The following is a 144,179-nucleotide window of genomic DNA, read 5'->3' on the forward strand; positions in this document are numbered from 1 at the left end:
TCATAGCGTTCTTTGAAACATCACAAACTCTCTCGGAGACTGCAGATACACAGTGTGAAAGCAGACGAGAAGCATTTTTTAATCCTGGTAGTCTCAGGTCAACGCCTTGGAGATTCGGGCAAAAGACAAACTTTTCTACTCTGCAAACTTTAAAAAGGTACTAAACTTAAATAACATTTTCCTGGCTACTTTTATCTCAATGTAGTCAGGCCCTGACACAGAAATCGTACAATACCGTTGTTGCAGGAACCCAGAGATCTGGGAGATAAAGTGACTTTTTAAGTGTTCACATTTTAAAGTGAACATTTGTAAATGTCTATTGTAGGGTTTCTTAACTCCAGTCTCCAAGACCCCCAATAAGTCAGGTTTTAAGGATATCCCATCTTCAGCACAGGTGGCTCAATCAAAGACTGAACCACTGATTGAGCCAGCTGTGCTGAAGCAGGATTATCCTTCAAACCTGACCTGTTGGGGAGTCTTGAGGACTGGAGTTAAGAAACCCTGGTCTATGGAGTTATACAGAAGTTAGGGAAGAGATGTTCCTCAGTCTGGATCCTTCAGCAACTTCATCTCCGTGAGAATATTACTGGGCAGCTTTCGGTGAGTTCCCTTCTATACATTAAAATACTACACTTGTTAGCGTGGACCATCCCATCATCCCCCCGCACCTCCTCCAAACACACTTTCATCTACCGCAGGCTCTCCCAATACTTCCCCTTCATCGCACACACTCATCACACCTTCTCAGACTATCCCACCCTCTGATTCCTTCTGCAGCCTCTCTTAACACCCCCTGACACTGCCTAATGTGGCAAGCTTTTGGCAGCAGCCGAAGGCCACACACCATTTGCTGAGGGTCAAACTGGAAACACCAGAGCTTCATGTTAAGTAATGACTTCACTCACCTCTCAGCTTTGCACTACCGTTACTCTGCTCTCCCCTATTTGCCTCCGCTCTCTCACTTGCGCCACTACCCTTAGCTCCCACACTTTCACCCCTAAACCCTCCTTTCTAATGTCCCATTCCCTACTGGCATCTCCCTCCTTCTGCAGCCATCAACTCCATCTGCTTCTCACACCACACCCCCATCACCCAAAGAACTCAGCAACTCCCTATCCTACTCTTTCTCCTTACTATTACTCCTAGTCTGTGGCGACATGTCACCTAAATCCTGGCCCTACTCACATACGAATCCTTTCACGTACCACACCTTACCCCAAAGTCTCTAACATCCAACCCCCCCCCCCCTCCAACCCTATTGGGACCAGCAGTGCGGACCAATCTCAACGCTATGTAATGCCCCATAACATCCCCACCCTCAAACTACGATGGGTTCAGCTGCCGGACTGGTCCATACCCCAACATACTCTGTACCTCAATGAGCAGCCACTTCACCTTTTTGTTTCAACACTGTCACTTGTTCCCTCTAGATTGTAAGCGCTCACGTTCTGGTCTCTCATTACCTCTTTGTATCCTTGTTTGTATTTGCATATAATTAGCACATTTCTGTACCCCCTTTGTACCACATTGCGGAATATGTTGGCACGTTACAAACAAGGATAATAATAATTGCTTGAAATGAACACGGGGTCTTTTGTTTGTGTCACCCACTACAGAGACCAACACTTTGACCACAAGATTGTGTGTACATTTGGAGAGTAAAGACAATCTAAACTGGATGATGCTAAAACAATGTCAAGGGGTTAGATTTGTTTTTTGTGTCACTCCTTATGGATCATACGACATATTGTTCTGCAAAAGATTAAACAAAGCAGCCACAATACCACAGGAAATAGAACAATGTGATAGGGGCACATGCAGTGTCAGACAGAGGAGTTGTCGAAGAGAAAAGATAAAACTGACACAGCTGGGCCTTCTGACTCTCACTGAGTGCGGGAGAGAAGAAATGTCTGATGGGAATCTGGTGTCCCTATAATCCTCCTTTAGGAAGTCTTACCTAGGCTGGCAATCGTTTGGTGCTCTTGTTATAAAGCTGCCAAAATCCCTATTGTGTGCCTAACATAATTGCCGACTTTCAGTTTCCATCAATCCTTTGGTCAGTGTAACTCAGCAGCTACAATGTGTCTGGATATCACTATGGTAACATTATCTACTGTTGCCGTTTGCAGCTCAAACTGCTGGAATCATTGGGAACAAACAGGAAAGTGTTGCAAAGATCTTGCACTATTAGGGAGGTGGGCTAAAGCCTGTTATAGAAATGAAAGGATGATTTAAAACTCATTAAAAATGGCATTAAGTTTTGAATGAAAAAAAAAGCAGTCGCTTATCTAATACTACAAAACTGATTTATTAAAAAAACGCATTCGATTTCACGTTTTGCTGCTTTAATACCACCCTCTTTCTACAAAAAAAAGAAACAAACAATCTACTTATATCAGCTGTACCACACGTGAGGCAGTGAGGGGGTTAACAGAGAAAGCTAGTATTTGGAATTCTCCAAATATGACCTTTCTTTAAAACTGCCCTTGTAATGTAATAAGGAGCTACACAGGGGTGTATAGTTAACGAGGCACGTCTAGGATATAACCACTAGATGGCACTGAATTTTGTACAATTTGGGACAGACTGCCTTGGGGGATAATTGAACAAGCCACGACATTATAGGGAAGCAGAGCAGTGGTAAAAGAGGCAATAAGAAAGTAGTGTTACAGCGTCTCATTTCAGGAAAGAGTACTTTAAAAAAAAGAAAGGAGGCACATTTTTTTGTCCCGCATTTAAAAAAAGGTTTAGTTATTTTCCCTCCATTGGTTATTGTTGAAACAAAAAAAAACCCATTTATTATAATATTTATATATAATAATGATCACGTATTTTTTTTAAGTCAATGCGTAGCTTTGTACATGACAAGCTGTGGTACTTGGCACCTTCTCATATCATCGCCCCCCTGTTGGGCTTGCGTTGTACATACCGTACTGCCCGTGCCTGTATCTCTGACCTGTAATTTGTGCCTTTGCACAGGAAAGTAAATGTTATTGATAGTGTGAAGGTCTGTGCCTTCAATCACATCCCGGGTTATAACAGTAACTATGTTTCCCTGCTGTAATATTGTGCCTCACTGACCTATGTTATTAGCAGCCACATGCTTTTACCGCTTGGATACTATATACTTTGCTCTCATTCGGCCAAGAATTCCTTGTAACTGGCTTCATTTTTGCTGCATGTCAGCAACTCCATAATGCTAAATCGCAGGAGTTTGTCACTCAATAAGTAAGTCACTTGGCTCAGCTGAACGTACGGTATGAGACGCAAGGATAAGACCAAAAGTGCTGTTTACAATGTGCCATTTATAGAATAGCTAGCGTTTAACCCATCTGCTTCTGGAGAGCTTTGCAATGCAACGTGGGATATCACCTCTTCATTATTGCAACGTTAAACGACCGCCATTATATATATTCTATAGGAAAAAGCACAAGAGGCGCTTCTATGGCGTAATAGAGTAATTTATTAAAGCTGCAGTTCAAGCTGCCGTTTTTTTTTTTGTTTTTTTTAAAGTGTTGTTTTTTTACTTCAATAGTTAAATGTGTGTAATACCAAATGACCTACTGAAGATCAAAGCTGCAGGTCAATCCGATCTCGTTTGATCGATCAGTGAAGATTGGTGATGTCATTACGAGTTGGTATCTGATAAACGCCCCCTTTTTCCGATACTTCAGATTCTTGGAGTCAGGAAGGAATTTATTTTTCACCTTATGAGATATCATTGGATGATATGACTCAGGGGGTTTTTGTTTGCCTTCCTCTGGATCAATAAGTAAGTATAAATATAGGATAAAGTATCTGTTGTCTAAATTTAGCGTAGGTTGAACTTGATGGACGTACGTCTTTTTTCAACCTCATCTACTATGTGAAGAAAAAGTGATTCAATCTGCGCTATTAATTGTTAAAACACTCAAAATACTATATATGAATATAATCAATGTGTGAAACCCACCACAAAGTGAAACGATTGTATATAGCAATCAAATATAAATAAAGGTCTGTACAAATGGTGAATACAAAAAAAACCTTGTATAGAAGAGTCTGCTGCTGTGTGAAGTCGGGTGGCTCAACACCCCATAGAACTAGTAAACAAAAAGAAGAAAACAAAGCGCACAACTCATTGTGAAATCAATATATTAAATAATTACAAAAATAAAGGTGGTATTATTGCACGTACAAAAAATAAATAAACTCAGGCAATACATGAATTTCGGCACATGTTACCAACATGGTTCTGCATCTGACCGGACTGCAAGGAAGTGGGGAATTCACTGGTCACTCTGGTGATCTATAGAAGCTCCAGGTACCCTCCGACTCGCCCAGTCGCTAGTCCTCCGGTTTGTCTCCGAAATTGGAAGCACCGCAGCTCTGTACTCCTCGCGGGTTCTACTTCCTAGTGTGACGCCACTCCAACCGCGTCATCAGGTCTATACGGAAGCTCCGTAGTTCAATTCGGCATGGAGGTGCAGAAAATCGTTTGAGCCAGAAACAGACAAATAAATAGCATGTAGAATAGTTCTTAAATCGATGGGGATATAGATTTAACCCCATACAGGACGCAATCATCAGAATCCAACGCGTTTCGTTAAAACAACTTCTTCAGGCACATGAATAACAATACTAACAGGACCTCTCATATTTACCAGATGGGGCTGTCTGATTGGATGTGACCGGGGGATGTCACACCAATCGCAAATCCCCATACTGGTATGCACAAAATTTGGCATTTACAGTATTAATCACTACATAGCAATAATATCAATATATAAACAGTTAATAACTCTAAATAACTTTTATTAAATGTAAACTAACATTTTAAAAATATTTAAAAATGTATTGAGTAATATGCTGAAATAGAAAAAACAGTGTTAGTAAAATTACATAACATCAGAATACAATATGATATTTAGGAGAGAATGGATATATCAAAAAGCCAACTAATGACTTAAAAAATTAATCTATGAACAGAAATAGACTAAAATCAGCTGGTCAAACCAGTTATATTAATAAAAACCGCCTGTTAATAACTTAAGATCAATACTAAAAATATCTAAAATAGGATGGTTTAAGAATGAGAATCATATATCACGTAAAAAATATATAACAATATATTTTAAATCAAGTGTTAAAATGTTAATACAGTGACCATACGTCTAATTCATCATTTAAACCTTCAGGTGACAAAGTACGCATATTAAAAATCCAAAAGCTTTCTTGTTTAGATAATGCCTTTTGTCTATCACCACCTCTACGACTTGGAGCTACAATCTGAATGCCCTTATATTTCATTAAAAGTGGATCACTATTGTGATACATTTTAAAATGACGTGATACACTATGCTTGTCATAACCAATTTTAATGTTTCGAGCACGTTCCAAATTTCTAACCTTCAACTGGCGCTTAGTGCGTCCAATGTATTGTTTGCCACAGGGGCAATCCAACAGATATATAACATGGGTGGAACTGCAGGATATGCAGTCCTCTACTTTAAACTCAGCCCCTGTGACAATGGAAACAAAGGTTTATCTCTGTTTACTTAGGAGTTTACATGCTTTACATTTGCCGCAGCAGAAGTTCCCAGATAATTTAGGTGTTAGCCAGCTATTCTTCTGTTGTACAGGATTTGTACCAACATCACTTGGAGCTAAACAATTTTTTTAATTATTCGCTTCACGAAAAATTAGTTGAGGTTTTATCTCAAGATGTGGGCCAAGCGCTGGATCATTAATTAATAGTCTCCAATTTTTATTAATTATATTTTGTATTTCAAAACTGGCTGCATTAAAATTTGTGATGAAAGGAGCTGATATAGATGATTTGATTGGTGTTATTTTATTTACTTGTAAATCTTTATAATTTTTCAGTTCTTTTCTTTTACCTCTTAGAATTACATTCCTATCCATTTTAATGACTTTGGATAAAGCTTCAAGGAGATTGTCACTACTGTAACTCTCTGTAAGAACTTTTTGAACAGCAGAGTGGATTGAGTTTCAAAATCTTGTTCGTTACTACAGTATCAACAAATCTACGTATGTACCAGCACTCACTGTCTAATAGCTAAATGATGAAAACAGTTGTAATGCAGAAAATACATTTAATAATAAAACAAACCAGAAATAAATCAAATGTGTTTGCAGAAACCAGTATCACAAATGGGCATGTCACAAAGTGAGGGGGGGGAAGGAAAAGAGGAAAAAACATGAAACACAAGGAATATACACAAAAAACGGAGAACGGAAAGTATGCTAGGGGGGCGACGTTTCGAGGGACTACCTCTTCATCTGGCCCATTCCCCCTGGTCCAAAAGGTCCCAGAGGTACTTCCCTAAGCCTCCCTTCCCCTATAACTGGTAAAATCAGACACCCCTGAAAATAGATAGCAAACATACAGTGTAGGCTAAATACAGCTAATAGCAGGGCAGCAAGAATCCACTAAAGTCAATGCCAGTAGTTCAAGTAACACAAGACACTGTTGGCAATAGTACAGTAAAGGCTGAACACAGCTTCAAAGAAAGCAGCTTGCAAAAAAGCCCAAGGAGTCCACAACAGTCAATAAAAGGTTAATGGGAATAGCAAAAGAAAACAGTAATTAAACCCTGTGGCTCTGCTCCTTGTCCTTGTGTGGAGTGCTGAGGCAACACACAGTGTCTTGTGGTACTTGAACTACTGGCATTGACTTTAGTGAATTCTTGCTGCCATGCTATTAGCTGTATTTAGCCTACACTGTATGTTTGCTATCTATTTTCAGGGGTGTCTGATTTGACCAGTTATAGGGGAAGGGAGGCTTAGGGAAGTACCTCTGGGACCTTTTAGACCAGGGGGAATGGGCCAGATGAAGAGGTAGTCCCTCGAAACGTCGCCCCCCCTAGCATACTTTCCGTTCTCCGTTTTTTGTGTATATTCCTTGTGATTCATGTTTTTTCCCCTTATCCTTTCCCCCCACCCCACCCCTCACTTTGTGACATGCCCATTTGTGATACTGGTTTCTGCAAACACATTTGATTTATTTCTGGTTTGTTTTATTATTAAATGTATTTTCTGCATTACAACTGTTTTCATCATTTAGCTATTAGACAGTGAGTGCTGGAACTTACGTAGATTTGTTAGTACTATACAGGGGAATAAGGGTCCCCTTTTGTTCCGTGCACCCTGCAATTGCATAAATTTAACACTATCAGAGTGCTGTCTATCGTCCCCTTTTACCGTTACTACAGTATCGTTTAATTCTTAGAATCTGTCCCATAGGAATATTATCAATCCATGATTTTTTATGGTTACTACTAGCCAATAGAAAACTATTAGTATCAACCTTTTTGAAATATTTTTTAGTAATAACTCTGTTATCCCTATCAGTCATTAACTCTAAATCCAGAAATGTTATTTTATACCTATCACTTTCTACAGTGAAAGTCAGATTAAAATCATTGGAGTTAAGGTAAGTGGTAAAATCATTTAAAGAATCGTCATCACCCTCCCACACACATATGATATCGTCTATAAATCTGTACCAGCAAATAATGTTCAATGAATAGGGGTTATTGTTCCAGATCATGCTTTGCTCCCAAGCTCCCATATATAAATTAGCGTAGCTTGGGGCAAAGCGCGTCCCCATCGCTGTACCACAGACTTGAATAAAATATTGCGTTAAAAATAGGAAATAATTGTGTGTGAGGATGAATCTGATAGCTTCCAAAACAAAATGACCATTCAATATATGTAGTTTTGGATCATTCATCAAGAATTGTGTAATCACATCTAATCCTTGTGCATGTGGAATATTGGAATATAAAGATTGTACATCGAATGTCACCCACTTATAGGTAACTTTCCACTCAAAATCCTTAAAAAGGCATAAAACAGATGTTGTATCTTTTATATAAGAAGGTAGTTGACATATTTGTGTAGGAAATAATCGACGCATTGTGACAGGTTTGATGTCAAAGATCCTATTCCTGACATAATAGGTCTACCTGGAGGTGCTACAAGCGATTTGTGGACTTTAGGGAGGTAATAAAAAATTGGGATACGTGGATGTTCAGAATAAAGAAATTGATGTTCCTTTTTATTTAAAACACCATTGAGTAAAGCATCATCTAAAACAATTTTTAGCTCCCCCACAAAGTAATTCGTGGGGTCCCCAACTCAACTTTCTATAAAAAACTGGATCCTCTAAAATCCTTTGGGCTTCAGTTAAATAGTCCACCCTATTTAGCAAAACCACCCTCCCTCCCTTGTCTGCTTGTCTTATTACAATTGACTTGTCACTCTGTAAATCTTTTATAGCTTGATTTTCAGATTTAGTAAGGTTATGCTTAATTTCATATGATTTATAATTACCAACCATCCTATTAAAATCATTATTTACTACTTTAAAAAAAAGTGTCAATAAAATTCCCTTTAGATTGTGAAGGGTAAAATTTAGATTGTGGTTTAAAACTCGTGTGTTGACATTCTATAGAATCTGGGGAACCCTCCTCCTCATCCGCAATCACATTCACACCTAGAGACTGGTCAGTCTCTTGTTTCAAAAAGTGTCTTTTTAACGTTAAGTTATGAGTAAATTTATGGAGATCAGAAAATAACTGAAAACCATTTGGACCACAAGTCTTAGAGAACGAAAGGCCCCTATTTAGTACAGCCTTTTGTTCATTGCTTAATATTAATGAAGATAGATTAAAGATGCCATTATTTGACAAATTTAATCCTCCCATTTCTGATCTTTTCGTTTTTGTATTGGTTCTCCCCCCTCTCGTCCCTCTTCTGACATATGGCATCCTTTTCAATTCTTTAAGGTTTCCACATGATTTTTGTCCGAGTCTATATCCGTTGACCTTGAATCTCTCCGGGTTCCAAACCTGGACTTCAGTGCATCCAACAAAAAGGAACGAGAAGGAGACCCATGTTCAGATTTATGTTTATTGGAATATTTTTCTCTAGAGGGTTTTTGGTTATTACCATGATGTTTCTCATCTCTTTTATTTTTCTTCCCATATCTACCCCCCCGAGTAATCTCTTATTTTACCATCTTGTTTTTCATGGTGAGAAACTTGTTTTTTATTTTCATCTTTATTCCCTTTTTTGTCATAAGGTTTCTTATGGTAACCCTTCTTAGGGTACCCATAATACCGATAATTTTTCCCATTATTACCCCCACCTTCATGTCTGGATCTAGACCTGGAGTTACCCCCCTTGTAACTCCTAGGTGGATGGGGAATATGGTCATTATCAGTATTCTTCTTTTCAAATCTCCCCCAGTTTTTCTGTCTGTTCTGTTCATAGTCTAATTTATCTCTAAGAATTTTTTTATCTTTAATATCCATAATCTCCTCTTCTGAGGTCTCCATTTTCATTTTAAGTTCATGTTCTATTTCAGAACAATCCTTTTCTATGACACTGGGCTCCAATGTTTCAATAGCCTCATTGATTTCTTTTTCAATTGTTTTCAGGGTTTTTCTTCTCTCAAAGATAATTAGTCTCATTAGTTCTCTGGAGCAATCCTCCAGTATCCTATCCCACTCTTTCATAAAATGATCATTGTCTTTCCCGAAAGTGGGATTTTTTAGGACTCTTAAACCTCTGGGTACCCTTCCAACATCATTATACCCCTGAAGTGTTCTTCTGTCCCACCATAATTTACTCTCCACAAGGAGAAGTCATTCTAATCTCTTGAAATATTCCTCGGCCGGGACATTAGCACTATCTGTGGCATGTTTAGAACTGGATTGTTCTGAAAATATTTTATCCGATAAAAGCGTAAGTCTCTCCCTACATGCATTAAGTGACCAAACCATGATACTCAATTGACATGTCCGTTACAATATATATAATTAAATAAATATAATAATATTGTTATATACCAAATAACAATTGGTTGTTTGTATACGCGTTGGATTTTGATGATTGCGTTTTGTATTACTCAATACATTTTTAAATATTTTTAAAATGTTAGTTTGCATTTAATAAAAGTTATTTAGAGTTATTAACTGTTTATATATATATTGATATTATTGCTATGTAGTGATTAATACTGTAAATGCCAAATTTTGTGCATACCAGTATGGGGATTTGCGATTGGTGTGACATCCCCCGGTCACATCCAATCAGACAGCCCCATCTGGTATATACTGTATGAGAGGTCCTGTTAGTATTGTTATTCATGTGCCTGAAGAAGTTGTTTTAATGAAACGCGTTGGATTTTGATGATTGTGTCCTGTAAGGGGTTAAATCTATATCCCCATCGATTTAAGAACTATTCTACATGCTATTTATTTGTCTGTTTCTGGCTCAAACGAATTTCTGCACCTCCATGCCGAATTGAACTACGGAGCTTCCGTATAGACCTGATGACGCGGTTGGAGTGACGTCACACTGGGAAGTAGAACCCGCGAGGAGTACAGAGCTGCGGCTGCTGCGGTGCTTCCAATTTCAGAGACAAACCAGAGGACCAGCGACTGGGCAAGTCGGAGGGTACCTGGAGCTTCTATAGATCACCAGAGTGACCAGTGAATTCCCCACTTCCTTGCAGTCCGGTCAGATGCAGATGCATGTTGGTAACATGTGCCGAAATTCATGTATTGCCTGAGTTGATTGATTTTTTTGTACGTGCAATAATACCACCTTTATTTTTGTAATTATTTAATACTAGCTGAGAGCCCCGGCGTTGCCCGGGATGTTTGTGGTGTGGGGTGGCATTTGGGTGGGGAGTGGTCCACGCGGCCCATGGCAGTGTGCGGTGGTACTGCTGCTGTGGATGTACTGATGGTGATTGTATCGGTGTGCTGATTTGGGAGGGTTTGTTGCTGATGTGGGGGTGCGGATGTGGGTGTGCCGATGGGGAGGTGCGAAGGTGCCAATGTGTGGGTGCTGATGGTGTTGATGGGGGCTGGGAATGGTGGGGAGCCGAGAATGCCAGTGTGCTGGGGGGGGGGGGGGGGCATGGGATACCGGTGTGCTGATGTGGTGGTGCTGGGGATAGTGTATGTGTGTGTATACATGTGTGTATACATGTTTGTGTGTGTGTGTGTATACATGTTTGTTTGTATACATTGTGTATGTGTACGTGTGTGTGTATACACGTGTGTGTGTGTGTATACACGTGTGTGTGTGTGTATACACGTGTGTGTGTATACACGTGTGTGTGTGTGTGTATACACGTGTGTGTGTGTACACGTGTGTGTGTGTACACGTGTGTGTGTGTACACGTGTGTGTGTGTGTGTACACACGTGTGTGTGTACACACGTGTGTGTGTGTACACACGTGTGTGTGTGTACAAGTGTGTGTGTGTACACGTGTGTGTGTGTGTGTACACGTGTGTGTGTGTACACGTGTGTGTGTGTACATGTGTGTACACGTGTGTGTGTGTGTACACGTGTGTGTGTGTGTGTACACGTGTGTGTGTGTGTACACGTGTGTGTGTGTACACGTGTGTGTGTGTGTACACGTGTGTGTGTACACGTGTGTGTGTGTGTACATGTCTGTGTGTACACGTGTGTGTGTGTGTGTACACGTGTGTGTGTGTGTACACGTGTGTGTGTGTGTACACGTGTGTGTGTGTGTACACGTGTGTGTGTACACGTGTGTGTGTGTGTGTGTACACGTGTGTGTGTGTACACGTGTGTGTGTGTGTGTACACGTGTGTGTGTGTGTGTACACGTGTGTGTGTGTGTACACGTGTGTGTGTGTGTGTACACGTGTGTGTGTGTACACGTGTGTGTGTGTGTACACGTGTGTGTGTGTGTACACGTGTGTGTGTACACGTGTGTGTGTACACGTGTGTGTGTGTACACGTGTGTGTGTACACGTGTGTGTGTGTGTGTACACGTGTGTGTGTGTGTGTGTGTACACGTGTGTGTGTGTGTGTGTACACGTGTGTGTGTGTGTGTGTACACGTGTGTGTGTGTGTGTGTACACGTGTGTGTGTGTGTGTACACGTGTGTGTGTGTACACGTGTGTGTGTACACGTGTGTGTACGTGTGTGTGTGTACGTGTGTGTGTGTACACGTGTGTGTGTGTACACGTGTGTGTGTGTACACGTGTGTGTGTGTACACGTGTGTGTGTGTACACGTGTGTGTGTACACGTGTGTGTGTGTGTACACGTGTGTGTGTGTGTACACGTGTGTGTGTGTACACGTGTGTGTGTGTGTACACGTGTGTGTGTGTGTACACGTGTGTGTGTGTGTGTACACGTGTGTGTGTGTGTGTACACGTGTGTGTGTGTGTGTACACGTGTGTGTGTGTGTACACGTGTGTGTGTGTGTACACGTGTGTGTGTGTGTGCACACGTGTGTGTGTACACGTGTGTGTGTACACGTGTGTGTGTACACGTGTGTGTGTGTGTGTGTGTACACGTGTGTGTGTGTGTGTACACGTGTGTGTGTGTACACGTGTGTGTGTACACGTGTGTGTGTGTGTACACGTGTGTGTGTGTGTGTGTACACGTGTGTGTGTGTGTACACGTGTGTGTGTGTGTACACGTGTGTGTGTGTGTGTACACGTGTGTGTGTGTGTGTGTACACATGTGTGTGTGTGTGTACACGTGTGTGTGTGTGTACACGTGTGTGTGTGTGTGTGTACACGTGTGTGTGTGTGTGTACACGTGTGTGTGTGTGTGTGTACACGTGTGTGTGTGTGTGTGTACACGTGTGTGTGTGTACACGTGTGTGTACACGTGTGTGTGTGTGTGTGTACACGTGTGTGTGTGTGTGTGTGTACACGTGTGTGTGTGTGTGTACACGTGTGTGTGTGTACACGTGCATGTGTGTCTACGTATACGTGTCTGCGTGTGTCTGCGTGTCTACGTGTGCCTGCGTGTGCCTGCGTGTCTACGTGTGCCTGCGTGTCTACGTGTGCCTGCGTGTCTACGTGTCTACGTGTGCCTGCGTGTCTATGTGTGCCTGCGTGTCTACGTGTGCCTGCGTATCTACGTGTGCCTGCGTGTCTACGTGTGCGCCTGCGTGTCTACGTGTGCCTGCGTGTCTACGTGTGCCTGCGTGTCTACGTGTGCCTGCGTGTCTACGTGTGCCTGCGTGTCTACGTGTGCCTGCGTGTCTACGTGTGCCTGCGTGTGTATGTGTACGTGTGTGTGTCTACGCGTGTGTGTCTACATGTGTGTGTATACATGTGCCTACGTGTGTGTGTATATACGTGTGTGTGTACGTGTGTATACGTGTGTGTACGTGTGTGTACGTGTGTGTACGTGTGTAGGGCAGGGAGGGTGGGGGCGAAGGGCAGGGAGGGTGGGGGCGAAGGGCAGGGAGCGAAGGGCAGGGAGGGTGGGAGCGAAGGGCAGGGAGGGTGGGAGCGAAGGGCAGGGAGGGTGGGGGCGAAGGGCGGGAGCGAAGGGCAGGGGTGAAGGGCAGGGCCGGGGGGGGGGGCGAAGGGCAGGGCCGGGGGCGAAGGGCAGGGCCGGGGGGGGGGTGAAGGGCAGGGCCGGGGGGGGGGGGGAGGGTGAAGGGCAGGGCCGGAGGGGGGGGGGTGAAGGGCAGGGCCGGAGGGGGGGGGGGGTGAAGGGCAGGGCCGGAGGGGGGGGGGGGGGTGAAGGGCAGGGCCGGAGGGGGGGGGGGTGAAGGGCAGGGCCGGAGGGGGGGGGGGGGGTGAAGGGCAGGGCCGGAGGGGGGGGGGGGTGAAGGGCAGGGCCGGGGGGGGGGGGGGTGAAGGGCAGGGCTGGGGGGGGGGGGTGAAGGGCAGGGCCGGGGGGGGGGGGTGAAGGGCAGGGCCGGAGGGGGGGCGGGTGAAGGGCAGGGCCGGAGGGGGGGGTTGAAGGGCAGGGCGGGGGGGGGGGGGTGAAGGGCAGGGCCGGGGGGGGGGGTGAAGGGCAGGGCCGGGGGGGGGGGGGTGAAGGGCAGGGCCGGGGGGGGGGGGTGAAGGGCAGGGCCGGAGGGGGGGGGGGGTGAAGGGCAGGGACAGGGGGGGGGGTGAAGGGCAGGGCCGGGGGGGGGGGGTGAAGGGCAGGGCCGGGGGGGGGGGGTGAAGGGCAGGGCCGGGGGGGGGGGTGAAGGGCAGGGCCGGGGGGGGGGGGTGAAGGGCAGGGCCGGGGGGGGGTGAAGGGCAGGGCCGGGGGGGGGGGGGCAGGTCCGGGGGGGGGTGAAGGGCAGGGGGGGGGTGAAGGACAGGGCCGGGGGGGGAGGGTGAAGGGCAGGGCCGGGGGGGGGGCAGGGCCGGGGGGGGTGAAGGGCAGTGGGGGGGGTGAAGGGCAGGGCCGGGGGGGGGGGGTGAAGGGCAGGGCCGGGGGGGGTGAAGGGCAGGGCCGGGGGGGGGTGAAGGGCAGGGCCGGGGGGGGGGCAGGGCCGGGGGGGGGGTGAAGGGCGGGGGGGGTGAAGGGCCAGGGGGGGGGTGAAGGGCCAGGGGGGGGGGGGGAATGGCCAGGGGGGGGGGGTGAAGGGCCAGGGTGGGGGGGGTGAAGGGCCAGGGCGGGGGGGGGGGGGTGAAGCGCCGGCCCGGGTGAAGCGCCGGGCCGGGTGAAGCGCCAGGCCGGGTGGGGTGAAGCGCCGGGTGGGGTGAAGGGCCGGGCGTGAAAGATCTCTTCCCGTGCGGTTACTTACCTCGCACCGGGCCGCGCTCCTCCTCGGGTTCCTCGGCGGTTCCCCCCGGCGATGCGGAGCTGAGACGCTCAGGTGAGGGGGTGTGTGGGACGCGGCCCGTGCAGCTCCCGACAGAGACAGCAAGGCCTGAGAGCCGGAGCAGCGCGCGCGGGGATGGGGAGCTGGGGGCGCGGCCTCTAGGCCTGAAGGTGAGAGCGGCGACAGCGTGCTCTGGGGGGGGGGAGCACCGGGAGAGCGGGTGAGCACCGGGAGAGAGGGTGCTCTGGGGGGGGGGGGGGGGGAGGGGTGCTCTGGGGGGGGGGGAGGGGGGGAGCACCGGGGGAGCGGGTGAGCACCGGGAGAGAGGGTGCTCTGGGGGGGGGGGGGAGGGGGGGAGCACCGGGGGGAGAGGGTGCTCCGGGAGAGCGGGTGATGTTGAGGTCCCGCGGAGTGGTGATAGGGGGTAGTTCCGTTGTTGCGGGCCAGCGGCCAGGAAAGGGGGGGTGGCGGACAGAGGGTGAGGAGGGGGGGTGAGGGGCTCCGGAGCAGCATCGTGCGGTGGATGTTCGGGTGAGTGGGGGGGGGGGGTGAGGGGCTCCGGAGCAGCATCGTGCGGTGGATGGTGGGGGGGGGGGGTGAGGGGCTCCGGAGGAGCATCGTGCGGTGGATGTATGGGTGAGGGGGGTGGGGTAGTTTTGGGTGTGCTCCGGGGATGTTCGGGTGAGGGGGGGGTGTGTGATGGAGCATCGTGCGTTGTATGTTTGGGTGAGGGGGGTTGGTGATGGGCTGCAGTAGCGGGAGATTTGTGGCGTGCGTTTGTAGTGTGCATGAGGTTGGGGGGGGGGTGATGGTGGAGGGGGGTGCATGAGGTTGAGGGGGGTGGTGGTGGAGGGGGGTGCATGAGGTTGGGGGGGTGGTGGTGGAGGGGGGTGTTTGTAAGAGGCAGTGCGGTGAGTGTTAGGTGCTTAGAAGCATTCCCAAAGGTCACTGAGGGGTGGGACAATGTGGCAGTGGTGTTGGCCAAAGGCCAATGAGAGTCAGTGAGGGGTGGGACAGTGGGGTGAGGGGTGGGACAGTGTGGCAGTGGTGTTGGCCAAAGGCCAATGAGAGTCAGTGAGGGGTGGGACAGTGGGGTGAGGGGTGGGACAGTGTGGCAGTGGTGTTGGCCGAAGGCCAATGAGAGTCAGTGAGGGGTGGGACAGTGTGGTGAGGGGTGGGACAGTGTTGAGGTGGAGTGACAGGCCAAAGGTGCAATGCGATTGGCCCTAGGGACACAGAGCATGCAGACAAACATACAGACATTTCAGAAATATATAGTAGATATACACACCACACATACATATATACACACCACACATTATATATATATATATATATATATATATATATATATATATATATATATATATATATATATATATATATACACACCACACATACACACACATATATACATATATATACACACACACACACACCACACATATACACACACACCACACATATATACACACACACACACACCCTGCAGCCCGTTTTTCACACACACACACACACACACACACACACACACACACACACACACACACACACACACACACACACACACCCCACACATATATACACACACACACACACACCCTGCAGCCCGTTTTTCACACACACACACACACACACACACACACACACACACACACACACACACACACACACACACACACACACACCCTGCAGCCCGTTTTTCACACACACACACACACACACACACACACACACACACACACCCCCTGCAGCCCGTTTTTCACACACACCCTGCAGCCCGTTTTTCTCACACACACACACACACACACACACACACACACACACACACACACACCCTGCAGCCCGTTTTTCACACACACACACACACACACACACACACAACACACACACACCCTGCAGCCCGTTTTTCACACACACACACACACACACACAACACACACACACCCTGCAGCCCGTTTTACACACACACACACACACACACACACACACACACACACACACACACACACACACACACACACACACACACACACACACACACACACACACACACACACACACACACACACACACACACACACACACACACCTTGGTGCTGTCTGGTGCAGTTGCAATGCCGGGCAGGCTGCAGCCCCATTGGATGGGAGCGGTCACGTGACCGCTCCTCTGCTTCCCCTCAGAGGTTTTTTTTTTTTTTTTTTTAAATGAGCTAGCAGCCCTTGTTTCCCGCTGCTGGCGGCCCTGATCGCGGCGCCGCTCTAGCCAAGCCGCGGCGCACCAGGGCGCCGCGGCGCACAGTTTGGGAAACACTGCTGTACCTGATTCGGCAGTCTGTGGTAGCAGACGTGAAGGTTTTGATAGCTGTGAAGCGTGGCCCCAGAGCAGGTTGAGGATTAGAGGATTAGGTGTTGCAAAAGCAAAGCGTTCCCAAAACTCAGTGAGGGGTGGGACAGTGTGGAAGTATTAGGGCATTGGTGTTGGACGCAGGCCAATGAGAGGTGTGCGGGGGCGGGCATTGGACGCAGGCCAATGAGAGTCAGTGAGGGGTGGGACGCAGGCCAATGAGAGGTGTGCGGGGGCGGGCATTGGACGCAGGCCAATGAGAGTCAGTGAGGGGTGGGACGCAGGCCAATGAGAGGTGTGCGGGGGCGGGCATTGGACGCAGGCCAATGAGAGTCAGTGAGGGGTGGGACAGTGTGGCATTGGTGTTGGACGTAGGCCAATGAGAGGTGTGCGGGGGCGGCATGGCCTGAGCAGGAGTGACAGGCCCAAGGTCCAATGCGATTGACCCTTGGGACGCAGACATACAGTGATTTCACAAATATATAGTAGATACAGATTTCACTATGAGCCGTGCGCTGTGTTTTCTTCTTTTTGTTTACTCATCTACTATGTAACTATGTAAGATCATACCCAGGGGGTGATTGTTTCAGTGTGCGGTGTACATCCGTCCTTGCCTACATATATCCATGGGTAGTGTGGACAGAACTACCCTGTATGTTCCAGGACCTTTTGAAGATTTTTCTATCTTTTTATGCATTGAGTGCAGCCTGTACCCGTTTCTTGTGGTTATAGGAAATGTTGCATTGTGCCATGAAATTCGCGTTCCTGAATTCTTCTTCTTTCTTGTGGGAATAATTTAACAATAAATGCTCCCCATTTTTCATTAAACCACGCATGCCTTCTCTTCCTATCTACACTGGCTTCAGATCTGTCAAAGGCTAATGATTTGAGAACATATTCAAAAACCAAAGAACTCATAGGAGGAGTTTTTTAATCCATTCAAGAAAAGTATACTTTCTAGCTGTGGTTGATACTTATTTAATTCTCTCCATGAATCCAAGTTTCCAATAGAAGTTAGGGGGGGGGGGGATTGGCAGCTACCAAATTAGTAGTTTGTGCAAATTTGGTAAAGGCCTCATCCAAAATGTGTCTATTGCAGGTCAGTACCACAAAGTATTTTAAGTTTGCTTTGAGCACACCACATTTAGGATAAAGTGGAAACATTCGATATATGGTACACAGAGTTTAATCTTATACTATATTAGTGAAAGCACTGTATGTTTGCCTGCCTGCCTGGATGTCCGGTGTCCCTAGGGGAAATCTCATTGGTCCCTTGGCCCGCCCGCCCCCGCACACCTCTCATTGGCCTGAGGCGGAGTGACGGGCCAAAGGACACACAGGGACACACACACACACAGGGAACACAGGGACACACACACACACAGGGAACACAGGGACACACACACAGGGGGGGGGACACACACACAGACACACACACACACACACACACACACACACACACACACACACACACACAGGGACACACACACACACACACACACAGTGACAGACACACACACACACACACACACACACACACACACTGACAGACACACACACACACACACACACACACACACACAGGGACACACACACAGTGACAGACACACACACAGTGACACACACACACAGTGACACACACACACACACACACACTGTTACATACATTAGCGGGGCTCACAGTGTTAGCAGCACCCGCGCGCACCTCCTCCTCTCCCCGTGTCTCCCGCGCTTTCACCCCAACCCCCCCCCTCCCCCGGCGCCGCTACAGTCAGCGGGACACACACACTATTATTACCCCTTCAGCGCCCCCCCCCCCCCCACCCAGTGTCAGCGGCCGTGCGAGACCCCCCCTCTATATCTCCCACCTCTCCCCCCCCCCACACATATACATGCCCCCCCCTCCCCGGCGCTACAACTCACCCCTCCCCGGCGGGGGAACAGCCAGTGGCCAGGCAGGCTGCCTCGCGGCGCCGAGTGCCCAAGATGGCGGCGCCCGGGACACAGCGGGGGAGCGGCCACAACACGCTGCCTCCCACCTCAGATCCACGTGGGACCTGCCGGATGGGTGAGTGAGCGGCCTTCACCTCCCCTCCACCCCCCCTTCACCTCCCCTCCACTCCCCCCCCCTCCCGTGTCAGTGTCTCCCCGATACCCCCCCCCCCCCGGCGCCGCTACAGTCAGCGGGGGAGCGAGCGAGCGCCCGGGACACAGCGGGAGAGCGGCCACAACACGCTGCCTCCCGCCTCAGATCCACGTGGGACCTGCCGGACGGGTGAGTGAGCGGCCTTCACCTCCCCTCACCCCCCATCACCTCCCCTCACCCCCTTTCACCTCCCCTCACTCCACTTCTCCCTTCCACCCCCCTTCACCTCCCCATTTACCTCCCCCCTCCACCTCCCCTCCACCCCCCCCTTCACCACCTCCCTTCCACCCCCCCCTTCACCACCTCCCCTCCACCCCCCCCCTTCACCTCCCCTCCACCCCCCCCCTTCACCTCCCTTCCACCCCCCCTTCACCTCCCTTCCACCCCCCCCTTCACCTCCCTTCCACCCCCCCCTTCACCTCCCTTCCACTCCCCCCCTTCACCTCCCCTCCACCCCCCCCTTCACCTCCCCTCCACCCCCCCTTCACCTCCCCTCCACCCCCCCTTCCAACCGCCTCCCCCCCCTTCCCACCGCCTCCCCCCCCCCCTTCCCACTGCCTCCAACCCCCTTCCCACTTCCTCCCCCCCCCTTCCCACTGCCTCCCCCCCCCTTCCCACCGCCTCCCCCCCCTTCCCACCGCCTCCCCCCCCTTCCCACCTCCTCCCCCCCTTCCCTCCACCTCCCCCCCCCTTCCCTCCACCTCCCCCCCCTTCCCACCGCCTCCCCCCCTTCCCACCTCCTCCCCCCTTCCCACCGCCTCCCCCCCCCTTCCCACCGCCTCCCAGCCCCCCTTCCCACCGCCTCCCCCCACCCCTTCCCACCGCCTCCACCCACCGCCTCCCCCCACCCCTTCCCACCGCCTCCCACCCCCCTTCCCACCGCCTCCCACCCCCCCTTCCCACCGCCTCCCACCCCCCCTTCCCACCGCCTCCCACCCCCCTTCCCACCGCCTCCCCCCCCCCTTCCCACCGCCTTCCCACCGCCTCCCCCCCCCCTTCCCACCGCCTCCCCCCCCTTTCCACCACCTCCCCCCCCTTTCCACCACCTCCCACCACCTCCCCCCCTTCCCACCACCTCCCCCCCTTCCCACCACCTCCACCCTCCCCCCCCCTTTCCACCACCTCCCCCCCCTTTCCACCACCTCCCACCACCTCCCCCCCTTCCCAACACCTCCCCCCCTTCCCACCACCTCCACCCTCCCCCCCTTCGCACCACCCTCCCCCTTCCCCCCCTTCCCACCACCTCCCCCCCTTCCCCCCTCCCCCCCTTCCCCCCCTTCCCACCACCTCCCCCCCTTCCCACCACCTCCCCCCTCCTCCCCCTTCCCACCACCTTCCCCCTCCTCCCCCTTCCCACCACCTTCCCCCTCCTCCCCCTTCCCACCACCTTCCCCCTCCTCCCCCTTCCCACCACCTTCCCCCTCCTCCCCCTTCCCACCCCTTCCCCCTCCTCCCCCTTCCCACCACCTTCCCCCTCCTCCCCCTTCCCACCACATCCCCCCTTCTCTCCCTTTCCACCACCTTCCCCCTCCTCCTCCTTCCCACCACCTCCCCCCTTCTCCCCCTTCCCACCACCTCCCCCCTTCTCCCCCTTCCCACCACCTCCCCCCTTCTCCCCCTTTCCACCACCTCCCCCCTTCTCCCCCTTTCCACCACCTCCCCCTCCTCCCCCTTCCCACCACTTCTCCCCTCCCCCCCCCGCTCCCCTTCCCCCCCCCGCTCCCCTTCCCCCCCCCCCCCCGCTCCCCTTCCCCCCCTCCGCTCCCCTTCCCCCCCCTCCGCTCCCCTTCACCCCCCCTCCGCTCCCCTTTCCACCCCCCCTCCGCTCCTCTTCCCCCCCCTCCACCTCTTTTTCCCCTTTCCCCTCCCACCCCCTCCCACACTTCCACCCCCTCCTCTAACCCTTCCCCCCCTCCTCTAACCCTTCCCCCCCTCCTCTAACCCTTCCCCCCCCTCCTCTAACCATTCCCCCCTCCTTGCCCCCCCCCCTCCCCCCCTTCCCCCCCTTCCCACCACCTCCCCCCCTTCCCACCACCTCCCCCCTCCTCCCCCTTCCCACCACCTTCCCCCTCCTCCCCCTTCCCACCACCTTCCCCCTCCTCCCCCTTCCCACCACCTTCCCCCTCCTCCCCCTTCCCACCACCTTCCCCCTCCTCCCCCTTCCCACCACATCCCCCCTTCTCTCCCTTTCCACCACCTTCCCCCTCCTCCTCCTTCCCACCACCTCCCCCCTTCTCCCCCTTCCCACCACCTCCCCCCTTCTCCCCCTTTCCACCACCTCCCCCCTTCTCCCCCTTTCCACCACCTCCCCCCTTCTCCCCCTTTCCACCACCTCCCCCCTCCTCCCCCTTCCCACCACTTCTCCCCTCCCCCCCCCCCGCTCCACTTCCCCCCCCCCCCGCTCCCCTTCCCCCCCCCCCACGCTCCCCTTCCCCCCCTCCGCTCCCCTTCCCCCCCCTCCGCTCCCCTTCACCCCCCCTCCGCTCCCCTTTCCACCCCCCCTCCGCTCCTCTTCCCCCCCCCTCCACCTCTTTTTCCCCTTTCCCCTCCCACCCCCTCCCACACTTCCACCCCCTCCTCTAACCCTTCCCCCCCCTCCTCTAACCCTTCCCCCCCTCCTCTAACCCTTCCCCCCCCTCCTCTAACCCTTCCCCCCCCTCCTCTAACCCTTCCCCCCCCCTCCTCTAACCCTTCCCCCCCCCTCCTCTAACCCTTCCCCCCTCCTCCTCTAACCCTTCCCCCCTCCTCCACCCCTTGCCCCCCTCCTCCACCCCTTGCCCCCCTCCTCCACCCCTTGCCCCCCTCCTCCACCCCTTGCCCCCCTCCTCCACCCCCTCCTCCCCTTCCCGCCGCCCTTCGCCTTCATGCCCGCCTTACCGCCTCCCCACCCCCGCCTCTGCCTTTCACCCGCCCTTACTCCGGCCGCCTCTGCCTTTCACCCACCGCCTCACAGCCGCTGCACGCACTCAACAGACACCCGCCACACTCGACACATACCTGCCGCCACACACACCTGCTGCCTCCCGCCCCTACGCACCGACATCACTGACCCACCGCCTCACACCCTAGCAGGACCCCCACTCACAGACAGCACTCACAACCCACGCGCCAGCCGCCGCCTCACACCCTTGCAGGACCCCCACTCACAGACAGCACTCACAACCCACGCACCACCCGCCGCCTCACACCCTAGCAGGACCCCCACTCGCACACAGAACTCACAACCCACGCGCCACCCGCCGCCTCACACCCTAGCAGGACACACGACTCAGATTTTTACATCACTTATGCCACCAAAATATACATTGTACTGTGGTGTGGTTACAATAAACCATTTTTATACAACATCGTATTACATTTTCTTCCATCTTTCTTTTCAATATTATTATCCAACCTTTACAACAAACAGTCACCTATTGTTCCACGATTTATAAATAATACTACCTATTACGCATTTACATCCCGGGCAACGCCGGGTCTCTCAGCTAGTCCTATATAATATCTATGGACTAATTTCAGGTTTCCTTCACAATGTCCAAGGAAACAATTTTATGTAAATATTTAGCTCTTTAAACAGCTCGTTGGCATCTTGTTTGGGAAGTGTCACGTTGTGTCATTTTGTATGAGGCGCTGGCCTTTCTGTTTGTGCTTGTTTGGGAAGTCTTCCTTGTACCTAGTGAAGGTTTTACTACAGCAAGTACCCCCGTCTTCTGCTTTAACAATCTATAGGATTTTTATAACTGCAGATTTTTCAGCATATTTATTGGGGTACAGAAAAGAAAAGGGGGAGACAAGGGGATAAGTACAATAGTCATCTTGTTATATAGCAATGTCACATAGGTAATGATACTTGGTATTATGTAGCAGGCGGAAGGGGGAGATGGGGGAGGGTTAGGAGGGGGGCTGGTCTCCTCAACTCCGACTCCACCGGGAACCCCCCTTCACCACGCCTGTCCCATCTTCCTTCAGCAATCAGCCACGGTCTCCACATTACAGAAAATGTGAGGGTATTGCCCCTTAGAAGCCTGTGATCTGTTCCACGGATAGCACATACCACACCTTGCGCTTGGGAATGTTAATATCGGGCACTGTCTGCTGATTTCAGAGGGCCACTATCACACACCTCATTGCCAGGAGGAAATCGATAGGAGTTTGAAGCAAAGCATGTTTCAGTAATGCAGGGTTGTAGAAAATAATCCCATTTGAGTTGAACGCATTGATAATGAGCTTAGAAATGGAAGGTATGAAAATAAATGGGATTTGCATAACTAGAACTGATTACATAAATCCCTGTCCTGTCCACAATTGCATGTACCCCCTTCTTCCCTAGTGTGGAAAGATTGCTGTGTGTTTCCAGGATCAGCCTTGGGGTTATTTCTAAAACATCTTGTGGCATGAGAAACGACCCCAAAGAGTTTTCTAGTTTCCCTTCATGGTATAATTTTGACTTTAATGAACGGCTTGTTTTTTTTATAGTAGGAGAAAGATATTTCCAAGTGGAATGGAGAATGGCTTGTGGCTTATATAAAGTCATTAGGCCAACCTCACTGTGTATGTTAGAAAACATATGTATTTCTCAGATCCAGTCTCCCACATGTATTAGAATGCAGCCACATTATATGTTCTTAGGTCCGGTACATTCAAATCTTCCAGAATTTTTAGGTCTTTTGCCTCTCCAGATAAATTTAAAGAAGCATTTTTTTGTCGCCTTTTTCACCCACCACAACTTAAAATATATATATAGCAACATGAGGAGTTGCAAATGACATAGTATTCTAGAAAAGTGATATTTTTTTATGGTACAACAACAAGAAGGTCCTGTTCCATCTATCCAATTAATCCTAATTTATTTATTTTTTATATTCTAAATGAATACCGAGGTACTGAATAGATTTGTCTGCTCTGACTCGAAAGGGAATTTATTGCCCCAGGAGTTTTTGGTTTTACTGTGTACAGCAGGTGTTCTCAACTCCGGTCCTCAAGACCCCGACAACAGGTCGGGTTTTAAGGATATCCCTACATCAGCACAGGTGGCTCAATCAGTGGCTCAGTCTTCAAAAGATGGGGTTGTCTACAGTGGCGTAGCTAGACGTGGAGGCCCCCGGGCAAAAAAAGATTCAAGGCCCCCTCATGTCTCTTTCTCTTTTCTCCCCCTCATGTCTCTCTCTCTTTTCTCCGCCTCATGCCTCTCTCTTTTCTCCCCCTCATGTCTCTCTCCTCTCTCTCTTTACTCTCTCTACCTCTTTACTCTCTCTCTTCTCGCTCACTTCTCTCTCTCACTCTCTGCTCGCTCTCTCTCTATGCTCTCTCTCACTTTTCTCTATCTCTCTCTTTGCTCTCTCTCTCTCTCTTTGCTCTCTCTCTGTTGTCTCTGTTGTCTCTGCTGTCTCTCTCTCTTTCTCTCTCTGCTCTCTATTTTCTCTCTCTCTTTGCCCTCTCTCTCTCTGCTCTCTCTCTCCCTTTTTCTCTCTCTCTGCTCTCTATTTTCTCTCTCTCTTTGCCCTCTCTCTCTCTCTGCTGTCTCTCTCTCCATTTTTCTCTCTCTCTGCTCTCTATTTTCTCTCTCTCTTTGCCCTCTCTCTCTCTGCTCTCTCTCTCCCTTTCTCTCTCTCTCTGCTCTCTATTTTCTCTCTCTCTCTTTGCTCTCTCTCTGCTGGGCTTTGCCCGGGCTGTAGCTACGCCCATGGTTGTCTATATTAACTTAATTTGGTTCATTAGGTACATTTCTTGCGAGTTGAGCCTCCTCACATTCTACAGGATGATTTGTGAAGGGTTAATGGATAGTTCTAATTGAGGTCATTTTTGATCAAATGTAGGTTAGCCAATAACCCAAAGGACGGGAGCTGGGGCCCCAGACGCACCACGCACATTCATTATAAATTAGGCTTCCCTTCGCAAACACATGGCTGCGTGGAACATGAGCCAAAGTTAAAAATAAGCAAAAGAACATATTTTGTGACTTCTCTTTTTTTCCCCAAGAGCTTACACTTGAGAGAAAAGATTAAATAAAACCTTTGACTCCTCTGGCTCCCCGAGCTGTGAGAGGGGAAACACCTTTATCCCTTCCATACTTTCAGAGGCAAAGGGAGGGCGTATTTAATGCAATTCAAGTCACTTTCCTTAGGGGAAGGAAAAGAAAGTCTTTGAGGTAATCACTTGCTAAAATAAGATAAGCAATTGCCCTTATAAAAGGGTGGGATATTAAGAGACAGGATATTAGGGTAAGGTACAGAAGAGGAGGGGGAGTAGGAGGAAAGAGGGTAACTCCCTTTATTTGGAGTATTGAATACGATAATGTATTATCTCAACAGGAGGCATATAGCCATCACAAACTTTATTAAACACAAGACGTATTTTGCATTGGTCTTGACCAGGAGTGGCCAACTTCAGTCCTCAAGAGCTAACAACAGGTCAGGTTTTGAGAATATCGCTGCTTCGGAACAGGTGGCTCAATCAGTGGCTCAGTCGAAGACTGCATCACCTGTGCTGAAGCAGGGATATCATGAAACCTGACCTGTTTGGTAGCTCTAGAGGACTGGAGTTGGCTGCCCCTGGTCTGGACCAAGGACATTTAGGTCTGCAAGACATGAGTGTCTATGTCAGTATAATGATACACCATGCGGTCACGGGGACCACCACGCTGGACAACGCGAGACGGACACGTGTTTGGTGCACTTAGCCTCTCGCCCGAGACTGGACAGGCAGCGCTGGTAAACTTGCCCGTTTGCGTTCGCCGGAGGGACAAGTCAGTGAGCCAAGGGAACAGACAATATTAAAATGTTATGATGTATTACACGAGACAATGCTGTGATTAAGATGCTACTTGCAGTGTATATAGACTTGCAGTGTGTGTTTATATATATATATTATTTATTTTAATTAATATATTTTGACCCCTTTAGTACTGGAGAAACCAACATTATCTTACTCAGCAAAATGTACAATCAGTTCATTCATAGAAGTACTTACTGCTGTGAAGCCCTATGTACATTAATGGCGCTATATAAATAAAGACAATACATACATACATATATACTTCTATCGGAGAGAAGGGGTACAGTGTGACAGACACACAATCTGATACATCTCATGCATCTGTGCATCGTGTTACCTCTTCTAACTCTTGGATCCCCATTAACACTCCTAAAATCCCAAGCTGAAGCACGTGATGCAAGATTGCTGAAATATACCTTGACCATTTCCACCTAAAGTACAGATGCAGGTTTTTGAAACAGTTTTAGACATCTAAATTATAGCAGAAGGGTTATTTGTAGATACACCACCCCTACAATGTAATCAGTGTGATAAGTGGCTGGATTAAGCTAGCATTTTCCCCTCCAAGAACTAGGTCAGGACTGCAGTCTTCAAGGGCCAACAACAGGTCAGGTTCTAAGAACATCCCTGCTTCAGCACAGATGATGCAGTCAAAAACTGAGCCACTAATTGAACCACCTGTGCTGACGCAGGAATAACCTGAAAACCTGACCTGTTGTGAGGGGGGTCCTTGAGGACTGGAGTTGAGCACCCCTGCTCTAGACTGCACTCTAGAAGACGAGACTGAAGTAGATGGCATCAGGTTAGGGATAAAAGGCAATTTGCATTATGTTTGTTAAAGTAATCGCACTATTAATCTGGAACATAAAATCTAAACAAAATTTCAAAATTCACAGGGTCGCCTAAAAAAAAATTAAAAATATAAAGATTACAAGCCCCGTTCCCCCCTCCTCTCCCGCATAACTTCAGAGGACAAAACAAAATTTTCCAGCTTCATACTTGCATTTCCTTTTTATGGCAATAAGCCGCCTGCTTGGGAAATGTTGTGTAAGGTTAATTTTCTTGTCTGATGTAAATTGCCGTTTTATTGCGTGATAAACAAAGCGCAGTGTTGCATTCAGTTTCCCGCTGAAGTTTCTGTGCTTAATCCCTTTTTATGCCTTTCTGAATTAAGATAAACCCATTTTCAGAATGATACACCCTCAGGTTTTATCACTGCAATTTATACAAACATTACATTATCTTTCAAAGTGCTGACCCCTGCTCAAGCAAGGTCAAAGGGTCTTCCCATGTGCTTGTCTCCTCCCAAAATCTACTGCACATGGGATTATTCTTCACACCAAAGATCCAGTTGCTGCCCCATTTGGGAAGGGGTACACTGTACTTTGGCATAGCCTCTGTGCTGGCAATGAAATCCTAAAATCCTATAAGTCAGTTTAACAATATTAGCCACATTTACTAAGCCGTGCTAAACGGTAAGGTTCCTTACAACCCTACTGTCCATAAAAGTGGGTAAAGGAGATCCAGAGCTCACAAAGTGACATTGAAAGTAATGTTGGTGCTTATTTTGTCTTTAATAAGTCATAAACAAAGTATTTACAGGTACCAATCCAAAATAAAGGAAGGTTATACTGGCAGGGCACAGAGCAGTACCATGCAGTAGGTACCTCAAGTCGGGGGCTACCACATCGGGTAGGGAGCATAGCCAGCAAGGTTACTCCAAACACAAAATACCTCTCAGTAGGGTAAATCCACAAATCTCCGTTAGTTACTTAATGAGACGTTAATTGAAGTTAATGGGGATCATCAAAGCTACCTAACGATGCGTTAAGTGCTGTCTTAATGCTGCGCTGGCCCGCCATTGACATGAAGGGATGTTAGTGGACCACATCAGCGCATATTCACAGCAGGCCATTACAGTTAGCGCGAGCCTTAACTCCATGTTATTTTAGGTTATGGTTAGGCCAGGTACCCAGTGGCCGTATGTGTGTGGACGCGCAAAGTGCGATGACGCGTACGCTGGCAGGAAGATAATAATTTAGTCTCCTCCCCTATCATGGCCATGCCCCCTGCGCATCCCATCGCTCCACAATAGACTGCATATTGCGGCTTTCACCCTTGCACGTGCCACCAGGCGCGCGTGCAGCAGTGACCACGGGGGCCATAGCCTTAGGCTGCGTCCATAGAAGGACAAGCAGTGCTGAGGCGTGCGGACACTCTGCGCTGAGCCCCTGCATCCTCAATGAGGATGCCTTGAGAGGGGGCTCACACGAGCGTCCGCAGGCGTGCTCAGGCTTTGGAGTTTTCAGCCGAGCGCCAAGCTGTTTTTCAGCACGCTGTCGGCTGAAAACATCCAATCAGCCTTAAGCAGCGTCAACATCACGGAGCCGTGATGTCGGCGTCGTGACATTGACGTCAGTGCGTCACGGGCGATTGGCCCAGCGACGTCACTGCCCCGCCTCCAACCACCTCCCCCCGGCTCCCTTCGCGCACGCTGGCTTGCCTGCAAGTCCGTGGAATCGCGCTGACTGAAGCAGGCGAGCCTTAGCGTTAGCGCGCATCCGCTCTCCCCACCCCTCTATGGCCCGGGCCTTAAACTGTACTCCGGGAAGCAGAAAATATTTTGGCCTTGTCCAGGGTTCTGAAGTGGCCACTTTGTCTTCCTATATTGATTTAGCAATATTAGAAGCCAAAGTTAATACCCTGTACTAGGCCACAAAATTGAGCCAAGACCTGTATAGTAACTCCTTTGAAGCCACGGTGGCAATGTAGACATACATTATGTATGCCTTCATGGTCACTGAGGTAACTAAAGGGTTAATACAAATACCCTAACTACCCTGCACCCAAACCCTAAATCCTAATCCACACTCATCAAGTCCCACTTAAATTGCTGCAACCTTCTCCTAGCTGGCAGTTCCCTTGTCCGCCTGTCCCAACTCCAATCCATCCAAAATGCTGCTGCTCGACTCATTTACCTCACTCACCGCTCCTCTTCTACTGCTCTGCATATCCCAACACTGGCTTCCCATGGCCTCTACCTCACTCACCGCTCCTTTTCTGCTGCTCCACTACGCAAATCTCCACACTGGCTTCCCATAGCCTCTACCTCACTCACCACTCCTCTTCTGCTGCTCCACTATGCAAATCTCCACACTGGCTTCCCATAGCCTCTACCTCACTCACCGCTCCTCTTCTGCTGCTCCACTACGCAACTCTCCACACTGGCTTCCCATAGCCTCTACCTCACTCACCGCTCCTCTTCTTCTGCTACGCTATGCATATCCCCACACTGGCTTCCTATATCCTCTACCTCACTCACCGCTCCTCTTCTGCTGCTCCGCTACGCATATCCACACACTGGCTTCCCATAGCCGCTAGAATTAAATGTAAAACCTTAGTAATGACTTACAAACGTTTCAATGACACCACCCCCCTTACATCTCAGCCTCCATCCACAAATACACATATACACATCTACACACCCCTTACATCCTGCCCACGACATCTGCCTTTCCTCCCACCTTATTACCTCCTCTCATTCCCGTCTGTAAGACTTCTCCGATGCTGCCCCCTCTCTCTGGAATTCCCTACCACGTATCATCACTCTCCCCCAGCTTTTCAGATATTTAAAAAGTCCCTAAAAACTCACCTTTTCAAGGAAGCCTACACGCCATATCTCCAACATCCAACTCCCCTCCCCCTCCAACCCCATTGGGACCAGCTGTGTGCTGGACCAATCTCCACCCTATGTAACACCCCCTGACACCCCCACCCCCCAAAAAATCTTAATGGCTTCACCTGTGAGACTGGGTCATACTCTAACCTGGGCCACACCTTATCCTGCAATAAGCAGCCACCTTACCTTCTTGTTTCATCATTGTCTCTCATTCTCTTTGGATTGGAAGCTCTCACGAGCAGGGCCCTCATTGCCTCTTTGTACCTGTTTGTGCATGTTCGTCCTCACCTGTAAGTAACGGTTTATGTAATATACATCACTCTGTACCTCATTGTACTGCGCTCAGGAATATGTTGGCGCTTCACAAATAAACAATAATGATAATCAATCAGTGACTCCGTCATTGACTGAGCCACCTGTGCTGAAGCAGGGATATCCTGAAAACCTGACTTGCTGGTGGCCCTTGAGGACTCGAGTTGGCCGCCCCTGCTTTAGTATTTATTAATCCCCCTTCATCATCATCTCTCACAAAAATAGCTTCCATAGGTCACCTCGCAAAGGCACGGTAATTACACCTCAATTGGACCTTAAGCATAATGACATGAATATTCATGAGCTGCACAAGCATATATAATGTAGATTACTAATTGAATGATGCTTTCAATTATGGATGGATGTCTCTTTTCTTTATTGAAAGTTGAATCTTAGACCTGTTGGATGAAAATTCTCTTCTTTTACCTTAAAAAATGAAAACAGGTCAACCTTAAGTACTTAACTGCGGTTCCCAGGGGAAGAGAAACCTATTTAAAATGAAATCTTTTTGAGGCACCCATTGGTCATACTGTGTTTTACACTTATATAATATTGAATATTCAAAGCATTTTATGACCTGTGTAATTGGATGTGTTTCTATAGCGTCTTAAAAGACCAGCATGAAATGAATTTAGGTTTGCAAGATTAAAAATAATAATATAAAAAAAACATACTTTATTTTCTCTGCATATAAAAACCCTCTCTTAGTAAATAAATTAAAATACCAGTCCTTAAGCCAAATATTCAGCACTTGTGGAATCCCCAGGTGGCTGCAGAGCCGAAACAAAACCATTAAAGGTGCAATCCACGCGGTTTCATTCTTTCCATTGTTTATTTTTTTCATTTTTTTTATACAGGATTGAAGCAGGGGGTCTCCAGAGTGAACATCATTAAAATCATCTCCGGGGTCCCCTACTTTCCGGAGATACTTACCTTTGTAGTGGGTGCTGGTAGCCATTGCAGGGTTCACATTATGCCGGATTTTTAAAGCTCCCATGCCTTTCGGACCAATAGGACGCCGTGACATCACACCGTGTCAGTTCCTGTTGGCCCATGTGACACAGGACGCAGAGAGATTCTGGAACCCCCTTCAGAGGTAAAAATCCCTGTAAGCAGAGGGGCCCCGGAGCTGAATTTAATGGGGTTCATCTCCGGAAAGCTCTTGCTTCAATGCTGTGTAACAAAAAAGAAAATAACGAGAGAGTAAAAAAAAGGCGTGGATTAAGAGAGAGAGAGAGATAGAGAGAGAGAGAGAGAGAGAGAGAGAGTTACCACAGCTCCCCTGCTGCACAACTGCGGTCACACTGTTTAAAAACAACAGATTTATTCAACAAAAATTTCCAAAAAATTCTCGATAATGACACGATTACCAATTTTCGCCAATGTCCCATCACTTTTGTTAAATGTGACCAGTACATTAGCCATGTTACCCCAGCGAAACCTTTTGGTGAAATTTGCCGTGTTTTCCCCATGAACATGTGCACACGTTTTGCACACGTTTTGCACACGTTTTGCACACGTTTTGCACAGCTTGAGGACTGGAGATGGCTACCCCGGATCTAGCAGCGGCGGGAAGGAACTTCCGAGAGAAATAATACAGGGCCTAACAGGCAGGGTACAGCAAGTGTTATTTTGTGGTACTTTCCACTCTGATCATTTCTAACGTGTACCTTTAATACCACAAAGAAAGTTTTGTTGTGTCTAAACACAGCTAAACACATGGTTAATACATTGAATATTCAACTAAAGTTTGTAATAAAGTTTCAGCTGTCTGCTTAGCAACATATTTCAGTCATTCTGCCAAAGCAAATCTTTACACTAACGTATTTGTGTGTATAAATGATGTGTCGATACAACATATTTCTTCTGCAAATCTAGCATCATCATGATTATGCTGCTAATAGCAACATGCGATCACTATCACTCAATGCTTTATGACAGCGGTGGCAAATTCCAGTCCTCAAGGGCCACCAACAGGCCAGCTTTTAGGGATATCCCTGCTTCAGCCCAGTTGCCTCAATCAGTGGCTCACCGATTGAGCCTCCGGTGCCGAAGCAGGGATATCCTTAAAACCTGACCTGTTGATGGCCTTTGACGACTGGCGTTGCCCACCCCTGCTGTATAACCATGCCTTGTCCTGCCTCTCCCTATGAGTTTTGCGAGTTTGGCAGTAAATGGCAGTGCCCGGTCTGTGACTCCTAATGACTGTAAACTCGTCTCATACCAATTTTCCTGTCTTTGTTTTGTAAGAAGAGTTACGTTCAATATTTATGCATTGGGGTGACCAGCATGAACACAATAAATCCACGGGGATAACAGCCTCCTGTGTGCACATCCTTTCTGGCGGCACAGAGAGGAAAGGAGATACCCACAAGGAAAGGTGCCAGAAAGTTGCGGACCACACACGGGAAGAATATCATGTGATACTCATTGGATACAAAGTATCTACTGCAGTCTGATACTCTCATAAAGTCTGTGAGAGCAGCATTCACACAGCTAACATCCTCATGATTTCACTCCCAAAACTATTTAGACAGAAAAAACTAGTCTAATTATTATTTTATTATGCCCAGTTCAACAGCACCAGACTTGTTACATTGAACCATGTTTGCAGAGGTTTATGGCAGAAGGAAATGAGCTTGGATGCAGGTGAATTGTTCCAATTTATTTGCTTCCAGGAGATCGTAAATAATAGTGTTTATCAAATATTTCAGTTATTTGTACACAGACACAAAAAGTGAACAGTATGTAAAAAAAAAAAAGACACCTTTAACACACAGTATAGTACAGGCGAAAAATATTCCAGAACTCATACACTTTAAGTGTATGTGTACAGTAGATATATAGTGTGTGTGTGTGTGTGAGAGAGAGAGAGAGACAGAGAGAGAGAGAGAAAGAGAGAGAGAGAGAGAGAGAGAGAGAGAGAGAGAGAGAGAGAGAGAGAGAGAGAGAGAGAGAGAGACATACTGTTAATATGTGGACATGGAAACAAGATCATAGAATATGCTCCTTTAAAATTCTCATTCTAAACAGAGCGTCTTCAAAATATTAGCTTGTTACAATTAAATAGAACTAATCCTAGTTTAAAGAACAAAGAGAAGGAATCCATCTAGTTAAAGCTTTTTAAGCCTGCTACTGGTTTTGTCTTTTTATTGTAAAGTACGGTGAAGGTTTCAAACAAGACACCATGGCCCAAGTTTGCTTAGCAGTGCTATTCTATAAGTCCCTCTTCTGCACTGAGCGACACCTTGTACAATTAGGGACTAATTCTAAAGGAGCCAAATAGGCAGTTTTGGGCCAAAATTTTCCATTTAAATCAATGGGGAATTGTGGATGAAAACGTCCAATTGAAAAATCCCATTGAAAAGAAAGACATTTGGTTCTCTCAATAACAGTGCAGAGTTTTCCATCAGTTGCAGCAAGGAGAATTTGATAAATTAGTGAAAAATCTACTCTGCATATTTATTTATTTATAAAATGTTTTACCAGGAAGCAATGCGTTGAGAGTTACCTCTCGGTTTCAAGTATGTCCTGGGCACAGAGTTAAGATGACAAATAATACATGGTTACAAATTATCTTGCCAGCTTCCCAACACAAACCCGTTTTATGATTTATTTTTTTCTGTAAAATAATGATTTCTTTTATTCATACCCTTGAATTGCTTGAAATCTGCTACCTTATTCTGCGCTGGAATTAAATGTGTTTCATGAAACCAAATAATGATCCCTGTTATTAGCCAACATGCTAAACAGCTAATGTACAAGAAACAGAGACACAGACCGAGGAATAACAGTGCTCACCGTCCGGAGCCTGCTTTTTCCATCACGAAATTGTCCCATGCCAGCTGCTCATTATAAACAGATCTGATTATTTTTCAATCCTGAAACCCAACCTTTGGTGTGAATATTATCTTATTCAGTAGCTATTTTGGTCACACATGTACTGAGTGTAAGGTTTCTTTATACCTCACACTGAAATGTTTATTTCTTTCCCCTGGTGATTGTTTTAGCTGCATTTTTATTTATTTTATGATCCCTAAGTAAGTCTTCTTTTCATAACTGAGAACTGGCTGAGCCTCTATTGATGCTTACCATGTGTGGATTCATATAACATTCTCTTTGTTTCGCACTTTATGGAACTTCAGCACGGAGCAGATTATCTTGTGAATAGATTTTTGTGCATTGGGATATTATGCTTCCTGAAAATAATAAGAACAATTTATTCCTATTGACACATATAGTACACAGCACAGCAGAACGCCCAAAGAACCTCAGGTCTGAAGAGCTTACAATCTAACTGACTCGCAGTGGAGCTGACTTGCCTAATATCTTAAGGCACTGGCATTAAAACAGATGTTAACGTATTTAGAGGCCACATCAGTACCTAAGTATTTGATATCTCCTTTTTATGTTGCGATACACGTGTCACCGCCACCTTAGCATAGTATGTTGTGAAATAGTGGTATGTTTAATATAAGCAGTGCAATTAAACCATATGGGAGATTTGTGATCTTTTGATGAAAATCTAGAATGTGTTCAATGACATTCATCCAGAACCAATGGCATTTGACAGCTGTGATCGATGCACAAATAATGGGGTCATAGAATTGTAGATTTGACCTTGCTTTTGGATTTGTGTTAGCCACTTTATTGGTCAGTGTTTAGGGTCAGTGACTGCATGGAACACAGGCACTGGTGTAAGTGCTTTGAATTCACTGGACTGGATTTTCTCATGCCTGGAATTTGGCAGTGCTTCTGGTTCAGCCTGACTACCACACGGTATACACATTCTAAACCTTCTATAACGTTTGCACCTGTAGCTAAAGATTATTCTGCTTCTATCAGAATAACAAAGCTGTCGTCCCCTGCTTGGTAGACCAAATATATCGTTACTGACTGCCTCATTATGTGTTTTTTAATTAGAACTATTAAATCCATCTAGGCCCAGTCAGAGCACAAAGATTTAGGACTGAGCTGATGAGCATTAAGTATAAGGCAGCGGCCAGGGTGGAGCGAAACGCGCGTGCACACTCACGCCCACCGCAATAACTCTGAATGCCCTCGTCCAGGGTGAGGGGGTGTGCAGACGCACATGCACGTGCCCGTGTGCTTGCTGCTTGGCGAGACAATCAAATTTGATTCGGCTTCTCGCTGATGCGTCACGAGAGCGGTTCGCCCAACAAGGGCGAACCAGCTCTGTGTCGTCATGGCCATGCCCCCCGGCCCGTGTGCAACTAGCTGGCCCGAAATCGCCCAGCCGAGCAGAACGCACGATGTCACGGCACTCGAGCACCAGCCTGGCCGTCGCCTAAGAGTATAGGGCACAGAGCAATGCTGGCACTGATGGGGTTAAGATACAGTAGACTAGATCCTTTGAAGTCGGACTGCTGTGCTGTGAGTATTTCCTCCACGGAGCCACATTTCAACAACTGTAATCATAGTGTGTGACAGGAAGCAAAAGGAGAGCTGCATATGCCGGCTGCCAGACAGCAATACTGCACATTGCAGGTTAGTGATATTTTCAGAAGATTATACTTGCCAGACCACATTTTTGGGTTTGAAAACAGGTGAAAACTAATGTTTAAAAATGGTGCACACCAAAAAAAACAAGAAGTTTTAAACAAAAGAACTGACGGAGCAAAGAGGAATTGTTCACGATTAATTTGTGCTGTTCATTTTTTCCTCCTCGCATTATCTAGAGCATAAGCTCTCGGATCAGGACTCTTATTACCGTCTGTATCTGTTTGCACGTGTCTGTGCTTCATTGCATGTCATTCAGTTTATGTAATTGATGTCATTCTGTACCCCCATTGTCCCGCGCTGACGCATATGTTTGTGCTTTACAAATAAACGATGATGATAATAATAATAATAATAATAATATATATATATATATATATATATATATATATATATATATATATATATATATATATTTCTGTGCTCCTTGAATTTCATTGATTTGTATGGGCTTTGAAACATGGCTATTTGTTCACTGTACCTGGGCATATGTGATAATATAACACAATATTCCACATTATTGAGCATAAATGCTGGCACATACATCCTCATATAACAATATACATCTCTTTGCAACTCGTAGTACATCTATACTCCTTTATAATTCTGACATTGTCCTTACTGGATCAGTGTTTGTAAACTGCTGTTTGAAGCTAATACAATGTATTTTGGGCAAATTGACACAATACAAAATTCTTCCACTTGTGTCAACTAGAAAACATGAGCAGCCCGATGCAGGCCTGCGTAGCTTCTATATTTTGATGTATTGCAGCAAAGGGAATAAAGTGATTTATTTACGATCACTTCAGAATAACATCCCCTATTCACAAAGCACCCCTTCTTTCCCGGTATTTCTCAGAATATGGGAATATTCTGCCCTTAACCACTTTGCTCCCACAGCCCACAATACATTTCTTTGGATTGGAATTCAGTGATACAGTAGGGCAGCCCCCCTGCCGGGAGCCGCAGCGTTCGCACCCCCCCTCCCTCTCCTAAGACTCAGCGTCAAATGATGTCACGGGTCATGCGACGTCACGTGACCCCGCCACGTAATTTGACGAGCGTTACCATGGAGACGTGTGATGTCACATGACCCGCGGCGTCATTTGACACCACGTTGCCATGGCGCCGCGCCACCGAAGACAGGGCAGAGACCAGGTAAGAGATTTACAGAGGCCTCATGCCTTCCCCGGCGTTTAAATTAAATGCCGTGGGGAAGAGTGCGGGACCTCTGTAACCGCCACGCCCCCCCAAGAGATTCTCGCGCCCCCCTGGTGGCGTGCCCCCCACTACGCACCGCTGCAGTAGGGCAAGGGGTGGCCGACTCCAGTCCACAAGGGCCACCAAGAGATCAGGTTTTAAGGCTATCCCTGCTCCAGCACAGGTGGCTCAATCAGTCCGCTTCAGCACAGGTGGCTCAATCGGTCCCTGCTTCAGCACAGGTGGCTCAGTCTTTGACTGAGCTCCTGATTGAGCCACCTGTGCTGAAGCAGGGATATCCTTACAATCTGACCTGTTGGTGGCCCTTGAGGACTGGAGTTGGCCACTCCTGCAGTAGGGTAATTATCTGATGTGAGCAGATACACCCCGATATCCTGAGTGTGCACAAGATTCCCTTCATTCCCCATTGCTCCTCCATTGACTTGCCATTGGAATTCTATCCATCTTAGAAATGTTTCCGGCAAAGCCCTGTGCCGTATCCCCTTTCCATTCGTCTCCATGTCTCCCTCCCACACTGCAGCATTTTAATGCATAAACAAAGTCGGTTTCACATTCATTGGGCATAACTACTTTGAACATGCAAATAAAATGTAATCACCCACTTGGGAGCATAACAATAAAGCAATCCATTTTGTAAGTTGCAAACTGATATGCATTTTATTTGCTGTCAGATGTTTTTAAGAGGTACTTTACGTACTGTAAGTGTCCCTGCTTTATATCTTCAGCAGGGAGGTGGGAGGATGCTGCTGTCAGAGTCCTATTTCCCCATGCTGTACTTCTCATGCGGTAAAAAGTCCTGAAATGCAATCACTTTATAGAAGATGCTGCAACAAGGCAGTTTCTATTTCCCTTGACCTTAGCCCCCCGTCCCTGACAGCGATGCATGTGGTAAACACTGCCTCTCATTTAGGATTCTGTAAAAGGGTTTTGTAGGTGCAGCAGTCAAACCTAGTTTACAATATATGCACATGCTGTGGCTCTCATATTGTTACCCTCTGCCTGTTATTTCTCCCCCCCCCCATCAAATATAAAACCTAGATTATTTTTTTTAAGCTATGATTAAAAGCATAATACCCTAGTGTCCCTTGACTCCATGTTATCCTAATAGGCTGTCACCATTTAGTACATGTTGCCATGGCAATACAAATTCTTTATCTTTTATGATAGAAAAGTAAGGTTACACAGCATACTGAGATATAGTAGAATAGCAAGTCAAAAATAGTGTATTCTTCAAGATAAGGGGCAAAAGCCGACACATTGCAGTTAAGGTGCAGATATCAGGCACTCAGAACTGGTATCATTAAGAAATATCTATGTTTATGGCATGCCATTTGGGTCAAACTAATGTTTCTCTCCGCTCTGATATCTTCTTCAGGATTGGACAACTTGACTGTCGAGTAGAGATGGGCGAATTTGCTTTGCGAATTTGGATTGGCCGGTTCCTTTGGTCCGCAGATTTCAGCGGATCAATGTAAAAAAGGGCGATTCGCGTTATGCGGATTTTTTATTATTACCAATACGCGGATTCCGCGAGCCGTGGACGGATTTGAGGAATCTGAACCGGGGATTCAGCAATCCATTGGCGGATTCTTAAGAATTGCTGAATCCGCGGGTTGTATCCAATGGCGGATTTTGATGAAGCCGCGCCGATTGAAACCGCCCAAATCCGTCTGCGGATTTTACACCACGAAACGCATTTTGGGGATAACGTCAGCACAAATCTGGGAAACGGATTTGGGTGGATTCGCCCGTCTCTACGGTGGAGTCCCTAGGAAATGTATAGTCCAACCACAGAACCAGCCCTTTACTGTCCAATAAAGACGGAGCTAGCAATTAATGCTTCTCGATTATTATCTGCTCTTTAGTTTGCATTCAGCTTTATATGGACTGCTGTTAACACGCCTTCCTACATACTTGAAATGATATAAACGAGCTGTATATTGCCCCGCCTGCTGAAACATGTGAAGTAATGTGGTCTTCACTCCAAGAGGGACCTTCACAAAATGAGAATGGATTCCAGCAATCATTGTCCCCCCATTCACCTATGGTTGTTAACAAATGCTTAAAAGTATTCCCATGTAGTTGGCTAACATACCAATGTTGTGTAATCTGCCTCGAACACAGGGGCAGGCAACTCCAGTCTTTAAGGGCCACCAACAGGTCAATTTTTCAGGATATCCCTGCTTCAGCACAAGTGGTTCAATCAGTGGCTCTGAGCCACCTGTGCTGAAGCAGGGATATCCTGAAAAATTGACCTGCTGGTGGCGCTTGAGGGCTGGAGTTGCCAGCCTATGCTCTAACAGATATGCTAACTGTCACCTGACTGGAAATGGTGCAGAAATATATGACTACTCATATCTTGCTTTCCTGGGCCTTATAAGTTTCTTACAAGCATAGAGGGGAGCTAATAGTCAGCTTGGCCATGTTTACAAGGCTACAGGAGGCTGCTGAATTAGAGATGAGATTCCAGTCTTTGAGGACTCACATACTTCATTTAATCTGAAATTACAATGCAGGCTGCATATCCTGCTCAGTATTCAGTATTCCCCGAGTCCCCGTGACTGCATGTCAGGAATATGGGTCACAAAGCACAGAGGAAGTCAATTATAAACAAACCAGGAGTACTGTGTGCTGCTGCAGTGAAGTTCTGACAGAGGCAAATCACAAAGGGAAACAAAGGGACCGAAGCTTTAGGTGAAACTGACCCCATTAGGAGTTTCTGGGACCAGCAACGCTCCGCAATATAAAGCTTTGCAACGGCGTGATGTGCAAATTGGCTCACAAATAAATTAGATTCCATTTCATGCAAATTTGCTAATAAATTCCACAGATGAACTCATAGGAATTGGTTATAAAAAATATCTTCCCGGGGGGGGGGGGGGACACGTATACTTATTTCACGTGTTTTGCAGTAAAAGTCCGACAATGTAAACTTTCCAACTAGGCATCTTCTAAAGACCACGGACGCCCCACACAGCATATCAATCTCCAGATCTTGCTATCGTCTCATGCTAATAGCCATCTCAAAACCACCTCCCTGCCTCCTCCTGTCACGCTGACGGCTTCTCAATCTCAGGGATAAATAAGGCCAAATGTTTAAATAAAGTCTGTTCAAATTCCATGAAACCTGTCTCTCCCTCCCCAGGAACACACACAATTATTGTTGACATTTATATATATACCGTATTGCAGTGTTTTTCAACCAGGGTTACTAGGAGAAGAAGGGTTACAGAAGAATTTACAATGCATCTGATCTCAGACGCGCTGTTAGAGAGGGTTGGGGTTCCTTACAATGCATCTGATCACAGAAGCTCTATTAGAGAGGGTTGGGGTAAGTCAGAATTTCAATTGGGTTCCTTAACCAAAAAAAGTTTGGACCCACTGCAGTATTGCCTCAACCTCCTTGCCATACAGTCCACCGATGTGTGGCCACATTGCAAACATTGTCCCTTATTTGTTTTTTTCCGTCTACATTTCATCAGGAAACATATGGAGCAAATCTTGTCCTTGTGATAGAAATGCGTGGAATAAATGAGGCACAGTGCTACAAGGAGTGAGGTGCAGTGCTACTAGGAGTGAGGTGCAGTGCTACTAGGAGTGAGGTGCAGTGCTACTAGGAGTGAGGCGCAGTGCTATTAGGAGTGAGGCGCAGTGCTACTAGGAGTGAGGTGCAGTGCTACTAGGAGTGAGGTGCAGTGCTACTAGGAGTGAGGTGCAGTGCTACTAGGAGTGAGGTGCAGTGCTACTAGGAGTGAGGCGCAGTGCTATTAGGAGTGAGGCGCAGTGCTACTAGGAGTGAGGCGCAGTGCTACAAGGAGTGAAGTGCAGTATTTATGATGCTGGTGACTGGCGTGTGTTTCCTTAAGAGGCCGTCCACGCGGCACTTAAAAAAAAATTATAATAATCTTTTTGTTGCATCAATATATGCCGCATTTGCTTACCTTTATTAATCACCTAAGCTGCCGGTCAATTTGTTCTCCCATGATCGATCATCAAAATTTCAATCAATGCTTCAGTCAGTGTAACTCAGCAGCTACAATGTATCCTTATATTACTACGTTAACATTATCTGTTGTTACAGTTTGCAGCTCAAACTGCTGGGAACATTGGCAACAAACTATCCCAAACAGGAAAGTGTTGCAAAGATCTTGCACTGCTGGGGAGGTGGGCTAAAACCTGCTATAGAAATCACAGGATGCTCAGTGTATTAAAACTCATTAAAAATGGCATTAAGAGTTGAATTTAGAAAAAAATGCAGTAAGTATTATCTAATGCTACAGAAGTGATTTATTTAAAAAAAATGTACGATATAGTATGGATTGGTCCTTTAAAGGAGATGGTACCAGACATCTGCTCTTCACACTTTGCATATTAACAGAATACATGAAAGTGGGTATCTGTGGCAAAGAGCTGCAGTACGGCACAGTGTGTACTTGTTTGCAAATGTCTTTATAGAGTTATACTTATACATGCATGCGCCTGTCGTCGTTAGTGCGTGGATTAGTGTATAATTACATTTTTTTTAAAACTCAGAATGATTATCTGGGAATTGGTTTCTTAGGGAAATGGAGATCTGGTTTATTTTATTCCACGGTAACAGTTTGGTAGTGCATGAGAGGTGTTGCAATTATCCCCATGTGTGAATGAGGAGCTTTCAGAACATTGAGGCATTAGGCCTGAATATTAGCAAATATAGCTGGGATCCAGCAGTAATCTCCAGGAAATTAAAGTCAGGCTGCTTGTTCTTTGCAATAAAAATGTCAAGTAGATTCAATCTTTCCAGTCATTTTAGTGTGTCGCAAAAAAAGCATATTTAATAGTAAAATGTGGATACACCCGCTGTCTACAATAAGAAATCCCCAGGGCCCAATATACATGTATTAAAATAAAATAATATTATCCATGGCAGCAACGTATCAGGGCATTGAAGTACTCTTATTATGCCAAGAAGTGGTGGCGATATCTGTTTTGGTGTGTAGCATTGCTTATGTAAAGACAGATCAACCTTGACGGAATCAATTTGAGATTAAAATCTTAGGAATCACCCAGTAACACTGCCACAAAACACATCTTCCTTCTGTCTTTTCATTACACTGCTCCATATATTGAATTTGTACTACACTGTGCACGTAAAGCAGTGTAACCACACAACAAAGCACACTGGCTCTACACTAATAGGAAAACGTACTGTAGTAACACACCCTCTAACACTCGCTTTATATGTGTAATAGGTTTTTTTTTATGTTGGCCAGAAAGACATGGGCCCACATTCACTAAACGGTGCTCTGCCATAGGACACTGTATGGCCCACTCAAGGGAATAACAGGCAAAGTGTTTTCTGGTGCTGGAAGTTTAGGGCAGAGCACCGTTTAGTAAATATGGAGCTATGACAGAGCAGCCTTCTAGGGGCGGTCAAGGAAGCTGGACACTGCACCAGCTTCTCAAGAAGAGCACTCTTTATTCCCATGATTGGAGATGTGCTACAAGGTTTGTGTTTTAACAAAGGAAACAAACAGCAGACTTATGCTAAGCAAATCGTGCAGTCCATAAACATGAAACCAGGCTGGCATTCCCTGCTGCTCTTCAGCGGAGCTCCTTCAGGGACTGTGAAGCCGGCCTCCTTGCAGGGTGGAAAACAGAGAGATGAGACCCTCTGTCTCCTATGAACCAGGTTGGGAGTCTGAGCTTCAAGCTTCCCGCTCACCCTCCTGCTTCAGCACGTGATGCAGTCTTCGACTGAGCCATTGATTGAGCCACCTGTGCTGAAGAAGAGATATCCTGAAAACCTGACCTGTTGGTTGCCCTTGACGACTGGAGTTGACCACCCCTGCCTTATACACTCCCTCACACTCCTCCCCCCTCAGCGCTGCTCCACACACCCTCTGTACCTGACACACCCCTCCATTCCGCATTGAGATGGAGTCTTCCTGCCCAATGCGGGATCCGAAAAGAGAACGCTGGACCCTGGGGTTTGAGTCCTTCATACTATGAAGCCACTTAGGGGGAGCATGGTCTGTGATGAGGACAAATGCGGCATCCAGGAGGTCATGCCCAAGCGCCAACACTGCCCAACTCACCGCCAAGCTTTCTTCTTCTAGCACTTAGTGAGTCTGTTCTCTTTTAAACACTTTCCCTCTCTGGTATAGAAGAGGAAATTCCTCTCCATTTGCCTTAAGACACCCCTAAATCCTACTTATCAGGAGTTTGTCTGTAAGACAGAGGGATTCTCTAACTCTGGGGGTTTCTCTAACTCTGGGGGTTTCTCTAACTCTGGGGGTTTCTCTAACTCTGGGCTCTGCAGCACTGACTCTGAGCAGAGTGTTTTCTTCACTCCCTGAAATGATTCTTCACATGGTGTTGTCCACTGAACGTTGTTCGGTGCTACCTTTATGTCAGTAAATAGGGCAAAGACCGTGGAAACATTAGGTAGAAATTTCCTATAATATGCTCCAAAACCCCCAAAAACCTCTTGCTTGTTATTGGCACCGTGCAATCCATCAACGCTTGTACTTTAATACATACCGGTTTTCTTTTCCTATTGCCCAGTGTGTATCCCAGATACTGCACCGACACACTTTATTCGAGCAAATACCCGGTATGTACCTGGCAGATACCTGGAATGCGCCACTCCTAACCTCTGACAAGCCCCGTTGCATTTGCCTTCCCAGCCTGGGTTCATGCCTGGCTGATGGGCGGCTGATCTGTTAAATGATAATGATTAGGATTTAATAGGCTGCAATGCTTCGCGTGTCTACAAGATGGCATAAATTCATGAATTGTAATGCAGTTTATATATATATACTGTGCAGTATTGCAGCCAGCGGGAATAAAATGCTTCAATCCCTGCTTGGAAAATAACTCAATGCACTCGGGCAGAAAACAGTCACAAACCTCAATACACCCGGGTATACCCGAATTCGTGGGACTAGCCAAGCTCGAATAAAGTGTGTCGCCAGTGTACCTGGTTTCATTTTTCCCAATTGAACACATTGCTGGATTGGCAGTTAGGCCAGACTCTCTATGGGACCTTTAACATTAATTATGCCCCTTTACAAAGCACTAGTAAGACCACACCTTGAATATGGAGTACAATTTTGGGCGCCAATCCTAAGAAAAGACATTATGGAACTAGAGAGAGTGCAGAGAAGAGCCACCAAATTAATAAAGGGGATGGACAATCTAACTTATGAGGAGAGGCTAGCTAAAGTAGATTTATTTACATTAGAAAAGAGGCGTCTAAGAGGGGATATGATAACTATATACAAATATATTCGGGGACAATACAAGGAGCTTTCAAAAGAACTATTCATCCCACGGGCAGTACAAAGGACTCGGGCCATCCCTTAAGGTTGGAGGAAAGGAAATTTCACCAGCAACAAAGGAAAGGGTTCATTACAGTAAGGGCAGTTAAAATGTAGAATTCATTACCCATGGAGACTGTGATGGCAGATAGAATAGATTTGTTCAAAAAAGGTTGGACATCTTTTTAGATAGGAAAGGAATACAGGGATATACCAAAGTCAGGAAGGAATTTATTTTTCCCCTTAATGGGTTTTTTTTGTTTGCCTTCCTCTGGATCAATAAGTAAGTATAGATATAGGATAAAGTATCTGTTGTCTAAATTTAGCATAGGTTGAACTTGATGGACCTACGTCTTTTTTCAACCTCATCTACTATGTAACTATGTAACTATGTAACACGGCTTCAACTTGGCTAAATGTGATTTCAAACCATGGAATAAATAACTACTTCATCAAGGTAGCCCGCTGCTGCTTACCTATTATGAGGTAATAACATCTGATCCATAAGTCTCTGGAAGGAAGCGGGGGCACCCTGTAACCCAAAAGGCATGGTCCAAAAATGAAAGAAACCACAGGGGGTGGCAAAAACAGTGTTTTCCTGTGACATTTATATTAAAGGGCTTCAATACCCCTTAGTCAAATCCAACGATGTGATATAATTGGCCATCCTTAAACTCTCCAACTCCTGGCATGGGGTACGCGTGGAATTTAGAAATTGCATTTACTTTTCTAAAACTGATATAGAATCTTGTAGACCCATCAGGTCTAGGAACTAACACAATGGGGCTGCACCATTCACTCTGTGATCTTTCTACGAGCCCCAATGTGAGCATGCTTCCAGCTCTGCTTCTATAACGTCCCTTAATGTTTCAGAAATATGATACGGTCTTTGTCATACTTTCTCACCTGGTTCAGTTTCAGCAAGGTGGAGGTCAGAGAATTCTTTAACTGTCTTCTGTGCCTGTAACTTCTGCTCCAAGGAGAGACTTTCCCCTAGTTAGACGCTCTCTCATTCCTGGGTACGGGATCTGCCTCTGGCCCCAAATCTAACCCCTCATCTCCTACTGGAATAAACTGATTTTCGGGAGCCTTCCAGGGCTTCAAAAGATTTACATGATACGTCTGTTTTTCTTTTATTTTCCCTGGCTGCAACATTTCAGTTTACAGGCCCTGCTTTCCGGGTTATTTCAAAGGGGACTTGCAATATTTTGCCACCAATTTAGATTCTTTAGTAGGAAGAAGTATCTCCTGGCTGAAATCTTCTGACCAGGGCTCCTTTATTACAATGCAGCCTCTGTGCTTCTTTGGTTTGCTCATCTTTATCAACTCTATATACGAGATTGGTATGCAACTCCAAGTGAAGGAAACTCACTACAAAATTTGAGAAGTCGGTTTACATCTCGGCCGCCACTAAGGGAGTGTTATCTATTCCCGTTCTCCAACACCCCAGGAGGCAGGTACCTGGCACGTCTTTCTCCCGCACTATACCAACTGCTACTACCCGGGGTGCACCCACCTTTTCCCCTAACCAGCGCTGCCTTAATTAAACAACTATTCAGGGAGCTGATGGAAGTAACACCATCTTTGGGTAAGGCAGGCTTAACACCATGTTATTGCAAGGCAGTGCTAACTTGGTGTTAGCCAGGGAAGCTAACAGACGTTACCTATTTAGGTTACGTCCCGTTAATAGGGTACATGTTACAGACTTTTGAGGATCTCCCCCCGATTCTGTATTATGAATGTCACTGGTTTGTGGGAATGTCACTGGTTTGAGGTCAATGAATGCAGTTCGATTCCCAGTGTCAGCTCCTTGTGAGCTTGGGCGAGTCACTATCTCAATGTGCCTCAGGCACCAAAACTAGATTTTAAGCTATTCAGCAGAGAGACTCACTATGCCTGTATAATTCTATTTACAGAACTGAGTACACTGTCAGGGCTATATAAGGACACAAATACCTAAAGAACATAGCCAGGATAGGCACTTGATCCCCCCAGAGGATCTTACTACTCTTCTCCATGCCTTTGTGTCCTCACGCCTGGACTAGTGCAGTGCACTCTGCCTGGGTCTTCCGGAAAAAGAGCTGCGCCTCCTGCAGCTGGTGCGAACGCTGCGGCCAGGTTGTTAGCTAATGAGGCCCGCTGTTGCCACGTGACACCTGTTCTTCGTTCTCTGCGCTGGCAGCATGTAAAATGGTGAATTTTTAAGATTGGCTTGCTGACATTCAAATCACTACATGGCCAGCGTCCCAGCTATCTGAGAGAGCTTCTAGTTCCCGGCACTCCCATTCGCTCACTTCCATCTGCAGGTGAAGGACCCCTAACAGTTCCCAGAATCCCTGTGACTTCCTTTGGGGACCGAGCTCTTAGCCGCGCTGCTCCCACTCTCTGCCTCGTACAGTTCGAGAGGCCCCTCTCTGGGAATCTATAAACACAGGCTCAAGACCTACCTGCTTACCCAGGAATTTAATTACTGATCCACAATCTGTCCGGCATTTAATAGCTACAACACCGTGCCAGCCGGTATTGTATCTTTCCTTGTGTTTGTTCTCGTTTATAACCTTAAATGTTTTCTTCTTTTCCCCATTTTGTAACTGTGAAGCTTTGAGCCCCATTGGGAGAAAAGTGCTATCTAAATAAAGTTATTATTATTAGTAGTATTAATATTGTGAGCAATATGAAGTCATATCTATATAATATTTACCTTCTACTAAAAAGAAATAATATTATGTACACATGATCTATACTTTTTACTAAAGTGACAATCCTCTGTAAATCACCCAGTAAATGATGCTTCCATTAACCACTTCAACATGCGAATACTATTACAGTACTGTCCAATCCTGGCCCCCACTGCCCCCTAATACCATCTAATCCTCTGCACTCCTACAGAAAATACTTTTTGTGAAGGCTGACTACGGTGGGTTAAGGGTGACTGTCTGCAGATTGGAGCTACTTAAAGATATATTTTCTTTATAGAGAAAATAAGCAAATTGTAGGTCTGGAAGTACTCAGTAGAATTTGGTCAAATTATACAGTGCGCTGTGATCATTTACAGGGGCAGATGGGATAAAATATTAGGACTCACTCATCACACTAGCACGGACCCTGTATAATATCCAGCCATTCTTAAATACTTTATTTTTAGAGCCTGATGTGTCCTTCTGTGCTCTGTAGAATAGAGATATTCCTGAGTGCAACCAAAGTTGACTATGAAATCTGGAAACCAATTAGTGTTCTAATGCTACACAAAGTATAATGCCCAAGAACGTGCCTCTGATACACATGAGCTTTCAGTTTTCAAGGGAGTGGTTGATCACCATTACAGATGTCTTTAATAATTTTCTGTGATGTCTTTAAATAAATAAGAATGTTGATTAAGAGTGGGCTCTTCTTCACCCGCCTCCTGCTCCCCACGAAAAGCTACAGAATCAGCAGTGTAAAAACAAATGATTCACAGATCCACAGCCGGTGCATTTAGGAGTTTATTTATTTATGAGCCAGACATTCTGTCTGTAGCTCCTGACACACATCCGTGTGTCTAAAACATGTGTCTCTATGAAATGCAAAGTGAGCAGTTAAACATGAAGCAACCAATCAATAAGGGAAATAGTGAACTCACTGTATCGGTCAATGGAAGTCACAGGATAATCACTTTTATAGGAAGCACTGCCAGTGACCACATGGATGTACAAAGTCAAGGTTCCGTGAATTCGTTCCCAGTAGATTTTCAAAACTATGTGTGTACCAGTTGTTCAAGGGGGTAAAGTGTCAAAGGTCACGCAGACCTCACCCACTAATAAGGATCTTCTAGTACAGAGGTCATCATTGGGGGGTTATACAGAAACTCCTATTGCCTTCTATAAGAGTTTTCACACAATAATGCCATGATCGCACTTTAATTAATAACCCCCATTATCTTAAAGCAGTTCTCTCCCTAAGTTAAGGTCAAAATTAATTTTCTTAAATAAAGTAATTAATTCCCCTATTTGTTACATTGTTACATAGTTACATAGTAGATAATGTTGAAAAAAGACATACGTCCATCAAGTTCAACCTATGTTAAATTTAGATGACAGATACTGATCCTATATTTGTATATACAATATATTGATCCAGAGGAAAGCAACCAAAAAACCCCAGTGACAAATTACCCAATGATGTCTCATAAGGGGAAAATAAATTCCTTCCCGACTCCAAACATTGCAAATCAGATTTCTCCCGGGATCAACATCCTTCCCATGTTCACTTATTTAGTATGTCCCTGTATACTTTTTCCTTTCTAAAAAATATATCCAACCTTTTTTTGAAGATATTTATTTTATCTGCCATCCCAGTCTCCATGGGTAAGGAATCCCACATTGTAACTGCCCTTACTGTAAAGAACCCTTTCCTTTGTTGCTGGTGAAATTTCCTTTCCTCCAACCTTAAGGGATGACCCCGAGTCCTTTGTACTGCCCATGGGATGAATAGTTCTTTTGAAAGCTCCTTGTACTGTCCCCGAATATATTTGTGTATAGTTATCATATCCCCTCTTGTATCTTGGTATTATCACAGGATTGAATTGTATAGAAAGTGAAAAAGCTCAGTTACAATAAAAGCACTGATTGTCAATCCCTGTGGGTGTACAGTATACCGGGCACCGAAGCTTTCCTCTCTTCCTTGCAAGTGTGCAACACATACTGCACCGACACACTTTATTCAAGCAAATACCCAGTATGTACCTGGCAGATACCTGGAATGCGCCGCTCCTCACCTCTGACAAGCCCCGTTGTGTTTGCCTTCCCAGCCTGGGTTCATGCCTGGCTGACGGGCGGCTGATCTGTTAAATGATAATGATTAGGATTTAATAGGCTGCAATGCTTCGCGTGTCTACCAGATGGCATAAATTCATGAATTGTAATGCAGTATATATATATATACTGTGCAGTATTGCAGCCAGCGGGAATAAAATGCTTCAATCCCTGCCTGGAAAATAACGCAATGCACTCGGGCAGAAAACAGTCACAAACCTCAATACACCCGGGTATACCCGAATTCGTGGGACTAGCCGAGCTCGTATAAAGTGTGTCGCCAGTGTACATTGGGTTAAGCACTTTCTCTGTCTCTGCTCTCTGGAGGAGTATTTGCCATGTTTGCTAAATGGCTTATCAATCTCTGCCAAGAAAATACATTTTGGACTTCTTAAATATATGTACAAATCCTTTCATCTGGCTTACTCTCCTGTATGTACAGTACTAGCATGCTACAATGCTACATGCTACAATGCTACAATGCTTAACAACAGGATACTTGTCGTATTTAACCCTTGTCTGTGTTTAGGCACAGGAGGGCCTGGACTATACATGTCTTGTTTGCCTCTTTGACTAATAATTGATTTATCTCTGTTACCCTTGGTCTTGAGGGGAGGTTGTTTGAATGACACAGTCTGTATATAGGAAGCACATAGAGATGGTTTAATTTAAGTTTAGTTAACACAGTTTATTTGATATGATTTATTTATGTAAATCAAGTAGCATAATATTGTACAAAACTCCAAATATTCACTTTTCTTGCTGATATTCATAGAGTTATAGAAAAGTTACACGATTTTTAATCTAACAGGACTAAGCCGTTTTCATCTCAGATCATTCTTTAAAAGTCTTCATGCTATCCCAACGTACGCCTAGAAGCAGAATACCCAAGTAACAAGGAAGGCAGGGGGCACCTTAAATGAATTATTTTGTCCTAATTTTGTTCCTGGAATGTTGAGTTGCACAGAAAGGAGCTGGAGCCTTTGGAAACGGGAGCACTGGTAACTATAACAAGAACCTCACATTTTGTCAAACAATGTATGAAGTGCGTGATCCAATATATCCCTGTATTCTATGTCAGTAAGGAGCCGGCCATTTTTTTTTATACTGGATGCTCATTTCTGGAATAGTTTAACTGATTCCTTACAGCTTTTAAACAATTCAAGTCCTCAGTACTTTTACCCTTCAGACATATAATATATATGGATTGAGTCATAGGCTATATGTATGATAATGGAGCAGCACACACATGAATTTGTTAACTGGCCTGAGTACACAAGTGGAGCATAACTAAACAACTGGAGAATACAAGGCACACAGGCGTCTCCTTAAAGCTGCAGTTCAGGCTTCCGTTTTTTTATTTTTTTTTTAGTTTTTATTTTAACTTCAATAGTTTCATGTGGGCAATCTATACTTACCAAAAAAACTGCATAGCTGCCGGTCAATTCGTTCTCCGTCTATTGATTGGCAAAGTTTGGCGGCATCTTTAAATATGGGGAATGTAAATCGTTGCTATAGGAACAAGCATGCTTGTTAAAACAGAATACAAGAAAATTGGTCTTTCAAATTTGTTGTTTTTTAAACAGAAAATGCTAAAAGTATTTTTTCTTACTACAGAACTGATTTATTAAAAAAACACAAATGCAGAATATTGCATGAACTGCAGCTTTAAAGTGGAAAAAATAGTTATTTTATAACACCTATGTTATAAAAAAAAAATAACTCTTCCACTTTAATAAAGAGCCTGTGTGCCTTGCATTCTACAGTAGTGTGTGTGTATTTGTGTGTATATATATAAATATAAATATAGATATATAGCTATAGATATATATACAGTATATAGATGTAGAGGTATCTGTACCGTGTTAGCCGAACTTAATAAAAAAAATGAATAGATGATACCGTTCTGTGGCTAACTAACTGCTTTTATTTGTGCGAGCTTTCGAGATACACTGATCTCTTCTTCCGGCGATGTTACAATGGATTAAGCAAGAAAGGTTTAACTTACAAACAGTGCATCTTGGAATGTTATCTGTGACTGAAACCTATCCCTTCCCCAGTGCAGTATGCGATTTATATGACACACACACACACACACATACATACACATATACCGGTATATATATTTTGCTCTATTTTGTATCAAAAGACACGGGATAATTACATTGACATTGTAACATATGTTTAATAGTAATTGTACTTTGTAAAGTGATACATTTAAACAAAATGTAAAAAAAAAAAAAAAAAGACTATAAAGACATCTACACTGAGTATTTCAAGTCAGGTGGAACCAAAACTCTACCCAAAAGTCCATCATCTGAAAAGCGAACAAATGTTTATAAATAAAAGACTGGACATCAAGAAAGATAGCCAGTTTGTCTGGGGCAGAGATAACAACACAGGCATTCAAGAAGACGTCCAACTTACATGGCAGATACTAATGTTAAGCAATCTAGGATCCAGATACATGACATCAAGAGTGAAAGTCAGACTGATGCATGAAATGAAATCAATGTTTGAGAACTCATAGATTCACAGATTGCCAGCATAAGATGAGTCAAAGACATAGCTCTCAGCAGCAAACAGGAAATTAATATTTAGGCAAAATCTCACATTTCTGTTTCTACTGTATAGCCTTGAACATGCAGCCAAGGGAGATGTGGGAAGTTAGGGAGTAAGTACAGCCTTCACCCTACTGTCACGTAGAGGAGGCTGGGGGTTTATTCACAGTTAGATCACTTTCTTCCTTCCTTCCTCCCTCCCTCTCCACTCACTTAAACAATGATGTATATAGTATTTCAAGGTTTAGCATATAGCGAAGGGTTCATGCATAAGTCAATTATGGCAGCTCCTCTGTTACCAGTTAACAATTGGAGATGCTATTCAGGAGATTCTCTCCCCCACTCGCCTTGCAGATTTTCGCTCTGCGGGCTGCATCTGAGCAGAAGCCAATACGCCGAATTTGTTTAATTTCTCAGTTATAGTATTTATTGAAAAACCATTTTCAGTGACTGCAGGGAGTTTGGATTAGTAGACTATGCCCTGTGTACACATATTCAATTTTCCTGCGTTTCCCAAAAGGTCACACAATCCCTTCATATTTGCTTATTCTCATTCTCTCTGAACCCCATGTATGAAGCGGATTCTTTTGTCTGCACATCTAGCCTGTTATTGGCTCTGATTTGGCTGCCATCCTATCTCTCAGTAACACATCACAAAGCACCAAGAACTAATCACTTGTTATTTAAAGCACATGTCTGGGGCAGCCTCACACTGGGGCCTCCGCTAATGTTTCGTTGAAGCCTCTTTCTTTATTAGAGCCCAAAGCTCACTCACTTGACCTTGACAACTGTGCCAGAGCCAGCACCAAACAACTACTTATGTTAATTTCAGTGACTGTATTGCCAAAGAAACACATCTACAGGCAATGTTGGGACCATGATATGGGACAAGGCAGCAAAGTGCATGAAAGTATGTATGTGATGGAAGGGGCCCAGAGACCAGCATATTAAAGGTTAAGCCTGATCCCTGGCCCCTGCTGGTCTGATGGATATACAGGATTTCCCTGCACACCCATCTACCTGTGGCTCATATGCCCGGAAAGCTATGGGTTAAACATAATAATGTGTAAGTAACATCTTTATTCAGGGTATGTGGCCATGTTAAACTGTAACGTTTATTTCTTTGTTCTCTGGGCATGCTAGGCTGGTAATACACTTAGCCAGCCTGCATGCCCAAGTATCCGGTTTAGTTGGTTCCACGAGGGGGATGAGGACAAAGGAGAGCGGGGATGGGTCGGCCTCCTCTCTGGGAGCCATTGTGTGCCCTAGACAGAGAAGCGCCTATCTCATCAAGAGAAAACATGGGCAGGTAGGCGCTGTTCTCATTGGTCGGTTCGTAATTCCCGCACTCCTTGTCTCAGCCTCTCCATCACACCCCCAGCCTGGGTTGGCCAACACAGACGAGCTCTCACGCTGTGATTGGCCAAAAACCTAGCATCTTTGCCGTGATTGGTCGCTGCCTCATTCTCCATGCTTCTTTATGGAGAGATAAAGCTCCATGGGAGAGAAACGCGTCAGAGGAATGTGATCTTCTTTGTTTGTTAGTTGTTTGGCTACCATGCCTAATAAAGTTATTGGATTTTAAATCGCCTCCAGCCAGCCTAATTTTTACAGTGTTCAACCCTTTTTTCCTGCTTGTTCTTTATGGAGAGGGGAACTCTAGAAAAGCAGCGGACGATCTGAGTTCCAGAGATCTCTCCTTGGCTGGTAGGCTCTGAGGTCCTGCCAGAGACACTGAAGTCGAGGCTGCATGCTACACTGAGCTCTCTCAGTCTCTGTCTCTCTCAGTCTCTGTCTCTGTCAGTCTCTGTCTCTGTCAGTCTCTGTCTCTGTCAGTCTCTGTCTCTGTCAGTCTCTGTCTCTGTCAGTCTCTGTCTCTGTCAGTCTCTGTCTCTGTCAGTCTCTGTCTCTGTCAGTCTCTGTCAGTCTCTGTCTCTGTCAGTCTCTGTCTCTGTCAGTCTCTGTCTCTGTCAGTCTCTGTCTCTGTCAGTCTCTGTCTCTGTCAGTCTCTGTCTCTGTCAGTCTCTGTCTCTGTCAGTCTCTGTCTCTGTCAGTCTCTGTCTCTGTCAGTCTCTGTCTCTGTCAGTCTCTGTCTCTGTCAGTCTCTGTCTCTCTCTCTCTCTATATATATATATATATATATATATATATATATATATATATATATATATATATATATATACATACATATATACAGAGAGAGAGAGAGAGAGAGAGAGACGACATAAACGACATAAACATTATTAAGCCCCTTTACAAAGCATTAGTAAGACCACACCTTGAATATGGAGTACAATTTTGGGCACCAATCCTAAGAAAAGACATTCTGGAACTAGAGAGAGTGCAGAGAAGAGCCACCAAATTAATAAAGGGGATGCACAATCTAACTTATGAGGAGGGGCTAGCTAAATTAGATTTATTTACATTAGAAAAGAGACGTCTAAGAGGGGGTATGATAACTATATATATATATACACACACACACACACACACACACACACACACACACACACACACACACACACACACACACACACACACACACACACACACACACACACACACACACACACACACACACACACACACACACACACACACACAGCTTTGCTTGTCTAATAACCTAAAGTCATATTTGGGTATTTCAGGAATTTACATGACATGCATAAGCGCCACATTACAGTCACTAGGTGCTACATTCATTGGAAGGTTGCTGCACTCAGAGTAATAGATACCACATTCATGGCATTGCTGTCTCTAAAAGTATAAATGCTAAAGTACAGGTGTATTGATGCTACCTCCATGTGATATATCCATGAATGATGGATGCTACATATATAAGGATGATGCAACATTTAGGGGATGGATGCCAGCTTTAAGTATAGGGTATTTTTGCAATATTTCCCTTCTCTTTCTTTCCCCCTCCACATGCTGCCTGTATGTCTGTGTCACTGAGGTTATTCTCCCCAAAAGGCAGGTTTCCTTAAATTCTTTGCTTTACTAAATAAAACCATCCTATAAAAACCCCTGAAATAAATGAAACATGTGGGACACCAGGTGGTGACTAAGTAACTAGCTGCTGTTTTCATGCTGAATACTAGTCATTTGGGATAGTCTCTAACTGGTACATTTGGCAATGATCCACCAAACACATTAGCATGTGTGGGGTTGGCATCACGTCCATTAACCATAGCAAACAAGAACTTACAAGGTCTGTTGTAACTTGCAAGCTCCAGCATTGACTCCACGGGGGCCTCTGTAGTTAGATCATACTTGAATTAGAAGAATTTTTTTAGACATCAATTTTAGTGCTCAAAAGTAGTACAAAACTTCATACAATGTGTGCCTCACGGAAATGATTGTGTGGCTTCATATTAAGCATTCAAATGAATGTATTACATCACGTTGAATACCTGATTGGTACAATTTTAATAAAACAGAATGATGAGTATTTATAATTTAGTACATACAGCATAAATTATTAGTGCACCATTATATATAATAGCCTTCTTGTGAAAATAATAGATTTTGATAACCAACATTAAAAATTTCTGTGCTGCATCAAATACATTTGTGTCCATACACAGCAATTCCATTCTGTGCTGTCACACGGTGTACAGGGGTTTTGAAGGTTTACGCCAGGTTCAACTTGGCAGACGACTTTGACGCACTTTTTCGTGTTTAGGCGCACAGAAACATTCTTTTTTAGTACATACGATTTACATCGGTGCGCCCCAAAAAAGGCAATAATCATTTTGCCGCTGATGGTGCAGATTGAGAAATGTCAGGTTGGCACAAAGGCGCGCACAAACGCAATATAAAACGAGAGCTTCATGCTCCTTCAGGCAGGGGCGGATTTCCCGATAGGCCAGTTTAGCCTGGGCCTAGGGTGGCAAAATTTGGGGGCGGCAAATGTGGTGGCCGCCTTCTTGCTGCCGCCCTGCTCCTTCCGAATCGCAGAGTAAAAGGACGCAGCGGACGCCACCAATGCGACGTGACATGGTGTTGTGACATTGCGACGACAAATGACGTGATGTCGCGTTACCATGGCAACACGACGCTGTGTGACATTACTTTGGTGACGCTGCGAATTGGAAGTAGGAGGGCGGCAGCCAAATCTAAGCGCCATGGGGCTGAAGGTCTTGAAATCCACCGCTGCCGCCAGGCGTTTCTGGCCAACATCCAGTACATAGGTAAGTACAGCGCATCTAGTGATAAAGTTAGGCTCCCATGCAGAGGTAAGAGTGAGTAATAGCATCCAGGGACACCGGCTTTTGCATCTCTAGTTCCAGAACTGCTGGCCACAGATAGCAGCCCACGGCATTATAACCCTTTCACTGCTGGGTGGGAGATTAATGCAGTGAAGTACAGAGCCCTGTAAGTCCCTGTGCCCGGAAGTAGGTTGAAATGTACATATAATCCAAGTTGTATTTTAGCTTTTGCAAATGTTTATGAGGAATCCATCCAGTAGCCTAGCTTTTCTCTTTCTTTTTTAACCTCTGCATTTCATCACAGAAAAACATGGAACGGGAAGATGCCACGGATCCTTAGAGTAGGGGTGCCCAACTCCAGTCCAAAGGCCCCCCCTCCCCCCCGAACAGGTCAGGTTTTATAGATATCCCAGCTTTAGCACAGGTGGCTCAAGAAGTGGCTCCGATTGAGCCACCTGTGCTGAAGCTGGGATATCCTGAAAACCTGACCCGTTCGGGGGTGAGGGCGTGGGGTGCTCGAGGACTGGAGTGAGCCCCTGGCCTTGGAGACACACAAGGTATGTATATATTATATATTATACTGTGATAGTGGGTACTGGGGCCCAAACGCACGGAAACTCCCATTGACTTCAATGGCACTATGGCACTTTTATGAATAACCCCCGCGGTCTCCGCTCTGCTCCTTCCCAATGAAAATTAGAACGCATATGTTTCTCAAACTGGTTTCCTGAGCGCTTAAACACAAGCACTTAAAGTGCACATCTAGCTCTAACAATTATTCTCTGCATTGTAATGTGGTGTCTGCAGGCTGTGAAGCAGATAATAGTGTCCTGACTCATTCAGTATTACGCTTTCTCACAATAAATGAGTTTTCAATAGATGAGGGAAATAAAATATAGTAATAATAGAATAACAGATAAACTGTTACTGTGCTGGGGCTGTGCGTGTAACAGCATTTGGGATTGTAACATATAACAACACTGTGGCATAATGCCAGAGACTTAATAATAACGGTTCATTGTCACGATATGTTGCGATACACTATATAGCTGAGTAACATTCGATTATGTTTGCTGTGAAACAAAAGCCTATTGACTAAAGCAGGGGTGCGTAAACTGGGGTGCGCGAGGATATCTACGAGGGGCGCGGGGTTTACAGAGACCCTGCGCTTCCAAAAGGCATTTACATTAAATGCCAGGGAAGAGGCGAAGGCCTCTGTAAACCGCACTTACCTTGGTTCAGCCGGCTTCCGGAGACGCGTCGCCATGGCAGCGGGGTGTCATGACTCCCAGACGCTGGGAACCAAGGTAAGGGGGGGTGGCGCAGAAAGGAGGACAGCCGGCAGGGGGGCGCAGGGGAAAAGATTGGGCTCCCCTGGACTAAAGCATTCTGCAGAACACTTTCAAAGGACTTGCACTGCACTGGTTATAAAAGGGTTAAATAATGCAACATATGGCAAGGCAGAGAACCTAAAAACTGCTGTTTTGTTTCAAACCACCTAATAATCAAACTTTTCTTTTTTTAAGAAGAATCTGGCTAGAGTACTATAAAAACAAATATCTTTTAAGATTTTCCCAACCCACATCTTCATTAACCTAGTACAGGGGCGGCCAACTCCAGTCCTCAAGGGCCCCCAACAGGTCAGGTTTTCAGGATATCCCTGCTTCAGCACAGGTGGCTCAATCAGAGACATGTCATGTCTACCTTTAAAAACTCCAAGCAAGGATCCCACAAGGATTTCACTTCCTTCCATAAAATGATACATATGCAGAACTTGGAGAAAACAATCTCGCCACAAGAGCTAGTACTGTAACAAACTCCCCTCGAACCGTTCCTGGAGTAACAGGTCAGGCGAGATTGGAAGGGCGATACAAGGACCTGTTGGCCACTGCTGAAGCAGACGGCAGAATGTAAACTGGTCAGAATGTTTGTGAAATGCTGTGTTCTGAATCGTCTTCCAAACGCAATTCCAGAAAGAACGTACAGTATGGCACTTTGACTATGTTGCCGCTGTTGTGACCCGCAGTCCTTAGACCAATCAGAGCACCAGTCCATTCCAAGACTAAGAACTGTATTCTCCGTTTGGTGACGTGGATGCGTCAGGATGTTCTCTGGGAACGTAACATGTTCAAATGTGTCTCTCTCTGAGCTGTGACGATGGAATTCTCCCTCCATCAGATATCCCCGTGCAAATCGCCCAGAGCAGGTGTCTGAGTTATGTCATTAGATCAGGTGCGTAGCTATAGCCCGGGGGCCCGTAATCTTTGGGGGCCCGCTCTCCCCCCCCCCCCCTTCCTGTAGAGACAGGCGGTGGGAGATGGTATGCGGTGGCGGGCCCTGACAAACAGAAGCCGGTAGAGGAATCAGCAAGGCAGGGGAGGAGCGCCCTCTAGCAGTCTGACCCGGAAGTCTTTATTGCTACCTGTGTCTGCTGCCACTGCTCCTCTGCCGGCGGCTCTTCTGATCATTTCCTCCCGCCAAAGGTAGGCATGGGAGAGAGAACTGGGGAGAGAGAGCGCTGAGGGGAAGAGAGAGCGCTGAGGGGAAGAGAGAGCGCTGAGGGGAAGAGAGAGCGCTGAGGGGTAGAGAGATCACTGAGGGGAAGAGAGCTGAGGGGAAGAGAGAGCGCTGAGGGGAAGAGAGATCACTGAGGGGAAGAGAGCTGAGGGGAAGAGAGAGAGCTGAGGGGAAGAGAGAGAGCTGGTGAGGGAGAGCTGATTAGGATGAGAGGGGGAAGAGCTGGTGAGGGGAGCTGATGAGGATGAGAGGGGGAGAGCTGGTGAGGATGAGAGCGGGAGAGAGCTGGTGAGGGTGAGAGGGGGAGAGAGCTGGTGAGGATGAGAGGGGGAGAGCAGGTGAGGATGAGAGGGGGGAGAGCTGGTGAGGGGGAGAGAGCTGGTGATTATGAGGAGGGAGAGCTGGTGAGGGGGAGCTGATGATTATGAGGGGGGAGAGCTGGTGAGGGGGAGCTGAAGAGGATGAGGGGGAGAGCTGGTGAGGGGGAGCTGATGAGGAAGAGGGGGAGAGCTGATGAGGGGGAGCTGATGATTAGAGAGAGGATCAGGGAGAGGATGGGGAGGGCCATTTTTTTTTACAGCATTATTAATATTAATGAGGCCCTGAAAAATTTTTTGCCCGGGGCCCGCCCTTGTCTAGCTACGCCACTGAATCAGATGTAACTGTGGAAGGTTCCTAAGGACCAATTTTATTTTCTCCCACGTGTTCTAAAGCAGGAACATCAATAATCTGACCGCTAGGAGCGACCTGGTACTGATGCTCACCTGTGCAGTATTAAGAATTCAAAATGGCCGCTGCTGCAAGTGACATTCAGAGGTAGAAGTAATGACTGCAAGATGGGTCCTGTAAATGAAAAAAACGGCACTCCACATTACTTTTCAATAGCAAAAACTGAGCTTTAGTAGTAGCTGGATCCATCCACTATTAAAACTCAGTTTTTCCTGTTGATATGTAATGTGTAGTGCCGTATTCCTTAACAGGATCCACCCTGCAGTCATTACTCCTACTTCTGAATGTTACTTACAGCAGTGGCCATCTTAGAAGAGAGGCCAGATTTGCTATTGCAGTACTGGAAAGTAACCATGGAATAGCACCGTTTAGAACATTCTGGCCTGGATGTGTGGAGAGGTGGTGCTCAGATGTGTATGTGTATCATACAGTATATGAAGATTCAAATGAAGACGGTAGACTGGAACCCATCATGGTATATAACAATCCATCGAAATAGATAGTCCAGGGGCAACCAGAGCTAGCAGTGTCACTTGACCACCGCATCCAATAGTCTTGGTATATTAACCCCACAATAATCCCAGACAGGGTCAAAGGTAAACAGTAGGGGCCGAAGACCATTATCAGCCCATAGGGAAATCCAAAGTAGATCCAAGGTTCCTCGGTTCCAGGGCGTGCTATCCTATAGGGTAGATCAAGGTGTGATAAAGTCCCTTTGGGATGAAACGCGTTGGTGCGTTAGCTCTCTCCTCATTTTTGTACACTTATTAAAATACCTTAAACTTTTTATATGGAGTTGCCCTGAACTTATTTTCTTTTCATGGGTGGATTTTGTGCTGGGCTCCTGTGTTCTATCGTTTCTGCATAACATTTTGGCCTACATGCTTTGGTTCAAACTCCCTAGAAAAATACAGGAGGCTCCGGACTGTAATGCAACACTCCGTGGCAAAATTCTCCCTTGATGTGGTCCTTACTATTACAAATAAATAAAATCCACAAAATGCGCAATGAGTACTGTAGCTGAGGTAGGAACATTATGAGAAAATTACCTAATTATAGGACATTCCTAACACTTCCAGATTCCAGGTTAAGGATAGAATTTAGCAGCAGATGCTGCATTATGCATTTTCTCACTTAAAAATGATGATTAACAATAAGAAATGTATACCCATGATAAATATACATGGCCCTGGCAGTGTGCTTTCTGCTGTACACAGAGATGTGCTCTTTACCACTACCCATATGTCATGACACATTGTGATATATTGGGAAACAATGTTTATGTATTGCTAAGGAACCCCAATGGAAAATCAGTGATAAAGTATTATTTAGTATAATGTGATGTGTGAATAGAACAGGTCACATCCGTACAGTAAGAGAAAAGCAAGTGTTTCTCATGTTGATGATGATTATGGTGTTGAGCATTTGGATAAGTCCTCTTCATCTGCTGGCCATGTGGGCATTACTACTGGCTCCCAATTCCATTTTTGCTACCTGAAGCAGAAGGATAAAAATCAACTTGTTCAAAGTGACAAGGATCCAATGCAAGTCTCCAAATACAGTATGCTTTCTTCAAAGGGCAGAGCGTTAGCCACTGAGTTTCTTTGCAATGTGAAGGTCGTGACCGTGTACTTCAACAGAAATGTTCCTATCTTTAGCACAATGCATTATACATCCAGCCATCAAAGCCATAGACTCCCAAAAAGTCTTGAGACCATACACTTCCTCTCATTTCCAGGAAGAAAATAATACATTTGGATGTTGCAAACCCAGAGGGCTTAGAAACATTAGCCCAGTTCTGTAAGGATTTAGCATTAGGAACCGATTGGGTAATGAGGTAAGTGCCATGTATGAGTTTACATACCATATTGTAAGTATCTTTGCCTATTCTTGCTCGCAGAACAAAGACAGCCAGATCACATCACATATTTGGAATCCGTCCAGACAGTTTAATTTACAGTGTTCAGTTTTAAAATCATTCATCATCCCCTTCGCTTACATGGTCCACGGAATAAATGAACTCCTTGGGTTTGAATGGTGGATGCTTTCTAAAGCACTGCGATTTAATAAAGGAGTTTATAAAAAAAAAATAATCTATAGAGAAGTTATTTTACCATTTAAATGAGCCATAGCTACACTATATTTATACTGTAGCCTCAAAGTCTCCTTAGAGATTTATGCAAAATATTAAATAAAATGTACAATAAGAAAATGTATATATGTCTTTATTTATATAGTGCCATTAATGTACATAGTACTTCACAGCAGTAATACACGTGACAATCATATTAAAAAAAAAACAAATAATACAAATAACACATAAAGGGGAGAAGTGCTTGAGACATAAAAGTAACATTTAGGATAAGGAGTCCCTGCCCCGAAGAGCTTACAATCTAATTGGTAGGTAGGAAGAACGTACAAAGACAGTTGGAGGGTGTACTCTTAAGTGTGTCTGCAAGGGGCCAAGGTTTATGAGGTGTCAATTATCAGCCATGGAGCTACTCATATGCTTCCTTAAGCAGGTGTTTTTTGAGGTGGGTCTTAAATGTGGTTAGAGAGGGGGAGGGCAATCGAGATGTGTGGGGTAGTCAGTGAGAAAGGTTTAGGGCAGAAGAGGGCTTTAGATACAAAAGGGGTAGAGCAGAACGCAAGAGCCGGGATGGTGCATAGAGAGAAATTAGGGCTGAGATGTAGGGAGGGGCAGAAGAGTGTAAAGCTTTAAAAGTGAGGAGGAGAATGGAGTCTGTGATGCAGGATTTGATAGAAAGCTAGGAGAGGGATTTCAACAAGGGAGATTTCCTTGAGAATGAGGCATATCAGGAGATGACCACTGAGAATCCCTGTTTGTATCTAAGGCCCCCACAGTATTTAATGTGATCAGCAGAAGGTTAAAGCAGCAATACTACATTCTTGCCCACTTTTTTTTCTTTTCTTAGTTTTATATGTAAAGCATGTGAGAATGCATAATTCTACATTCTTACCTAGAGAGGGTTGTAGAAAAATGGTGCTCAAATATAAGTGTGTACGCTGATCACACAAAACCCATCAGGCAATAATAACCATACTGGAACCATTCATAGTGCTTTACAGTCCATAAACATATCCAGGGGGCAAATGACCTAGCGGTGTCCACTTGACTATTAGGGGCCTATGCAGAGAGAAGCGGTAGAAATAATTGGAGAGTTTAAGAAAAAGTAGGTTTAATGGAGAGTTTTATTCTCCATATGCAGAAATGTGCGAAATCTGCAATTGAAAGCATGAATGCGTCTGTTGAGTTTAAAATGGAGAGATGCGCGCTGCAGAAAAGTGTTTGAAAAAAATCGCGCTTTTTTAAAAAAAATTTCTATGGCCGGCGAGCTTCTGCTTCTTGCCAACTTTTGTTGACGGAGGAAATTGTAGAAAATCGCGCCAATAACAGCCGCTAGATGGCGATCGCGCCTTTCTGAATTTGGATATTTTTAACACTGGCGAGATGTAGGTTCTCGCCAGCCGCGCGGCGAGATTTATAAATAGAGAAAAAAAATGGCGCGTTTTTCCTACCTCGCCATTTTCTGCTGTTTTCTGCGCGAATTTCACCAAAAATGGCAATATTTGCTATAGCGCTGCTCTCTGCATGAGGCCCATAGTGTCAAATCATTTTCGATTAAAAAAAAGTTTAAACTGCACTCGCAAGAAAGCGTCTTTTTTCAGAAAAGGGACTTGATCCTGTATTACCTGCCTCTGCAATGCCGCGCTGACTCTGGCTGACCCCTGCCCCGGGACTCGGAGGCGCCGACATGCAGCGTCACTGGGCACGGTAACTCTGACATCAACGCAGGAAGTTCGGGGGACCCAATGGTCTACAGCAGTGTTTCCCAACTCCAGTCCTCAGGGAACCCCAACAGGTCAGATCTTAAGGATATCCCTGCTCCAGCACAGGTGGATCGGTCAAAATGACTGAGCCGCTGATTGACCCACCTGTGCTGGAGCAGGGATATCCTTAAGATCTGACCTGTTGGGGTTCCCTGAGGCCTGGAGTTGGGAAACACTGGTTTACTGCATCATTATTCACTTTATTAGACAGTTTTCTCTTAATCAGTTAAAAATCATAAATCTAGAAATGGAAACCCATCCAATGAGTGTAATTATGTACTGGGTGCACAGGTTTAGAAATTGGGAAATGATTGGCTTGAACAGGAGTTAACGCCGGGATGGGTCTCGCTACCTTGATGCATGCGCCCCAACATATCCAAAAAGTTGAATACTGTGCCACTGATTGAGCCCCCTGTGCTGAAGCAGGGATATTCTGAAAACCTGACCTGTTGGAGTTGGCCTCCCCTGCTATAGGAGCTGATAGTGCTGATTCAGCGCTAGCGCACAGACAGCTCCAGTGATTTGAATGGGGCTCTCCGTGCTGTACTTTATTGAATAAGCCCCATACAGGTATTTTCTTCCAGTATACAAGGCAGCAATTGTTTCAACAAGCGGAGTCACTGAGATTTTTTGGATTCATAAACTCAAGACCTGGGTTCCCGAAGGAATAAACCTAGATATAGATTTAGCAGCAATTGTTTCACTTTTATCTAATTTGTAAAAAAAAATCTTTTCCCCATTTTCTGAAGCTGATGGTATAGGGCTCCTGGTTAATAATTACACTCATTGGGGGAGTTCTCCTATTCTAGAGTTATCATTTTTAATGGATTATGAGAAATCTGTCTACAAAAACCTATTATGTTATTTGGACATTGTTCATTTGTGCTGGGAAGGATTAGGGTTTGTGTAGTTATCTATATCTCTTTTATAATAACCCATTGCACCATTAACTGCTCTCTTACATAGTTACATAGTTACATAGTTACATAGTAGATGGGGTTGAAAAAAGACACACGCCCATTAAGTTCAACCTATGCTAAATATAGACAACAGATACTTTATCCTATATCTATACTTATTGATCCAGAGGAAGGCAAACAAAAAAACCCAGTGACATGTTATCTAATGATATCTCATAAGGGGAAAAATAAATTCCTTCCTGGCTCAAATAATGGCAATCAGATTACTCCCTGGATCAACATCCTTCCCCTGTTTACTTATTTGGTACATCCCCGTATACCTTTCCTTTCTAAAAAGATCTCCAACCTTTTTTTGAACAATTCTATTGTATCTGCCATCACAGTCTCCATGGGTAATGAATTTCACACTGTAACTGCCCTTACTGTAAAGAACCCTTTCCTTTGTTGCTGGTGAAATCTCCTTTCCTCCAACTTTTTTATTTTATTAATGTGATTATAAATGATTTTACACCACTGGGTGCGGTTCTGTTCTGCACTTTGGGTCTTTGCAGACTCATTCATTCCACGTGTACCTGCAGATATATGCACTGTAATTACTGATTGCTCCATTTGGTTTCTATCAAAATGGTATATTGAAAACAAAAGAGTAAATAAGGATCTACAGTCCGAGTGTAAAATTCAACGAATGACTCAATCCCTTTGCTGTTGTGACCTGCAACACAATGGCCTCTATCAATGAGTGGACTAACATCAATTATAATTGTGGGAAAACGAGTAGCGCCATTTAACTGATGGGTACCTGTGAGTGTGAATGTACAGATAAGGATACATTGTGGCAGATATCTCTTCTTGCCCTGTCCCTGCATTTATGATAAGTCTGACAGAGTGCAATCATAACGCACATGAGGGTTATTTAGCAAAGATCCTCACTTCCAAACTATGGGTAACGTGCAGCGGGAAGAAATCTATTTACTTGTTTTTTACGGTGTAGGGCAGGGGTGGACAACTCCAGTCCTCAAGACCTGGACAGGTCAGGTTTTCAAGATTTCCCTGCTTCAGCACAGGTGGCTCAAGCAGAGGCTCAGTCTCAGTCTTTGACTGAGCCACTGCTTGAGCCACCTGTGCTGAAGCAGGCATATACTTAAAACCTGACCTGTTGGTGGCCCTTGAGGACTGAAGATGCCCAGCCCTGTATAGATAGAGTGGTCCTGTAGGTGAATACAACCCTTCACAAGGACATATCTTCATTAAAAGTTTCTATTTTTTCCTCCAAGAAATAACAACTCCGTACTATGCAATAAGGCTGGACACAGATATTAGAACATCAGGGATGAATATATTAATATCTATCCCTGCATGTACCTATCTCCCTGTGAATGGAGCAAGCCAATTTCACAGTGCACCCCTCATTAGTCCAAATGCACAGTGTACCAGAAGGTCTCTGTAGCTTGATCTCCATACTCCATACATCAATAGCAGTATGTCATTACACCTCTCAGCAATGTCCTATGCAAACCCAACACTTCCATCTAACTATGCAAGAAACTGCATTTAAATTTGCAACAAGATGTCGCCCTGAGGGAGAATTCAATCTACATCTCTTTTCACATCTCAGAACTGGGTCTTTTCAATATCTCTTCCAATATTGCTATTACCAGGCTATTCTTGATGCCAGCCTGTGGCGATGTTCGAGTTTGCTCTTAATAGAAAGCTGAGCAGCGATTACATTACAAATGGAATGTTTTATTTAAAGATTTCGGATGGTCCAATTTTTTTTCCCCCACCGGTCCAATTTGCTTGCCCTTAATTGTTGAAAGATTCCTCTCTGCGCTGGAATTGAATACTCCAGATACGTGTTGAAGAAAAATCCTCTTGTATACTAAGATTGACATACGATGCATTTCTCAATCTGTTTCCTACCTCTGCAGACAGGGTGAAACAATGTAATTTTCTCTGTAACATCTTTTTCTGTTTTTAATCTTTTTTTTTTAACCCCTTCAGGTTAAACCCGAAAGTCTCAAACCTTTAAGGCATGGATTTATAAGGGTATTTTTGCAGGTGTGCTGCATGATACACCATTTCCTATCAAAGAAATCTTTTAACTTTTCGCAATGCTTCTAATTGCAAGCATTGTAGTAGCAACATATTTGAATTTTGATTAACTTATCAACACCTTTTATTTCCAACAATTGCACACAAAAAAACATTGTATATTTTCTCACATTCCCTTGAATGAATCAACCACCCTACAACTTCAGTTTATGCCCAGATTAACTAACTCTGTTAGATTACTTAACGTACAGCACATTAACCTAAAGTAAAAACACATTAACAGCAATACTGTATTCACTAACATCAATAACATTATGTGAAGCCATGTTTTTCTCCCTTAAAGACCAACTCTTACGGCTGTTTGTGATAATGAGATGCAAGTATGTTCCCATAAGCGCCCCCTATTCACTACACCCCTTTAAGATTAAGACGGGGGAAATGTTAGGTAAGTCAGAACTAACCCCGGTGCTATACCCAGATAGACCTTCATTAACATAACGTTAAATTACATTAGCCATAATGTGAAAAGTTATTGAAGGGACCTTGATCAATTGCTAAATATAGAAACGCAGAGGTGCCCTATTCTCAGAGCAGTTCCCCTTCACTGCACAAGGCTTTAGGACAGGAGTGGGCAACTCCAGTCCTCCAGGGTCACCAGCAGGTCAGGTTTCCAGGATACCCCTGCATCAGCACAGGTGGCTCAATCAGTGACTCACGCATTGACTGAGTCACCTGTGCTGAAGCAGGGATATCCTTAAAACCCTGACCTGTTGGGTGACCCTTGAGGACTGGACTTGGCCAGTCCCGCGCTACAGCTTTGTTACATATCGTTAAGCCGACACTAATGAGCTGTAGTGGGAACGTTGTTGGAGTCTTTGTAGCCCAGTAGTTGAAGTTTCATTCAGTACCACCGACAATCAGTACTTTCTTGTTTAAGAACCCAAACTTCTATTTGTTTTCTTGAAGAACACGTCCTCTATTTTGAATCGATCCAATTTCTTCCTGTTGTAGTATAATTATATATCATAAATAATAGCATTTCAAATGGATTGTGGACTTCAGAATCCAAGCAGAATAGAACAGCGTCCCGCAATAATGCCATTGTATTTAACTGGAAGTAGGTTTTCTGAACTAAGCTTTTCAATTAATGTCACCAACCCTAATTTTGATAGGTCGGCTTGAATATGTGTAACGGAATGGCAGACCACCAATACCCAAAAAGTGTGGGGCACCGGTACACTGAGTCTATCCGGACTCTGCCGTCGGGGAAGTGCCTTAGTCCTACTGACCATGAGGGTTTCCCGTTTGGGCTAGGGCAAAAAGGTGCCCAAAAACATACACTGACTAATCCTAACTTACTCAGTTAGGATGGTAGCGTCACAAACTATGACTACCAGGGGGAACCAACCCAAGATTCACACTCATACCTTGGGTATCTCCCACCCAATCCCGGTTACCACAAGCTCTCTGTACCCCGGTGGTCTCGGGGAGTGGAGGGGGGGGTTGAGCGGGGAGCAATGGGACCTCTGCTAACTCAGAGGGTCCCATGGGTACAATAAATCACACAACAAAGCTAAACAATCACAAAGTAGCAATCCTAGCCTAAACTCATTAGGAGACAGCGTTGCCACAAACCTGGCTATGAGTGGACACAACCCAAGACCACTGCTTTTACACAGGGGCACACTCCCACTCACTCCTGGAATTCCCTGACTCCCACACAGAGTTAATCCCACTTCAAGCACCAGCATCACTGTCTATACTTCGACTGCAGGATTACTGGGGATAATGGGACTTAAGCCAAATGCCAAGGTCACAGAATTCCCGGTAAACACAGGGGAGCAGGGAGACCCCTCGGTGGCCGGATGAGGTTGCGGGAGGGAGGGGAACTTCTTTGGTCATCTTGGGTGGTCAGCGGTGTCTGCCGGCGACGCACACCCTTCCCCCTCCTCTCCGGAATGCCGAGCGGGGCAGGAGCGAGTAGGGAGAGACTAGGTGCAAGTGCCGGCGGTGATCTGGAGTGGAGGGGGGAGAGACGGTTAGGGGGCCGTGGAAGGCGGCTTGCGAGCCTCCCCCATCACAATATGATTATCTATACAGTGTGCACATAGATGTACATCACAGGAGTGTTTTTATGTTGGTGCAGCAATGCTTGTATTTATTGAAATCTCTGACATTATATGAAGATATCTATACTGTATATTTATTAACTGAGACAGAAACCAAGTGATACAATCTTCCCATCGTTATAAGCTATCTCAATTCTGCCGACCGCTAAATAGATTGTTTTATATTCCATCTGTGAATTTTCTGCCCAAATCTACCCCCGTGCGACAAACACGCTCTCCTTGTCTGTGACAAGTTACAGGATATATCTTCTGGAAATTTGGGGCAATATTGTAGCAATCAGATAATTACATCTGTCATGTCCCATGCAATGTTATTCAATACAAGTCTGGGCAATTTTTAGGCAAACATACTTCTGACAGAAATATGAGATTCAATGAAGCTGAGAAGGAAAAAAACTGAAGAGGACAGCAGAGGGGTGAATTGGGAAGGTCAAAAAATACCAGCTCAGCTAATCAAAACACTGCAAAATATGTTCCATTTTGGATGGGATGTCTGAGGGATGTCAAGTTACTCTGGGCTTTGGGGATATTGTACTTGTGGTGAAATACCAAGTATAACCTGATGGTTTTAATAACGCAAAGTGACTGATCATATTATACTCAAAGAAAATGTTTGAAGCTCAATATGTCTGTGGTCTGCCGTCGACTACTGAAAGTGGCCTTGAAACTGCAAAGCTTGTATCATAACTCCTGGCTCATTTGGGTTTAGATACATTGTAACTCAGAACTGGTGAAGCCCTTAACACAAGGAGAATGGAGACGAGGTGTCCTGGCGGCGGAATGCCAGTGGCGATTTGGCTCAGGCCAAACGTCCCATTCTGCCTAACACATGGGTGGGCAACTCCAGTCCTCAAAGGTCACCAACAGGTCAGGTGTTCATGATATCCCTGCTTCAGCACAGGTGGCTTAATCAGTGGTTCAGTTGAAGACTGATTGAGCCACCTGTGCTGAAGCAGGGAGTCACTGATTAAGCCACCTGTGCTGAAGCAGGGATATCCTGAAAACCTGACCTGTGGGGGGTCTTGAGGACTGTTGTTGAGCTCCCATGGGTTAAGAGAAGAAGACAAAGCTGTGTGCAGATTTCCCTTTTTATTGGCCAGCTAATTGAAGCGTTGAGAATCAGAAGCATTCAAGTTATTTCCTCAGGGGGAAGGCATAAATACAAAGGCATTGGGTCCTTACCGAGCAGAATGTCCCCGTAAATGGCTTGTGTACAAGTTCTCTGGTACATGTTACTAACAGGAATGCCAAAAAAAACTATTTTCTTAGTCTCCAAAGAAACTGTCACTTCAACTCAATCAGCTCTGGTGTGTTATAAGGAGAGCAGCCACCTCCTGTAAGGGGCTGGTTAATACATTCAATGGTGGGAATCTTTTCCTATAAAATAGCAGTTAGTGAACATACTGCGCCCGGCACAACTCGGACTGTTGATTTAATTTCAGACTAACACTTTTCAATATAGATTATTCATTTATTATTACTCTTCTGTGCACGGCGTGTGGACATTGCTATCACTCCACAGAAATGAAACAGCTCACAGAGCAGAAATGGCAGGGGAAATTGGCTCGCGAGAAAGACAGCTCAGAAAGAACATGTCTATTGACTTGTACAGAGATTAATAGATAGATGGATAGACTTTGCTGCCGGAGGCTCTGACAAGATGATTCTGTCCTCCAAAAGAAGATGAGAAGAGATTGAAGAGACCTATAACCCACAGACCTCCATACAGCCTTGTAAAAGGAGGTGAGTTAAACTCTCCTTCCCTCAGGGGTGTATTTTATCATTAATGGACCGCACCACCTTGGTTCCCATCAGACAACCATTGCTGAGAATACAAAAACAAGGCTGTATTGATGGCATTCCAGCATACCCACATTTTACATTGCATGTGAGTATAATCAGTAATATTCGTATTAGACTAAGGGGACTCATCTCAAGACCCCCCAACAGCTCAGGTTTTAAGGGTATCCTAGCTTCAGCACGGGGGGGGGGGGGGGGGCTTGAGGATTGGAGTTCAGCACCCCTGCTATAGACTATTAACTTACCTGGTGATGTTTGAATTGCACCATTTTAGAACCTAAAAGTAACGAGAGAGAGAGAGAAATAGTTACATTGATGCAGAAAGAGAGCATCCACTGAAAGGATTAACACTTCTGATTGAAATGGGCCATTTTTCAATGTCCTTTGAGCCAAAATAAAACTGTATAAATGTCATCCATAACCTTTGCAGACGCTGTAGCGTGATACAAAAGAAGGAATAGAGGACAGCATGGGCAAATGACGTGTGAAGGCAGCAGGGGTACAGGGCTACGTGTCACACAGCCTGAACGACCTCTAGGGGAAGGGAAGAGGTCAGGATATACATGAACTGAGGGAGCGGGATACAGAGCAGTATGAATGGCCAACTACCGTGGAACCAAGGTGACACTGCTGCTGTACCTCGCTCCTTCTTTCTAACCAACCACCTACTTTGGTTCTCACCTGTACTACCACCTTGGTTTGGCATGTCCCCGCTGTTGACACCTGTACTACAATGGAGCTGTTCTTGAGGTTCCTTGTGGTCTGCCTCAATACCGGCTCCTTGTTCCCACCTTCGCCTCCAAGCTGCTGCATAGAACCCCCTAGCCAGACTCGTTTGTCCCCGGCCCTGTCTGGCATGTGGGAAGTGGTCCTGCTGCTGGCCCCCTGCGGCGAGGCGCCAGTAAACCCAACATCAGGAGAGCACAGTGGCTGTCCTCCTTCAACGGTAAATCGAACTAGCGGCAGGATGAGCTCGTCAGTAGCTGGCAATGCTGGTGCTCCCACTGCAGAAAGGTGCCTGTTCTGGTTACCAACCGAAAGGGCAGTGCCCAGAGTCCCTGCCCCTCCCCCTGGCTGGCCACTGAGGCCACAGATGTAAGGGAGAGGGCAGGTGAGCCAGTCTGGGAGTGACCTCTCCCTTCATCAGCTCCTGCAGGACATCCCTCTGTGGCAGATGCGCACACTGTTTCATGGCACCTCGGCACAGTCTAGCACCCTGTGCCAATATAATAGGCTGCTCCAGAGTTTGGGTACCAATATGGGTACCAGGTTTGGCAACACCCTCCTTCTGAGATATACATTATGGGTATTCAACCACGATGGGGTATCTCCCCACACTACCACCCACACAAGTCTGGTCGCAAAGCATGGAAACCTCTTCTTCTGCATGGTCAAACCCGAGCTCCTACACCCCCACTCTCCCAGCGGGCAAGCCTGAGTGCCTCCTCCCACTAAAGGACAGGACTGGGCACCTCCTCCCACGCCACCTGGAAAGGCCTGCCCACCTCCCCCCAAAATAAATGTGTAGTGCTATAATAATTACTGTGGCAGAATCTTGCACCCCCAAGCCTTTCACAATCACGGCAGAGGTTTCTAAAGCGTCAAAATGAATGTAGCATTTGTCTTAGAATATTACATTCCAAATTTGATACATCTTATCTGAATCCTATTAATACTCTATATTCTCCCTAACGTCTCTTATTGCCCATATAACCAACCCTATTAATACTCTATTTTCTCCCTAACATCTCCTATTGCCCATATAACCAATCCTATTAATACTCTATATTCTGCCTAACGTCTCCTATTGCCCATATAACCAACCCTATTAATACTCTATATTCTCCCTAACGTCTCCTATTGCCCATATAACCAATCCTATGAATACTCTATATTCTCCCTAACGTCTCCTATTGCCCATATAACCAATCCTATGAATACTCTATATTCTCACTAACGTCTCCTATTGCCCATATAACCAATCCTATTATCACTCTATATTCTCCCTAACTTCTCCTATTGCCCATATAACCAATCCTATTAATACTCTATATTCTCCCTAACGTCTCCTATTGCCCATATAACCAATCCTATTAATACTCTATATTCTCACTAACTTCTCCTATTGCCCATATAACCAATCCTATTAATACTCTATATTCTCCCTAACGTCTCCTATTGCCCATATAACCAATCCTATTAATACTCTATATTCTCACTAACGTCTCCTATTGCCCATATAACCAATCCTATTAATACTCTATATTCTCACTAACGTCTCCTATTGCCCATATAACCAATCCTATTAATACTCTATATTCTCACTAACGTCTCCTATTGCCCATATAACCCCCATATTACCCATATAACCACACCTAAACGCAACCATGTACGCACTTTTTTTTTACACAGGATTGAAGCTGGAGGTCTCCGGAGCTGAACCCCATTCATTTCAGCTGGGGGGACCCCCTGCTTCCAGAGATGCTTATCTCCACAGGGAATGCCGGTAGCCGTTCTACATGGCTACCAGGGTTCACATTATGGCGGCGGCGCAAAGCTCCCGCAGCCTGTGGCCCAATAGGAAGCCGTGACATCATGGAGTTTGGCTTCCTATTGGCCCAGGTGGCGCGGGAGCTTTAAACTTTAAACCACTGCTAGTTCAGCCGGAGCGGCTACCGGCACCCACTGCGGAGGTAAGTATCTCTGGAAGCAGGGGGTCCCCAGAGCTGAAATTACTGGGGTTCAGCTCCGGAGACCTCTTGGTTCAATCCTGTGTAAAAAAAAATTAAATAAATGTTAAAAACAAAAAGCGCTTCGATTGCTCCTTTAATTCCTCCCATTATTCCAAATATTTCCTCCCTAAGCACCGGTGCTTTCTATAATAGTTTGCTACAACCTCTATCTCCTCTCTGTGCCCCCTACATGTCGTGACTAAAAGTATTGCTCTATATCAGGGGTATGCAACTCCAGTCCTCAAGGGCCACCAACAGGTCAGGTTTTCAGGATATCCCTGCTGCAGCACAGGCGGCTCAATCAGTGTCAAAGACTGAGCCACCTGTGCTAAAGCAGACAAGTTGACTGAGCCACTGATTTAGCCACCTGTGCTGGAGCGGGATATCCTAAAAACCTGACCTGTTGGGGGCCCTTGCGGACTGGCGTTGGACACCCTTGATGAAAAGTATTGCACACAGAGCACTTTGCGTCCTGTGCCACACTGGTGCCTCCTGAACATCGGTTCATCATTTCCTAGTCCTCGGTTGGTCTTTAGAAAGGCTGAGTCAGCCCTGCAGCAGATGCTGTGCACACACGTTATTCTCTCTTTGCTGCTGCAGACATTGTTATGTAATAGAAACACACTGTAGGCGCACGCTGTGAACTGAAGTTTGTGTTTCTCTTACAAGCGCAGAGACATTCTGTCTTAAATGCATAAAATAAACCAATTTGTTGTTGAATTGTGGGCTTAGAGAAGACTGCTAGCAAGTGGTAGTCAGATGCAGGGCCACTGACAGCTTTCCCAGAGGCGTCTCCCCCTCGCGCGCTCTCTCACTTACTCTCTCACATTTCCCCCCTCTTTCACTCACCCCCTATTTATTTATTCATCTCTCTCTCTCTCCCTGTCTCCCTGTCTCCCTCTCTCTCACTTCTCTCTCTTTCTCCCTTCTCCCTCCTCTCTCTCTCCCCATTCTCTCTCCCCCTTCTTTCACTTTTCACTGTCACCGGTGTAACAGCCAAACCGCCCCGTGTAACAGCCAAACCGCCCCAGTGTAACAGCCAAATCGCCCCGGTGTAACAGCCAAACCGCCCCAGTGTAACAGCCAAATCGCCCCGGTGTAACAGCCACACCGCCCGGTGTAACAGCCAAACCGCCCCAGTGTAACAGCCAAATCACCCCGGTGTAACAGCCAAACCGCCCGGTGTAACAGCCAAACCGCCCCGGTGTAACAGCCAAACCGCCCCGGTGTAACAGCCAAATCGCCCCGGTGTAACAGCCAAACCGCCCCAGTGTAACAGCCAAATCACCCCGGTGTAACAGCCAAACCGCCCCGGTGTAACAGCCAAACCGCCCCGGTGTAACAGCCAAACTGCCCCGGTGTAACAGCCAAACCACCCGGTGTAACAGCCAAACCGCCTCAGTGTAACAGCCAAATCACCCCGATGTAACAGCCAAACCGCCCCGGTGTAACAGCCAAACCGCCCCGGTGTAACAGCCAAACCGCCCCAGTGTAACAGCCAAATCGCCCCGGTGTAACAGCCACACCGCCCGGTGTAACAGCCAAACCGCCCCAGTGTAACAGCCAAATCACCCCGGTGTAACAGCCAAACCGCCCGGTGTAACAGCCAAACCGCCCCGGTGTAACAGCCAAATCGCCCCGGTGTAACAGCCAAACCGCCCCGTGTAACAGCCAAACCGCCCCAGTGTAACAGCCAAATCACCCCGGTGTAACAGCCAAACCGCCCCGGTGTAACAGCCAAACCGCCCCGGTGTAACAGCCAAACCGCCCCGGTGTAACAGCCAAACAGCCCCGGTGTAACAGCCAAACCGCCCCGGTGTAACAGCCAAACCGCCCCGGTGTAACAGCCAAACCACCCCGGTGTAACAGCCAAACCACCCCGGTGTAACAGCCAAACCGCCCCAGTGTAACAGCCAAATCACCCCGGTGTAACAGCCAAACCGCCCCGGTGTAACAGCCAAACCGCCCCGGTGTAACAGCCAAACTGCCCCGGTGTAACAGCCAAACCACCCGGTGTAACAGCCAAACTGCCCCGGTGTAACAGCCAAACCGCCCCGGTGTAACAGCCAAACTGCCCCGGTGTAACAGTCAAACCGCCCGGTGTAACAGCCAAACCGCCCGGTATAACAGCCAAACCGCCCGTTGACCTGAGGTACTAACTCCATCCCCAGTCTGATATATGGGTTTTGCTATCTCAGCCAAATCCAGATTTCAGACTCTGGATGTAATTCGCATTACAAATCTCGTCCCCCTAGAGGTGTTAAAAAAAATTGAGTTTTTAGAAGCGGGTTGGATAATGGATCTACGGGACTAGCAGTTGTGGGCAAAAAAAATTGAGTTTGAGGCTTTTTTGACAAACCGATCAGATTGTCAGAGCCAGAGTGAAACCGCTTCTAAAAAAGCCACTTAGACGCAGTTTGGACATGTGATAAGGGCTTACAGAATAGCAACGCATGCCAATTCACTTCTTGGGGGCACTTTACAAGCGGTTTCTCACACCGGAGCTACTAGAATAGGCCCCTTAGACTCAACTTGACGCAGCTCTCCCGACATGGTGTGGGGCTTCTCAGAGAGATGTTAGTAGCCTCTTGATTACTTAGGCTGCGGTCCCAGTCACTGCTAGGTGTGCGCTGTGCGTGTAAGCACTGCCCCCCAATGGGGCTGGGCCCAGTACTCACCTTCCCGCTGAAGGTGCAGCCACACAGTTTTTTTTAACTCAATGGAATTGAGTTCAGAACTGGCGACAGGGGCGTGGCCACGCCCCCGCCGGCGGTTCACCCAATGAGGGCGAACCAGCCGCGTGAGGTCATGACCACGCCCCCCCAAAACCCCGACCACGCCCCCTCCCATCACAATCTCCCTCTCCGACCCCGACCCCCCCCCCCCCTCCGCGTGTAACAGTGATCACTGGGACAGCAGCCTTAAATAGTTCAAATGCGTTCTCACTTTATGTGGATTGCTGTTCATTTACAAATTGTTGGGAGAAGGAGCGGCTCAGTAAAGACACTGACTGGCACTGTCGGCTCCTTGTGACCTTGGGCAAGTCACTTTATCTCCCAAAAAAACAATAGATTGTAAGCTCTGTGGGGCAGGAACTGTGTCTGCAAAAATGTCTCTGTAAAACTATACAAGAACTATTATTATTATTAATAAAGAAAAGGCATAGCAACAGATGCAAGGCAGAGAAAGTGCATTTTTCAACATTACTGCTCTTTCTTGGTAGATTTATTTAGGTGCATTGAATTAACAATTCAAACTGATAAAGGACTTTCAAGGGCCAAAACATTATCAGTTTTTCTTCACTGAATTATGGCACTCAAGGAAAATAGCTATACAGTAGAAAGATTGATTGAAGTGTCTTTTCCTGCAAGACTGATTAAACATAGCCCTGGAGACCGAGTGTTGAACCTTCATTTTCTACTCTATGTATCCAGATTCCTCGAGGAGATCTATTGATTTGCGAGTCAGCCGACTTTACTGACTTCTGCAGGAACAGCTGGGGAGTTTCTTATATACAACTAAAAAATGTTACCCTCGGAATAAGTTAGGCTTAGAAATGAGCACAGTGTGCTGTGTCACCCAAAGTTGGAAATTGTGGAAAGTTTACCATTAAATATTGTGAAGAGGGGTAAGATATTTTGCCTGTAAGGTGCAAAGAGTGCAGCGTCATACGTGTATCACTAAAGCCAGTCCTCATATCACTCTCATTTAGGGTTGTCAGGTGTCAAGTATTGAACCGGACTGTGCTGTATTTGGACGCTCTGTCCAGTAAAAAATGAGAGGTAAAACTGGACCTGTATATGTATACCTGTATTACCTCTCTGGACATAGTGACCAGCTTGGGGGGAGGGCAGGATTTCACAGAGCAGGGAGAGAGCAGGGCTGCTTCTAGAGAGCTGAGCAGCTTCCTCCATCCTGATTGGCTGCATTACCAGCAGCAGCCAATCAGGAAGTGTCAGGATCCCAGGGGTGGGGCCAAGGAGAGGAGGAAACAGCATGGAGCGGAGAGAGGTGTCTGTGTGTGTATGTGTGTGTCTCGAGCTTGTTGCACCTTTCACCATTCTTTTTATTGGTACTCACTAATGGTACTGACCACTAGAAGAATGCTATGCTTATTGCAATGTTTCTTAAACCTCTGCCAGGCTACGGTTTTGTTACAGTCACTGAATCACACTCACAGATAAGCTAGGTACATGCTGGTTTGCTTGTTAATTATTTATGTCATACTACAATCTGGTCTGGCTGGGCTTCCCTGAAAAAAGGATCAGGAAACATTGTTTTATTGTCAGACATGATGCTTCCTTGATCATCGATGCATCAGAACACCCCTTAGGCTCCCACACTTTAGTTATCTGTACACTTGTATCCATCCATCCTCTTTGGATGACTACAGCAAATCAGGCTAAAGAATTTGCAGCAGACAGAGATGGTGGTCGAATCGGCTATTCAATCTGTTGACTTTGTAGACAAGTTCTAATATTATTTATTCAAGGGTGGATTACTGGGCTTGGGATCTGAGGATTATGGGAACACAGCTGGTCCTATTAACCTATCCATGGGGCTGCTTTTATATATATGTTTTTGACATGCCTATTGTAGCCTCAGCGCAGGGTAAACTAACATGACCAGAAGCCACCCTGCTGTTTTGGAAAATATTGTTTTACTTAACTGGCTGGTCAAGTGGAAAAGAAATACAATTATAACATGAGGGATCATAAAAGAACTCTTGTTTCTTTCCAAAGGTACCCATGAGTCAAACCATTTGACAGATGTTAGCGACTTAGCAAAACGACACCTCTTTGGTTGTTTCGGCTGAATGCCACAAGCTTACATGCATGGAAAAGGTGACAATGTTCAAATGAAAGGAAAAAAAATGGAAGCTTATAGTTGCTGGTTCTTTAGATCTTTAGGGTTTCATGATGACTTTCAAGACCTTTTTGTCATGGAATGTGCCAGGGAAATGAATGCAATAAGATTTTGATTTTCTCAGCTTAAGGAAAGCTTGTCTGTTCATTCAGATACACCAGTCTCCATCACTTGGAACATTTCGGAGTCTCAATTTTTATTAAGGAACTCTGATTTATAAAAGTAAAAATAACATTCGTTTACAACCAGTTTGCAACAAAGCTAATGGCCAGATCAGACTAATGAACATCAACGCGTAAAACAACCTCTCCGTGGCCCATATTCACTAAACGCTACTACATTGTAGCACACCCTCATATATATTGGAGTTAGGATGTGCTAAAGCTTAGCACCTTTTAGTAAATATGGGCCTAAGAACTCAAAGGAAGGCTTGAATTTTCTAAGCTCTGTTAAATCAGGGCAAATAACGTGATATTATCTAAAACAGGGATAGTAGGTAGTGCACGCACTCAGTCGTACTGGCCAAGAGTGGGGTACTTATATGCTGGTGCGCTGAATTCAGGGAGATCCTGATGTCCCAGAGAAGGTCAGTAGTAGGTAGAGAAGAAGCAGGCACACAGTCTTAATCATGCAGTGAGTTTAATGCCTCAAAACCCGACGTTTCGGCAGTACAATACTGCCTTTCTCAATGTGAGGGCCTCACAGTATTGTACTGCCAAAACGTCGTTTTTTAGGCATTAAACTCACTACATGATTAAGACCATGTGCCTACTTCTTCTCTACCTACAATTATCTAAAACAGGAACAGACATTATTTTCCGTGAGTTAACATGGTATCCACAAAGCTAATTATATGCAAAAACAATGGCTGTGCTAAATCTCATTAGCATAGGCTTGACATCACATTATTGTAGCATAACATTGTGTTATCTTGGAATAACGTCACGTTCAGTACATCTTCGCGTGACTCCCGGTTGTCTCCAACTACAGAGCAATCTCTATTCTACCTCTATTATCCAAAGTCCTGGAAAACGAGTTCATGCTCAGCAAGCAACTTTTAAAAGAAGTCACATTTTCTTACTCAATTCCAATCTGGATTCCACAGAAATCCCTCCACAGTAACGACCTCTTAACAATTTGCAACGAGATCTAGTGTGGAACGGAACATGGACAGTTAACTGGTGCAATATTCCTAGATTGCAAAAGCTATTGATACCGTTGACCCGGCCATCATGTTAAACTTGGGTATTGGACCACATATTTAATACTGGTTCTTCTCTTATTCATCAGGAAGATCCCAATATGTGTCTCTTTCAGGCTTCAGCTCTAACCATTTGGATATTACCTCTGGGGTACCCCAAGGCTCTGTTCCGCGGCCCTTACATTTTACTGTCTTTATAAATTTCTCTCAGCAAACTAGACATTCTTTACAACTCAATATGCCGTTTCGTCTTATTGTATAACGTAAACATCCACCATTGTGATATGTTAATCCCTTGAGTCCAGACACAGCATACATCTTTCCTGGGCTACCTTCAAATACTTTCTGGACAAGTTATCCAATTAACTGTGCAGGCCTCTAACCCTGCTGTACACAGCACTTATCTCCTTAGCTCCGTCTCCCCATACCTGCGGATGGTTCAAAGGAACCATTTAGAATAAAGAATCAATAAAGAATCTGGTCACTCTTCCTTCTCTTACTGAACACCCCACTTCTGAAACATTTTACCAGACTCTGAAATCTCCTACTTTAATATGTTTGTAACTGGAATTTGTCAACATTATTTTGTGACCAGGACATACTTGAAAATGAGAGGTTACTCAATTTATTTTTACCTGGTAAAATATGTTATAAAAAATGGTGTGTGTGGCAAGCACGCATGTTAGAAGTGAAACATCTTATTCGTTTTAAACTCGCAAAAGTGTTTAATTCCATTTAAATGATCAACTAAAGTACAAAATCATTAATGAAATGCAATGATTATGTATGTTTAACAAGCGTGATCCTCACACACCACTTTTTGTAAATAAAATAATGACAGTTAGTATATTATACGACAAAAGACAGAAAAGCACAATGCAGCATCCAATAGGACAAAAATACACAGTGAAATACCTATATATTCTCTTGAAAAGATCATTTAGTTAAACCCTTAAGAGAAAGCGTTTTAAGCCAGCAAGCCACATCAAGGCATGACCATTAGCAGGTCCTAACACTACCTGATTAAAATTCTCATTTACCTCTATTTGGAGGGATAAATACCACATTGGATCTGTCCAAACCCAGTCAAATGAAAAAGACTGGCTAACTTGGAAAGTGGGGAGGGGTGAGCTTAAACCCTCGGGGGGAGGGGCCACTAAACTATGTGTAGGTGTGGGTTTATAGGTGTGGGTGTGTAGGTGTGTATGTGTGTACAAGTGTGTGTGTGTGTGTGTGTAGGGTGTGTGTGTGTGTGTGTGTGTGTGTGTGTAGGTAGGTGTGTGAAGGTAGGTGTGTGTATGTAGGTGTGTGAATGTAGGTGTGTGTGTATCAGCATGCTATGGTCGGCACAGCGTGTCCCCCGCAGTGAGTAGGGCCAGGATAAGCATGCTAGAGCAGGCACTTGTCACCTGCAGGTTAGGCCTGTACTGCTGTAGTGCCGCACGATTCATATGGCTTCAGCGCATGTGCAATAGCATTGATATTTAAGTGCATGCTCCTTCAGTTATCTGCGCATGCGCACGATCCCTGCCACTTTCACGATCGCAGTGAAGAGGAGATCGAGGGGTTCAAGTCTGTGGGGAGCGCGTGTAGGAAGTGCGTGCATGATGGTGCACGTGCATGCCCCCAATCTCAGTTTCCCCAGCGCACACAGTGCTGCTGAGAACTTGTGCCCCCTTCTGCTGCACCAGTCTGCACATGCGCAGTATGCTACTTCCGTTTCATAGAAAGTCACAACTCCCTTCATTTTACCCTATGAGATTTTCCAATGAGCCACCGTCAGCTAAGAAGTTTCACTTCAATAAATACAGTTAGTGCTATGCTTGTAACGTAAAATTAACATTGCCTTAAAGGCCCTAATGGGGTTAAGTCAATCTTGGCCAAAGTGTTTAGATAAATGCAGATAATCTACTCCAACGAACATTAAAATCTAGAAATGAAGAAGAACAAACGTATATTACTTTACACATGTATTTGGGAAGGAATGTGATAGTTATTATTATAGTTATTTTTAAGTATTATTATATTATATTATTATTATTAGTTATTATTAGTTATTATTAACTGCCTATCCAATATCTAGCATACAGTGTTAACGTTTATTTAGCAGTTACATAATAACTTGCATCTAATGTTTCACTTTTATTGGAACATGATTCTTACTATGTATGTATAGCTTTATTTATACAGTACTAGCTGAGAGACCCGGCGTTGCCCGGGATGTAATTTTGGGGGGGCGTACGACAGGGTTAGGCTTCCCCCCCCCCCCTTGACAGCTAGGTGGGTGACTGAGTTGACTGAGTGTGTGGGTGACTGGGTGGGTGTGTGACACTTGACTGAGTGGGTGGGTGGGTGACTGAGTGGGTGGGTGACTTTGGGTCTGTTTGACTTTGGGTCATGGGTGGGTGACTTTGGGTCGGTGGGTGGGTGACTTTGGGTCGGTTTGACTTTGGGTCGGTGGGTGTGTGACTTTGGGTCGGTGGGTATGTGACTTTGGGTCGGTGGGTGGGTGACTTTGGGTCGGTTTGACTTTGGGTCGGTGGGTGGGTGACTTTGGGTCGGTGGGTGACTTTGGGTCGGTGGTTGGGTGGGTGAGTTGGGTCGGTGGGTGGGTGAGTGGGAGACTGACTGGGTGGGTGAGTGACTGACTGGGTGGGTGAGTGACTGGGTGGGTGAGTGGGTGACTGACTGGGTGGGTGAGTGGGTGACTGACTGGGTGGGTGAGTGAGTGACTGACTGGGTGGGTGAGTGGGTGACTGACTTGGTGGGTGAGTGGGTGACTGACTGGGTGACTGACTGGGTGGGTGAGTGGGTGACTGACTGGGTGGGTGAGTGGGTAACTGACTGGGTGGGTGAGTGGGTGACTGACTGACTGAATGGGTGGGTGACTGGGTGACTGACTGAATGGGTGACTGAATGGGTGGGTGACTGGGTGACTGAGTGGGTCGGTGACTGAGTGAGTGAGTGGGTGGGTGAGTGGGTGACTGACTTACTGAATGGGTGGGTGACTGGGTGACTGACTGAATGGGTGACTGGGTGACTGAATGGGTGGGTGACTGGGTGACTGAGTGGGTGGGTGACTGAGTGGGTGGGTGACTGAGTGGGTGGGTGGGTGACTGGGTGAAAGTGGGTGACTGGGTGAAAGTGACTGGGTGGGTGTGTGGGTGGGTGACTGGGTGGGTGTGTGGGTGGGTGACTGAGTGGGTGACTGGGTGGGTGACTGAGTGGGTGACTGGGTGGGTGTGTGGGTGGTGACTGAGTGAGTGAGTGGGTGGGTGACTGAGTGAGTGGGTGGGTGACTGAGTGAGTGGGTGGGTGACTGAGTGAGTGGGTGGGTGACTGAGTGGGTGACTGAGTGGGTGGGTGACTGAGTGGCTGGGTGGGTGAAAGTGACTGGGTGGGTGTGTGGGTGACTGGGTGACAGTGCGTGGGTGGGAGACGGTGTGTGACTTACCTTGACCCCGTGGCATCTGGCTGGGGCAGGAGGTGAGTTCGGGAAGCTGGGGGGGGGGGGCAAGAGTGGCAGGAGTCCCGCGCCGCGTTTCCCCTCTCCGGTAGCAGCGCACGTGATGGGGAGAGCAGGAGGCCCGGCCCGCGCTTCCCCTCTCCGGTAGCGGCGCACGTGATGGGGAGAGCAGGAGGCCCAGCCCGCGCTTCCCCTCTCCGGTAGCGGCGCACGTGATGGGGAGAGCAGGAGGCCCGGCCCGCGCTTCCCCTCTCCGGTAGCGGCGCACGTGATGGGGAGTCCCGCGCCGCGCTTCCCCTCTCCGGTAGCGTCACACGTGATGGGGAGTCCCGCGCCGCGCTTCCCCTCTCCGGTAGCGGCGCACGTGATGGGGAGTCCCGCGCCGCACTTCCCCTCTCCGGTAGCGTCACACGTGATGGGGAGTCCCGCGCCGCGCTTCCCCTCTCCGGTAGCGGCGCACGTGATGGGGAGTCCCGCGCCGCACTTCCCCTCTCCGGTAGCGTCACACGTGATGGGGAGTCCCGCGCCGCGCTTCCCCTCTCCGGTAGCGGCGCACGTGATGGGGAGTCCCGCACCGCGCTTCCCCTCTCCGGTAGCGGCGCACGTGAGGGGGAGAGCAGGAGGGCCGCGCCGCGAGGGGGAAGGAGCCTGGAGTTTGCTGCTGAGCAGCAGGGCCGCGCTTCCTCCGCGGCGCACGGTGAGGGTGATGGTGCGGCTGGGGATGTTGCGGAGCGTGGGGATTTGGGTGAGGTGGGGAGGGGGGAGAGAGTGAGGGGCACCGGGAGAGGAGGGGCACCGGGAGAGGAGGGGCACCGGGAGAGGAGGGGGGGGGGTGTGGAAGGTGAGCTGCGGTCCAACTGACGGGGGAGAGTGTGTGTCCCTGTGTGTGTGTGTGTGTCCCTGTGTGTGTGTGTCCCTGTGTGTGTGTATGTGTCCCTGTGTGTGTGTGTCCCTGTGTGTGTGTGTCCCTGTGTGTGTGTCCCTGTGTGTCCCTGTGTGTGTGTCCCTGTGTGTGTGTCCTTTGGCCGTCACTCCGCCTCAGGCCAATGAGAGGTGTGCGGGGGCGGCCCAAGGGACCAATGAGATTTCCCCTAGGGACACCGGACATCCAGGCAGGCAGGCAGGCTGGCATGCATGCATGCAGGCAGGCAGGCATACAGTGCTTTCACTAATATAGTATAAGATAGTGTATTCGGCGCTTTACAAAGACAATACAGTACAGGGAATTATAATATAATAAGCGCAGCAAAGTCAGACAATAGGAAAGGAAATCCCTGCCCCGGAGAGCTTACAATCTAAGTGGTATGTTAGGAGAGTTACAGAGGCAGCCGGTGAGGGAATAAGTGCAGTAGATGGCAGTCGTTGGTAGGAGTGACTGTGAGTGTGGAACAGTAGCCATGAGTCCAGGCAATTGGTATGCTTCAATTGAGAGATCAGTTTTAAGGCTGGTCAATATTAAATTAGATAGGTTAACACCTGTAGCAGGGAGGTAGGAGGCATGGGCGAGAGCAGGTGTGTATATGGCTGTGTTCAGGATTAGGGAAGATATCCCCGAAAGCAAGAAGGAGTAGAGAAAGAGAGAGGGGTGTTGAGAAGAGGGTTTGTGGATATGCTTTCTATTGAGGGGTGTAGAAGTTGTTGGGACAGAGGTGTGTAAATAGTGGTGCAGTGTATTGGGCACAGGCATAGGTGGAGGGAAAGAGAAATGAAGAAATGTGCATAGAGGTTATACTATTGCTTTATTAATGTAATATAATATATTAGTTATACTATTTTCAGAGACTGCATATCATTCTGGAACAGCCCAGTGAAGAAAACATATTTGCAACACACGGTCACTGCTGAACATATTTTGAATCAGTATTTTACATATCACCCCAGTGAATTTGGTTTCATTCCTAAATATGTGAGTACCATGTTGGCTGTGGTTAACAGCAGCTAATTAGCACCCTTTAAAACCTTTTAAATAGCAACCTCAGCTCTTCTTTGTCTCCTGTCCAGTCACATCAGGTTGCACATACTAATTGCAATCATTTTACTGTTTTAAAAGCCACATCCTGCACTTTACTAATGACCAATTTCAACAATCCCGGCTCTGCTGCCTGGAACACGGGTCTCTTACCATAACATCCTTTATTGTAACCACAGGTGCTGGATTAAAGTGTGTTATGTGCAACACTTTCTTGCTTACATCTGTAAACGTGTGTTTTGGGGCGTTCACCATTGCAGGTTTCAAGAGGTTGTAATGTCAATGATTACTTACTGCTTACGGTCCCGAGAACTTCGCAAAAAAAAAAAAAAAAAAAGATTTTGGTCCGGAAGAGTTAACAGTTATCCTCTGATTAAATTATCTATTAGAACAGCGGCACAGTGGGGAAAGATGAAAGTGGAGGCGACTGGTTAATTATAGTTGTATAAAGGAGTTTCCATAATTAGAAATAGCTGATTTCTGTCTTTGATTAAATATAACAAAAAACGAAACTTGTGAAAAAAATCTATTTGAAACCCGAGGAGAAACAGAACAGATTTTCTTCCGAATTATGTTTGGGGGGGGGGGGTCTATTCTTTTAAAACCTCACTGTTTCTTACACTAGTTACAAAGGGTGGGAAAGTGTATCTTGTATTGGTTGACGTCACATACTGTAATGCCAATGACCAATTTTGTCCCAAACCCGCATTTTAGATGGGAAGTGTAGGATTTTAGTGTTCTTATTCATCTGATAGTTGGTGCCTGTGACACAAGGTGATTGACTCACCATCTGTCATGTAACTGGTACCGCAACAGTGAGGAATTGAAGCTTCAAAGATATAAAGACAAACAGAACCAACATAACACAAATATCACTCAACGGAAACCTCACTACAAAGCGTAATACTATAAAGGTTAAGTAGGGTTTGCATTTGGTGCAGCAGCACAGAGTCTAACTTCACCCATGTCTTTGCTCTTTCATAATACAGTATATGGGCCATAAGGAAATATCCATGAAGTGATGGTGAAACCGGAGTGCTGGTCCAGATTCACTAGATCAGTTGTGGCCAACTCCAGTCCTCAAGAGCGACCAACAGGTCTTGTCTTCAGGATATCTCTGCTTCAGCACAGGTGATGTAGTCGAAGACTGAGCCACTGATTGAGCCAACTGTGCTGAAGCAGGGATATCCTGAAAACCTGACCTGTTAGTAGCTCTTGAGGACTAGAGTTGGCTACCGCTGCACACCTTAACACCATTTCCTAAAGCTTCCCATGTCCGCTACTGATCACAACTAGCTCTAACACTAATCTTAACTTAGTTACTAGCTTTAAATATTTGGGTGTGTGGCTAGACTCTCATCTAACTTTTGAATTGCACATTGACATCCAAAATCTATTCCCAAGTGGGTGTACTTTATAGAAATAAATCCTGCTTAAGCTCATTGGTCAGAAAGTGCATCACACCGCAGCTGCTAATGCCAAATACTGAGTATGGGGATATAGTGTAGGGTTCAGCCCCCCAAATTTTCATCAGCAAGCTTGATATTCTTTACAACCCAATATCCCATTTTATCTTATTATGTAACTTGAACACCCGCCATATGTTCATTGGATTAGACTGGTTATGCATGGAGTCTGGACGCAACATACATCTTTACTGAGTCACCTTTAAATATTTTATGGACAACTTACCCAATTGTCTGAGTAGGCTTCTCACCCCCTCTGTACACAGCACCCATCCCCAGCCTCCAGAAACCTAGAGGCGGTTAGCGGCCCAGGTCCGTTTTTTAAGGGCAGAACAGGCAGTTTGTTTTGATATGTTCTGATTAATAATGCTGTGACCCAAATGTTACCCCCCTAAGCATGGTGTAGGGGCTCCTTTATCACATGGGAAGACATGATGGGGGGGGGGGGGTCTTTGATCCATGTCACTTATGGGTCTTTGAGCTACACAAAAAACATTCATCTCAATTTATGCTGTTGAAGCTTTATAATCATTCAAGCTAATAATAACTAGCTGCTAAGCAAACATGGCTCAGATTGTATCTGTTTAGTTGTGATAATTGCCAGTTGTTCTCGCATTTAGAATCTCTTTGTATCCAGTCGGCTGTGCTAACACTAAACCATGCATCCTATTAATTAGTTCATTTATGTTCTAACCTTTAGTGATTGCATCAAACATAAGAACCTTTTACCAAGTTTCATTCTAACCTTTACATTGAACGTATAATCCTGCCAGCTCAGCGCTCATAATACACTGTAATTGACACATAAAATTAAGAGAAAAATACAAAGACACACTGAAATTAGTAACTACGATTTTAATAATATATCTATAAGCAACTGCTGCAGTAATATCTCCTATTGATCAATATCATTTCTCCCAATATTATTAGCCGACACAAGAGTCACTATTACTGTATATTAAGGGAGATCATGTGCCCTCCACCCCGTAAAAATGCCATTGCTGGAGATTTTTTTGCATTAGTTTTGCTACTTGGGGACTGTAAAAAATGATTTATTTGGAGAAACATGCTCAAAATGTGTCCTAAATTAACATCACTTAAAAAAACACATCTATACATCCATCCATATCTCTCTCTCCTTTTTCCTCTCTATCTATCTATCTATCTATCTATCTATCTATCTATCTATCTATCTATCTATCTATCTATCTATATTGATACACACAGAAATACCTCTCAACACAATAAGTCACTAGTGTCCACAAAACTGTCAATATGTAGTATAAATATTTATTAATTAATTTATAAAATGTGTTACCAGGAAGTAATACATTGAGAGTTACCTCTCGTTTTCAAGTATGTCCTGGGCACAGAGTAAAACAAATAATACATGGTTACAAGTACAGTTACATAAATGAACAGACATTGCGTGCACAGTTATATACAAGACATTGCATGCACAGTTAAAGAAAACATATATTATGAGCGTATGAAACAGTTACAGACCAGATTAAAATGTGAGACAGCCTTAGATTTGAAAGAACTTAAACTGGTGGTGGATATGAGAGTCTCTGGTAGGTTGTTCCAGTTTTGGGGTGCACGGTAAGAGAAGGAGGAACGTCCGGATACTTTGTTGAGCCTTGGGACCATGAATAGTCTTTTGGAGTCTGATCTCAGGTGATAAGTGCTGCAAGTGGTAGGGGTGAGGAGCTTGTTCAGGTAGCTGGGTATACTAGACAGTGGTGCTAAAGGTTGAAATAATATTGTAACAACAGAGAAAGCAACCTTATAAGAAGCACACGGGCATACCAAATAAGTGTAAACATGGATTTTATTAAAGTGAGTTAAAAACAAGGGATGAAATTTAAAAGAGGAGGGGGACTCACATCTACCATGTATATATACCTTGAGGCAAGGGTCTAGCAATAGAGCCAAATCTGACACCAAATTCAAAAGACACATGGAGCTCTATTGAAGCAAACATGTGAAACCTGTAGACACACTACAAATTAGTACATGCCCAGATAGGTGATCACCAAACAATATAGGTGAATAACTGCAGTGAGTGGAGGCATAAATAGCACAGATAGCAGTATTATGTATACGTCACCACTAAAAGCATAGTTGTCACGGGCAAGAAGATAGCCATAGCCTCATATCAGGAAAAGAGAGGTAGGGCCCCCCCTCAACAGACTCCCACTCCAACGCGTTTCGACTTAAAACGGTCTTCTTCATCTATACATCCATCCATATCTCTCTCTCCTTTTTTCCTCTCTATCTATCTATCTATATATATATATATATATATATATATATATATATATATATATATATATATAAATATATATATATACATTTGCATATATATATATAGATAGAAAAAACAGAGAGAGGTAGAACCCCAAGGAGAGCACTCTACCAGTGTGTAGCCAAAATGTATCAGAACCTAGTAAGGTGGGTGAGTAATGAATTAATTAAAACCAGAAACTTTAATTGAGTCTTGTTATGACGTCATCGCGTCAAAGGGGCGGGATATGCGCTGGCGGTCGGAGCGCCTCCTGCACCCAGTAGCTTCAGCTGCATGGCTGTGCTACCGATGGTATCAACTTAACTTTTAGCTATCACCAGACGCACCGAGGCTGATACTAGAGAGCTCCTGGCATGCTGCCAAAGGCGCCCAGCCCCCCACATAGGAGGTATGTCTGGTGTGTTATGAGCAAAGCATTGCGTGATTCCACTCCATGTTAACAGGCACTACTTGTGCACTGTTTTAGATTAATAATGATTCAGTCAATATATTCTCTGACATGTGTGTGAGTGTATGAATTTCGCGAATCTACCACAATCCATGTTAACAGGCACTACTTGTGCACTGTTTTAGATTAATACTGACACTGATATGGTGTGTATGTGTGTGTACAACACTCACGCACCGCACTAACACCAAGTGGCTTATACATATAGAGAACCACCATGAACAGGCACGGCTTTTGGCATTGTTTACACAGATAACTGACTCTGTGGGCTGTGTTACCGATATAGGCACAATACCACTAACTTGTGTGTACAATACTCACGCACCATACTAACATCAGTGGTTTTTGTACATAGAGATCCACCACCAACAGGCATGGCTTTTGGCATTAATTACACAGATAAACTGACTCTTTGTGCTGTGTTACTGATATAGGTACAATACCACCAACCTGTACAAGTAACCAGCTATACCTGTATACTGCTACGTGTATGTGTGTGTACAACACTCACGCACCGCACTAACACCAGGTGGCTTATACTTACAGAGAACCACCATAAACAGGCACGGCTTTTTGGCATTGTTTACACAGATAACTGACTCTGTGGGCTGTGCTAGCGATATAGGTACAATACCACTAACTTGTGTGTACAATACTCACGCACCATACTAACATCAAGTGGCTTTTGTACATAGAGATCCACCACCAACAGGCACGGCTTTTGGCATTATTTACACAGATAACTGACTCTGTGTGCTGTGTTACTGATATAGGTACAATACCACTAACCTGTACAAGTAACCAGCTATACCTGTATACTGCTACAGTCAGCGTTGATATCGACATGCTGATTTATGCCATACGACATAGTACAAACTAGACACTTACCGTTACCTGTTTTGACCTATAACCATCCTTTGGATCTACTCTACACCACTAGTGTTATCGTGTGGCCATATCCCAGACTCTGGGTTTACAGTACAGAGTTTATTGTGGTCTGCTTTGCTCATTTTTAATATTAATTCACTGTACACTGGCTATCATTAGTATATTACTTGACCTATAGTGTTCCCCATATTATTTTATATTTAGAGTTAAGACTCAATTAAAGTTTCTGGTTTTAATTAATTCATTACTCACCCACCTTACTAGGTTCTGATACATTTTGGCTACACATTGGTAGAGTGCTCTCCTTGGGGTTCTACCTCTCTCTGTTTTTTCTATTTGACATTACCCCTGATAGTAGCACCTCCACATAGCCACATCCAGCAAGCAGTAGCGAGGGTATTCCTTCCCCCTCCACTTCCCCTTTTCCCCTCCTTGTGTTTGGTATATATATAGATACACAGGTATATATATATTTACACATACACATATGCACCATAATACTCAAGCGGGTACCATAACCCCTGACACACACACACACACACACACACACACACACACACACACACACACACACACACACACACACACACACACACACACACACACACACACACATCTATATGTTCCACTGCTGGATAACCACCTCCCCAATGATCTTCAAGGTACTGCAGTTACAAGCATAATTTCTCCACATTACTCCTTTTCTGATTTCATCCTCCTGTCTTACTTTTGGTCGTCATCTTGGTCTTTGGGTATCCCATTGAATACAGTTGAGTACCATCCCGGTCCATCGATCATAATAACGTCTTGCGGTATGTCCGGCCCACCGCCATTTTAACTTCTTCACCCTTGTGAATTTGTCACCAACCTGTGTTTGGTTTCTAACCGATTCCTCCTTTTCCCTGTCTCTTTGCGTAATATGCAGCATGCATCTCTCCGTACTTCTTTGAGTAGTTTAAACATTCTGAATTGTCATCGCATTTAGCATCCAAGTTTCACATCCATACGTGAGATCAAGCAGTGTACACTAGTCACACGTGTCCCCTTTGTGGCACAGTGGAAGGTTTGTTTTTAGGATTGTGTTTCTTTCAAATGTCCATCTTCATGCTCCTATTGAAACTTGCTGGCCAAGATAAACATAGTCTTCGGCTTCTGGTAGGACTCTATTTATTTTGATGGTTGTAGAGTTTACATATTTGTTAAATATCACCTATAACTTTCTTCATCAAGTTCTCGGATTTGTTGTTGGAGGTCTTCGGGACAAAAATAACAAGATCATAGGCGACTCATGTATTCATCATTGATTTTGATTCCCTTTTCTTCCCAATTTAATGTCCTGAACAATTCTTCAAATGTTTCTGTGAAAGACTTTGGTGACATGGTGTCACCCTGTCGCACAGCCTTGCTGATTCCTATTTTGCTTGTTTATTCATGTAATATAATGAGCAAACACTTTACCTTTCGTTTCAACATTGCTCTTATTCCCTATAGATTGTAAGATCCCAGTCCCCAGCACCCAAGCAGGACACTGTTTTCAGTGGCGTGCCACTATATTCCTGTATATATATACAGTACAGATGTATATAAATATTTTATAAACACATACATATCCTTCACTCAAATCCTTATCTGAGTGCCTCAAAGTTGAGGGAGGATGGCAATGTGGGGCCCTGGAGTTTGTATCATCTGACCGCTATCGGCCACCGTAGCTAGCTTGAGCGCCCTGCTGGAGTCCTGAGCACCGGACGCGGGCAATGGAATACATTGCAGCGCGACGCAGGAGTACCGGAGCGGTCTCACATGTGAGGGTACTGCTGCTCACTTTTTATTACAATAAATTACACCTTTTATACAATGATGTGTGGTGTCACCCTTGCATACATACAAACCACTGTGTGAGCTGGGGAAGATTCGTGTTAGGACGCAGACGAGTGTTTGACATCAGACTGTTGTGCTCCATAAAGGAAAGGTCTTTGACGACAGCCGGAAGCCGTGAAAGATACCATCAACTCTGTCAAGAACCACACTTGGCCGTGTGAGTACACTGTGATATATTATATATTTTATTCCCTTTACCACTACCCGAATTGTGTGTTGTCTATTGTGTGATAGGGACATCTTCTGATTCCCTGTAATTGGTATTGCGCCCCCATATTCTCTTTTTTCCCCTTTCTCTGGAGCCTGGATTGTCCCTTGGCTGGTCAGTGATCAGGAAGAAGGCTTGAAGGTAGAGCAGGGGTGTGCAAAATGGGAGGGGGGCGCCACCCAGGGGGGGCTCAAGATTATTTTGGAGGGGCGCGGTGGCTGCAGAGGCCCAGTGCTCTTCCCCACAGCAATTAAATTAAGTGCCGGGGATCGCGTGAGGCCTCTGCAGTGTCTCCTACCTCGTCTTCGGCGACGCATCAAATGACGTCGTGGGAACATATAATGTGACGTGTCGCCATGGCAACATGTATCAAATGACGCCAAAGGTCATTTGACGCCGAATTTTAGGAGGGGGGGGGGGGCACGAGTACAGGGGCTGACAGGCAGGGTGGGCGTTTGCGCACCCCTGAGGTAGAGGGCGCTAAGAATCCCCTATATTTATATATAAATATAAATACATGCATGATCATTTAAGAGCTACGTTTTATTATCAGAAGGCTGTTGCCCTTCCTTTTGAAAGGTACTTGGGAGACAAAATAAAATACAAGGAAACAGACAAGAGCATTCCAAGTCTAATTTGGGTGTGTATCTTGGGGAAAGAGCAAAGGCCTGTTATTAATGCATTCATTAATCATTATTCAAGTCTGGGTGATATGCTGCCTTTCGCCACCCTGTCTTAAGAACTGAGATGTTTAACACAGAATAATGGGTCCAGATACATGCAAGTGCTTCAGAACACCAAGTACAAGGGCGGGCAAAAAGTCCCGAAATCAATATGCTTTGCTACATTTTGCTGGACAAAGTTGATTTTTTCCCCTTCATGTCTAGGCAGAAATGAAGTTCTTCTTTGAAGCACCACATATCTCAAATAATTAAAGAGCACTTCGGCAACACTGAGTGCCTGAGCCTAACTGGAAAAATACAATGTATGCAACGAAAAGGCAAGCAAATCTAGGTCACTGGAACAGAAGGAATGAAGGATCAGCACATATAATCAGTTCCATGATGAGATCTGGTTTGGGCCATTAAGGTTATAAATACTAAGTTCCAGATACCTAGCAACCATATCATCTCATATATATGTATAACCCCTTAATACCATTTACATGCCAGTTACTAAGAAATGCATTGCGGCCGCTCCGGAGTTGAAAAGGTGAAAGAAATGTTTTGCTGTTGTCTTGTCCGTGAATGTTTTCTATGTTTATGTGCAATAAATATCACATGGGGCTGTTTATTAAAATGTTTCAGCTGCTATAAACAGCCCCAGATTTTGTCAAAGATATGAAAGTGTAGCCCCGGCCCCCGATTACCTCCGTGGTGGGTTCAGGAATGGGGGGGGGGAGGCTGTAGAGAAGTGTTGTGTGCTGCCGGAAATGCAGGCGGACCCGGCCATGTGTGGCGAGAGAGAGCTCCAGTGCTCGGGAGCTCTGCCGCGTACCCGGCAAGCGGGGGTCGCCATATTGTGGTTTCGCGAATGCGCAGTGAAGTCCGGCACATGCGCAGTAGAACAGGTTGCGGTGGTCATCTTGAGAGAGGCTCTGCATGGGACTACGAGTCCCAGTATGCTCCAGGGAATACACCACATGGACAGCAATAGCCAATAGGGCTTTGGGATTCTCAGAGGAGAGGAATAGATACATTTGGCGTGCTAGGCACCTCGCGCTGAGTCAGAAGGAGTAGAGCAACTATTGAGGTAGAGTCCAGGGAGCAGTGCACCCCTGGACTAGGCCTAGGTTTGCCCCTTAGGCCCCAGCTAGGTTCTGACCCCCACCCCCCTCAGGTTGTGGCTGGTGCAGGGAAGTCTCATAGGTAGGGACGCTTCCCCCAGTAGCTGTTTAGAGCGTTAGTGCACTGGTGACGGATGCCACGAGGTGTGCGGCCTGCGGTCTGAGACCAGATCCAGGCATATATTATCAGAGACATATAAAGGGACACACTCCAGCTGAAGCTCCCTCAGAGGTGGACGCCTTCGTGGAAGGATTGAATAGATTGCGTCGTGGGATCACTCTGCGGTCCGACGGATCAACCCTCTACAGTTTGACCTGGTCTGGCCTTAGACCAGGACAGGTACCATGTGCACCAATGGCCACATACAGTGGGTAGCGCTACTCCACACATTTTGGGTGGACTTGGCTCTGTGGACACCGGGTGGTTAGGTGCCCAGGGTTTACTTTGGGGGATCTCACTGGGGAATATAAATATATATTGTGTGGGGCCTTGTGTGTTTATTGTGTTATATGGTTATATGTGTCAGTAAATATAGTTGGTAATACCTGTGTGTGTGTGCGCCTTTATTTACTGCCTGTATTGTTCCTGCGAGGGGTTATCCTGCTGCGCCAGGATCCCTCGCAGGTTGAGGCACTGTGTACCAAAGAACACGATCACCCCATGCCGCCAGTGGCGGAGGATCAGGCCTCCTGTACGCCAGACAGATACCCAGCACGCATAGTTCCCTTAGTCACTGGGAAAGTGGGCTACAAAGCAATGAGAGTGTTCACATTGATAGCTCGGCTGCAGTTGATTTCCAGTGGTATTGCCACAGTTTTGTAGTCGGGAGACTTTGATAAATGATAATAATCTGTCACAGAAAGTAGCCAGGGACTCTTTTTTTTTCTCCTGGACTAAATGCATGGTAGATAACCTGAGTAAGCCATTTAACTAATCATTTGGAGCCTAGCCTTTCCTCTCAAGATACCACTTTAAAATCTGTCTCCCACCCACCTCCTTCTCCGACACTTTTTCTTCTACACTTTGTCCAAAATGCCTTTTTTTTTTAAATGTTTAAAGCCATTCTCCGTATTCCCAATCCTAACCCAAATAAACATATTTTTCACTTGTGCACTCATTCTTAATTTCCGGTTTGATTTTCTTTTCTTGGTTCATGTGAGACATTGTTACAACACAACCAAGCCAGGCCCCTGAATCCCATCTCTTATCCCCCAAACAGTACAACGTCAATTTTATTTAATGGAAGTCCAACGTGTGGCTGCTGCTGCAGCAGACCAGTTTAGGAGCCCTCTGAGAAATACTGCTAAGAAATGTAGGCTACACCAAACAAGTATTTTTATGGGAAGGTCAAGACAACACCTAATTATGAGGCTGGGCCGCTGATCAAATAGGAGGCTGTGTTTAGTTTAACACTCACATACTAATTTCCTAAGTAACGGATGAAATCAATGTGAGGAAATTGCTCATCACATCCAATATACTCTCTGTCCCGAGGGGCCGTCGGTTCGCAGGGCTTTTTACATTACGATACTTAATACCCACACCTTAATGTGTCCGTGAAATTACTATTAATTCATTAAATTGGTGACTAGAAAGACTTCCCCAATGCGCTGAAAGCTCCTCCAGCAAAAAAAGAGATCAATAAGAATGCTTTATATTCCAAAACAAAACCTTGAAACGCACGCATCCCAGAGGCACGAGAGAATATTGGGGGAAAGCACAAGGTATTTGTGAGATTCCATATACAACATCAGTTCTCCATCCTTTTTAGTCACCAGATTACCACGGGCCTCTTAAAGTTGGGTGTGCTTACCCGTAGCAGAGCTTGATGTCTCATGTTCTCACCTTGCATACCCACTTTACTCAGTTTTTACTATGCTGTACCCTGCCCTCTGGTGTAGGGAGATTCCAGGTGACACATAGTAACAAATTAATGACTATGGATGCCATATTTATAATTCCATGTGTAGGAGCCCGTCTCCCTTTCCTTGCCCCCCACCTCCACCCCCGCACCCCCTCCTGAAAGGATCATTACATTTATGCAACAGAAATCAGTGCTGGGAACAACATTTTAAACCTTCATCTATGTAGATAAAGCCAAGAACATACTGTACATATGAATGAATAAATACCTTGTTGGGATTAAGTAAATAATAAAATGGGCTAAAGTGTTCCTTTAACAAGAGCCTACAAGTTTCTGTTTTTTATCAACCACAAAATATTCAATGTCCTCTAGACACAGGAAAACAAGTGCCTTCAAATATCATCAAGCCCTGCACAGGTAGAATCAGGCTATTTGTTTCAAGGTTAGAAGGGGCGATTGTTTACTTACAACTTGTTAGGAAAACTGATAGATTCTCATCTTGCGGAAAGTAGATTCCTCGTCTGAAAGGGGTGTCTGTGTAAGGCCCTCCACCCCAAGGGATTCCTTTTGTACCATGAAATATTTCAGTGTTGCAGCTATCAGCAGGGACTCTTTATCAGGAGCTGGTCAGCCTTGTTATAATCTGCTGGGCAACGGAATTTCATTCAGCTCATGTAGCGAATTGCTGAAAGCCAACAAAAAAGAGATATACAGTACAACTTTTATATAAAAGGGTGCCTATACAATCTTTTTTTCCCATAACCTACTTTCAGAAAAGCCATAACAGACAAGATGCCCCCAAGGAAGGACCCTAAACATGATGGTAATTGCGAGTGTTGGTGATGCCGATTATTAAAACGTTGCACAACTGCTTTGTAGGATGTGGATATCCACTTCAAAATCAGTACTGAGCAGAGATGGGTAAATGTGTCGAAATTCGGGTATTGGAATATTCTCCAATTTTCAAATATTATTTCCATTTTTCTTAAATGTGGGTGAATAATTTGCCCCCCTGTCCCTGAGCTTACCCTCCCAGTGTGAAGATGCTGTAATAAGGTTACGTTGCATTCCCAGGCACTGTAGATCTACAGATGTAGCAAAACGTACACTTCCTTTGACCGCGAGAAGGTTCGGGACGACAACTGCGTGAACACTTTGTTGTCCGCACCTCATTTTTATTGTATAATTGTATTATTATTATTGTATCGATTGTATTATTTCACAAAGTCCTTGTTATTAAACCAATGGTGGGCAACTCCAGTAGTCAAGGGTCAATGAGCAGGTCATGTTTTCGGGATATCCCTGCTTCAGCACAGGTGGCTCAATCAGTCCCTGTTTCAGCACAGGTGGCTCAATCAGTCCCTGCTTCAGCACTGGTGGCTCAATCAGGGTCTCATTCGAAGACTGATTGAGCCACCTGTGCTGAAGCAGGAATATTCGTAAAACCTGACATGTTGGGGGGTCTTGAGGACTGGAGTTGAGCTGCTCTAAACTTTATTGACTGTACTCTAATCAACAAAAAGTAAGTTTTAAAATATATGCTTGTTAGTCATCTGAAGTTGAAGTGTGGGCATAAGTGGTGGATTACATTGGAATGAAAGGGGTAAAGGATAACGTATCATATCATATGGAATGAGCGGGAATAAGGGAGTTGCGTGGCATTTAGATTAAAATCACATGAGCACACTAGTGCCGCCTATCATCAGTGCCGAGTACTGCTTTTCCGGTCGCGGAAAACGCAGTACCCGCATCCGACGCGCAACACACAAATCATTGCAGGGAATTTCACAGTGAAAGTGGAACAGTTTAACAAGTTCTTTACAGATTATTTTAGAGAGGTATAAAAAATGGTCCAAAAATAAGTTCTTTACGTTGGTTCTGTGGAAACTGCTGAGAAAATGAGAAGTATTATCATTAAGTGCAAAGACTACAACCCTCTGCGGACACCTATACTGATTGGGCCAATACAAATGAAAAGCTACAGAACATGCCTCATGTAGATATATACATACACAAGTGAAGTGTTTCGGAGCATTACCAAACATCTTTACAAGGTCCAGTGAGAGATCTTTCGTTACCTTCTTGGGAAATAATATCAGAACCACCACTAAAAAAAAAATGTTTTTTCCCTACCGGTGATGAGGCTGCAATTAAGGGCTCTTTTGTGATCTTTACTCTGTCACAACATATTACCCCCCCCCCACCACCACCACCATTGCTCTTATTTCAGTACTGTTTATTTTTTGGCCTGATTATATTTTGATTTGCTTGCGAAAAGCTATTAGCAGATTTGTGCGCTCCTTGCTGAAATATTGTGAATTGTTCACCGATGAAATGACTGCAGTTTTTAATAGAGAGTGACATTTTGAATGCCGGCTTCTTCCACCCGTGGGATAATTATCAGAGCTCAGAAATGTAACCACCGTCTTCTCTCTTCCTGCGTTGAAATTCCATCCGCTTGTGCACAAGAAACCTTTAGTCACATATTAACAGCGCAAGATAAATGGTTACAACAGCATTTAAACGAGCATCTCATTCAACCGTAGTGTCACAAAAAGCAAGATCAAAAATGGACAGTAAATACGGACAGATCCCATGAGAAATAAATATTAAAGGAGAAGGCTCAGTGAGTAAAGACACTGACTGGCACTGAGATTGCTGCAGGGGAGCCTGGTTCAATTCCCAATGTCAGCTCCTTGTGACCTTGGGCAAGTCACTTTATCTCCCTGTGCCTCAGGCACCAATAACATAGATTGTAAGCTCCACGGGGCAGGGACCTGTGCCTGCAAAATGTCTCTGTAAAGCGCTGCGTAACTAGCAGCGCGTTACAAAAACATGCTATTATTATTAAAGACAAAGCACGCAGCCCTGAGACATTGTTGCAACATCCTCCCTGCCAGAAGGGTCAATCTATTTATACTCAAGAACTACAGGAGTTTCCGACATGAAAAATGAGAAAGATAAAGAAAAGTATGTAAATATTGTGTATTTTTAATTATTTTTGATCCTATTAAGGAGGTCTGCTAGGACCTATGCTTCATCCGTGTACGGCGGGTGGAAATGTTACACGGCGCAGGGATGTACGAGCGCACAAACCCGGAGGGTTGCCCCACGCTACGGCGAGGCGGGAGATCTGTCTTTTCATACATTAGGAGAATATTGCATTTTAAGTGGACAGCAGAATGCCTTTGAAACATTCCTAATTGCAGTTCTGTTGATTGCATTGGGGATCCCGTTTGGGGAATACAGTGAAACGGTGCAAATGATCTCTCTCGCACATACAGTATGTGCAGTGTAACTGACACGTGGAACACACACAGGACGACTCCGGACACAGCAGGAACACGGGATACATAGAAATGTGTGTGCAACACGCTGCTATTTTTATATAATACCCATGTCAGGACTATTTGAAACACTATGGTCTGTAATACATTGTACTGCAATTCTGGCATGTCCCACTATAGAGTTTAAATGGTTTATATGCCAAATAGTAGTATATTAACTAAAGAATAATCCACCTGAATGGTTATTACCAGTTAATAACAGCTACCACACTCAACTGAATGAACAGTAAGTGTGTTCCAGCCCGGGGAGGTATCTTAGGAAGTAGCACTACTTAGTCAATGGGGCCCAATGTGGCTTGCCCACTGGTAGGGGTCTAGTCATTAAAGCTGGCTAGTGGAATTGTGGCTCTCATTCTTTAGAGAATACACTCCTGGCTGGCATAGAACCTATTTGAGAAATAACCCCAAGCAGTGCCAATGACCCCAGTGTTTCTGGGCCCCCCAGACACCTGCGTTAATATAACGAAGCCTTGTACACAAATCTTCTATTTATTCAAAGTGCCGCTGTGCCATTTATTTGTGGACCCTCCGGCACGGAAGGGGTTAACCATGTATAACATTCAGTTGCGGGCACGCTGACTTGTGTCTCTTTAGCTCACAGCATGGAGTTCACCATCAACCAGCGCTAACTGACTGATAAATTGCTTTCAACACTCCAGATGAACAAAGCTGTGTGGAGCCGCTGCTGTTTGGCCTTCAGAATAATCTTGTCAATGCCTTCCACTGACTTTAAGTGTCTGCCCCCCCCTCCTCTCCTCTGCATCCCCAATAGGCAACTGTTCTGCAGAAATAAACTTTATAGCTGTTACTGCAACATTTCAGCTATGAAACCCTGTGCTTCTGACGCTCACAGGCGCACCGGCCGCACTGCCTCACAGGCCCACCCGGCCGCACTGCCTCACAGGCTCACCCGGCCGCACTGCCTCACAGGCCCACCCGGCCGCACTGCCTCACAGGCCCACCGGCCGCATTGCCTCACAGGCCCTCCCGGCCGCACTGCCTCACAGGCCCACCCGGCCGCACTGCCTCACAGGCCCACCGGCCGCATTGCCTCACAGGCCCTCCCGGCCGCACTGCCTCACAGGCCCCCCGGCCGCACTGCCTCACAGGCCCACACGGCCGCACTGCCTCACAGGCCCACACGGCCGCACTGCCTCACAGGCCGACCGGCCGCACTGCCTCACAGGCCCCCTGGCCGCACTGCCTCACAGGCCCACACGGCCGCACTGCCTCACAGGCCCACACGGCCGCACTGCCTCACAGGCCCACCGGCCGCACTGCCTCACAGGCCCACCCGGCTGCACTGCCTCACAGGCCCACCCGGCTGCACTGCCTCACAGGCCCACCCGGCCGCACTGCCTAACAGGCCCACCGGCCGCACTGCCTCACAGGCCCTCCGGCCGCACTGCCTCACAGGCCCACCATCCGCACTGCCTCACAGGCCGCACTGCCTCACAGGCCCACCGGCCGCGCTGCCTCACAGGCCGCACTGCCTCACAGGCTCGCCCGGCCGCACTGCCTCACAGGCCCACCGGCCGCACTGCCTCACAGGCCCACCATCCGCACTGCCTCACAGGCCGCACTGCCTCACAGGCTCGCCCGGCCGCACTGCCTCACAGGCCCACCGGCCGCACTGCCTCACAGGCCCACCATCCGCACTGCCTCACAGGCCGCACTGCCTCACAGGCTCGCCCGGCCGCACTGCCTCACAGGCCCACCGGCCGCACTGCCTCACAGGCCCACCATCCGCACTCACAGGCCGCACTGCCTCACAGGCCCACCGGCCGCGCTGCCTCACAGGCCCACCGGCCACACTGCCTCACAGGCCCACCCAGCCGCACTGCCTCACAGGGCCACCGGCCGCACTGCCTCACAGGCCCACCCAGCCGCACTGCCTCACAGGGCCACCGGCCGCACTGTCTCACAGGCCGCACTGTCTCACAGGTGGTGCCTCACGGGTGGTGCCTCACAGCCCCACCGGCCGCACTGCCTCACAGGCTCGCCCGGCCGCACTGTCTCACAGACCCACCCGGCCGCACTGCCTCACAGGCCCACTCGGCCACACTGCCTCACAGGCCCACCGGCCGCACTGCCTCACTGCCCGCCCGGCCGCTCTGCCTCACAGGCCCAACCAGCCGCACTGCCTCACAGGCCCTCCGGCCGCACTGCCTCACAGGCCCTCCGACCGCACTGCCTCACAGGCCCACCCGGCCGCACTGCCTCACAGGCCCACCGGCCGCACTGCCTCACAGGCCCACCCGGCCGCACTGCCTCACAGGCCCAACCAGCCGCACTGCCTCACAGGCCCTCCGGCCACACTGCCTCACAGGCCCGCCCGGCCGCACTATCTCACAGGCTCGCCTGGCCGCACTGCCTCACAGGCCCGCCCGGCCGCACTGCCTCACTGCCCACCCGGCCGCACTGCCTCACAAGCTCACCCGGCCGCACTGCCTCACAGGCCCACCTGGCCGCACTGCCTCACAGGCCCACCGGGATGCACTGCCTCACAGGCCCAACCGGCCGCACTACCTCACAGGCCCACCCGGCCGCACTGCCTCACAGGCCCAACCGGTCGCACTGCCTCATAGGCCCACCCGGCCGCACTGCCTCATAGGCCCACACGGCCGCACCGCCTCACAGGCCCACCGGCCGCACTGCCTCCCAGGCCGCACTGCCTCACAGGCCCACCCGGCCGCTGTGTGCTCAATTCTAAAGCAACAATTACACTATGAGATCTTTCACTTCATGCTAAATAGGGTGGGGGCTGTGCTGGTCCTTCCTTCCATGCAGTAACACAGGGAGTTGGGGGTACAATACCTTTTATTGGACCAACAAGTAGTTGATATGTTACAAGCTTTCGTACCTCAGGGTCCTCCATCGGGTAACCATAACCCTGAGAGGTTGGAAAGCTTGTGACATATCAACTAAGTGTTGGTCCAATAAAAGGCATCATACCCGCTCCTCCCTCTCTCTCCTGTGTTACTGCATGCTAAATAAAATCTACATTTTCCCTTATTAGAGAATTGATCTGTATCTGAACTGTAGGGATGTCATGGAAACAATTCACTGCAATGTTCAGCTAGGTGCTGAATATGGGAGAAAATGGCTAATTTGGAGCAAAGTTGACACAATTGTCATTGTTATTGAGTAAACTGCCATAGTGCCGATCGGGGCACAATTGCACAGACACTCACAATGACGTTTTAAAAAAAAGCAGTTTTAAGAATAACCCCTTTTGTGTCAATGTATCCAGGTATCTGCTGCAGTTTTTGCCCCATGTGTATCCTTCCGCCTGTGGTTTAGGATGAGGTAATAGGGGTTAGGGAGGAGTTACATCCCACACACATTATAATGTTCTTCAAAGTTCAAAATGCAGAATTGGTGTCGTTTGGGATTAGATTTAATGGGCCAACATTACAGTCCTTCATGGATAAAATGATAGTGCCCATGGAGATGTCTAATTCTCACAGGTCTCTTCAAATGTCGTGGGGACAATACACCTACAGAGGAGACCGATGAGCTCTTTAGACTAACATTTTATCTGCAAAGGACTCTAATAGTGGTCCGTTACATGTTAATCATAAACTGCACAAATGATGCGATCTATCAGACTGTATCTGCGTACATTTTTTATATTTAAGTTTGGGGAAATAAAAAAAAAATGTTAATCCTTCAAAATGTGTTGTGCACCTGTGGGGTTATAATCTTCTGCGTCATACGGAGCAAACACAGGAAGAAAAGGGAGCAATGCCTGAACATAAACCTCTGTGTGTACTTTCTGTGGGGAAGGGTCTGCTCATATTATCACAGGGAGGGGTCTGCTCATATTATCACAGGGAGGGGTCTGCTCATATTATCACAGGGAGGGGTCTGCTCATATTATCACAGGGAAGGGTCTGCTCATATTATCACAGGGAAGGGTCTGCTCATATTATCACAGGGAGGGGTCTGCTCATATTATTACAGGGAGGGGTCTGCTCATATTATCACAGGGAGGGGCCTGCTCATATTATCACAGGGAGGGGTCTGCTCATATTATCACAGGGAGGGGTCTGCTCATATTATCACAGGGAGGGGTCTGCTCATATTATCACAGGGAGGGGTCTGCTCATATTATCACAGGGAGGGGTCTGCTCATATTATCACAGGGAGGGGTCTGCTCATATTATCACAGGGAGGGGTCTGCTCATATTATCACAGGGAGGGGTCTGCTCATATTATCACAGGGAGGGGTCTGCTCATATTATCACAGGGAGGGGTCTGCTCATATTATCACAGGGAGGGGTCTGCTCATATTATCACAGGGAGGGGTCTGCTCATATTATTACATGGAGGGGTCTGCTCATATTATCACAGGGAGGGGTCTGCTCATATTATCACAGGGAGGGGTCTGCTCATATTATCACAGGGAGGGATCTGCTCATATTATTACATGGAGGGGTCTGCTCATATTATCACAGGGAGGGGTCTGCTCATATTATCACAGGGAGGGGTCTGCTCATATTAACACAGGGAGGGGTCTGCTCATATTATCACAGGGAGGGGTCTGCTCATATTATCACAGGGAGGGATCTGCTCATATTATTACATGGAGGGGTCTGCTCATATTATCACAGGCAGGGGTCTGCTCATATTATCACAGGGAGGGGTCTGCTCATATTATTACATGGAGGGGTCTGCTCATATTATCACAGGCAGGGGTCTGCTCATATTATCACAGGGAGGGATCTGCTCATATTATTACATGGAGGGGTCTGCTCATATTATCACAGGGAGGGGTCTGCTCATATTATTACATGGAGGGGTCTGCTCATATTATCACAGGGAGGGGTCTGCTCATATTATCACAGGGAGGGGTCTGCTCATATTATCACAGGGAGGGGTCTGCTCATATTATCACAGGGGGGGGGAACTGCTCATATAACAGGAAGGGGTCTTCTCATTATCACAGGGAGGGGTCTGCTCATATTATCACAGGAAGGGGTCTTCTCATTATCAAAGGGAGGGGTCTGCTCATATTATCACAGGGAGGGGTCCGCTCATATTATCACAGGGAGGGGTCTGCTCATATCACAGGGGGGTCTTCTCATTATCACAGGGCGGGGTCTGCTCATATTATCACATGGAGGGGAGCTGCTCATATCACAGGGATGGGGGCATATTTAATATCACCGAGATGGGACCCCCATATTTAATATCACAGGGAGGGGGGACAGAGAGGACCCCCACACACACATTTAATATCACAGGGTGATATGTCAACTCACAGGGCCACCAGCAAAGCTGCAAAGAGTCAATCAAGGTGACAGATCTTTGTGCTGTTTGTCTTGTGAGTCTCATAGGCTTTCATGCTTTTCTGCTAACAACTTGTGCTTTAATAATAATAATAATACGTGTTTAGGGAATGTGAAAACAATGGCTGTACTTTCCTCTTCTGGCAGAAAATGATGTTCCTGCCTCCTGTGATATTATTTACATCCCTGTGTTTGAAGCACAAGAGGAAACGTCACACAGCATACAATGCCGACTCCGGCCTACAGTCACTGAGATCCCAACGCAGCCAAACCCCGGCACTACTGTACAGTTTTCTTTTAGTTTGTTCTAGGATTGAAGCAGGGGGCCTGAACCCCATTAATCTCATCTCTGGGGACCCCCTGCCCTGCTTCCATATATACTTACCTCCGTAGGGGGTGCTGGTATCTCTGCAGCCAGGCAACTTTTGTGCCTAACGAAATGGCGGCTTTCAATGTCCCACGTCACTCGGGCAAATAGGAAGCCATGACATCATCCGTGGCGGCTTCTTACTGGCCCGCGCGACCTGGATATTTAAACACAGAGATACAAACACCCCCTACGGAGGTAAGTCTCTCAGGAAGCAGGGGGTCCCCGGAGCTGAAATAAACACAGTTCAGCTCTGGAGACCCCCTGCTTCAATCATAGAACAACAACAAAAACACAGTGTAAGGTGTTTTGCTGCTGGGCTCATAAAACAGTAACGGGCGGTCTGGTCCCGGAGGTTATCGCCAATTCACACAGATTACATGCACAATGGACGTTAGTGTAGGGCAGGGGTGCGCAAACTTTATTGTGACGCCCCCTGCCTGCTCCTCCACCCCCTGATCACGCCCCACCCCCTTTCCTTTCCTCCGCTTCTGCGGCATCATCTGACGCACTCCCCCGACCTTTTATTTAAATGTGGGGAAGAGTGTGGGGACCTCTGTAAGAGCTGCGCCCACTCCCCAAAAAATTGCGCGCCCACCAGTTTGCGCACCCCTGGGGTAGGTGACCGTACGTCCCGGTTTAAGCAACAATTTTCTCAAAAATGTTCAAATGTCCCGTTTATTAGCTTTTCCCTGTTTGAACGCACTGAAAAACGCAAAAATAGACACTGCGTGTTCTGATCGATCATATCAAAGAGCATCAAATATATTGGTAAAACCAGACATTGAATTTACATGGGTAAACTCTGATTAAATGATTTATTAACATAAACCAAACCGTAATTTCCCTACACTCGAGAGTTAGGGAACTGAACTAAAATAAACAATATATTACAGCTTAATTGGGGATGCAATTAGGCATCTATTGACTGCCTGGTCACATGATCTTCCCCACAGAACTTTGCACCTTCGGTCCTCTTGTACAGCCATTTAGTGAACCCCTGAGCCGAATCTTCGCCGATCAATCAGCAACTTAGCTAATTGCTTATCATTGTGTGGATTGTATTGATACATATATTAAAGGGGGGGTGGGAGGGGCAGCTTGGAATGCTGCTTCAAGTACAGTATGTCTAACCTAGAGGTGACGTTACTCCCACCCAGAGCCTGAAATATAGGTCTTACTTAGGGGGTAAGGCTGGGGCCATGGTACAGCAGACTCGGGGAGGCGTCCGCATGCTGAGCAAACAGACTGCCTCAAGGCAGTGATCGCTTCCATGTGGCGTACAAGTGCGTGCGTGCGCACGGAAGTGGGAGGGGGCGCGTGTTGCGGAAGAAATTAATTCAAACTGATTTCTTGGCGCGACAGGCCGGTCACGTGAGCGGTTCGCCCAATGAGGGCGAATCAGCTCCGTGACGCCCCTAGGAACGCCCCCCACGGCCGGTCCACCATGGCCAGGGAAAGCACCCGCTTACCTCACAGCCTCGGCACGCCTCAGCGCTGGAGAAGGAACCAGGGCCCCAGCCTAAGGGAGAGAGACAGCATATTTCCCAGGTTCTCTCTTCCAGACCACTCAAACCTCAAGGTATGGGTGGGAGTAACACCATCTCTACGTCTGACCTAACTAAAGTCAGCCGCATTAACTGTAACGGGGCTCTGACCGTTGTTAGGAAGGACACTTCTTGTGCATTTCATTAGCCCTAATGGCCGTATAGTGTCGGACTCTACGGACTGCAGCCGCACGCAACACGGCGCGCTAGTGAGCTTGGAAGATACGTTAGCACTTGATAAGGCAATAACTTAGGTTAACGCCTCGGTAACTCAATAACGGACCTCGGTGAGGCGAGGCCAGGGCTGACCCACAATGCTTTGCGTCAATACTTCTCCAAAAAAGAAAACTGCTACAAAAGTAAAATAATGTTTTTATTTATTTTGGATTGTTTCTAACGCGCTACTCACCAACAAACTGGTTCCCCAGCGCGTGTATGTGATCGGGATGAACAAGGCCAATGCCCCTTTATAATGAAGAGCTGCTTTGCACCAGCTGTAAATAGCCATTGCTATGACACACTTAATATTATCCATATTATATTTGATAACGTTATATTTCCAGGCGTTTCGAACGGAGAACCGTACAATCATTTGCAGATGAAAAATGGATTTTTAATGCATGCAGGGTGTCAAAATATTTCCTGTTGATTTTATCTCCCTTTTGATGAAAAACCCATTTGCACTCCCTAAGGGCCAGTCACAGAGTTGATCAAAGTATTTGGTTCATTGCAAGTGACATTTAATGTGCTATGACATCACCGTCAGCCATACTCCTTAGCTAACCAGGTGTGGAAAGAGCACACGTGTGTGAGAAGACATTAAAGTCCCTGTCACATTATATAGGCTGATGGGTTCCAGATTCCCACGACTAACTCCTACATCTCGGACTGTTCTAGCAGATGCATGGGGTAAGAGTACGTTGCCTTATTGCCGTAACAAGTACCCCGCCAGATCTTACAAAAAGGGGTAATAAAGGTCCTTTTGGGGTAAATGGTATTTGTGGGTTTCTTTGCCAATCCAATCACAAACGTCACTGCAAATAGGGGATTTCAGAAGCTCACCGATCTCTTCTTTTAGTGACAGCGCGCACGAAGAAGAGACTTGTGAGGCCTTGAATCTCTGTACAATAAAATGTAATCTGGACCAATCCAGTTTATAAAACATTGTACTAAATACTTCACTGAAATTATCTGTGTGATAAATCTCACTGATGCACCAAAGGGAGGAGCGTTCCCTGGTGGGGAAATACTCAGGAGGACTGAATTACAACCCTGTTTGAAACTGAAGCGTAGTACCAGCACTGGGTTTATTTTTTATTTTTTTGCCAACTCCCTTTATCTCCCTGTGCTTCAGGCTCCAAAATTAGGTGTGAAAATCTTCAAGGCAGAAACTCATTGCATTGAATGTATAGCATTAATAGCATGTATAGCATTAATAGCATGTATAGCATTAATAGCATGTATAGCATGTATAGCATTAATAGCATGTATAGCATTAATAGCATGTATAGCATTAATAGCATGTATAGCATTAATAGCATGTATAGCATTAATAGCATGTATAGCATGTATAGCATGTATAGCATGTATAGCATGTATAGCATGTATAGCATGTATAGCATGTATAGCAAGTATAGCATTAATAGCATGTATAGCATGTATAGCATTAATAGCATGTATAGCATTAATAGCATGTATAGCATGTATAGCATTAATAGCATGTATAGCATGTATAGCATGTATAGAATTAATAGCATGTATAGCATTAATAGCATGTATAGCATGTATAGCATGTATAGCATTAATAGCATGTATAGCATTAATAGCATGTATAGCATTGATAGCATTAATAGCATGTATAAGATTAATAGCATTAATAGCATGTATAACATTAATAGCATTAATAGCATGTATAACATTAATAGCATTAATAGCATGTATAGCATGGATAGCATTAATAGCATTAATAGCAGGTATAGCATTGATATCATGTATTGCATGTATAACATCAATAGCATGTATAGCATTAATAGCATGTATAACATTAATAGCATGTATAGTATTAATAGCATGTACAGCATTAATAGCATGTATAGCATTAATAGCATGTATAGCATTAATAGCATGAATAGCATTAATAGCACGTATGGCATTAGAAGCATGTATAGCATTAATAGCATGTATAGCATTAATAGCATGTATAGCATGTATTGCATGTATAGCATGTATAGCATGTATAGCATGTATAGCAAGTATAGCATTAATAGCATGTATAGCATGTATAGCATTAATAGCATTAATAGCATTAATAGCATGTATAGCATGTATAGCATTAATAGCATGTATAGCATGTATAGCATGTATAGAATTAATAGCATGTATAGCATTAATAGCATGTATAGCATGTATAGCATGTATAGCATTAATAGCATGTATAGCATTAATAGCATGTATAGCATTGATAGCATTAATAGCATGTATAAGATTAATAGCATTAATAGCATGTATAACATTAATAGCATTAATAGCATGTATAACATTAATAGCATTAATAGCATGTATAGCATGGATAGCATTAATAGCATTAATAGCAGGTATAGCATTGATAGCATGTATTGCATGTATAACATCAATAGCATGTATAGCATTAATAGCATGTATAACATTAATAGCATGTATAGTATTAATAGCATGTACAGCATTAATAGCATGTATAGCATTAATAGCATGTATAGCATTAATAGCATGAATAGCATTAATAGCACGTATGGCATTAGAAGCATGTATAGCACAGCACGTATAGCATTAATAGCACGTATAGCATTAATAGCATTAATAGCATGTATAGCATTAATAGCATGTATAGCATTAATAGCACGTATAGCATTAATAGCATGTATAGCATTAATAGCATGTATAACATTAATAGCATGTATAGCATTAATAGCATTTATAGCATGTGTAGCATTAATAGCATGTATAGCATGAATAGCATTAATAGCATGTATAGCATGTATAGCACATACAGTATAGCATGTATGGCATTAATAACATGTATGGCATTAATAACATGTATAGCATAGCATGTATAGCATTAATAGCATGTATAACATTAATAGCATTAATAGCATGTATAGCATTAATAGCATTTATAACATTAATAGCATGTATAGCATTAATAGCATTTATAGCATGTGTAGCATTAATAGCAGGTATAGCATGTATAGCATGAATAGCATTAATAGCATGAATAGCATTAATAGCATGTATAACATGAATAGCATTAATAGCATGTATAGCATGTATAGCATTAATAGCATGTATAACATGAATAGCATTAATAGCATGTATAGCATTAATAGCATGAATAGCATTAATAGCATGTATAAAATGAATAGCATTAATAGCATGTATAGCATTAATAGCATGTATAGCATTAATAGCATGTATAGCATTAATAGCATGTATAGCATGTGTAGCATTAATAGCAGGAATAGCATTAATAGCATGAATAGCATTAATAGCATGTATAGCATTAATAGCATGTATAGCATTAATAGCATGTATAGCATGTATAGCATTAATAGCATGTATAGCATTAATAGCATGTATTGCATGTATAACATTAATAGCATTAATAGCATGTGTAGCATTAATAGCATGTATAGCATTGATAGCATGAATAGCATGAATAGCATGTGGAGCATGTGGAGCATTAATAGCATGTATAGCATTGATAGCATGTATAGCATTAATAGCATGTATAGCAAGAATAGCATGAATAGCATGAATAGCATGATTAGCATGTGTAGCATGTATAGCATTAATAGCATGTATAGCATTAATAGCATGTATAGCATGTATAGCATGCATAGCATTAATAGTATGTATAGCATGTATAGCATGTATAGCATTAATAGCATGTATAGCATTAATAGCATGTATAGCATGTATAGCAAGAATAGCATGTATAGCATGTGTAGCATATATAGAATTAATAGCATGTATAGCATGTATAGCAAGAATAGCATGTATAGCATGTATAGCAAGAATAGCATGAATAGCATGATTAGCATGTGTAGCATGTATAGCATTAATAGCATGTATAGCATTAATAGCATGTATAGCATGCATAGCATTAATAGTATGTATAGCATGTATAGCATTAATAGCATGTATAGCATTAATAGCATGTATAGCATGTATAGCATGTATAGCATGTATAGCATTAATAGCATGTATAGCATTAATAGCATGTATAGCAAGAATAGCATGAATAGCATGTGTAGCATTAATAGCATGTATAGCATGTGTAGCATGTATAGCATTAATAGCATGTATAGCATTAATAGCATGTATAGCATTAATAGCATGTATAGCATTAATAGCATGTATAGCATGTGTAGCATGTGTAGCATTAATAGCATGTATAGCATTAATAGCATTAATAGCATGTGTAGCATGTGTAGCATGTGTAGCATGTATAGCATGTGTAGCATGTATAGCATGTATAGCATGTATAGCATGTATAGCATGTGTAGCATGTGTAGCATGTGTAGCATGTATAGCATTAATAGCATGTATAGCATGAATAGCATGAGTAGCATGTGTAGCATGTGTAGCATGTATAGCATTAATAGCATTTATAGCATGAATAGCATAGCATGTATAGCATGTATAGCATGTATAGCATGTATAGCATGTATAGCATGTATAGCATCAGTAGCATGTATAGCATTAATAGCATTAATAACATGTATAGCATTAATAGCATGTATAGCATCAATAGCATGTATAGCATTAATAGCATTAATAGCATGTATAGCATTGATAGCATGTATAGCATTAATAGCATGTATAGCATGTGTAGCATTAATAGCAGGAATAGCATTAATAGCATGAATAGCATTAATAGCATGTATAGCATTAATAGCATGTATAGCATTAATAGCATGTATAGCATGTATAGCATTAATAGCAGGTATAGCATGTATAGCATGTATAGCATTAATAGCATGTATAGCATTAATAGCATGTATTGCATGTATAACATTAATAGCATTAATAGCATGTGTAGCATTAATAGCATGTATAGCATTGATAGCATGAATAGCATGAATAGCATGTGGAGCATGTGGAGCATTAATAGCATGTATAGCATTGATAGCATGTATAGCATTAATAGCATGTATAGCAAGAATAGCATGAATAGCATGAATAGCATGATTAGCATGTGTAGCATGTATAGCATTAATAGCATGTATAGCATTAATAGCATGTATAGCATGTATAGCATGCATAGCATTAATAGTATGTATAGCATGTATAGCATGTATAGCATTAATAGCATGTATAGCATTAATAGCATGTATAGCATGTATAGCAAGAATAGCATGTATAGCATGTGTAGCATATATAGAATTAATAGCATGTATAGCATGTATAGCACGTATAGCAAGAATAGCATGTATAGCATGTATAGCAAGAATAGCATGAATAGCATGATTAGCATGTGTAGCATGTATAGCATTAATAGCATGTATAGCATTAATAGCATGTATAGCATGCATAGCATTAATAGTATGTATAGCATGTATAGCATTAATAGCATGTATAGCATTAATAGCATGTATAGCATGTATAGCATGTATAGCATGTATAGCATGTATAGCATTAATAGCATGTATAGCATTAATAGCATGTATAGCAAGAATAGCATGAATAGCATGTGTAGCATTAATAGCATGTATAGCATGTGTAGCATGTATAGCATTAATAGCATGTATAGCATTAATAGCATGTATAGCATTAATAGCATGTATAGCATTAATAGCATGTATAGCATGTGTAGCATGTGTAGCATTAATAGCATGTATAGCATTAATAGCATGTATAGCATTAATAGCATGTGTAGCATGTGTAGCATGTGTAGCATGTATAGCATGTGTAGCATGTATAGCATGTATAGCATGTATAGCATGTATAGCATGTGTAGCATGTGTAGCATGTATAGCATTAATAGCATGTATAGCATGAATAGCATGAATAGCATGTGTAGCATGTGTAGCATGTATAGCATTAATAGCATTTATAGCATGAATAGCATAGCATGTATAGCATGTATAGCATGTATAGCATGTATAGCATGTATAGCATGTATAGCATGTATAGCATCAGTAGCATGTATAGCATTAATAGCATTAATAACATGTATAGCATTAATAGCATGTATAGCATCAATAGCATGTATAGCATTAATAGCATTAATAGCATGTATAGCATTGATAGCCTGTATAGCATTGATAGCATGTATAGCATTGATAGCATTGATAGCATGAGCATGTATAGCATCAATAGCATGTATAGCATTAATAGCATGTTAACATTAATAGCATGTCTCATTAATAGCATTAATAGCATGTATAGCATTAATAGCATGTATAGCATTAATAGCATGTATAGCATTAATAGCATGAATAGCATGTGTAGCATGTATAGCATTAATAGCATGAATAGCATGTGTAGCATGCATAGCATTAATAGCATGTATAGCATTGATAGCATGTATAGCATTAATAGCACGTATGGCATTAATAGCACATATGGCATTAATAGCATGTATAGTATTAATAGCACCTATGGCATTAGAAGCATGTATAGCACAACATGTATAGCATTAATAGCACGTATGGCATTAATAGCATGTATGGCATTAATAGCATGTATGGCATTGACAAGATAAGCTACACTGTATATAAAACTAGCTGAGAGACCCGGCATTGCCCGAGAGTTAAATTTCCCGCTAGGAAAGGGGGGGAGAGGGGGGAAAAGGGGGGGGGGACAGTGGACAGGAGGAGGGGAGGGGGGGGACAGTGGACAGGAGGGGGGAACAGTGGAGGGGGGGGGACAGTGGACAGGAGGGTGGGGGGGGAGTGGACAGGAGGGGGGGAGACAGTGGACAGTAGGGGGGGAGACAGTGGACAGGAGGGGGGGGAGACAGTGGACAGGAGGGGACGGGACAGGGGACAGGAGGGGACAGTGGACAGGATTGGACGGGACAGTGGAGAGGAGGGGGACGGGACAGTGGAGAGGAGGGGGATGGGACAGTGGACAGGAGGGGGACAACAGTGGACAGGAGGGGGGGACAGGGGACAGTGGACAGGAGGGGAGGACAGGGGACAGGAGGGGGGGCAGTGGACAGGAGGGGACAGGGACAGTGGACAGGAGGGGACGGGAACAGTGGACAGGAGGGGACGGGACGACAGTGGACAGGAGGGGGACGTGACGACAGTGGACAGGAGGGGGACGGGACAGTGGACAGGAGGGGGATGGACAGTGGACAGGAGGGGGACTGAACAGTGGACAGGAGGGGGACGGGACAGTGGACAGGGGGGGGGGGCAGTAGACAGATAGGGACGGGACGACAGTGGACAGGAGGGGGAGGGGACGACAATGGACAGGAGGGGAGGGGATGACACTGGACAGGAGGGGGAGGGGACGACAATGGACAGGAGGGGAGGGGATGACACTGGACAGGAGGGGACGGGACGACAGTGGACAGGAGGGGGACGGGATAGTGGATGGGACAGTGGACAGGAGTGGACGGGACGACAGTGGACAGGAGTGGATAGTGGACAGGAGGGGACGGACGACAGTGGACAGGAGGGGACGGGACAACAGTGGACAGGAGAGGACGGGACAACAGTGGACAGGAGAGGACGGGACGACAGTGGACAGGAGGGGGATGGGACGACAGTGGACAGGAGGGGGACGGGACAGTGGACAGGAGGGGGACGGGACAGTGGACAGGAGGGGGACGGGACAGTGGACAGGAGGGGGACGGGACAGTGGACAGGAGGGGGACGGGACAGTGGACAGGAAGGGGTGGTGACAGTGAACAGGAGGGGGGGTGACAGTGGACAGGAGGGGGGTGACAGTGGACAGGAGGGGGGGTGACAGTGGACAGGAGGGGGGTGACAGTGGACAGGAGGGGGGGCAGTGGACAGGAGAGGGGGGACAGAGGACAGGAGGGGGAGGGGACAGTGGACAGGAGGGGGAGGGGACAGTGGACAAGAGGGGGGGTGAAAGTGGACAGGAGGGGGGGTGACAGTGGACAGGAGGGGGACGGGACAGTGGACAGGAGGTGGACGGGACAGTGGACAGGAGGGGGGGCAGTGGACAGGAGGGGGGGCAGTGGACAGGAGGGGGGACAGTCGACAGGAGGGGGCAGTGGACAGGAGAGGGGGTGGGTTGCTTAAAATTTCCGGGTCCCTCCTCTCCACTCCCCCTGTATGTTTCTCGGCTCCCCCCTCTCTCTACGCTCCTGACCCCCCCCCCCCCCCCCCCGTAGCTCCGGTCCCCACCCTACAGTGCCTGACACACACACACAGTGTCCCACACAGTGTCACACACACAGTGTCCCACACACACACAGTGTCCCACACACACACAGTGTCACACACGCACACACACAGTGTCACACACACACACACACACACAGTGTCACACACACACACACACACACAGTGTCACACACACACACACACACACAGTGTCACACACAGTGTCACACACACCAACACAGTGTCCCACACGCACAGTGTCCCCCACGCACAGTGTCCCCCACGCACAGTGTCCCACACGCACAGTGTCCCACACGCACAGTGACACACACACACAGTGACACACACACACACACAGTGACACACACACACACAGTGACACACACACACACAGTGACACACACACACACAGTGACACACACACACACACACACACACACACAGTGACACAGTGACACAGTGACACAGTGACACACACAGTGACACACACACACACACACACACACAGTGACACACTTACACACACGTCACCTCTCGTTCTGGCCGCCGCCATCTTAGTTACTCCGCGAGGGAGGAAGGGGGTCCTTCCGGCAGCCGCCATCTTAGGTGCCGCGTGTCAGCTGCCTGTCCCCCCGCCGGGGAGGGGGGGAGGTGAGTGGAGCATCGGGAGGGGGGGGTGAGTGGAGCATCGGGGGGAGGTGAGTGGAGCATCGGGGGTGGGGGGAGGTGAGTGGAGCATCGGGGTTGGGAGGTGAGTGGAGCATCGGGGGGGAGGTGAGTGGAGCATCGGGGGGAGGTGAGTGGAGCATCGGGGGGGAGGTGAGTGGAGCATCGGGGGGTGAGTGGAGCATCGGGGGGTGAGTGGAGCATCGGGGGGTGAGTGGAGCATCGGGGGGAGGTGAGTGGAGCATCGGGGGGAGGTGAGTGGAGCATCGGGGGGGAAGTGAGTGGAGCATCTGGGGGGGGAGGTGAGCGGAGCATTGGGGGGGAGGTGAGTGGAGCATCGTGGGGGGGAGGTGAGCGGAGCATCGAGGGGGGAAGTGAGGGGAGCATCGGGGGGGAGGTGAGTGGAGCATCGGGGGGAGGTGAGTGGAGCATCGGGGGGAGGTGAGTGGAGCATCGTGGGGGGAGGTGAGTGGAGCATCGGGGGGAGGTGAGTGGAGCATCGGGGGGGAGGTGAGTGGAGCATCGGGGGGGAGGTGAGTGGAGCATCGGGGGGAGGTGAGTGGAGCATCAGGGGGGAGGTGAGTGGAGCATCAGGGGGGAGGTGAGTGGAGCATCAGGGGGAGGTGAGTGGAGCATGGGGGGGAGGTGAGGGGAGCATCGGGGGGAGGTGAGTGGAGCATCGGGGGGGAGGTAAGTGGAGCATCGGGGGGGAGGTAAGTGAAGCATCGGGGGGGAGGTGAGTGGAGCATAAGGGGGAGGTGAGTGGAGCATTGGGGTGGAGGTGAGTGGAGCATCGGGGGGAGGTGAGTGGAGCATCGGGGGGAGGTGAGTGGAGCATCGGGGGGAGGTGAATGGAGCATCGGGGGAGGTGAGTGGAGAATCGGGGGGAGGTGAGTGGAGCATCGGGGGGGAGGTTAGTGGAGCATCGGGGAGGGAGGGGGAAGGTGAGTGGAGCATCGGGGAGGGAGAGGGGGAAGGTGAGTGGAGCATCGGGGAGGGGGGAAGGTGAGTGGTGCCTGGGGGGGAGGTGAGTGGAACATCGGGGAGGGAGGGGGGGAAGGTGAGTGGAGCATCGGGGAGGGGGGGAGGTGAGTGGAGCATCGGGGGGTGAGTGGAGCATCGGGGGGTGAGTGGAGCATCGGGGGGTGAGTGGAGCATCGGGGGGTGAGTGGAGCATCGGGGGGAGGTGAGTGGAGCATCGGGGGGAGGTGAGTGGAGCATCGGGGGGGAAGTGAGTGGAGCATCTGGGGGGGGAGGTGAACGGAGCATTGGGGGGGAGGTGAGTGGAGCATCGTGGGGGGGAGGTGAGCGGAGCATCGAGGGGGGAAGTGAGGGGAGCATCGGGGGGAGGTGAGTGGAGCATCGGGGGGAGGTGAGTGGAGCATCGGGGGGAGGTGAGTGGAGCATCGTGGGGGGAGGTGAGTGGAGCATCGGGGGGAGGTGAGTGGAGCATCGGGGGGGAGGTGAGTGGAGCATCGGGGGGGAGGTGAGTGGAGCATCGGGGGGAGGTGAGTGGAGCATCAGGGGGGAGGTGAGTGGAGCATCAGGGGGGAGGTGAGTGGAGCATCAGGGGGAGGTGAGTGGAGCATGGGGGGGAGGTGAGGGGAGCATCGGGGGGAGGTGAGTGGAGCATCGGGGGGGAGGTAAGTGGAGCATCGGGGGGGAGGTAAGTGGAGCATCGGGGGGGAGGTGAGTGGAGCATCAGGGGGAGGTGAGTGGAGCATTGGGGTGGAGGTGAGTGGAGCATCGGGGGGAGGTGAGTGGAGCATCGGGGGGAGGTGAGTGGAGCATCGGGGGGAGGTGAATGGAGCATCGGGGGAGGTGAGTGGAGAATCGGGGGGAGGTGAGTGGAGCATCGGGGGGGAGGTTAGTGGAGCATCGGGGAGGGAGGGGGAAGGTGAGTGGAGCATCGGGGAGGGAGAGGGGGAAGGTGAGTGGAGCATCGGGGAGGGGGGAAGGTGAGTGGAGCCTGGGGGGGAGGTGAGTGGAACATCGGGGAGGGAGGGGGGGAAGGTGAGTGGAGCATCGGGGAGGGGGGAAGGTGAGTGGAGCATCAGGGAGGGAGGGGGGAGGTGAGTGGAGCATCGGGTAGGGGAGGTGAGTGGAGCATGGGGGGGAGGTGAGTGGAGCATCGGGTAGGAGGGGGGAGGTGAGTGGAGCATCGGGGAGGGAGGGGGGGGAGGTGAGTGGAGCATCGGGGAGGGGGGAGGTGAGTGGAGCATCGGGGAGGGAGGGGGGAGGTGAGTGGAGCATCGGGGAGGGAGGGGGGAGGTGAGTTGAGCATCGGGGGGGAGGTGAGTGGAGCATGGGGGGGAGGGGGGGAAGTGAGTGGAGCATGGGGGGGAGGTGAGTGGAGCATCGGGGAGGGGGGGAAAGTGGAGCATCGGGGAGGGAGGTGTGTGTGTGTGTGTGTGTGTTGGCCCGTCACTCCGCCTCAGGCCAATGAGAGGTGTGCAGGGGCGGGCGGCCCAAGGGAGCAATCTCATTGGCCTGGCCCAAGGTCCAATGAGATTGCCGCTAGGGACACAGGGAGGGACACAGGGAGGGACATACAGACACGGACACATAGGACACTTTCAGAAATATATAGTAGATACATGTTTATTGTTACCTTTGCTAATGCTGCCGACATATTTTAAGGAAAGCAGTAAGTAATGTATAGATAGTATGTGGCAAAGTATAAAAGTTGAAGACGAGCTGTTATATGGGGAAGTGCTTTCAACCTACTGCCGAATATATATTTGTAAGTGGGGCAGCACCCTCGCTGCCCGCAATCTGTCGCAGACCCGGGGAAGGAATTAAGCCAAAGAGACATTTGGCAAACATTATAAACTGGAATGCACTTTAAAAAATCTCTTAAACCAGCCCATTAATATTAATTTAACCGCTTTTATTAACACCAGGTATGACAGTATTATTACCCTGGTTATTTTGCTTGGATCACTTTTACTTCGCGGCTCTGTCTGTCTGTGCCAGTGAAAACGTCTCGCCAGTTGCAGGTTCTGGTGGCTGTTCTATGTTCGGATCAGCTGTCTTGAGCGCGCTGGCATTATGCAAGCGCAGGGGTATGTTAGTTTTTCCCTAATTGGATAACTTGTCTTTTTCGGCTGTCTGAACAGGGCTGGAAATATTAGCACGAAAATTCACAGAAATGGGTTTCAAGACAGCAAGAGAAACAAAGCGTGTGATAAAGTGTTCAAGAATATCATTGCTGAACTGGCTATTATACGCAGGCTCCAGTGGCCTCCAGCACTGATAGAGTTAATCAGCATGCAAGGAGTCAGTGCACTTAGGGTGATGCAGACTTGTGTTACACATTCACTTTGCGTCACCTTTTTATAATGGTCATCAAACACTCAATTTAATGTACCAATCTATGTGTAGGTTTGCTGGCCCTGCACTCCTGCACCCCAGGCTGTGCTGAGAGTGCCGTGTAAAACAGCAGGCATGACATACTGTACGCTTATAGGGATCCATGTTAAAGTGGATATGAAGCAAAAAGGGACACACTGTGAATGCTCATTTGCAGGGCCGCCAACAGGTTTCCTGGGGCCCAGGACCAGAGTTTCTATACCATATCTATGTACTTTATTTAAAAAAAAATGTAAAATACAGTTGTGAAACAAGACACATTTTTTTAAATAAAGTATCTTTTTATTAGGGTGTTTACAGATACATTTCAAACATTTCATTGTAGCATATTGTAATTAGATGTGCATGGACCATCCTATAATGTCTTACATTCTTGTCACATATATTTGTCTTCTTTTTCTCTCTAGGACCTCTATTTAGACCACTTCGGAGCTTATACTTGAATGTTCTGTATATCAGGGTAGTTCTCCGCATTTGGTCACGTTTCTTCGGCTTAATGTCACATATTCCAGTAAATATTTGTTATACCCATTTTTTATTTTTTTTTCAAACTAATAGATCCCGACCATTTAACTCAAAACCTTGTTTCACCGCTTGCTGTGACTCCCGTCCTTTCTTTTGGTTATCGTATTTGTATTTGACATTGACTAGGCTCTTAGTTTTTGATCTGATCTGTTATGTTGTGTTATGTTGTGTTGTGTTGTGTTATAGGACGTTCTCCTTATTTTCTATTTCCTTTGTCAGGATTTCCATCCGTTTCAGTTTATATTCTTATCTCGGGTGAACAAGACAATTTTGACTGTTAGAGATGATCTGCATTCTACGTATTGTGGTATAATTACATACAGTATGGAATTATTAACAGAATAAAGACTGTTAGTCCATTAAGCTCAGTGTGTGATACATTTTGTATTGTCGTTATTTAGATTTTCACACAAACCTGAAAACTGTGGTCCCAATAATTCCATCCCTGTGGTAGCTGCATAAAGCAATAAGTGAAGTACAAAGCACTGGGGAATTAAATCTATTTATTTATAAGGAAGTAATACATTGAGAGTTACTGCCGCGTTTTTGCGGAGTCTCGGTCGCGATGCCGGAAAATGCAAAATGAGCTACATCTGTTTACAATATTTATTCTCTACATGTCAAACAAACCAATGTAATGAAGAATAAATATTATATATCAAGTAAAATATTCCATGGCGTTTCAGCAAGCAAGGTAGAAGCATTGGAGTCAGGGTCACCAAATGGAGTATAAAAGTCTCAGACATAGGTAAAAAGGAGACACCAAAGGCACCCCTACGCATTTCGCAACCTATGGGGCTTTATAAAGGAGGCCTCTATGAATGTGTTTTGATTTCTTCAAAGTATAGATATTTTCCTGAAAGTATTTGAGCACCTTAATCTTTGACTATTCCATGGAGTGCCTGAAAATTCTTCTATTCCTAGAACACGTCGACATTCGGAGGCTCGTCTTTCTGGAGCACCTCTTTCTATACTATATATCAAATGTATGTGGGCATTGCCTGATTTTATTATACCAGCGTTATTATTCATCAAAAGTATATAGTTAAAAGAAAATTCCCTTTTTCTTTCCAGTTTATGCAAACAGTATTTCCCGTGCTGCCATTTTGAGAAGCTCTTGACTTGAGATTTTAGGGATGAATTGATGGAACCAATAAAACCATTTTGAAGGCGCTGACAGGATGCAAGTTTTGAGGTTGTACCCAAGGTTGCCAACACTCCGTGTTCGACCCGGAGACTCCAGATTTCGCTAATCAATCTCCGGGCTATGGGTTTACATTTAAAATCTCTGGGGCGAGGTGCGCAAACTGAGGGGCGGCAGGAGTAGAGGATGGAGGACCGCCAGAGTGGCACAGGGCGGCAGGCAGAGGAGTTGAATGGCGGGAGAAAAGCAGAGTGGCAGAGGACGGGAGAAAAGCAGAGTGGCAGAGGACGGGAGAAAAGCAGAGTGGCTGAAGTCTTCCGTGACATCAAATAGTGTTGCGTTGCCATGACAATGGGACCTCACGGCGCCATGACAACAGAACGCCCTGCGGTGCCACAACATGACGTCTCATGTAGCCGTGACATCGCATGACGTCATGTTGTCATGGCAACGTGACGCCATTTCACATTGCGGAGCCATTTTGATGGGACCATGCAGGGGGAGATGTCACCACATGAGGCCGCCGCCCTAGTTGTAGCATGAATTTGCACAACCAGACAACCCAAGATTCGAGGCATAGATGTGACTACAGATATCAGACTCAATATTGCTCACTAGAGGTAGAGTTCGCAGCCTCCCTGCTAGAGGAAAGGTTGGGGGGGGGGGGGAAGGGGGCTATATATTAGTCTCTGAACTGCAAAACGTGGGCAAAAGTATTGTACCAAATGTATCAAAGGCAGAAATGCTATTGCCTCCTATGGGATTCCTTTTCTTTGCTAAATCTGATGCTGTTTTTTGCTCCAGTTTTGTAGCGTGGAGACTTTGATATACGACTCCTTGTTTTGTCCAATCCTTCATCAGTGAAATAGATAATGAGCAGGTGCGAAAAGGCTCGTCATGTGCTGATAAGCAAAAATCAAATCTGATAGTTCCATAGCGAGGTATGAAGGGGCAGCTCTGGTTTATCAGCTCCGATTTCCTACTAAAATCAGTTTCACAAGAGGATGGTTTGGTGAGGATGTGGCATCTTGAATAGGATTACGCCTGTCTGGATTCTTTGCCCTCCCTTGGATATAGCGGAGTTACATACTCGTACGATGAATCCCTCAAACTTCTCAAATGTGAGTTACAGGTCTTTCATTGGATGACAACCCTGTTATCCAATGAGACTGTGATTATGGGATACATTTTAACAAGAAATCCATAAATGAGGTGTATGTGAAGAGTGACAAAGCTAAACCATCCCCTCTGGCAGACACATTACAGTCGGGGAATTAGAATATCATTTAGAAAGAAAAAAAAAACAATATTGAAAGCGCTGAAATGTGAAATTGCTTCAGGCGCCAAATTATGAAAAGCGAGTCTAAACGAGACATTCAGCCTCTATCTAGCTGAGGGGCAGCCAACTTCAGTCCTCAAGGGCCACCATCAGGTCTTCTGGATATCCCTGCTTCAGCACAGGGGGCTCAATCAGTCCCTGCTTCAGCACAGGTGGGTCAATCAGTGGCTAAGTCTTTGGCTTAGCTACTTGTGCTGAAGCAGGGACTGATTGAGCCACCTGTGCTGAAGCAGGAATATCCTGAAGACCTGACCTGTTGAGTGGCCCTTGGGAACTGGAGTTGGCCACCAACTAATTGTTTGATTATAAATGAAAGAATTGACTCTATGCACCGGGAAACATACGTAGTTCCGTAGAATCGGGTAACAGGAACCAGAAGTAGGATACTCATTATATGCTGCGTATTCACCTGTCTGTCACTGATTTTACTGTGCATTTGCACCTTCTGCGGTAATTTATCCTGCGCTATAAGGAATTGGTGTATACACCGGAGATGGGAACTTTTTGGTAAATTTGTAAACGCGTCAGCTTCCGTGCCAGGCAGATAATAATGTCAAAGCGAGAAAATTACCCAGAACTCTCTTCTCTATTAGGATAGGAATCCCTGCCCGTGGAACTGGTAAGAAGTGAGATTTGGAGACAGTAGAAGTTATCTTAAGGTAATCTTAGTTACATCAGCGAAAGTCCCGACACTTGGCTGTTTATGAGCCGATCTTTATTTTTTTTGGATGGTTAACAATGTGTTATAATTACTGGTATTTGAATTCCTACACACATGCGCCACATAGCAGAAATAAAACACAAAACTAAACATTTCTCCTGACTTTGAAACATTACATCTTCTGGCTGACACTTAAGCCACACAAATCTCTCCAGTTCACATGTAAAGCCATCATAAAGTATTTTTTAATGCTAATGATAACAGAACTTCAGAATCCTGCAGTTCTTCTTTGCGAATTAAACAAACACCAATAACTCTCTTCTCATTATGAGAACAGATCCTCGGCACATAAAAAGGCGCGTGAATGGAAAAAGATCAGAGACAACCACGGTACAAAAGGGTTTATATCTAGGAGAGTGCAGACTAGACCGGCTGACTCTTGGTTCATACTCTGTCATGTATTAAACCTCCGAATGCGATGTAATTAAATCTATAAGGCCATGAGTTTCTGAGACAGAAGTGGCATGATTCCATGTAGTTTAGGTCCCAGAAGCACTTGCTTTCCTTAGAATGAGCCCTCTCCCAGGCTTCAACTAATTCCAGTCTGCGTGAAATTTCTACCTTCAAAGTAGGATTACTGCAGCTGTGATGGATCAAGCAGGAAAGTGAATGCAAAGCATGCGGTTCGTCCGCACATCTCTGCACCTCATGGAATCACAGGTTGGAAAGATGGGGTAATGTTAATGAACTGGAAAGAAGCTCTTACAGACGGCCCCAAAGAAATAGCAAAAGGAATTTACAAGAATGACAGAGGGGCTTGATATAATGATCGTTTATTTGGAATGTGCCAACATATTCCGTAGTGCTGTACAATACCGAGGTCTATCAGGATGAAGGTGGCTAATGACACACAAATAAAGTGTTAGTCAGCGCATACGTTACTGCAGGGGAGCGCAAACTTTCCCTGCTGCTCCCCCTGCCTGCTCCCCCCTGCCTGCTCCCCCCTGCCTGCTCCCCCCTGCCTGCTTCCCCCTGCCTGCTTCCCCTCCCTGCCTGCTCTCCCTGCCTGCTCCCCCCTGCCTGCTTCCCCTGCCTGCTTCCCCTCCCTGCTTCCCCTCCCTGCCTGCTCTCCCTCCCTGCTCACGCCCATCTCCTTACCTTGTCTTTGGCATCAAATGAAGCCGTGTCGCCGAAGACAAGGTGTTACGCCGATGCTCGCCACAAACCGGGACCGGACCGCGGGGCTGAGGTGGGGTTATATAATCACCGACCTTAGTCCACGCAGACTGATCCGGAGTGCGCAGTTCGTAGTCGTACATCGCAGGGTCAGGATTGGAGAAGGCAGCATCGTCGTTAATGAAGCAGGAGTTCGGCAACAGGAAGTCAGGAGTTCCCCGCTTCAGCTTAGGAGCGTGAGCGCGGGGGTGGCTTCTGCGCGAGGAGCGGCCTCGGCCCATGACGCCGATCTCAGCAGGAGGAGACAGCGGGCTGGCCGAAGTTCACCGCAGGGCAGCGTCGGGAAGAACCAACGCTTCAGCGCAGAAGTCCAAGGCAGGCCTCTGCAAGAGGATAGCAGCAGGTCGCAGGAAAGGAAGGGTAGCCACTGCTAGGAGGGAATGCAGCAGGTACCAGTACTGGCAACAACGCTTCAGCACAGACGTTCAGGACAGGCCACTGCAGGGGGATAGCAGCAGGCCGCAGGAACAGAAAGGGTAGCCACTGCTAGGAGGGAATGCAGCAGGTACCAGTGCTGGCAACAACGCTTCAGCACAGACGTCCAGGGCATGCCACTGCAAGGAGATAGCAGCAGGCCGCAGGAAAGGAAGGGTAGCCACTGCTAGGAGGGAATGCAGCAGGTACCAGTGCTGGCAATAACGCTTCAGCACGGACGTCCAGGAACAGGCCTCTGGATACTCAGGAACTTGGAAGGTAAGAACACTTGGAGTGAGGCCTGGGGCGGTTTGTGGCAGAGACAGTAACGTCCAGGTAGGAAATTATGCTCGACGCTGGTTCAGTGCCAATGCCTAGAATATAAAGGGCGGAGATCCAATCACAGGAGGAGGGTGTGTGAGCATTCCTCCAATGATGTAGCCCAGGACAGAAGCTGCAATGAAAGGCAGCACATGTGCCTTAGATTGCCAGGGGAATCTTGCAACTGCATGATTCTGCAAGGCTATAGTAAAAGCCAGTAGTGGATTCCTTACACAAGGTAAGTGAAGTTGCAGTGGCGTCACGCGATTCCCCGCATTCATTTAAATGCTTTGGGGGAAGAGCACAGGGCCTCTGCAACCGGCGCGCCCCCCTGAAAAAGTGTGCGCCCCCCACAGTTTGCGCACCCCTGCGTTACTGAGCGATTATAATCAGTAATAATACCCCGCGGGCGAGCGCGGCATCCGTCAGACTTTCATGTTTAATACAAAGTGAATAAATGTACTCAGATAATAAACACTTTTACATGAACGGTTTGTTAGAGGTTCTGCTCACAAACACAAGGGAGAAGTTAGGGTTTATTAGATTGTTAATTTGTATCCTTTACTTTCCCTCTTTCACCCTGATCTGCTTACTTAGTTGCAAACTAAAACATTTTGAATTCTCTGGCTGCTGGGAGGAGAAATATGAATACAGGACCTGTGCCCTGTCCGTTAGGTATGAGATTGCAGTCATTAGGAGTAGTAGATGCTAGGATCCCTCTACTGCAGGGGTGGCAAACTCCAGTTCTCAAGGGCCACCAACAGGTCAGGTTTTAAGGATATCTTGCTTCAGCACAGGTGGTTCAGTCCTGATCTACAGCATTACATGCACTTCTCCGCGCGAGGCTGTGCTGTAAATGCTGTGTAAACAGCAAGCACGACATAAGCTTATAGGGGAGCCATGTTAAAGTGGGCAAGAAGCTAAAAGTGACACCCGGTGACTGTTCATCTGCATATTACCCAGAATCCTTTGCTGCAGTAGAAGCACAGTATGCTGTGCGATTATGGGGTGAGGCAGGTTTGTGGATCTGTCTCAGAAGTATTCTTTATCATCGCTGTACACTATACTGTAGCAAACATACCGTCTCACACGAACACTCAAATGAATGCAGAGTGAGCACCTTGGTAAGGTTAATATGCAGATTAAACGCACTGGGCATTAAAGTGCATGTAGTTTTGTGCTGGGTCTCCAGAACATGCATTCTCTAACTGACCACTGCAGCTTTTAAATTGCTGCTGCTGTGTAATCTGTTAAATATATGAGTCTCTAATTATCCACTAATGAATCATTTAGTTTGTTTACCGTGTCCATGATATTTTGTTACCGAACTTTGCAGCCTGCCTTCACCTCTACAGTAGATTTAAAGGCTGTTAAGCAGAATTCAAATCCTAAACCTGACATGGGGAAGGAGAAGTTGCTGTATGTCTTATCGCTTTAACTTCGGTGCAATTATAATATATGTTTTGAAGATGAAATGCATCTACAGTATAAAGCGGAAGACAGGGAAGGATCAAAGGGAGGAAATCATGTTATACTCCATATTTTTACCTAATTAATGGAAAAAAGTTTTCCATCAAAATGTTGAAGGATACAAAAAAGCAAGGGGAAAAAACAGACATCGCGGTTTTGGGGGCTTTGAAAGGGATAAGAAAAAAACTCTTCAATCGCAGAGTTCAGCATTGTTATGTGATAGAAAGTAGCCAAGATGGCACATCAGATTCACACTAAACCCTTGCTTTATTCTCTCCAGTGTTATTTAAATGCCTAGATTCTTCTGCTGCGGATCAGATAGGGCTTGAATGCCCTTGATAAGCTTGTCATTCCCCCATGCAAAAAAAGTCCTTCTGTGCCACTGACATTGCAGCATTATTTTGTGGGCATGTATAAGGAGACAGTGATTGTATGTTCCACTGAGGACAGGTATGTAAATGAGGAATCAGCCTGCTAGAGAGAGATAAAAAATGAACCAGGGCCCAGACAGTCTTTGGCAGGGAAATGCCTTTGCTCTCCTTTATCTTTCATATCCACAAGGATCTATGTTAGCTGGCGGAGCAGTATAATTTTATGTGTCTTTTGACAAGGCACTGTGGGATGCGGAGGAAGTAGCACTAGGGCTCAGGAGACTGTCATGTTGTAAAAAAATAAATAATAAGAACCTGCTGTTTGCTTTCCAGAGACGGGGTAAATGTCCGCACCATGTGAAACTTTTCTGGGATAGATAGATTTACTCCCCCCAGTTCCCCAATGTTCATAACTGAATGTACTATATTTGCTTTGCAAGGATTTAGTGCTTGGGGGATGAAACGGACAGTATAGGCAGGAGAGTCCGACTGTAAATGTTTTGTAAGCACAAATTGGGAAATTAAGTGGTCAAAGTGGAAGGGTCACCTCTCCTTACTAATTCTCCCGGATCTCTGCTGCCTTCGACACTGTTGATTACCCTCTTCTCCTGCACACACTCCACTGGCCTCCATGACACAGCCTTCTCCTGGCTCACGTCCTCCTTATCCAACCAGTTTCAGCGGTTTCTTCTCTGGTGTCTTCTCCTCTTCACTCACTCTTTCTGTTGGGGTCCCACCAGGCTCTATCCGCGGCCCTCTGCTCTTCTCTTGGATAACTAATTCAATGTTTGGGCTTTCAGTGTCCTCTCTATGCCAGTGACACACAAATGAACCTCTCCCATTTTCTCTTGTCCCATGTCACCAAATGTCTGACTGTAATTTCCATGCTATTTAACACCCCCAAACATCCACACACCCAAACTTTAACAGGATCAGCCCTGATACTGGACCACATGCCATGGTGAGGTATACTCCGTCACACGATGAGCAGCTACTCTATGTTTTATTTCAACTTTGCCATTCATACCTTCTAGAGTGTGAGCTCTCAGGGTCAGGGCCTCGTTACCTTCTGTATCTCGTCGCCCTTGCCTGCCCTTACTTGCCTTACCATTCTGTTTATGTTCTGTACATCACTCTGTACCCCCATTGTACTGCGCTGGGGAATATGTTTGCTCGCTGGTAGAATGACAGCCACAGAACAGAACTTTGGGCACATTTCACCAGAGAATGCACCGAAATTCCATTCAAGGGGGTTTCTCTCGAATATTGGAAAATGTTTGAATAGATTTGCCGAATTTTGGAATTTTCTCAAGTTTTCATTTTTATTTTCAGTCCCAGTTTTGGAGTATTCTTCATTGTGCTATATTTTCATACGTTTTTTTCCCCTGCTGCCAACACATGTGAATATTCAAACCCGCAAATGCACATTAATTTTGAAGCTAATTATTGGCCGATCTCTGCGCTTCACCCCTCCGCAGCGATAGCTGACCGCAGCACATTGCAGAGCACGTCTGGCAACAAAGGATTCTCAATTCCAGTCCTCCTGACCCATCAACAGGTCAGGTTTTCAGGATATCCCTATTTCAGCACAGGTGGTTGAGTTGAGAACCCCTGGGTTAAGCATCTTTGAAACAAAATGTGATGCCAAGTCACTGATTGTGGTTAATCCCCCCCAGATGCACAGAGTTCTGTAATGCAAAGTGTAATGCAGGGATACGCAAAATGTAATCCTGGAGAACTGCTTAAGGGGTAAGGATTCCATGTTTACTAAGAGATGAACTCACTTCTCTGCACTTCATTTGAAAGCATTACATAGTTACATAGTTACATAGTTACATAGTAGATGAAGTTGAGCAAAGACACGTCCATCAAGTTCAACCTATGCTAAATTTAGACAACAGATACTTTATCCTATATCTATACGTACTTATTGATCCAGATGAAGGCAAACAAAAAACCCCAGTGTTATATCATCCAATGATATCTCATAAGGGGAAAAATAAATTCATTCCTGACTCCAAGAATTGGCAATCAGATTATTCCCTGTATCAATATCCTTCCCATGTATACTTATTGGCTATATCCCTGTATACCTTTCCTTTCTAAAAAGATGTCCAACCTTTTTTTGAACACATCTTTTGTATCTGCCATCACAGTCTCCATGGATAATGAATTCCACATTGTAACTGCCCTTACTGTAGAAAGACACCTTTGCTTTGTTGCTGGTGAATCTCCTTTCCTCCAAACTTAAGGGTTGCCCTCAAGTCCTTTGTACTGCCCGTGGGATGAATAGTTCTTTTGCAAGTTCCCAGTACTGTCCCTGAATATATTTGTATATTCTTATCATATCCCCTCTTAGATGCCTCTTTTCTAATGTAAATAAATCTAATTTAGCTAGCCTCTCCTCATAAGTTAGATTGTCCATCCCCTTTATTAATTTGGTGGCTCTTCTATGCACTCTCTCTAGTTCCATAATGTCTTTTCTAAGGAGTGGTGCCCAAAATTGTACTCCATATTCAAGGTGTGGTCTTACTAATGCTTTGTAAAGGGGCATAATTACGTTTACTTCCCTTCCATCCATTGCTCGTTTAATGCAAGATAAGAACTTGTTTGCCTTTCCAGCTACTGCATGACTTTGGGCACTATTGCTAAGCCTGCTGTCTACAAACACTCCTAAATCCTTCTGCATCAAGGATTCCCCCAATTTATCCCCATTTAATTTGTAAGTCGCCTGTTTATTCTTGCTTCCCAAATGCATAACCTTACATTTATCTGTATTAAACCTCATCTGCCATTTACCTGCCCAAGTTTCCAGTCTCTCCAAGTCCTTCTGAAGAGAAATTACATCCTGCTCTGATTTTACTACCTTACACAATTTAGTATCATCAGCAAAGATGGAGACTTTGCTCTCGATCCCAACCTCAAGGACATTAATAAACAAGTTAAAAAGCAGGGGTCCCAGAACCGATCCCTGAGGTACTCCACTCACGACTTTAGCCCAACCTGAAAAAGTTCAATTTATGACAACCCTCTGTTGTCTGTCCTTCAACCAGTTTTCAATCCAAGTGCATATATTTTTACTGAGTCCAATTTGCTTTATTTTGTACATCAACCTCTTGTGTGGAATTGTATCAAAAGCCTTTGCAAAATCTAAGTAGACCACATCATTTGCATTACCCTGGTCTAAATTCTTACTTACCTCCTCAAAGAAACAAATAAGGTTAGTTTGGCAAGATCTATCCTTCATAAATCCATGCTGACTATTACTAATAATATTGTTTTACTTTAGGTATTCCTGAATATTAACAAAAAAATGCAAAAGCAGCACACTGCCCAGGGAGCCAGGTGGTAGAAAAAATGAAAGATTTTATTGTCTAAAAAACAACTTCCCAAGGAGGTGAAATGCCTCCTACGCGTTTCGCACAACCAAAGTGCTTTATCAAGGAGTATGGTAAGTACAATAGGGACCCCCAATATATAGTAGATCAAATAATTGATATAAAAGCATTTTCGCACCGAAATCGGGTGCGTGATGTCATCGCGGGCGCATGCTCGCCTGCACGTAAACCCGCCTGAACCAAGCAAGCCCACGCCTACACAATGCCCTCAATGACGTCAGCGCCAACCCCAATGGCGACACAAAAATGTAAAGTTAAGTGTTGTGTCTCCTCTCTGCAAGAAAACACAGAGGTGCAACATCATCTTTCCTTATCTCCAATAATCTGCCTGCCCATCTCACACTGAATGGGTCCTATATTTTCTAATTTTTTTTATTATTAAGGTAAATAACTTTTTAGGGTTGATATTACTTTCTATTGCAATCCTTTCTTCATATCCATTTTTGCTAATTTGATTGCACTTTTGCAATTTTTGTTACATTTCTTATAATTCTGATACGATGTCTCCGTCCCTTCTGACTGTAAGAATCTAAATGCCTGCCTCTTCTTTTCCATTTCCTCCCCTACCTGTTTATTTAGCCACATTGGTTTTGATTTTTTCTTTTGTACTTCTTACCCAAGGGTATACACTGATGAGTGTGCTTTTCTTACAATGTTTTAAAGACTGACCATTGATCTTTTACATGTTTCCCTGCAAAAGCATCATTACAATGTATTACTTGTGGATTAGTCCTCAGTTTATTAAAATCTGCCTTTCTAAAGTTTAAGGTCTTTGTTGAACCCAAGTAATCTGTTGTGTGATCATTTATTTCAAATGAGACCATGTTATGATCACTGTTACCTAAATGTTCCAGGACTTGAATATTCTATTCTATTCTGGGGTTGCAATGGTAGTGCTTTGAATACTATTGTTCTGTGCAGTGGGGTTTTTTGAATGGGAAAAGTCTCCCTAACTAAGAAAAGGTAAATTAATTTCGATCTTAACTAGCTTTACATAGGAAAATGTTACAGATAACATTTCTCAGTCGGATCCCCGGTGTTTCTGCACAAACTCGCCCTGGTCCTGTGCTGGTTCTGTGCTGTGTTTAAAGAGATAAAAATACATTGCAGCGAGGACCACGCAGAACAGGAGTGGGGAGTTCTTACCAGTCCAGGCCCCGACCGGTTTGCAGTTTAAAATCAGCTTGAGAGCACGATAGAGCTATATACGTAATGCTTCTTTTTATACTTCTCCAAGGGCGGGCACTCGAAGAATAAGTTTTACTTTTAAACAAAGATTAGAAAAAGAACAGCAAAAGTCCTTTGGTGCGGGGTATGAATATATGATCACCATGGAAACAAAGCAGAATGTATTGGAAAGGGAGTTAGGAAAGGGATGTGAGGTGCAGATCTCTGCACATTAGGCTAGCCATGTCTCTTTATTTTGACTGAGGTTTTTTACTCCACTTCTGTTTTGTTAAAGGTACAAGTGCATAAACTTCACTCCTTTTGCTCAGCAGAATCACCTGCTATTGTTTTGTGTGTACAATTCGCAAACTGGTGATAGGGTTGCCACGTGTCCAGTATTGAACCGAACTGTCCTGTATTTGGACACCCTGTTCAGTAAAATATTTGAGGTAATACTGGACATGTATGTGTCCGGTATTACCTCTCTGGACATAGTGACTTGACCCGCTTGGGGGGCTGTGGGACTTCCAAGTGCAGGGAGACAGCAGGGCTGTTGTTAGGGGGCTGGGCATAAGGCGGGTTCCGTTCTAAGGGCCCGCTGTATAGTGAAAATCGCGGGAAAGTGGAACCGGCGATTTTCAGTTGTGCGCATGCGCAAACCGGCATTTTTCCCATTGTGCACATGCGCAAACCGGCATTTCCCCCCCTTGTGCGCATGCGCAAACCATTCTGCGCGTACAACCTACGTTCTGCGCATGCCAGCGGAAACAGCCCGCTCTGCGCATGCGCGACTTCTGGGCAGACATGGCGGCCCCCTTCTCCTCGGTGCCGCCGTATCAGCGGATCGCCGAGAAGCGGGGCCTTGCTGTATGTCAATTCAACAGGTCAATTAGTATTTGCAATGTAATAACAAAGGAGGGAGAGGGAAGAGCGGGTACAATACCTTTTATTGGACCAACAAGTAGTTGAGATGTTACACGCTTTCCAACCTCTCGGGGTCCTTCATCAGGTGTGGCAGAAATACAGAAACACAATATTATATACAGTGTATGGAAGAGGGATATCTGGTGACAATGTATGTAGACAGGAAGTGTGAAATAAGATGAGGTAGAGGCAGGCAGCCTTATGTGACAATGAACAGTAGAGACATACTGTAGAAGGCTATTCTCTTTTGAAATGCAAAGGCGGCCAAGGCATAGTACTGTATTTGCTAGTAATCTCCAGTAGAAATAGAACGTATTATTGGATGGCTTCTACAGCAGCTAATGTGAAGCCATCCAATATTACTTTCCATGTCAATGGATATATATATTTCAACGTATATGAGCTGATGTGACCAATCGTCCCGTTTCCAGACTTTATCCCCCTTGGACTTCAGTGAGAATTTGTGTCCGAAAACAGCTCAATCGTCCACCATGGCTGATACAGAATAAGCTCCTTAGAAAGCTTCCAAACGTCCGATCAGAGATCATGCTGCTGCTGCTTCACTTGTCAAACAAGTTCTCAAAAGACATCAGCAGATAAAACCAATACATTTAGATTTTAGGAAACAAATGTTACCAATGTCACGGAAATCAGTGTTTTCCCGAGAATGTGATTGCTGTGTGAATTATTTTGGAGACGGGTACGCAATTTCCTGCGATGAGCAAAGAGACAAAGTTTCACTCCCTGTCCAAGCACCCTCTGCCTGAAAGCTGCAGACCAAGCAATATCCTACATGTGTTTTTTTTTTAAATAAATCAGTTCTCTACTATGAGAAAATACATGTAGCATTTGATTTTTTTTTATGTATTCTAATGTAACAAGCATTTTTTGTTTCTATAGCAACCATTTATACAAAGTCACATCCCCTTCCTCTTCCGAAACAGGATCTTGCACACCCCTTTTTGAGCCCTGCCCCCTCTCAAGCAGTACACAAATTGTACCTAGTGACTGCCTAGTCACATGGTCCATCCCACAACTGGAACAGTCTACCAAAGACTCTCACTTCCGCCAACACTCTAAATTCTTTGAAAATAAAGCTGTCTCACATTTTAATCTGGTCTGTAACTGTTACATACGCCTATAATATATATTATCTGTAACTGTTACATACGCCTATAATATATATTATCTGTAACTGTTACATACGCCTATAATATATATTATCTGTAACTGTTACATACGCCTATAATATATATTATCTTTAACTGTGCATGCTATGTCTTGTATATAATGTATAACCCTTTTCACTCATTGTAACTATGTATTTGTAACCATGTATTTGTCATCATAAGTCTGTGCCCAGGACATACCTGAAAATGAGAGTTAACCGTCAATGCATTACTTCCTGGTAAAACATTTTATAAATAAATAAATAAAATGGTCTTCCCCACAGAACTTTGCATCTTTGGTCCTCTTCAGCTGCACTGACAGCCATTTAGTGAACCCACGAGCCGAATCTTCACCGATCGATCACAGGAGAACTGATTAATTATCAATTTAGCTAATTACTTATTGTGTGGTTTGTATTGATGCACATATTAAAGGGGGAGAGGGGGGCGGCAGCTTGGACTGCTGCTTTAATAAGAACAGCACAAAGCCAAGTCGTCAGAATAGTGGCTTTGAGCACAGTTGAGTACTTATCTTGTTCAGAGAGGTGAAATTCGGACAATTCATTTCCAAGGCAGCTCTGCCTGCTATATAGGAAGTATATATACTATATAGACACTATGTCCTACGGTATATCTTTGCAGGAAGGACAACACAGGTTTATTTCCAATGCTTCCTTCTTTGTGACTTTATCTTTTACCACTTTGTTGCAGCAGGATGTTACTGAGCTCATTGTATGTGTATCTTGCAAGCCACTACATGCATAATACAGCAAATCCATGCCAACTCACATCCATCCCCAAATAGTCACACAACACCCCCATTCTGATGCCACCTCCAGGGTTTTTGGAAGGACTTGCACCTCAGGAGTGTAAGAAAATCCCCCTTTCTACCAGAAAAATATACAAATTAAACAAAAACCTAATTTAGCCAAACGTATCAAGGGCTCTCTTCAAAAGGTAATTGAGTTCAATTAGAGTTCAAAGGCAATACAAAAAAAGCGTGCAGTGCTTGTTACAGAAAGAAGATGACAAAATCACATGCAGAACATAGGGTCAGATGGTTTGTAAAATAAAAAGGAGTCAAATAGGAGACCTATACAATGTCTTGTAACAGGTCCTTCAGGGAGTCATGAAAAGTACATGAGATCCGGCACACAATATGCTCACCTGGGTAGAATCTGATCTTGTGGGGTTCACACACAGTATATTTATACTCCAAACCATTTAATCTGAGAAAGATTCCAAGAGTCCTCACAGGGCTGTTACCCTTGGGTCACCATTTGTCACTTTCGTTTCTCAGAGACAGTTTCAGACCAGCTACATTGGGGCAAGGGACTTATTAAATTGGAAATTTAATCAGAGGTTCTAAAATACTCCCTAACTCTCTGCCAAATCACCAGAATAAGGGTACCCTCGTCCTTGCACTCAGGGGAATTTGACGGGCACAGAATATCACGGGGGACAATTACTTATCTACCCTTAAGTGTGAAATGATGTATCTGATATTTGTAAAAACGATATCTTCCCATTTACATTACATGACCACAATCGTGTATAATTGCCGTTTACATATTTATACCTAACATCACTGAGAATTGCAATAAACATGAATTATCTCAGATAATATAACACTGCAATGATAAGGCTATAGTGTCTTTTCTATCAAATGTGGGACGAAATGTCAGCTATCGTCTTTCAAGCTCTTCAATCCTGATGACCATCTTTCCCCTTGACACCTATGCATACATGTGACTCATCAATGGTCTCCTTCATCAGGTTGATACAGTTAGGTACGGTTTGTTTGCCACTTCAAGCCATGGACCCGTAAAATGTTATGACACAAGCCTACGTTGTCAGAATTAAATTGTTCTTCTAGTAAGGAGGTTAGCCTCAGGGTTTCCATACGGCTTCCAAACTTGAACTATTACATGGCTTTATCGTGACAACACCAAGCTTGATGGGCAGATGTCTGAGTTCACCTGGACAAATTCTTGATATGTAAGATAACAGTGAATCTAAACCCCAGGTAGCGAGGTGTGATGGACTTTACCAAGGAGCCTTCTTTCAGTCATCTCATTTTTCATTGGTAAGATGAGGAATGATCTTAAATGCTAACTTTCCATAAGATTTAATTGTGGCAGAACTGAAATCTTCATCAAATTTATGGGCCTAGAAGTCCAGTGCTAATTTGAATTGATTGTTATCGGAGAAGAACAACTCCTTAGAGGCTGCCCAAGACCTACATTTTTGTATAATAAAAATATTACAAACTCTAGTGCGACATCCAAGAGAAGAGTTGATTAAAAGTTGTGCTGGGTCTGATATAGGGTCCTTATCTACATTCCAACCGGAGCTCCTAACCACATGAAATTAGGAAGGTATAATAAGAGATTCTCAGTTCCCTGAAAACAGTGTTTTGGTAAAGCTTAGAGAAAGCTTGGGGGGCTGCATATAGGCCATGCAGATGCATCCATGGGAAAGAGAAGGCATCAGCCACCAGTCTAAATTCATTCAAAACTAAAGCTGTCTCACATTTAAATCTGGCCTGTTACATACGCCTATAACATATATTATCACTTACAGTGCATGCAATGTCTTGTATATAATGTATCACTGCTCACTTAAAGTAACTATGTATTTGTAACCATGTATCTGTCATCATAACTCGGTGCCCAGGACATACTTGAAAACGAGGAGGTAACTCTCAATGTATTACTTCCTGGTAACACATTTTATAAATAAATTAAAAAATCAATTATCCATGCTTCTTGAGTCCAAAACTCAGATCGCAAATCTTGGTGTTTAGGCTGGATGACAAATAGGTAGATCTTTAGACGAACCTCTCCTATATCTGTGTGAATGCAGATCACTTCAGAGAGACAATGTTCAGAGACATTGTTGGATGAGAGAGAGCATCTGCAACTCGTTCAGAACTTATGTTGTTATGGGGACTTTTCATCTGTAAAACATCATAATTTGGTTTATATAATTTACTGCCGTTTTGTATTCAACCTGAATAAGAATGGATATCTATGTTTAAGTAAAAAGAAAAATCAGTGCCACCGGGTCATTCCAAACATCATCTCATGTTTAGAAATTCATGATAAATAATGCTGGGCACGCAACACAAATGTTTTTATCAACAATAGAGCAATTATACCCAGGTCTCTTGTTAGGCGAGTCTCTTATTGCAACAACCACAAGACAAAGATAGTGAGAGAGGTCTCCTACGCGTTTCTTACCCATCCTGAGAAACGCGTAGAAGGTTTGTGTAACTATTTTTGATGTGTTGTAATACATTTTTTTCCTGACCTTGGTCTCCAAGTTTTACTGAAGTGCAATCCCTGAAGTCCCTGTTTTACTGAAGTGCAATCCCACTGGGAACCTTTACTTTTGTAAATATATCTGTTGTCTAGGGAGTAATTAAAGCTAGGAGGCCATGGAAGTAGCCTCCTGGCTACTCTGCCCTGTATGGTGTGAATCGCAACCCGCCAAAGCTGGGTGTCCCAAGTCACTTGATCCTTCCAGGAGGCTGCTGAGGCTCAGCACTCCAAGTAACTCTCTCTGAAAGAGCTCAATGATGTTCTCAGACAGACTGGTACAATCCGTGGGGGTCTCTCTCTCTGCAGAGACTCACCCCCAGCCCTCGTCAGGTAAAGAGTCACTAACAAAATCTCCACATAGGGGCTCTCAAACAGTTCCCCACGAGCTCTCTACTCCATCAAGGCTGCCCTTGTTGTATTAGCTGGAGCTCCCATTCCCAAAATGGGATCACCACATGTAGCCAATCAGTGGTGAGCTAATCATGAACAGGGACGGAGTGCGATCTGGCTTGGAGTTTTCTGGGGCTCGGTGTAGGGTCATGTGCAGGGCCTCATACCGTGTCCCACACAGCATCTCCTGCTCAGCGCCGTGGCGTGACGTAGTGGCGCCATGTTGTCATGGCGCCATGTTGTCATGGCAACATGGCGCCACATGGTAACACCATTTAACGTTGCGGCACCATGGCAATGGGACACTGCAGTAGGAGATGCCGCCACTCTCCCCCGGCAATCAGTTCAATTGTTGTGGGGAAGAGTGTGGGCTTTCTTTAACCGGGGTGATCGGTGCACAGGCACCAATGGAAGCGCCATTAAGCCGGCCCGGAGTCCAGGATTCCCCACAGAGCATGGCTGTGAGCTTCTGGTGTAGAACAATGCTCCAGCTTTGCAATCCCACAAGTGGTCAACCCTCTCTCTATCCCCAAACAATGGTCACACAACAAACACACAGACACCAGGCATTACAATGGGTTTCCCTACCCTGGCATACAATGCCAGCTCTTAATGGAATTACCCAGGGAGTATAGCTCGTCTTACAGAGAAGATCCAGGTTAACCACCGAGCGTCCACAGCCTCCACAAAAGAGCTACAGTATACATCACTGGATAACACATTTGCACATATAAATTACAAAGTATCACCCATATTCCCAACATTAACCTCCTCTTGCCCCAGTAATACTGCTGAGGATGGGCAGCAGGTCAGGTCTCCACCTTTATGGGCCCTGTGGCCCATTTCGTCACAGAAGCCACCAGCAGTTCCTGGGCGGCAAGCCTCCGGGAGCAACACAATGGGAGTGAATGAATGAAATCGTTGCTCCGGAGTTTGTAAAATAATTATTGGCTATTGGGGACAAATTGTGACAGAGAATCAGAGTCCTAGATGGAGTCAGGTCATTGTCGAGAGCCAAGAAAAGGAAAGTGTACACAATTACTTCCTAAGCAGCTGGCAAGTGTGATATTTTTTATTTCTACATCCTTTATCCACTGAAAAGCTTTTTGAACATGTGGTTCTCCTGTTACTTAGCAACTCCATGCACCTCATTGTATACAATGAAGGAACAAAGCAGAGGACGGCAGGGTAAAGCACATTTTACTGGGTAAATTGTGTGTACAAGGTTCTAGCATGCAATGTGAGGATAATTAAAGTTGACAGGTAGACTGTTGATTTGCGAGTGAGTTTACATAGTAGGTCTATCCTGGTAAAAGATACAGCGACATATTAACTAACAGATGCTATGCCACGCCGTATACCTTCCGGCACCGGAAAACTCTGCTTGGCCTCTTCACTTGAAGGAGCCATAGGGTGTCTTAAAGCATAGCCCCACTTAGTAAACGTGGGCAGGAGTGTCTATTGCCCTGTATGTTATACACAAACACCGTTTATGTCTGTCCTGAAGAGCAGACCATCAGATTCCCGGCACTGGGGGATCATCAGAAACAAGCAAACTCGGACAAATCAACGACCGATATCCATATGGAAATAATATTTGGTGCAGCTTTTTGCTACAATGTTACACTGGTTATCGCATTTTGATATCCCTGATATATAAGAAAGTAGCAGACACCGGCACCCTCCTTCATTGCTGCATGCATCGTGCAGACACTGTATTTGCATTCCCAGCGCAATCTCTGCTTACTGCAGCATCCGGCGATCAGCAGCGTTCCCTTACCAGGAATTCACAGCAGCAGCACAACAGGAATAGCGTCCACATGTGAGCACAGTGCGCTGTTTATTACATCATGTGCCGAGAAAAAGGCAAACACTGATATATAACCATAAAATATTGAACATTGTAGCATGACTAGTAAAACTGACCTCTGCTTCAAATCCATTTTTATATGTCCGCATGCTACTTATAAATAAGATATTAAATATATATATATATATACTGAGTTAAGTTATGGTGAGTAAAAAAAGTGACAAAAACCCTCCACAGCAAAGCAAATATGCAAATGTAAATACAACTGTATGCTCATCTGCATGTCTTAGGCAGGTCTGCAACCCCGCCTTTCACCATTATCACCCAGCACACAGCACTTCCACTGCAGCAAGGGATTCTGGGAAATGACATGCAAATGAGCACACAGTGCCACTTTTTGCTTCAAAAACCATTTTTAACATGGTTCCCTAACTTAAGCTTAGGCTTAAGCTTGCTGCATGGTCACAGCTTTGAGCACAGCTAGGGTTAAGGTACATACCCAGAAAACCACCCACAAACAGCTGTTTCGACTTTAATGGGTCTCATCAGTGTGTGGTTTGTTAACTGGGTATGCAGAGAAGCTAAAGGATGGGGTTTACCATGCTGAGTTAAGTTATGGTGAGTAAAAAAAGTGACAAAAACCCTCCACAGCAATGAGACCCATTAAGGTCGAAACAGCTGTCTGTGGGTGGGTTTTCTGGGTATGCACCTTAACCCTGGCTGTGCTCAAAGCTGTGACCATGCAGCAAGCTTAAGCCTATAGGGTACCATGTTAAAAATGGTTTTTGAAGCAAAAAGTGGCACTGTGTGCTCATTTGCATGTCATTTCCCAGAATCCCTTGCTGCAGTGGAAGTGCTGTGTAATAATGGTGAAAGGCGGTGTTGCAGACCTGCCTAAGACATGCAGATGAGCATACAGTTGTATTTACATATATATATATATATATATATATATATATATTCCAAAAATTACTCATTTCTATAAGAGCTGTCACTATGTTTAACCTCTTCCTGCAAGAGAGAGTCAAGCAATGATGTTCGTGCAATATTCTGCAGGCTTGTCTGGGAGGGAATGGGTTTTCTCTTGGCTTTACAAACTCTCTTTAAAGATGACAGGCTAGTATTTTTTTGTGATGGTGCAATACAAAACAAAGAAGGATCTAGTATAGCTAGAACCTTGAACTAACCTTTCTGGGGGCGCCAACATACAATGTGCAAAGTACAAGATAGAAACAATACAAATATCCAAAACATGAAAGGAAAAATCAAACCTAAACTGGACCAATAGGTTTAACAATAAGCAAACTTAATTATAGTGGCGTAGGTATTTTCCGGTGTGATAATTAAAAGTAGCATAGGCGGAGGTGCACTCACAAACACGAGTAAGAATCACATTGAATGCTTGCCAGAGATGATCACCCGCGCGCCTCCAGGTACCGCGGGTCTGGGCACCGATGTCACCAGTGCGTTACGTGATGTCGGGATAGTACGGATACACAGGCAGTTCTTAATGCATTGGGGGCGACGCTGGATGCCTCTTCTTCAGAAGTAAATGAACAGCTATCGACTAGAGCAGGGGAGCGCCAACTTTTTCAGCTGCGCCCCCCTGCCTGCTCCCCCTTACTCTCGCGCCCCCCTCACCTTGCTCGGCGGCGTCAAATGACGCTGCGGGGTCACGTGACCCTGTTGCCATGGAGATTGTCATTTAATTTAAATGCCTGGGTAACAGCGCAGGACCTCTGCAACTGGCCGCGCCCCCCCAGACAAATCTCCTGCCCCCCAGTTTGCGCACCGCTGTACTAGAGCTACTTAATATAGACAAGGGCTACCAATGGGTCACGTTTTAAGGATATCCCTGCTTCAGCCCAGGTGGGGCATTGACTGAGCCACTGATAGGAATGTCCCTGCTCCAGCACAGATAATTCAATCAGTGGCTCAGTCAGTGACTGAGCCACTGACTGAGTCACCTGTGCTGAAGCAGGGATATCCCTAATAACTGGCCTGTTGGTGGCTCTTGAGGACTAGAGTTGGCCGACCCTGATATAGACCACTGGTTACCAGTCTCTGCAGCTCAGGTATGGCGGCAAGCGTTCTCACTCAATGTGATTGTAACTCATCCTGCTGGCGAGCGCGTACGGCCCATGTTACTTTTGATTACCATATGTGACATAGTCCAAAGATGTTAGGCAGCTTTCTGCCCCGTTTTAGGTCAGAAAGTGCAGGAATAGTTAAAAATGATCCATTTCACAGCTTCCCATTAACTCAGGCAGCTGGATAGAAAATCCAGACCACAGATTACAATGGCTCTAGTTCTCCCTCACCTGCTCTTCTAATCACTTGCACAGGTATTTAGAACAGAGAGGTTTTGCATTTCACTCTCTCTCCTTAGAGCCTGGAGGCTGGGGGTATCGCTGCTCCCCGGAATCCAGTTCGGGGTGGACAGCCCCTCCAAGTATCACAGTACCAGAGGATTTGCCTGTACACTTGGGACCGTGTTCCCACCACGAACAGATAAGACAAAACAAAACAAATGTTTATTGCTGTTGCTAAAATACTGTGCTGTATCTAGTGACCATAAATGAGAGGGCATTGTTTTAAGCTGGGGAACCAGGTTAGTTGGCCCAGTTAGTTCGCAGTTAGAGGCTGATTCTGATGTGTAGTTAGTTCCCTGAAAGGGATAGGATTTCTTTATATGTTTTGGTTTTTATTTCTTAAAAGTGACACTGTGTGAAATGCTATGACACTGATATAAGTGAACTGCTGAATGAAAATGTCTGAGTGCCTCTAACCTACACATGTTAAAGCTGCAGTACCTTACTTGGATGAAAATAAAGCAGGCAGAAGCCTGACTTAAGCAATATAATACTTTGCATGATCCTGTTTGTTGTATAATTAACCCTAGAAGACTGTGTCGGGAAGAACCCAGACAGACGTCAGCGCTATAGAGGTGTTTGTCACACATACCAGTAAATACCGTCACTATGGAATATGTCTGTTTATTGTTCTATTTCACTGTGATGCCGACATCTTAGCAGGTATATATTAGGATAAAATAAAAGCTGGGCTACCTTCCACAAAGTGATTTGAAAGCTCTGCATGTGTTTCTACCTGGAAAAGGGATATTTCGGATTGAAAACGAAAGCAAAGAGCCCATCAGACATTGGAATTACCTTACTGCCCTCTAGTGGAGTTGTCCTGTAAAAGCACATTCCCAAATGACCATTTTTATGTAAACCCAGGGAGCGCACGGTATTTCATTTCATTCGCTCGCACACGCGGTGGCAGGGGCGCTGTTCAGAGTGTGGCTAATACTAGACATTTGCAAAGATGGCAAAGGCCTCTATACCAGGGGTTGGCAAAGCCAGTGCTCAAGCACATGTATACACACACACACATGTATACACACACACAATGTATACACACACACAATGTATACACACACACAATGTATACACACACATGTGTATACACACACATGTATACACACACACATGTATACACACACACACATGTATACACACACACACACATGTATACACACACACGTACACATACCCACACATGTATACACACACACACACATACAATGTATACACACAAACATGTATACACACACACATGTATACACACACACGTACACATACACACACATGTATACACACACACATACAATGTATACACACACACACGTATACACACACACACACACACACACTATCCCCAGCACCACCACATCAGCACACCGGTATCCCATGCCCCCCCAGCACACTGGCATTCTCGGCTCCCCACCATTCCCAGCACACCCACATCAGCACCAAACCCTCCCAAATCAGCACACCGATACAATCACCATAAGTACAGCCACAGCAGCACTACCACCGCACATGGGCCGCGTGGACCACTCCCCACCCAAATGCCACACCCACACCACAAACATCCCGGGCAACGCCGGGGCTCTCAGCTAGTAATATATATTCCTCACTGCCATGGAGGGACTTCCTAACCATCTAATCTACTTAACCAACGGCCTATTCTTCATTACTCACAGTGCAGAGCCTGCAAGGACTCTCCACCTGGGTTATAAGAACACCTACAGTATCCCCAGGGCCTATTGACTAGGTTGTGAGTTGCCATTTCCAATGATTAAAAGGTTTTTTCCTGGGGGGGTTTGTCAGAATAAGGTGATCTATTTGGGTCATTAAGGTACTTGACTTAATGGGAAACACACAGCAGAGTGCAATGGCAGAGAATCTTCTCCCAAACATTGACTCTGATTATAAACAGTCAGTCAGTTATACAGTACATGGAAGAGGAGTAACAGGGAGCAGGTGTGTGCAAGTCCAACAGATGCAGAATCTACATTCAATAATGAAACATAGCAATATATTGGGCCTGGAGATTTAATTTGGGTCATTATCATATTTATGAATTCAATAAAATACTGAATTATGTCATAGGATATGCAAAGTAATAATACAATTATAAAGGAGACAACTTTATGGGTCAAAGATTGTAAAACCTTTTTCTACACATTTGTGACTGATTCCTAATCATCTAAATGTAGGCATAATACACAACAAAACATTAATATCCAGATAATGTAATTAAATAATTGTTAATGAAAAGAATTAAAGCAGCAGTATCCCTCCTGTTTTCTTATTTGTATGTGTAAAGCGTGTGGCAATCTATCATTCTACATTCTTACCTAAACTGGCAATTGTTTGGTGCTCCTGTTATAAATCTGTGAAAATCCTGATTGTGTGCCTAACATAATGGCTGCTTCAGTGAGTGTAATTCAGCAGCTAGAATGTAACCTTATATTACTAAGGGAACACTGTCTATTGTTAAAGTTTGCAGCTCAAACTGCTGGGAATATTGGTAACAAATGATCACAAACAGGAAAGAGTTGCAAATATCTTGCACTGCTTGGGAGGTGTGCAAAAGCTTGCTGTAGAAATCAAAGGATGGTTTAAACCTCATTAAAAATGGCATTGAGCTGAATAAAAATACAGAACGGATTTGTTTTTTTTAAACATACAATTTCACAAACAAACATTCAGAAGGAATTGTGAGTGTACACTTTCAGGGCAATCTGTATGTCTAGCTTAGGGTTTTCTTCTTTCAAAGGCTTAATTAAGGTGAACCCTTTTGAAACCATATTTCCATACTCATGTTTATTTATATTTTTAGTTAATATATATTGAAAGATTTTGAGGACATGTTTATTGTATCTCTCTTTCATGGTGTTTTTCTTTAATTTTCTTAATTTGTAACATTCCGTTAACAGTTTGCTACATTCCATGTGCTTTATTTCCTTTTTTTAAATCTATTTAGACTGATTCAAACTACAAATGATATGTAAATAGTAATATATAATATTATTATGCGTTTATGTTTTATATCATCATTGAGGAACACAGCACTTAGCATGGCAGAATATGACATGCAATGTGATCTTGCAATGGCCAAAGAGTTTGCAATCTAATTGTGGTGTCTGTGGCAAAGAAGTACCTTGCTGTGGGTACACTGAGTGAGCAGAAGTGCCTGACACTGGTTTTAAATCTACAACCTTATGTGGCAAAGAGGAAAACATTCAATGAAGAGGAAAAAGCTGCTGGCCTTTTAGACTGTGATGGAGTTACAAAGAATATAAGGGAAAATAGAAAACGCAAAATAAATCATATCCTTCCTTCTACCACCAATTGTACAGTAATTAATATGAAATTAATTTAGTGGTGCTTGGTTTTCCTTCAATTTCTCAAAGCAGACACAGAAACATCTTTAGAGGGATTATCTGTATCATTTTCAAACTTAAAAGGTCAACTGTACCTTACATGAGTTATATGTATTCTGTGCCCGCATGGATGTCACATTAACCACCAAGACTGCAATAAAAGAAAACCTTTAAAAGGATATAATGAGTTTCATTCTACGTGGATAATCTTCAGCGGGACATTACTGACCTTTATTTATTGCGCTCCCTGAGTGCCTCTTCTAAGAAAAGGTCATCGAGATGATGTCTGATAACTAGACCAATTATATGTGATGTTGGTCTTGACTTGTACATTGCAATACTTGAAGAACTAGACTTCCTCATCCACATGTGTACTGCCACATACCACCCAGATGCTATAACCTGCCATAGGGAGAGTCAGTTACTAAGTATTTTTAAAGGTTTGTTCAGTAGGGATTCAAGAATCAGCCGCATGTCACTCAATGGTTCCATAATGCAGCTCCAGTCTCTCAAAACACCATGTTTTTATGTGAAATCCCTATAGAACAGTAAAGCTTCTCAATGCTGGAGAGGCCAGCAGTACATACCTAATCATTAGGCAATACAACCACAGTCTAGGAGGAGATATTGTGTATCATACTCAAATGATCATAAATAAAACAAGCAAAGGAAGTAGAACATTGTATTCAAACATAATAATAATAAAGGTGTTTCCCCCAAATTGAGTAGCTTAAATGTTATTAGATTTAATTCAATATTTTCTATCCTTGAAAATGAACATGCCACAATAGAGAGTAAAATTAAGTGTGACAGCGTTCTCTTATTAGTTAAAAGACACGTTCCCTGACTCCTTAAATCACCAGGCCCCACTTCCATAATGTGCTCTCCGCAGTCCTGTGACCTATTTGGCAAGTCATAATCTCTCTGTGTCTAATACAGGCATACCCCGCTTTAAGTACACTCATTTTAAGTACACTCGCGAGTAAGTACATATCGCCCAATAGGCAAATGGCAGCTCACGCATGCGCCTGTCATCACGTCCTGAATAGCAATACCGGCTCCCTACCTGTACCGAAGCTGTGCGCAAGCGGGGAGACTATAGAGCCTGTTACAAATGCATTATTTACATCAGTTATCCACGTATAGGATGATTGCAGTACAGTACGTGCATCGATAAGTGGGAAAAAGGTAGTGCTTCACTTTAAGTACATTTTCGCTTTACATACATGCTCCGGTCCCATTACGTACGTTAATGCGGGGTATGCCTGTATAGAGTTGTGCAGAGGTTCATATGTATCTTCTTGAAACCAGGAGATAAAGGAAATGCGAACTTTCCCAGATGTCCT

The 144,179-nt window shown here is 45.5% G+C and overlaps 1 long non-coding RNA gene across 1 annotated transcript; it reads right to left on the reverse strand.

The window, feature by feature from the left end:
• Window positions 1-33,916: 33,916 nt before the first annotated feature.
• Window positions 33,917-95,111, reverse strand: LOC142502278 (uncharacterized). The gene is made up of 3 exons (XR_012803711.1): window positions 94,971-95,111; window positions 69,667-69,698; window positions 33,917-34,017 (listed from the first exon to the last, which is right to left on the reverse strand). It is a non-coding gene; the product is annotated as an uncharacterized LOC142502278 (long non-coding RNA).
• Window positions 95,112-144,179: the final 49,068 nt, after the last annotated feature.

Source organism: Ascaphus truei, chromosome 9 (assembly GCF_040206685.1).
Source record: "Ascaphus truei isolate aAscTru1 chromosome 9, aAscTru1.hap1, whole genome shotgun sequence".
In the NCBI taxonomy this organism is placed as follows: Eukaryota; Metazoa; Chordata; class Amphibia; order Anura; family Ascaphidae; genus Ascaphus; species Ascaphus truei.